Here is a 125,996-nt window from a genome sequence, read left to right as displayed (position 1 = left end):
TGAATGAATGATTAAATAAATTTTCCCCCTATTCTACATTAATAATAATCTTCTATAACTACTTATTTTAATTCTCTGAAGTGTCAATCATCTCTTCTAAAAGTTCTAAAGAATTTTTCTAAAGGAATAATGTAAGATCTATATTTCTCTTCTTATTCATCTACAATTTGTGCAGGTCCTTTCTCATATGATATATCTTCGAAATTAATAACTAGACATATTTGACATATAACTCTTGTTCGATACAATGATGTTTCCCCAAAAAAAAAATTTATTAGTATACTATGCTCCATTTCTTATTAATCAATACGTATATTTCATCGAATTCTAAATCAATGAATTACGTTATTCATGCAATACATTTGAATTGGCTATAAAGTCACTCAACTTCAATGATAATTTCAATTTCAATTTGCACACCTATGTTATGTAGGTTCTTAAATAATCCTCCAAGAACATCATTCTTTCTTCACAAGAATTTCTAAAATGATAAAATCTTTTACTCAATCTTTCTTATATAAACAAACTATCTTATTGATAAGGGTGACAAGATACTCTAAGAAGAAACATTAACACGTATTAACCTCTCTTCTTTAAATTTTATTCTCATCTAATAGCATTTCATAAATCTTAAGGTTGTTGATTTATATGCATCAATCCATTAAACAATCTATTCATGTAATGATTAATTCATCATTAAAGGGGAAAGTGATTTTATGAAAAACAAAATATGATGCTTTTAATGAATAACAATTTCCAACATATCTAATTCAAACTATTTTTTTACATAAATGTTTGGCTTTGTTTTGTTGGTCATCAAGATTGCTAGAACAATCAGACTTGCTTCTCTTAGTTCTAATGACTAATTTCTTAAATTCTTATGATATTTTTGGATACTTTAAGGTACACTTGTTTGAAGTCTTTTCAATTATGTGCATTAAATTTTCAATCAACGGTTAAGGAGGGAAGAAGGCTTTATGTTAGGATAACCAGAAATCTATAAGCACTTCATATTATTCTAGAATCAAGTTAGGTTGGTAGAAAAATAACTCATCTAGTTTAAACAAAAGTAATAGGATCATTTGGTACATAGTACATAATAGTCATTCATCTTCCAAGGGCACTTCAAATCAATATAATGGACGAGACGTGAATCCAATCAATTACTCCAAGCCTTAACTAAATTGTGACGTACCATTAGATTTCTTTTAGAGAAATGTTCTAGTCCATACTCAAGGATTGAGGTAAGGTCCACAATTTTGAGACGATCATAAAATCACATATAGAATAGGTGGGGGCTTACTTTGAAGCCTTCTCCCTCACAATTTTTCATGGTGTCTAGACCTGAGAACGTTTCAACTAAAATGAAGGGCATGAGGTTGGCTTTTCTTGAGAGTTGAGAAGTTATGTCTATGAAAAACTCTAGAATGGTCTGACCATCACTTTTAAAGGTCAATATGTATTCGGCTAGGATCCCTAAACACAATCGTTAATCCTCAGTGACTCATAAAGCTTTTGGTTTTATATTGACATGATAGCTATGAGAATGTTAAGGACAAAATAACAGTATCAAATCCAATTTTTCATTATGGATTAGGACCTTAGCTTGTTCTTTTGAGATATCTAATCATGTGTTGAGGTCATCATAATAACCCATCTTTCACGAGGAATTAGTTAGAGGTCCTAAAGTGAATATCCCCATGATCCCGCAATATTTCTCAAAAGTAGTATACAAGTGCATATACCCAATATGAAAAATATAGTGTATGGGGTTCCAACGCTTAGCCATGGCATGCAAAATATTTCAATCTACTTCAAACTTATATAAGTAAATAGCACATCTTAACATGAAGTTTTCAAAATTTATCTTTTCTACAGAATGTATCCTTATGACTCTTATTCTGACCAAATGGTTAATTGGGTTGTTGCCCATAGCTAGCCTCTTAAGATGACACAAGAAGGGTATTTCAATAATTCTCCAAGGTCCAAGTGAAAATATAGATGAGTTAAGATTTTTTTAAAGGCCATTTTCTTCTTTTTTTATCTTTTTTTTTAAATTCATCATTTGAGATGGGTCTAGATACGAATTTAGAAAAATTTTAATTAGTTTTGAATATCGTTTCAAATGACTTGACCCATAATGATTGTTGAATTGAAATAGATTGAGTTATTTTGAATCATTTCCATAGTTAGAATGGATTTTTCATTAGGTAGGTGCACCTAAAGATATAATCGCCTTAAATTAAACTAAAAAAATTGTTTGATTATCTTGAAGACAAGATTTTCATGTATTAGTCTTAGCATTTGAACAGTCCTATTTTTTAGAAGACAACCTGGGAATACTTATGGTAAGTTTGGGTCATGACCTATGGGAAGGCTCCTAAACTCTAGGTTTGTCATATGCAATGCAATTTATTTGGTTATCCTCGTCTAAATGCACATATATACCTTTCGAGCATACCTAATTATATAATATATAATGGTTTGGTTAGATATATTATATAGGTACGAGACTAGGGTTGTAGTTTTCGTGAATAGTTTAATATCCTACAAGGAGACCGACCACGTATTAATACTAAGTTGGCATTTGGGAAATGCGATTTTATAACTTACAATAGGGCTAAGGCTCAGGTCGCTCCAACATGGGTGCATTAATATACATTTTAGAGTCACTTGATCAAATGGTACTAATGCCCCAATTTTAGATACCATATAAGTACGCAATTGGAGTTATGGATTTCATAAATGGCATTGCATCTCATGAGAAAATCAAACCATGTACTAATATCACGTTGGCCATAAGGGACATACAAACGTGCAATGCATCATAAATTAAACATGCTAGTAGTATGTGAAAATAAGGTGGGGAGTACCTGATGCTTTTTAAAAAATGATCAACCACATAAGCCAAAAAATCCAATCACAGAAGTATCCACATAATCGTCTAATAATCAAACACATACCCATAAAAGAAGGACCAAATCTAACATAGTCTAAAATGTCTCATTAAGTCAACTTGGCTGGCTCATCTAAAAGTCAACCAGGTTGACTTAAGTAAAAGTCAACCAGGTTGACTTAAGTAAAAGTCAACCTAAGGATAGTCTTGGATTAGGTCAAATTTGACCATAAAATCTCTAGTGGAGTCGTCACTAAAAGTGCCTCAACACTTTTTCTTTTTTGCTTGAAAAATAAAAAGATATATCGTGATTAGGAGGCCTTTGAAAATGAAAAAAAAAAGAGTCACCACCTAATTTAAGTCTAGAAATCATGAAATGACTATAAATGAATCTATAGTGGTACATGGGTCGAATTACAAGATTGGAAGGTGTTAGGCACCAAACCTACCAATCGTGGTGATTGGTCCCTATTACAATCCAAGAAAATCCTAAAGCCAAGAGAAGAGTATTAAGGTCAAAATAAGGTTTATAATCACTTCCATTAAATTTTAACATATGGGCTTTGAATCCTTGAAGAAAAAGTTGTATTATGAGGAGGGTATGTCTTTTCAATCGATTCAATTATAGAATAATTAAATTTAAATTAAGATATACTTGTATCGAATTACGAAAAGTTCAAGAAATAGTCATTGCAGGATTTGGGATTTAATGTTTCCAATTCGATTCAAAGATATCAAGCTTAATGGGAGATTTAATGCTACTTTGACCGCATCAATAAAATCAGCATACTAAATACCAATTGATCCAATGAAATAACACATACAATTTAATCATTTTCTCACCAATTGATAATAAATTAACTGTAATGATTTCACAATGTGCCTGGAAAGTGAATCAACTCGACTTAATACACCCAAAGAGAAAAGAATTGACCCGTCTATGCATATCCTTTCTTTTTTCTTAAATCCTTCTAGTTAAATTTTAACAAGTTAAAGATTAACGAGTTGGCTCAAGATTTTAAAAAAAAATCAGAGAAGCTAATGTGCCCCGAGAGAGTTAACACCCATGGTTTATTTTTTTGAAAAATTGATTTTCTAAAAAAACATATTCTGAAAAATTAATGAGTTGGCTCATCATATAAAAATCAATTCATTGCTTTGTTTGTGCGATTCAAGAAATTTAAATCATACTTACTCAGGTGAATGCAATTGCCCTGACAAGAGAAAGTTCGCATATAGGCACTACTAAAAAATTCAACTCAAATCGTTCAACCAAATTCTTAAAAAATAATAATAATAATAATAATAAAATTACGAGAAAATGAGTTAAGAAACCTTCATAACCACTAGGTACGATCGTATGATGGATCACGTATATGTGAGAAGGATAAGGAAAAAGGAAAAAAATAACAAAATAAAAGAGTAAGAGGAAAGTGAGAACAACATGATTATTTTCGCTTTGATTTCTCAAGACATGAACACTTTATCTTATACCTACAACAAAGATTAGCGATTCATAAAAAATAGTAACCCACACAATTTTTTCACTTCTAAGTGTTCATGCTCTATCAAAATTCATTACCTTGAATTTGATCCTCTGACATGATGATATGTATAATAGCTTCTTCAATGAAATCGATGCATTGCTCCATTGAACCTATCAATATGAAGAGTTAATAAAAATTATAAAAAATAAAATACCACATTTTGTTAATGTGACTATTGTGTATCCTTCAGATTTATTAGATCGTGGCTGCAATATGGTTGACCAATATTATGAGTGGTCTGAGATCCTTTGATGAAAGAAGTAATGGTATAAGGATGCTTAAAATAGTAATAGTCCGAAAAAAAGATTAAAATGTTGAAATAAATCGAACGAGTTATATCAAAGAGGCTTGAAGTGACTACTATGAAGTGTATAACATGGCCACTATAGGGGGCATGGGTAGTGTTAATGGAGGCTACTATGAAAGGAAAATGAGAGAGAGAGTTTGGTGAGAGAAGATGCTTTCGAAAGAGATGAAGGAAGGCCGAAAGGAGTTATGAGAAAGGGAAAGAAAAGTAAAACGAAATATCTCGATGGTATTGTGAGGGGCTGTGATGTCAAGAGGATGCCTAGTTCAATTTGAACCCCTCCTTTATTTAAACCCTTTTTTTCAAAAAAAAAAACTTCTCTTAAATCTTCTTTTTTTATCTTAACGAATTCCTTTTTTTTAACCTTCTCTTTTTTTCTTTTCTATGAAGGACGTGATCCTATGAGAATTTTTCTTCTAGATCTTAGTCATCTTTTTCATTCATTTTCCTTCTTAACTAGTCGAACCATGAGTGGGGATATTTTCGACTAGATTTCCTTCTCTTCTTTTGTATTTTCTTATTTTCTTTATATTTTCCTAACTTTTCAAACTGTCTTTTTTTTTCTTTGTATTTTATATACTTGCTTTGACCGAACTATGGAGAACATGATCATGTATATTTCGCAACGTTCTTTACTAAGTCCCTTTCGTTGATTGGTCAATGATTTTGAATTTAATTGAAGGTTTAATACGTTAATTAAGGGTTTACTTTATTGATTGATCAAAATTTATTTATTGGATTAGTAAATAATGGATTTTGATTCTTTGGTTGGTTTAATTGGTTGGATTATTTATTGGTTGATGTTCAAAATTAATTTGAGGTTTAATTCAACAATTTTATTGATGTTATTGGTGATATTTAAAATTTATTGGTCAAAATTTGGTTTAATTGATTCGATTTGAATTTCACGGAATATGATTGATTGGATTTACATAACTTGATTAGTTGATTCAGGGTCTAAATATCTTGAGGATTTTAATGGGTCAAATTTTAATTTTAATTTTTTTAAGTTTTTGGATTTTAATTGTCAGTTTTAGTTTAATATTTTAATCTTTCAAATTTTGGTCTGACTTTTATCATTTTATGTGATCAATGGATGTCATTCCGCATGACAGGAATCGTCATTTTATGTGTCATGAGTGTCATTATATGAGAAAATATATCATTTTATATGAAAATTTTAGTTTTCACTAAACGTAAAGATTTCTGGATTTTTTTAATGTACGTGAATATTTTTGGAAGTCACATTTGCCTAAGAATCGAGGTTTCTAAGTAAAAGTCGAATGTCAAAGGATATTTTTTATCATTTTTGCAATTCTTCGTAAAATTTTCCGTTTTCACTGCTTTTAATATCATTATATTCGAAATCATATTACAAGAGTAATGAAACTACTATCAAGATATTTCAGAGGTATGGGACCTGTGAGGGGTATTTTCATCAATTTATTGATTTTTGTCAATTTCATTGTGTAGCTTTTTTGTTTTTCAGTGTGATTATTTCTAAGTCTCGATTATTACATTTTCCTAGCATTGCAAGGTTTCTACGTCATCAAAAATGTGTGACGAACCTAAGCATACGCATTTACTAAATTAAGTTTAAAGTATAGCAATCCTAAGCGTGTGTAATTTATACGTTTAACGTGCTAAGATAGGGAAAGATGGAATCACGGGGACTATGAAAGAATTATGATGAATTGAAGGAAGAACTTTTACAAACTTATAGTTTCTTCGCACATTCTACGATCATCATTAGGAATCTACAACAATTAGGTGACGAATTGTCAAATTAGGTAGATGCAAAAATAGGGTGTTTACAGGTGCTTGAATTTGAAAAATAGGAGACTAAATAGAAGTAAGGGATATGAATGGGTTATTACAAGGAACTAGAACTACTCTCCACCTTAGTTTCTTCTTTCATTTTCTTCATCTTCTTTTTGGTTTAAGCTTCTTGGGAAGGTAGTATGGGATTTTGGTAGAGTTTTGGTAGGCACTTTGAATATGGATTGAAAAGAATTTTGGATCGCTTAAGCCCCTCATTTTTTTTACCCTTAATTGGGAGGTCCTATTTATAGGATTTGGGAAAACCTTTAGGGATAAATTTGTCATAAATCCTAGAGTTCTCAATATTTGCATTAAAACCTCAATGAAAGATCTCAATTACATCTTCTCATTGGCCTTGTTGGTTTTTTATTCACCCATGGGTTTCATCAATCAAGATGATGAAGGGATAAATTAGTAAAAGCTCAATAGTCCTAGAGAATTCTTGATGGAGACTAAAATGGTCCTAGGACCTTTATCTTAAGTCTAATTAGAGAGAATCAAACTATATGGTATGCAATTATGTGGTTGGTTTTTGGACTTTCTAGACATTTAACCTAAGTAATTCTCTAACAACCGTAGTGGTCTAGTCCTTGTGCACAAATTCTAGGAAATTTTTTAGGGTAGATAGAATAATCATAATCCTTTGAAGGTGGTCAAATTACCTTGAATCATAGGAAATCTTATAGAATAGAGGTAGGATTAATGAGCACAAGTGTAACTTACCTCAATTTAAGCTAAACAGGATGAGGTTAGGGAGATAATAACACTTATGTGGGGACCAATCTTGACCAAGAGTCCTAATTAGAATATTTGGAAAATTACCTGACGAACAAGATGGTAAGAATATTAAAGAATTAATGTAAAGATAATAAGATAAAAAATGAAGAATTTCTTAAGGGAAGGATAAGGGAGTCATTTCCCTTGAAAAATTCGAATACAAATGAGTTATTATTGCCCAACAAAATTGATTGAACCTAAGTTCAACCAAGCTATAAAAAAATGGTCTAGCTGAAATTAAGGTTTAGTCATATCAAAACTTGCCCTTGGCGTGGGTGAAGTCATTCCAAGATTAAAAATGGCTTGACCAAAGGTAAGATTCGGCCAGGCTTAAAATTCTCTCTTAAGATGGACTTCGGGCCATGTGGTTACTTGAAAGATGGATTTTAAAACTTTTTGAAAAATACCTTGGGTTAAGCCCATTCTCGGAAGTTTCTTAATACTCTAAGACTCGGCCTAGGCAAAAATGGGGTATTTACACTTTATTTATTTCTAATCAGCTCATAAATCCCACTTCATACATCTCTTACAATTTAAATGTGGAAACTGTCCTTACCATTCAAACTCACTATTTTTGTCCAAAAAAATTGGATTTCTAACATCTTATTAATCGAGTTTGGAGACTTCATTCCAACGGAAAGGATTTGAGAAGGAATGAGAAGCTATTTTCAAAGGGTTTTCAAGTATTTTGAAGATGTATGTAAAGAGTTAAGATTTTTTTTTCAATGTTTTTTTACTTAGTTTTTGGATGAAAATCGCTCAATGATGGTTCTTTTGGTTTGAAATTATTTACACGAGTCGTTATGCTAAGTTTTTAGTCGATCTTTCCATGTATTTTAGCCAAAAAAACTCGAACAACGAAAAGGGGTTGGTTTCACCAACTTCGAGCTCACCACTTTTTATTTTTGGGTTTAACATTTTTATTGTCTGAATTCGACATTTTTAAAAAACAAATTGTAAAACTTTATAATAAAAATTGATGAGCTCGACAACAAATAAAACTTGGTCACGATAAAAAAAAATCATCTAAAATAATTGGAATCACAGTTGAAAAACCTATGTGAAGAAAATGAAAAAATAAAAAAATTAATTTAAGTATTTCATAATTTGACTATCCCATGTAGAAAACTCAATCGACTATCCTGATGTGACAGGTTAAAGAATCGTAAATCTGCACTTCTCGGGATATATGGATGCACTTCCCCATAAAAAAGTGTATCTCGAGGGAATTGTGTATCTTGAGCAACATACATGTACAATTCTCAAACTTGTCACGTTAGGTAGTGAATTGAGTTTGGCATGTAGTGTTGTCAGATTGTCATGTGAGATTAGGTTGACAGACAATTAAGAAAAGAAAATTTTACCAAGTGGACTACTCAACGACCCAAAACTCATGGCTAAATTAGGATTAAAGAAAGCAAAAATCGGCCCAAAACCCAAAGAAAGTTGCATTGTTAAATTTCTCTCTTCCTTTTTTTTGCTTTTTAGAGTCTCTCTCTGTCAAGTCTCAGATAGAGTATAAAAAATTAAAAAGCTTGGGTAGAAATTTCAAGGCAACCTTGAATATAAAAAAAATTGGTGGCGTTCTCCGAAAGTGAGGCCTCAGACAACTTGCCTAAGGCCCTATATGCTTCAGCCGGCCCTAGTATGGAATAATCGACTAAATAACAAGTTTCCCACCATGTAGAGCACATAAGTCTGCCTAAACAGTAAAGCTTCTCTCTCTCTCTCTCAGATCTGTCTTTGGGTTCTTAAAGTAGTCTCAGTGTTCAAAAGAGCCTTTTCGATCAAACATTGGAGGATTTGAAGAAAAAATGGAATCAGTTCTTCTCTTAATCTCAAAGAAGGTTTTGGCACTTCTTGTTCTTGTTCTTGTCCTTCTTCAGTTTAATTGCTTTGGAGTGTTTAGATCTGAAGCTCAGCTTCTACTAGATGAAGAAGGTAATTAAGCTCTGAATCTCAGCTGGATTGACTCATAATATTGCACAACAACTTTGAGGTCGTGGGTTCAAGTCCACTTAATTACCCATAAAAATTAAATTAAGCTCTCACTTTTCTTTGATATATCTTTGAGATTTGATGCTTCGATCTATCCAAATCTTGTCTAGTAATTTTTATTTTTTATTTTTTTTGGCTGAAATGTTAAATCTTTAATGGAATCTCTGAAATTTCTCTATTTTATTTGAATAATTTCAAATTTTAGTATAAAAGGACACAAATTCTCATTCTCGTGATTCTCGTTAGTAGATAAGCCCACTCAAGGATGGAAAGATAAGTCACGTGTCACTTTTTGGGACTTTATTATAGATTCAATGACACATGGACCTTGAGAGGGTCATCCATATTCTGAAGCCCGTTTGACTCGCCTGAGTCATCTCCGAGCCTAGATGACTCGGACGATTTTTGATAGTTGACACCATATGCATACCCTCACATCTAGGGGTGCAACTTGGTCCGGTTCAAACCGAGAACCGAATCAAACCGATAGCTTTGGGGTGGTTTGGTTTGGTTTGGAACAAGTTGCGATTTGATTTCGAGTTATGAAAATGGAGAATCGATGAATTTGGTTCGATTCTTGGATCAAGCTTGTATAGAACCGAACCAAACCGAGAATCGAACCCCTATGTAATAAATAAATATATATGTATATAATAAGGGTCCCGTTCAGCAACAAATATTTTGGCAAAACGTTTTCCAAAACATGGGTTAGAGGTTTTGGAATGGGCTGATTTTTGGTGAGGATGATCTCTACGGTGAGGAGATCATCTTCACCAAAAATCAGCCCATTCCAAAACTTCTAGCCCCAGTTTACAAGTTGAAAAATTGTGGATCGTCAATTTTTTGTAAATCATTTTTGATGGGGTTAGAAGTTTTGGAATGGGCTGATTTTTGGTGATGATGATCTCCTCATCTTGGAGATCATCCTCACCAAAAATCAGCCCATTCCAAAACCTCTAACCCATGTTTTGAAAAATGTTTTACCAAAATGTTTGTTGTTGAACATTTCCCATATAATAATTATTATGAATTACTTTAAGAGATAGTACATAGATTAGTGATATTTTATGGATAAACTAATGATTTTTTATGGATAGATTTGTGATTTACTATATGAAATTTTATGTTTATTTTTTCATTAAAAAATCTTACTTATAATTTATAAAATATTTGCAATCCGTTGAATCGAACCAAATCAAATCAACTTTAATTTGGTTTGGGTTGGTTTGGTTCTGATTCTTATTTAGTGGAACCCACCTATGTCGGTTCGATTCCAATTTGACCTCAAACCGAACCAAGTTGCACCCCCTACTCACATCACAAGCATGGGATATGATAATGTGTATATTATGTATGGAGATTAGCAAAGTCATACACAAATCTAACCGTTGATGTTCCATGAGTTCAAGTGTTCATTTACGTTTAAAGTTTTATTATTACTCTTTCGAGGAATTCGTGGTACCATATGTATATAGGTGTGGTACCGTACGTATATAGGATCCACCGTCGCTTGTACAAAATATCCTGCAAATGGATGAGATAGTGACACGTGGGAAGGTGACACAATAGTTAAAAAGTTAAAGAGGAAAAGGTCCTTGTCATCTTTTTTAAGGTTTTAGTGATTTAGACAATAAAGTCACGAAGTTGGTATTTGAGATTCCTCCTTTTGGAATACTGATGACATACCCCTTGACCTTTGTCTCATCTTTTTTTACTAACGTAAAATGACCTAAATGCCCTTATCTATAACATCTTGCTAAAATGTACAAACCCTTGTAAAGTATGGAGTTAATGGACTTTTGAAAGCCTTGATGGTAAATGGTAGACATGTGGAGATGATGGAGGTTCAAGTTCTCTTGAAGACATAATGTTGAGAATGTTCATTGAATGAGAATATCAAGTATTTGTTGATACGAAGTATTTCAATGATTCCCACAATTCGAGTTCGAGCGGTTGAAATTAGAATAGTTATAGTCACGAAAACCTAACAATCTTCTCTATCCAAAAATTAAGAGTTATAAAAGTATTCAAATTATTTTCATTAGTTTATAAGAGAAGACCAAGGTCAAGGGGGCATGTCATCATTTTGAAAGTATAGGGAGTCTCTCAAGATGGTCATGCCTCTAAGGGGCTTTGGTGTATAATTAGAGAGCTGTTATTGGCACCCCAAATTTTCCTTATTACACCCCAATTAAAATAAATAAAATAATTGAATAATTGAGAATAAGTAGAAGTTGGGGTGCCAATAAAAGCCCTCATTTTTATTTGACTCTTTTTTTTTTTCTAGATTTGTTTCTTTTTGTTTAGGATTTTATATAAACCTAATCATAATTGTAAACAACTGCTGAACTTACTTGAACAAGTGCTATAATGTTTTGAGTAGTTGATATTATAAGAATCGTGATAACATGACTCCTCCACATGGCATACTCAATCGACTCCTCGTGACATGACATGTGTTAGAATCATAGATGTGCAGTTGTGTATTCTAAGGAGTATGTTAGGGGAGTTGATTGAGTATGCTACGTGGGGGAGTCATTTTATCAGTTCTCATATTATAACGAGCCAAATGCACATGTACTCAACAGTATTCAAGAAAAACATAAGAATAACTCTCATAAACGATGGATAAAAAGAAAGTTGATTGAGATGGTTTTGGCATGTTCAATAAAAGTCTATTATAACCACAATTTTAGAAAATATTTAACTTTAGGATCCCAAAAGAGTGGCAGATTACCCCAAAAGAACTTATATGGAGATCGTAAATAAGATATGAAACATCCACTCTCAATAATAATAAAAACTTGACTTTGAACACAGTGAAAGGGATGGATGACGAAAGGGAGTAACGTCATCCATTTAGTTGACTCCAAATATTTCAGATAAGGTTTTGTTGTTGTTATTGAAAAAAAAAGGTCTCCCTAAGTGAGACCACATTTCTCTTTAAAACGAAATGTAAATAGGTATAAATTATAGCAATTATCATCTTTGCTACATTAAGGAATGCATGTTAACCACTTACATTGTTTTCTTACAGTGCAAGCTCTTCGGGAAATATCTACCAAATTAAATAATACATATTGGAATGTCGATGAAAATTTTTGCAATGGTGGTAAAGGTTCAAACAGGACCATAGCTCGCATAGCCCTTACCAATGTTAGCTGCGATTGTTCTCACAATAATTTCAGTGTTTGCCATATCACGAACATGTATGTATATGACCTTTCTTTCTTTTACATTTTCATTTTATTTTTCTTCTTATTTAAGCAACTCTCTGCACAGGATGTGTTGTGTGTGAGAATGGCTGTCAATGGATCAGGTTGACCCAATGTCCATTCCGATAATATAGGGTACGGATCTTGGTATTGGATCCAATGGAGCTGATTGTAACTAGGGGTATCAATGGATAGTCTAAAATTCGAATCCGAATCGAATTGAATTCCCAAAATCGGATATTATCTGAAAATTTGGGATATCGGATTCGAATTCAGATAGTTTTATTCAAATCCTTATCGGATATGGATTCGGATATTAACATTTCGAATCCGATTCAAAATAATATATAATATATATTATTTTATTTGATTAAATTTTTATCAAATTTTCAGAATCGGATTCGGATATTCCTGTATTCAAAACAATAAGCATCCATTGATGACCCTAATTGTAACAGTCATAACTTTAAAATCAATGTTAAATTTTTTTAATTTACAAAAAAGAATCGTTTTTTTGAAAAATCACCAAAAACGAATTAAGCCGTTAGAAAGTCCAGTGTTTTAATGTGTTCAATTACATTGATTTACCAAAAATACCCTCTAAATGATTAAAACACTGGTTAGTCCAATGACTTACTAAAATGCTGGCTGTCCAACAACTTAATTTGTTTTTTGATAATTTTTAAAAAATAGATTCTTTTTTCAAATATTAAAATATTAAACCCTCTAGTAATTTTTCAATTTCAAAGCATTGTAAAATAATATAGTACGTATTTGAAACCATGTTGCCTATTTTTATTTTTCTTACATTGATATTTTTTCCCTATTATTATTTCTAATCTTTCTTTGCTTCTTTGTTTTTTTTCCCCTCAAATTCCATTCATTAAATCTTCAGTCAGCTTAGACGTCTCAATTTAACAGGAGTTCTACCGGAAGAATTCTCCAAGCTTCGATATCTACAAGAAATGTAAGTGGTCTACCATTTTGGCTACCCACTACTAGTTTTGTGATTATGTGTGCTTCAGCCCAACAAATTCTCCCTCCGAAAGAACAAGATTGGACCAAACTGCGTTAGGTTGTTGTGGCCTCAATGAGATGCGAGACGTTGTCTTGCATCAATGGACCCATAGCTGAGTTAGTTGTCGCACTTCAATTCAACTCCTGACCCCAAAGAATGTGTTGATCATGGACTAGCATTTGGCATGTAGGAAAGCTTGGGTTTAGTCTTTAAGCGCAACTAAATCGTGAGTTAAGAATATAGGAAGTTGGCATTGTCTCATAAATCTTGGACGAGATTTTCAATATCTCATTTGAGACGTCTCGTTCATCGCGCGAGACGCTATGAATCCTAAAATGTATGTTTGTCCATCTCGTTGTTGGGCGATACCGAGACGGCTCAGGTGTCTCGGTCTCTTATGAGTTTTAAAACCACCGAGCATGGTAGAAAATTAGAGATTGAATAATGATTTTCTTACTCCCCCCTCTAACATACTCCCCCAAACTCTCCTGACATGGCATGTGCATAGAACCATAGATTTTTTTTTCTTGGGATACAAGTTCATATATTTATGGGGATGTACACATGTGTATCCCGAGGAAAAATCTATGATTCTATGCACATGCCATATCAAGAGAGTATGGCGGAGTTAGATTATCACAAGTCTTAGAGATTAAGTGCCTTTGGTCATAATAATCTGACTCCCCCACGTGACATACTTAAAATACTCCTGATGTGGCATGTGCTAGAATCATGGAATTTATGTCTTGGGATACACATCTTCACATCCCCATACATATGTGCAGTTGTGTATCCCAAGAAAAAAAAGATCTATGGTTCTAACACATCCCACATCAAGATAGTATGCCACGTGGGGGAGTCCGAAAATCATTACTCTTCGTGTATTGGTCAGGTTGGTATCAAAATTCAATTAAAACATTGCAAAGCAACTTTGAGGTCATGGGTTCAAGTCCATCTTACATATAATAACAGATTAGTTAACATGGAATTCTTCAATTTCATGGGTCTATTCACTGAATTTTAGTTGTAACTTATTATAAATTCCCCTCTAACGACCATTTGAATGCTTCTTTTGTTAAACAGAGACCTCGTCAACAACTATATCAGTGGGTCCATCCCCAAAAGTTGGGCTTCGCTCCCTCTTGTCACTCTGTAAGCTCTTCAATTCAGCTACTAATCAAACTATAAGGAGGAGTCCATTATTTAAATTGTTTGTACAATTCAGGACCATTATGGGAAGCCGTATCAGTGGATCAATCCCGAAGGAAATTGGAAACATCACTACGCTTGAAAACCTGTAAGATATGAACTAAAATCTTGGTGGGCTAGAAGAATGTATCAAGTCTTATCATGATTACCAATTCAAGTTGGCTTTTGCAGGATCTTGGAAAGTAATCATCTTGAAGGACCAATTCCTCCTGAGCTTGGCAAATTGAGTCGATTAAAGAAATTGTAAGGCTACCTTGGTCTAACAAGGATCCATCCAAGGTTTAAAATATCATATAAATTGAATATTTCGGTTAATGAAAAAACAATTCAGTCTCGGTCTGTACTTTCCCGAAACATTCAATGTTTTATATCGAGATTGGCTGATACTAATATGTATCGAGCGATACATTCTGGTATTTATAATTCTTCTTCACATTTGAGCCATTTGATCCTTGACTTTTGTCTCCAACAGATAATTTCTGACAATGCATATTGGTCGAATATGCATTAATAATAATAATATATTATTTTAGGTGAACTAATTATAACTTGCTTTCTTACTCCTGCAGTGTTGTTTCGGCGAACAATTGCAATGAAACGTTGCCGACAACATTTGGCAATCTGAAGAACTTGACAGAGTTGTAAGTTGTGCTACTTATTTATAATAATGCTGAAGTGACCTCAAGATTGTACCTCATATAACACATCCTGGCGTGAAAGTGTGCATCTATGGTTCCTACACACATTCATGTCAAGATGTGCGATATGAGGTACAATCCTGATGTCACTCCAGCACGACTCACTTATTTAGGGTCATCTGTTATTCGGAAGTATCAAATACTTAAATTTGGTTACAACTTTCAGTAGGATAGGTGGAACTGCTATCTCTGGGAGGATACCTGATTTCATTGGGAACTGGACACAACTTAATATACTGTGAGTACCTTAACTTTTTCACTTATATGTTATTTCCTCAATTTTTTAGTTGGCTTAAACACTAATGTGATACAAAAATTTCTAATGCAGAGATTTGCAAGGCACAGCCATGGAGGGCCCCTTTCCCTCTACAATCTCTCTCTTGAAAAGCTTAACCAATATGTAAGGCTGCCTTTACAAACTTAACCAATCTGTAAGATGGACCCAAGTATTTTTCCTGAATTGTGACACATTTTGTATCTCAGGAGGGTGTCTGACTTGAATGGACCAAGTATGGATTTCCCTGAATTGCAAGGCATGAAAGATATGAAAGAGCTGTGAGTTAAATTATTGTATACTTCAATGCATATTTTAAGTATATCAGTTTGTTTATGTGTTTCTGTTTGCTAATGAAGTAGTTAACCTTGTTCATGTGTGCAACAGTGTGCTAAGAAATTGCAAGATCACTGGTCCAATCCCGCAATACATTGGAGAAACTATGATGAATTTAAAAACTCTGTAAGTTGTTTTGGATGGAAACTTTATACTAATAGGTAGTCAAATTTCTTCTTTTACGCATTTGTCTAGTGAAATGCTTTGCCTCATGCCTTAAGAGTTTAAAAACACTGCTTAAAAGAAAGTCAGAATGGCATCAAAAAGCCGGGGTTTGGGATCCAATATGGACGTGACGTGAATGCATAATGAGTCAATAATTAACTTCATTCTTCCTTCTAATGATGACTTATTATGCAGAGATTTGGGCTTCAACAGATTGACTGGTGAAATTCCTCCAAACCTTCAGGGTTTGTCAAACATAAATTTTATGTAAGAAAATAAGCATTTATAATAAGTTATTTATATTCAAACACTTTGTACACTAATAATATGTGCAAGGTAATTAATAATCTTTTTATTCTCATTATATTGCTTATGGATGCAGGTATCTCAATGAAAACTCTCTGACAAGAGAAATACCAAGTTGGATCTTGACAAGCAAGCAGTACATGTATGCAATTTCATATTAAATCCTCAACTTCCTCTTTCATGAATATAATTGACTTTATAGCTTCCATTAAGAAATGAATTATTATGAAGCTATGAAAATGTGTCTTGCAGCGACATATCTTACAACAATTTCACGGGGTCATCGATATCAAGTTGCCAACAATCGAATGTGTAAGTAACTTTCCAATTGTTATTTCTTTTGGATCCATCCTTCACTTCGTTTTTTTATTTATGACTTGTTCTGAAGATTGGACCTCATATCGCACATCTTGACATGAAAGTGGATAGGAACCATAGATGTTTTTCACTCGTATCTCAAGGAAAGCATCTATGGTTCCCATACACTTTCATGTCAGGGTGTGCGATATGAGGTCCAATCTTGTGGTCACTTCAACATTATTCTTTATTAATTTCGTCTATAATTTTTCCTTCTATAATTGCTTAACAGGAAATACATCGCAAGCTATTCATCTTCTGAGGACAACTCGTAAGTTCCTTATATCCTAGAATGCTTATTTGGTTTAAATAGATGAGCACATGAGTTTGAAACTTCTTTTTTTTGTAGGATTTCATGGTGCTTGAGGAAAAATCTACCCTGTACTAAGAAACCCAAATGTAAGTGTAAAATCCTTTAAATATATGCAATCATGAAGTTCTCATTCTTGGAAAGTTAGTGCTGAATTTACATGGCATAATCAATATAAATACTTATTAAATCATAACTCTAACTTAAAAGCATCAGTATTCATAAAAACAGTAAAAAATTCTATATGCCCCTCCACATAAAGTGACTATATTTAACTGTTGTATATGTGAAGGGTGGTTGGTACGTACGGCCCAACCAAAAAAAAAAAAAACAGTAAAAAATTCAGTTGATAGCTATAAAATAATGAGCACTTGAAAATTTATATTTGGTAGCATATGTAGTATCCAATATTGGTAGCGTGTAGTCCTTAAGTTTTTATTTTTGATTGGCGAGTAAATGGATACAAACATAAGGTAGTATTTGGGTATCAGATACTATGGTACATTGTGTCAAATTCATATTAGTAACAAACAATAATTAGTGAAAGTCCTTAAGAAATAAATAAGCCCAATAAAAATTAATCTTTCATTGAATTCGCAGACTATGACTTGTTCATTAATTGCGGAGGCAAGAAGTTGACCGTTGAAGGAAAGGAATATGAACAAGACTTAGCAACTATGGGTCCATCATACTTCTTCTCCTCTGAAAGATGGGCTTCTAGCAGTACAGGCTCGCCCCTTAGTAATGATAAAACAAATTTTGTAGCAACAAACATATCCACTCTTAATATGTCCAATCCAGATTTGTACATGACAGCCCGCATCACCCCTGTTTCACTCAAGTACTACGGCCTTTGCTTACGAAAGGGAAGTTATAAAGTACGGCTTCACTTTGCTGAAATAATGTTTACAAGTGACCAGACATTCAGTAGCCTGGGGAAGCGTTTTTTCGATGTATCAATCCAGGTGAGTGATTGGAAAATTGCGATCATTAGTACTAATTTCACAATCCTTTTTATGTTTGGGGTGTAATGCTTTAATCGTCATTTGATCATATTTTCTATATTGGGTAATTTACCAAAACATGCACAGAAAATTGAAAAATTAACAAAACGGTGAACTATTCACTTTAATTCCAAAAATGGTACCTTACCATTTTAGTAAATAAGTTATTTTACCAAAACGATAAATTTTTGAATAAACAGTAATTTTTCGTACCAAATATACCTTTTTAGCTTTGTTTTATAAAACAATGTACAAATCCCTTGTTTAAGAAACGGAGATGTTAGTACATTGATGTTTGCTTTCAAGATTTACTTTATTTCAGTACCATTGAATATTTTGATTATCAGAAGAAAAACATTTCATTAGAAGAATTAAGAGGACATAACAGTGGAATTTATATCAATTTCCTCAAATGGGGAATATATGTATACTGTTTTATAAAACAACGCTAAAAGGGTAGTTTTAGTACAAAAGTTACTGTTCATTTCAAATTTTACCATTTTGATAAAAATAACTTAGTTATCAAAATGGTATATTACTATTTTGGTAATTAATTGGAATAGTGCACCATTTTGGTAATTTGCTCTTCTATATTTGTACCTAAGGAATACTAAGGACCATTTTTCTTTCAATCCAATTTTCCACATTGTTGCTTGGACTTCCTGTAGGGTGAAAGAGTCCTGAAGGATTTTAATATTGTAGAGGAAGCTGGAGGGGTTGGTAAGGGCATCACAAGGGATTTTGATACTCTTGTCACAGGTAGCACTCTAGAGATCCACCTATTTTGGTCTGGGAAAGGGACTACCACCATTCCAGACAAAGGTGTACATGGACCTCTCATATCAGCTATAACAGTGACACCAAGTATGTTCATCTAGACATTTTGCTTCTATCCTTTCTATTGCCTTGTGGTGATACTTGTGTTCTTTTACTTATAGACTTTGATCCTCATACTGGGCTATCTGTTGGAGCTATTGTTGGCATTGCGGTTGCTTCATGTGCGGTCGTTGTATTGGCTTTGGCATTCATTTGGATAAAATGTTACATGAGAAGAAAAAACCTCAAGAACAAGGGTGAGATAAATGGAACAATGCTTATTCTTTTTGTCCTCCACTCTCGTTTGGAGTAGTTGGTTGGTTAACATGGTATCAGAGTGCTAGGTTCGTATAGGTCACGGGTTCGATTCTTGCCACATGAGGGGGAGTGTTGAGTGTAATAAGAGTGAACTCATAACAGTATTAATGTAATATTATTACTTATTCTCTATCTTGACAGAACTCAGAGGCCTAGAACTACAACCAGGTTACTTCAGTTTAAGAAGGATTAAAGCTGCAACCGGAAACTTTGACCCTGCAAATAAGATAGGTGAAGGTGGGTTCGGGTCTGTTTACAAGGTAATTAAGGATTTGGATATTTTCTCTTTTAATATTAGTTTGCCGATTGTCGTCTGCAAAGTGCATTTTATTTTTATTGATCTAATGCGTAGTTCTACCTGAAAGCACTAATGTGTTGCAACCTTGAGGTTGTAGACTCATTCCAAGCTTATATATTCAAAGATAAGGAATAAAAGGGAAAGAAATTTGTCCCAAAGATTTTTTTAAGTATCATATTATATTTACTATTATAATGAGAGAAGGTGGAGTGGAAGTGGTACGACACCAAAATTTGGATTCCAAAAAGGCCCTCATCCTAATATTTGAAGTTAATATAATCAGGGTCATTTTAGTCAAAAACCAATAAAATCACTGCCACACATCTCAAAATCATGTTGGTTAGTTTTTGAAATTACAAAAATATCTTCTTCTTACCATCTGGTCTGAAAAACCCTTTACTCATTAATTTTAATTACAAATAAACCCTTTTGATACATGTGCGTTTGCACATGACACCTTCTAGTTATGTCTAATGAGATTTTAATTCCAAAATGTGTGTTGTGTTTGTCAGGGTACACTATCAGATGGCACAATGATAGCTGTGAAGCAACTTTCCTCCAAATCGAAGCAAGGGAACCGGGAATTTTTAAATGAGATAAGCATGATATCTGCTTTACAACACCCGAATCTCGTAAAGCTTTATGGATGTTCTATTGATGGAAACCAACTATTTCTAGTATATGAATACATGGAAAATAATAACCTTGCTCTTGCACTATTTGGTAAAAAGAACCCTCTCTCGTCAACTTTAGACTATATTTCGGACTGTTTCTTTTCATTTGGTCCAACCATATAATAAAAAATTGTAATACTTGACGTTACTTAGGTCGTGAGGAGAACCGATTGAACTTGGACTGGTCAACAAGGCATAAAATATGCTTGGGGATAGCAAAGGGTTTGGCACATCTTCATGAAGAATCAACATTGAAAATGGTTCACCGAGACATAAAAGCAACCAATGTGCTTCTTGACAAGGATTTTAATGCTAAGATATCTGACTTTGGTTTGGCAAAACTTGACGATGATGAGAACACCCATATCAACACAAGAATAGCTGGAACTATGTGAGTCATTTTTTACTTTCTTCTTTGCTTTTCCCCACATTTCATTTTTATTGAACTTTCAGTTACTATTGGTATGAAGTCAACTCACCTTAGAATAATGTTGTATGCGAAGAATGATGCTTTGATCATGCCTAGCCACTATGTCATCCATTATATATATAGAGCATTTGTGAGATAAGTTGGCCACATGATTAATTCCTTTTGGCTCTTGGAGTAAATGAGATGGTCAGATGGTTTCTTATATGCCTTTAAATGGGCTAAAAAGTGGGCTTAGTTTAGGCTTTATTGTGTGCCTAGATTTGGCTATTCATTTGGTTAGGTTCCCATAGCCCATAGATGAAGTTCTCTCTCTATCTCTCATGCTCAATTGGTGCTCTAGCATTTTTAGTCACTTCAAAACACCTCTAGATAATGCTGTGAATGGGCCAGGGTTGCCCAGTCGGCCCATTGTGGACAGGGTTTGCGTAGTGTTATTAAGCCTTATTGGGCTGGGTTTGTACATGGGTGAATTTTTCTTTGGCGTAATCTGGCTATTGGGTGGGCCAGGGTTGGACTGGGCTTTTGAGGCCCAACTAGCCTTGCCTCTTGATGAACTTATCTGAATTATACTTGTCTGATTTCATAGGAATAATGAAAGGCATAAGATGAAATATATTGGAGGCAAAAGATAAAATAAAAGGGGTATTTTTAAGGGAAAGAAATAGAAAAATGGGAAAAAAAAAATATACCTTTTATAATTTATTGATTGTAAATGAGCCTATCAAGGAATGACTCTAAATCTAATGTGCACCCGGAGCTTTGAGGCTTAAGCCTCAGGTAGGCAAGGCATAACCCTCTTATGAACCAAAAGAGGCTTAAGCCTTGGGCTAGGACCCTACCTTCTCACCTCAAAACCTCAATTCCTCCAGGTGAGAATTTTTAAATAGAGCAAAGCATGGCAGTTGAATTTGGACTCTTCATTGTTTCCTCTTCGCTACAATTGTCCATGCATATATGATGGGACAACGCTCCTTACTGAGACCGCTCCCAAATACTATTTGAAGTTGATTTGAGACTGAGATCAATAGATACTTACTTATAATAATTGACTGGAATTTAGGGGAGGCTTAAAAAATTGGTCTTAATTATATTTGCTAAATTTTCATGGTGAAAATTCTTGATTGTATTGTGAATGGAGATATCCTTTAGCACTCATAATTTTTTGTGTTCTTGTGTGGTTGGTTGTTTTCTCCATTTTTCTCAATTGTTCTACTATTATAACTCAGGGGATCTTGGTGTTATTCTGCTTAATCCAAACACACCACAGATGAAGAACAAAATAAATTAATGGAGAAAGAATTACTTTTTCCTTATTGTCCATTATATTTATAGAAGCAGAAAGAAACCAAATCCTATTCTAATTGCATACTTACTATAAATAGTAAATAATATTTATAGTAAGCCTAAAAATAGTGAAATTCTAGTTACTTCCTAATTGGATTAAGAATCCTAAGTATGTTAAAACTCTCTTCTACCACAACTACAGAATCACAAACATGCTAAAGTTATTCACGATCAAAGATTCCATAAATAGAAAGTCCAACTTTGACCGTAATTTCGGAGGGGTAAATAAAGCCGAAACTCTTCTGTAAGTTAACGCTAATTCCACTATGTGGAATTCTGAGTCTGTATGACAAAGTTGTGCCCAAATTACTATAGGCTACATATGTAGATCCTCCTGGATCACTGCTGCATTGGGAACTTTGTTCCAACATAAAGTAGACGATAGCTAGTATTGTTATCTGGGTTCTAACAATACATAGAAGGGGATAAATTGACCAAGATGTAGGATATAACATTAGAAATTGGGTGAATAAAAAGAAGATGTGCTTCTTGATAGTATGTGACTCACTCACACCAATCAAACTATACGTGGAAGTGATAAAACAAACGTATGCTTTATGGATCAAAATGGTTGGTAATCAAAAAACAAAATTGTGTAGAACAAGTGTAGCAGAGTTGTGGATGTTTCCATAGTGAATGGAAAGACTTGGAAAGAGGAAACATGAATGAGCACATACGAGGGAATCTAGAAGTATCCGTGATATGTGGTAAAATAAAGTAGATTCAATTAAGATGGGTCAGGTATGTGTAACAAAATGATGAAAGCATCATCCAGAAGAAGCAATTTGGTGCAGGTTGTAAGCTTTATAACGGTGAGAGAAAGACTGAAAAATTCATGGATTGGGACAATAAAAAAAGATATGAAAGTACATGTGCAAACTATGTACTATTCTGATGCTATATTGTTTGATTCCATTATTCTCTGTTTATGTTTAGAAATGTTGGTGAATATTTCAAAATTTCTTTAGTTTTTCTTGGGAAATTTTATATCTCAGATATACTTGATTTTATTGGGGACACTATTGAGAAGGATAGCTAATGTGATTTACGCATTTTTGTTTTTAGTTCTCTCTTTTGTAATGTAGCATGGCTTACTTTCAATTGTTGGACTTAGTATTTTGCAAACTATGTACTATTTTAATGCTAATTATTGTTTAACCATGAAAATTGGATTTTATAGTGGATATATGGCTCCTGAATATGCGATGAGGGGTTATTTGACGAACAAAGCAGATGTTTATAGCTTTGGAGTCGTAGCATTAGAGATTGTCAGTGGGCAGAGCAACACAAATTATAGACCGAAAGAGGAGTTTATTTATCTTCTTGATTGGGTAATCTAACTATCATTTCAGTTTATATGTCTTCAAATATGATATCTTTTATGCTAAATCTTTATTATTTTTTGTAACAAATCTTGCTTTTTGAATTATGACTAGAATTGAATCATTAGCTTTTGTTGCCCTCTTTAAAATTTTCTTCTCTAGTTTATCTTTATAGATGCATATTTTTAACTTTTTTGGTACAAAAATGGCCATGAGACACTAACAGTTACTTTGTTCTCTACATGGAACTGAAGGCCTATGTAGTACAAGAGCAGGGAAGTCTCCTAGAACTTGTTGACCCGAGACTTGGCTTAAACTACTCGAAAGAAGAGGCAATGCAGATGCTAAACTTGGCCCTCTTATGCACCAACCCATCTCCTACTCTAAGGCCCACTATGTCTTCTGTGGTGAGCATCCTTGAAGGAAAAATGACTGGCCAAGCGCACCTCATAAACTATGGCTCATTGAAGGAGAACAGGCTTGAGTTCTCTCTCATGACAGCCAAACAGACTTCTCAAGATTCTCTTCAGATAGTCAGATAGAGATGACTACGTCAACACAGGAGTCATCGAGCCGCTCAACATTTAGCAAAGAAGACATTAGATGTCCTTCATCAACAAACATCGCTACTGGATGACCAAAAACGATAAACAGGTAAAAAAATCACTATCTCAAATTTATATTGCATAAATATACATATAAATAATTACTAGTGTCGACCGTGAACGTAGGTGTCAGAGTATTGATATGAAGCAATGTAATAAGGTGTACTGCGATACACCAAATTATATTGATAGAGATTTAAATAAGATCCTATTAGATTGTGTTTGTCATATTGCTTAGGATTTCCGTTTTTTTATGCTCTAGGGTTATGTAATTGATATCAGAGTTATTGATCATCTGATCAAGCTCAAAGTCCTGGCCATCGTCCTTCGGAAAGCAACGTTGCCGTCACTTGCCGGACCCTCAGTTGTTCATTAGGGCATTTAATTAAAAAGGTGAGATTCACTCATCACCATCTTCATAGTTGCTTCTACAAAGCACCAATCAGATCCACCACCTTTTCCAAAATTTTTTATTATTTTTATTATTATTTTTTTTTTTTGGCGATGGGGAGGATTTTGAAATGTTGAAGATGACCTAAAAAATGATGTGCTGTAGCTATTCATGTTCCTCATGGAACCATCACCATTGTGTTGTTACTGAATATTGATTTCTTATGGCAGAAAGAGAAGAAGTTACAACAAATCTTGATTTTCAAATTGAATGTAATAGAAAAATATTACCTAAAAAAGAAATGGTTGAGGCATGCACAAAGCACTGTCCTAAAAAGAAATTCGCCCCTACTACGGTACCACAGTCTGTAGGCATTCATTCTGCAAGATTCAACAACCCACGTATCTAAAAGGGTACTCTAAATTGGAATGTAACTTCGAACTCGACGATGTTGTGTGCTCTCACAATGAATAATAAATTATTGATAGTCGAAAATATGTAAAAAAATAAAAATCAAAGATCAAGTGATTTAAATCGACTAAACATTTGATATAAATAAAGAGAAAGTGACTGTTTAGAATAGTCACAAATCTATTCCTAACAGACACATTGTGTTGGTTCAGAATATACACACTGGTTCAAAACAGAATAAAAAACGTCTAGAAATTAGGCTTGGGCCTTGATAATTAAAGCAAAAAAACGAGCATTTACGCGCACCCATGTGAGGTGTAAATCCGAGATTTTGCACCCCCCTGCACACACGTAGTACGTGCACACACGCATTAAGGGTTTTGGCATGGTAGATCCAAATCCCAATTGGAACCTTAGGTTTTCCTCTTGGGCCCCCTTGTGCGCGTATGAGCCCGCCCATTACTTCTATCCACTTTAAAGTTATTAAAAGCACAACTATTTAATAATTGCAAATCAATTATTCTCCTAGTCGATGTGGGATTAAAATTATTCAATGCAAAAACAAAACTATCAACTAAACTTAAAGCAATAAAGTAAAAAGCATAAAGCAAACATGGGATTAAAATACCCTATAGTTAATACATTGATTTACCATATGGTTAAAACTAATTGAATATTAAAGGGTTTTCGAATTCAACCCTCTAAATTACAACAATCCCCCATATGAATGCAAAAAACTCAAAATATATATATATATATATATATATATATATATATATATATATAAAGAGAGAGCACTTTGAACAATCATGTTTCAGTATAAGTGTATTTTGAACTTGAACTTTACCTAGTATAAGTCTATCAGATTTACAAGTCGATCAGTGGACTTTAAGCCTTGAACTGACAACCTTTAGTGTAAACCAAAACAATAGACTATACACATAGATTGCTCAATCAACTATCAAGTTCTATCGATGGTATTCATTTTGGCCCTGAACATATTTTGGTATCATGAGTGCTTTAGAAAGCTTAGCCTTAACTGTCATAGAATTGGCCCAATTTTACACTCATTTAGGTGTGTCTATGAGAAGTATCCTGATATACTCCACTTTTACAATTATAGGCAACATTAAGAATTATAATTCAACCTTTCTTCTTTATAGGCAATACGAAACACTTTATAGAAATGGACTTTGAACTCTCTGTTCCATTAGTATTTTCTTTTAAATTACATTCAACTAGTTTTCCCATTGAACCTATTTTTTTGGGATCTCCAATCAATTAGGTTGGATTTACATTGAAGTAATTTTTTATCAATAGACTTTAGGCCCATTCCTCTCGAAGTCGATGCAACTAATTCTTTAGATAATCCTTTTGTTAGAGGATTCGCCAAATTTTCTTTAGACTTTACAAAGTCAATGAAAATAATTTCATTAGAGAGTAGTTGTTTTATAGAATTGTGTTTCTGTTTAATATGCCTTGACTTGCCATTATATACATTATTTTTTACCCTCGCAATGGTAGCTTGGTTGTCACAGTGAATAGATATTGCAGATACTGGTTTAGGCCAAATAGGAATGTTAACAAGAAAATTCCTTAACCACTCAGCTTCTTCACCAGTCTTGTCCATGGTAATAAACTCAGATTCCATGGTGGAACGAACTATGCACGTTTGCTTAGTGGATTTCCATGAGATTGTTGCACCTCCAAGTGTAAAAATATAGCCACTAATGGATTTCGACTCTTCCTAGTTTGATATCCAATTGGCATCACTGTATCCTTCTAATACGGCAGGATACCTATTATAATGCAACCTGTAATTCATGGTATACTTTAAGTATCTCATGATCCTTACCAAAGCTTCCTAGTGATCATGTCATGGGTTGCTAGTGTATCTGCTTAATCTATTTACTGAATACACAATATCAGACCTAGTACAGTTCATAATATATATTAAACAATCAATAACTTGAGAATATTCTAATTGAGAAACACCTTTACAATATTTTTCATCAATTTACAATTTGGATAAAAAGGTTTTTTTTGTAGGAATACAATCAAACTGATTAAAACGTTTCAGAACATTTTCAATATAATGAGATTTTGATAAACCAAATCCATTATTATTTCTAAAAATTCTTATTCCAAGAATTAAATCAGCAGGACCGAAGTCTTTCATGTCAAAATTTCTAGACAACAATTTCTTAGTTTGATTTACAACATTTATATTAGATAAAAAAGTTAGCATGTCATCTATATATAGGCAAATAATCACATAAGAATCAACGATGGTTTTATAATAAACACACTTATCAGCGTCGTTGATTCTAAATCCATTTAATATCATTACATTATCAAATTTTTCATGTCACTATTTTGGAGCTTGTTTTATACCATATAAAGATTTAATTAATTTACAAACTTTATTTTCATATCCTTTAAATACAAATCCTTCCGATTGATCCATATATATTTTTTTATCAAGTTCTCCATTTAAAAAAGTAGTTTTTACATCCATTTGATGAATTTCTAATTTATAAATGGAAGCTATAGCAATAAGAATTCTAATAGAAGTGATCCTAATAACAGGAGAGTAAGTGTCAAAAAAGTCGATGCCTTCTTTTTACTTGTACCCTTTAGCCATTAATCTGGCTTTATACTTATCTATAGTTTCATTAGATTTTAATTTTCTTTTAAAGATCCATTTACAACCAATTGTTTTATTACCAGGAAGTAGATTAACTAATTCCCAAGTATTATTACTCATAATTGAATCAATTTCGTTATTTATAGCTTCTTTCCAAAATGGAGCCTCAGGTGTTGAAATTGTATCTTTAAAAGTTTGAGGATCTCCTTCTAAGAGAAAAATAATAAAATCAGGTCCAAAGGATGTTGCTGTTCTAGTTCTCTTGCTTCTCCTAGGTTCTATATTAGACTCTTGTTCTTTAGGTTCATTATTAGATAATTCAATGTGAGATCTTTTTAATGGTTTTTCAAATTTATCCTCAAAAAATTCAACATCCCTAGATTCAATTATAGTGTTAAGATTAATATCATTTATATCGGATTTATATACAAGAAATCTGTACGCACTACTATTAATAGCATATCCAATAAAAATACAATTTATAGTTTTATGACCTAATTTTGTTCTTTTAGGTAAAGGGACAACCACTTTGGCTAAACACCCCCACACTTTCATGTATTTAAAAGTAGGTATTCTACCTTTCCAAAGTTCATAAGGCGATTTTTCAGAATTCGTTAATGAAATTTTATTTAAAATATAACAAGATATTAAAAGAGCTTCTGCCCATAAATTTAAATATACGCCTAAACTAACAAGTAAAGAGTTAACCATGTCATTTAAAATTTATTTTTCTCTCTCTACTACACCATTCTGTTGGGGAGAATAAGGAGTAGTAGTTTGGCGTATTATACCATTTTCTTGACAAAATAAAGTTAGAGGATTAGATTCATATTCTCCTCTTCAGTCAAATCTTAAAATTTTAATTTTCTTTTCAAGTTGATTTTCAACTTCAGATTTATAAATTTTAAATATTTATAATGCTTCATCTTTACTATTTAAAAGATATATCATACAAAATCTAGTGTAATCGTCAATAAAAGTTATGAAATATTTTTTACCTCCTCTAGATTGAACGTATTTGAGATCACGCACATCAGAATGTATTAATTCTAAAGATTTTGTATATCTTTCAATTTTTTAAAAGGTTTTTTAGCAAATTTTAATTCAACACAAATTTCACATTTTTTAGATGTATCAATATGCATTTTAGGAATCATACCACTATTCATTAATTTGATAACTGATTTATTATTAACATGGCATAATCTAGTATGTTAAATATTAGAATACTCATAAACATAAGTAAAAGAATTAATATTATTAATAAAATCAGAAATTACATTGAGTATAAATAACCCATCACATAGATAGCCCTTGCCCACAAACATTCTATTATTTGTAATTATACATTTATCATACTCAAACACTATTTTAAAACCTCTCTTATTTAAAAGAGAACTTGAAACCAGATTTCTTCGAATGTCTGGAACATGAAGCATGTCATTTAGAGTTAGAACTTTGCTAGATGTGAAATTCACATTCACTTTGCCTTTTCAGATCACAGTGGATGTGGAAGAATTTTCCATTAATAACTTTTCATCTCCAACGTTGTTATAAGAGGAAAACATGCCTCTCTTAAAGCATATGTGTTCGGTGGCTCCCGTATCCAACCACCAATCATTGGTATTTCCTACCAGATTTACTTGTGAAACAACCGTTGATAGGTTCTGGGTTTCAGTCACATTGGCTTGTTCATGTTTCTGATGGTATTGCTGATTTTTCCTTTTACGACAGTCCTTAGCCCGGTGTCCAGGTTTATTCCAAAAATAGTAATTTCTCTTAATCTTCTGGATATTGGCTTTTGGACCATGCAAGTTTTTCTTTACATATTTTTTCTAAAATCCGGGTTTGAACTTTTTAATGAATTTGGAAGGTTCTTCTTCCACTATATTTGTAGGCACCAAAATAATGAGGAAGCTTTACAAATTTTATAAATAAAAAAATCCCTAAAGCTATAAATGGGCTTCGCAGCCAAATTGAGTCCATTAACTAGGAACAAGCCTCCTACATATGGTTTGGGTTTGGGTTTTCACAGATAAAGTTCATGATCCAACAAATTCAAGTAATCCACATTACATATTAGGCCTTATATCCAAATAAATAAGTTTGGCCCAATAATAATCCAGAAAATCTTTAAAATTGGATTTGGACAAATTTAGCCTTTTAAACAAATCAATTAAACCTCTTTAAGTTGTGGTATAATTGGAAAGTTAAATTATCTTTAAGTCTATAAATACAAGAGTCTCTCTCATTGAGAGGGGATGTGGATCACTTTCTCTCAGAAGACAGAAACTCTCCCTCTAGAGAAGAAGAAGCTCTTAAGCCCTCCTCTATAGACAAAGCAAGGTTCTTCAGAGATCCGGACTCTGACTAAAGAGAAGATCAAGCATAAAATCCTTCTCCAAAAGCCAAGAAAATATTCTCAACTGATAAAACGCGAAGCTTGGAGAGAAGAAGATCTACAGAAGCCTCTACAAAAGATCGATCACAAAGTAAAAACATCGTCAAAACATCCTTCTCAACAGATAAAACGCGAAGCACGGAGAGAAGAAAAGCTACATACGTCATCACTATTTTGTATTTGACTATTAATCAGAGGAAACCTTGAGATCTGTATCTCTTTTTCATCAAAAATCAATCAAATCATTTACGATCTTAATTTCATGAATCTCGAGGTAGATCTGTTGAAATTTATTATCGACAAATTTCTGGCACGCTCGGTAGGACAATCTCAACCTCTCATCTTTTAATCAACTGCAAGAATATAACTTAAATCATCAATGGCATCTCGCAACGTCAACGCTATCGCATCTGTCGCTACTGAGAAAGGTAAGAAAATTCTTTCTTCCAATCTTGAATCTGCTCAGGTTATTAGTTGCGATCATCATGTGACACGAACAATGACAAAGACTGATGGATCCAAGCTAGTGGAGCCTCTCCAGCATCACTCCAAGAAATGTGTCACAAAAATGGCACTTACCACGAAGGAATCGTGGGCAGACGTGGTAGAAGACGACTCGTCAGATTTTGAATCTGATTCAAAGTCAAGTGATGGGTCATCTAGATCTTTATCGATCACTTCTCCGTCACAAACTCACACATCTATCAGAGTAATGATGACAGTTGAAGCGCTAACGATGGAGGAACAAGTTGCTCAAATGGCAGACACCATCAAGTTAACAAAAGTAATGGAAGACAAAGATATCTAAATTGCAACTCTCGTCAGCCATTTAGAGCAGAAAGACAAAGAGAATAAATTGAGTATTGAACCCTTACATCTTCCAGGATTCACCCCTGAAGCATACGTGGCTCCGCACGAAGAAGAATAACGAGCAAACTATTATGGTTCACGAAAAACTACTCGAGATCCACCACATGGGTTTGTTGCTTCACTTTCTGTTCAACAACTGCAAGCAATTATTACTGACACCATTCATGCTCAATATGGGGGTATGCCACAGTCCTCATTGGTTTACTCCAAACCCTACACTCAACACATCGAACAAATGCGTCTTCTAGCAGGATATCAACCACCAAAATTCCAACAGTTCGAAGGAAAAGGCAATCCAAAGCAGCATATTACCCACTTCATCGAAACTTGCAATAATACTGGTATATTCGGTGATTTCATGGTGAAACAATTCATTCGCTCCCTCCGCGGCAATGCATTCGATTGGTACACTGACTTGGAACCCAACTCAATAGATAGTTGGGATCAACTTGAAAAAGTGTTCCTTGGCCGTTTCTACAGCACTGGAAGAATAGTGAGTATGGTGGAACTCGCCACCGTCAAACAAATGAAAGATGAACCGATTATCGAGTACATCGAGCGATGGAGAAATCTTTTCCTCAACTGCATGGATCTACTTTCTCAATCTTCTACTATCGAAATGTGTGTTCAAGGGATGCACTGGCAACTCCTTTACATCTTGAAAGGAATTAAACCACATACTTTCGAAGAGCTAGCTACTCGAGCCCACGACATGGAACAGAGTATAGCTGTGCATCAGACTCCACGATCAAGCGAGCCTCGAAGACAATACAATTCCAATCACATACCTTAAGGTATATCAAACTGGGGCATCAGTACCGTCTGATTAGGTGACTCTGAAAGGTATATCGATGCACCCAGGCTGGAGTGACCTGAATCTTTGACCTATTGTAAGTCACACAGTCACATGTCCCGATTGTCAATGTAGTACTAGTACGTGGTCTGTCCCCTCGTGGGATGCCAAACCATTTATGAAAGCTACAACTCTTGACTCGTACCCATAGGTATATCAAGGATAATATAAGTACATCAGTTGTACTTCTTGGTCAAAATCAGTATCTAAGCGAGATCCTGCTCCGATGTACTACGGTACTAAGAGGATAGACTACGTCTATTCTAGAAAAGAGGAGATTTAAGAGTACCTTTGCTCAAGCATCGCACGCCACCTCTGATCTGGGGATTAAACTGGCTGTTTTTGGCTTCAAAGAAGTGAGTTGAAGTTTTAGATCGTCCCCTATACGGTATATCAAACCAAGTCACTACGTATCATCTGTTATATAGGTGTACTTGGACAAGGGTGACCAGATAAAAATGCATTGCATGTAGTAAACCTAGAGTCTAGAAACTCCCCTATAAATCACGATTCGAGCTTATCGTGGGTGTTCTTAGGTTGTTTGTTGGAAATGGACTTTACAAACGTTGATATCGGGAAGTTATAGTTTTGTCCTTAAGAGACCAAACTTTTATTTAATTTAGCTCAAGGCTATCATATTGCTGGGTGCACCAACCCAATAAAGAATCCATTTTCATAATGACCCAATCCATCTCGGTCCAACAATCATGATGGGTCGGACCATTCAAATCAAAATGGTATTCAAACTTTTTGCTGAATTTGAGTTTCAATCAATTTAAAAAAAAATGTTCTCCAAAAGAAAAATATTTTCCAAATAAAAATATTTTCTAGAGAAAAAATATTTTCCAGAAGAAAATATTTTTCAAAAGAAAAGGAAATGAAGGAAAAATGATTTGCAAAAGACCTATTTTTGCATGAAAAATTTGTGAATTATCTTTTTTACAAAAAACCTATTTTTTGCATGGACCTTGGAAAATTATCAAAATATATTTTTCTAAAAAAAAAATGATTGCAAAAAATAATCAGATTTGTGAAAGCTTTTATTCAATGAAAACATTATTTGTCAATAATTTTCAACAGTGCAATAAAATTATTTTCCTTCTAAATAATCATTACATGAATAAATTGGTGCACAGAATTCGATAAAATCTCAGGGTTCATTTAAAATGTTATTAAGGGGGTAACATTGAAATTGATAATCCACATTTGATGGGGTTACAAGGTTATCATTGTACTTAAGCTCAATCGTCCATTGTTTAACTAGGGTTGTAAATCCGGTCAGTTAGAACAAATGTCAACACCAAGTCAATCGTCAGCAATGACCCCAAAAATTTTCAAAATTACACAGTTGTTCCTTGAAGATCACAGTGCCTCAGTCCTGCCGGTTGTAAGCAATGTCTCAGTCCTCAGTCCTAATCAAGCCCATTGTGGTTAGTTGTCTTGAGTTTTCATGAATCGTTTGGGTTAACTCGAGTTCTTTTTTTCAGCGAGATCATATCTTCTTTAGATCGAGTTTATTTTTTTCCTGTTGAGTCAAGTTAGTTTGTCGAGTCTGTAGAGGTGTTTGTTGGCCCATCTAAATTTGATTGGATAAAGGAAATTCTTGAATACCTCGAGTGCATTAACGGATTAACTAATAATCTGACTTCAATGATAGATTTATTTCCTGAACGAGAAAATAATGGTTAGACTCAACCTTTAGGTCATTGACCTCATAACAAAAAAATTCCCAAGAAATTCAAATTGAAGCCATTCTATCCCTAAAGGAACACGAGGGGATAATGAATTTACTCAAAAATTTTAAAAGACTTGTTCACGTGATCCTATGAGGATACATTTGGTGTAAGTTTAGGTTTTGTTCAATACATGGAATAAATACTCGCTCGATGGAATGGAAATACCAATGAGACCAAAGAAGATGTTACAAAACATGTCAATGTTATCCTCTCTGCAAAACAAATGTCATAAGTTGATACAGGGTACCTTTGGAATTAGTCTCTGGTAATGGGTCACACTTCAAAGTCGAGGTTATCACCCTATGTTCAAAGTTTAAGATCCGACCTCACAAATCATTCCTTTACCTTCCTCAAACCTATGGAGCGATTGAAGTAGAATTGATATCTGATAATGGGTCATACTTCAAAGTCGAGGTTATCACTCCATGTTCAAAGCTCAGGATTCGACATTACAAATCATCTCCCCACATTCTCAGACTAATGGAAAGGTTGAAACAGTCAATAATAAAAAATGTCTCAAGATAATCATCAAGAAAATGTGTCAATCACATCGAGATTGGTCAAAAAAATTACCATTTGCACTATAGGCATATCGAACTTCAATTCGATCCTTTACTAGAGCTACTCCCTACTCCTTAGTGTATGGCATGGAAGCAGACTTGCCAGTTGAAATGGAAATTTCGTCTCTCAGGGTCTTGTTAGAAAGTCAGTTGTCAGAAGCGGATTGGGTTCGTCAACGGTATGAAGAATTAAATTTGATCGAAAAAAAAATGACTAAGTGCTCTGTATCACGTACAGGCTTATCAAAGAATAGTCACCCGTGCATTTGACAAAAAGATCAAAGCCTATCACTTACAAGTCGGGGATTTGGTACTCAAAGAAAATCAGAAACCTATCTTTGACTCTAGAAGGAAGTTCAAACCAAATTGGGGAGGTCCGTTCATCATTAAAGAAATATTACTGGGAAAAGCTGTCAGACTTCAAGATCATGATAAAATTGAACTACCAGAGTTAACCAACCTTAATCAGATCAAGCGGTACTACATTTAAGGATGTCATCTTTTGCCAAATCAATTTTCGTGTTATGCAGTTCAATATCTCCTTTCTCAGCCCTTTGCAGCCTTTTTTAAAAAAATAAAAAATAAATAAATAAATAAACCTTTCTTTTTCAGCCCGATCACCTAATCTAGGGGAGGGAATGATTTGAATTACGTTTTGGTCTAATCCCAAAAGTTTGGGGTACGTAGGCAACCTAAGAAGTTACTTCAGGCCCGACTACATCAAAATAAAAAAAAATCTAGAAAAAAATGTATAAAAGTAAAAAAAAATATATTATCAAATAGGGAAGAAAATTCAAAAAAAAAATGCCACATAAGGGGCATTCGGATTTTTGAGCCTCAAAATTCCTTTCTTTTTATGCCCAGTCCTAAGCCTACCTATGAAAGTCCTCCTAAGTATCGAGTGAAAAAGTCAAGGAAGGTAGTAAAGCATGATCAGACAGCAATTCCATAAGTTCAGATAAAAAAATAAGAAAAAAAATAGGGCCTGCTAAGTTGAAAACCCAAAAGGGCGACTTAGGCAACAATTAAGGCAAGCTCACAAGATTGAAAATCTGAAAGGACGATTTTGACAATAATTGGAGCAAAGAAATGAAGCGTGCTAAGTTGAAAATCCGAAAAGGGTGACTTATGCAAAAATTAAGGCAAGCTCGTAAGGTTGAAAATCTGAAAAGACGACTTTGGAAAGTGAATCTTCTCTTTCAGATCCTAGCCTTGGTAGAACTTGTCTTTGATTGGGATTTCGATTGAAAAGATGTTAGGCCGGTTCCTCATGTGCCTAAGAAGCCGAGGCAATCTCGGCCAATTCAAGCAAGAGTGCCTACTCAATCTTTTTTATAGAAATAGCACTCGATCAAAGGGGAGCATAAGCAAGTTCATCATCATTAGCCAGAGAAGGATTTGAAGAGGCAAGCTCCTGCTTGGAAGCTGAAGTAGAGCAGAAAGCGACCAGATAGAAAGAAGAAGCCACTGCTTTTGACTCTCGAATCGATTGCCGTAGTTGAGGGCCTTGTTCAAATCCATCGCGTTCACGTACGTAATGACGTAATAAATAAGGTGCATCCCAGAACCCAGCCACGAGCAGGTTCGAATCCTGTCCCCGCCTAATCACTTGAGATGCTGGGGGAGCCGGCAGCTGTGCCCTAACTCACTCCTGTGAGTAATGTAATCTTTCCTGTTGGAAAGCCTGGTGTTCTTTCGCCTGGCATAACGTAAGGAAGACAGACTGTCACACGGCCTAAGAGAGAGAAAGAAAAGTAAGTGACGGCGGAGTCGGTCATTCTACTTCCCGGTTCTTTTACCAGCCAGCCTACGGCACCTGAGCATCTGCACGACGTTCTCATATGATCCTGTGACTGGGCTGGGCCTAGGCAGTTCGGAAGAAGGGTATCGTCAAGACCTCTCGATAATAGACGAAGGGGAAAGGAAGTTGATGAATGGCAGAAGGCCGGATTTGAAAGTGCGGTTCGCTTTCTATGGAGATAACAAGAAGGAAGCACTGGCCATGGCAAGCATTGGTTGGAAGAAGAGGGCGGGAGGAATCTAATGCCATGCCCCTATCCCTTCAAAGGCTGTGCGATACAGGTTGATGTGGTAGAGCTGGACCTCAACTTCCCGGTTTGGAAGATTGGTTCATCGAGCCCTCAAGAGGATAAGTCTAATGCTGGTGCCTTCCCCGTAGGGTCGATAGTTCGAGATGGGGAAAAGAAGGCTGGGAGAGTCGAGGCATGAAATACTTTTCTATGATCCGGTTATTTCCAAGTACGTATCATCCGCTGCGTTATCCACTGCTTCATCCGCCGTCTCTGCGGCCGCCAAAAGCCTACCCTCTCTCGGATATTGAGTGGGTTGACCCGGGAAGAGATCCGGACGAACCTTCCAACAAGCAGAATAGAAGTTGACCAGTGTGCCATCTCTGTGGGAGACTGCTACCCATAAGGCCATCTCGGGCATGGGAGGGAAAGGCGGCGGACAACCGACTGAACTGGGGAGCCTAAACGGGACTAGGGTTCTTATGAGCAAGTATTGCAGACTGACAGCTTTAAATTCAAGGGTGGGCGGAATGATCAGGCTGATGCTACGCATCAGGGTGGGCGTAGAGAGGAAGGAAAGAGCAGCTAAAGCTGTCTGTCACAAGAGGCCTCCCTTACTCAACTAGAATAGATAGAGTCAGGAAGTGAATGCCGAGTCCTAAAGGTAATCAGTTATATTATCTCCTACATTCGACTAGCTACCATGGCTAGATCTAATTAGTTCTGTCTAGCCTACTATCCTACCTACGATCCAAGGTGGAACAGACAAGTGCTCTTTCCTATTGAAGAGAAAGACAGGGCGAGTAAAAAAGAAGTTCCTTTAGGCGCGTGGATCACGAACTTTCTCTTTGAAAGAAGGGAATGCGCTTGTCGTCATCTAAGAATGCGATTGAGGTTTCAAGTCGAGTTCATTAGCTTGCTGATGATGAACACTCACCCAATCGAGATGTTAATTCATATCTTTGAATGAAAGAAAAAAGAAGAAATCAGTTATTGAGCCCATTCATAAGATTGAGTCTGAGAGATGGAGCTCCATCAGTGAAGTTCCAAACAAAGGACTCTCGACACTAAATATGAGATTTCATTGATCCACGGAGACGAGTCTGATTAAGAAGATTTGATTAATTCATTCGACATGCAAAAGGAAAGAGTTCACCTTGGCAGAGTGACCTGTGGAAAGATTGATCTCTGGATCATATGATTGATCATCTAATCTCCCGCACCTACCAAAAACCCAATCTACCAACTCAGCTGTTTCCACTGAGATTGATAAGAAGTCGTTTTTCCCTCACCTGATTCTGCCTTCTAGTAGGACTTTGACTATGTCCACACCCGCTTCTCTTAGACAATTAGTTCAGTTCGGCAAGCAATGACCAACTTCTGGGATAGGCTTTTCTCGAGATCGAAGACTAGACGAAAGAGAAAGAGAAAGACCTTCTTCCACATTCCACTAAAAGACAACGAACTCAGGAGAACAATCCCATCACCCAGGACGAGGAGCAAGCAATTGAGCGGACAAAGCACCCGCTTCTCTGACTATCTTAGTTGGGAAGAGAGGAGCACCCTACTTTCCTTCTTCGTTCTGTCGGTGAACCCATCCTTCTTTCTATGAATGATGGCCCAAGGTCGAAGTCCAGGATTAAAATCAGTTCAACGGTAGGTTCCTAGGGTCAGATCTGAACGATCAAAGTTCATTTTCCCGGGAATTTTGGTAGCAATGGCTTTTTCCTTCATAACGGGAGATCTCAAAGTGAAAAGTTGCGTTTTCCCGGGATTTTTTGATGCAAAATGGCTCTTTTCGTCAATACACAAAGGGGAACTCCAGACTTAGGAACCCAGCTTGGTGGAGCAGGAGAGGAATAAAAACCTTTGCTGTCAGTTTGATTGGCTGACCTGAGTAACCAAATGTTGAACTTCGACCAGGGTTGAGTTTGTCGAATCGATTGGCGACTGAGGTTTCTCCCTTTGATCTAGTTCGCGTATGGAACGTGCTTCGATGCCACCAATTGATAATAGTTGAGTCCCAAGGGATCGACAAGTCCGTGGATTTGCTTTACTTCTTATGCCCCGAATTCTTGTTTTGTGAGTCAATCAATCAAGAGGCCGAACGCTTACTGTCTTTTTGGCTTGATCAAGTCTCGGCTCAAGCTGCCGATGGGCATCCCGAAAGCAAGGAGTTTGTGTCTGTTCCTGCGGATAGCAGATTCATAGGTAAAGTAAAGAAATCGTTGGATTTGAAATCGAAGTCTTCATCCTCTGCATGGCAAGGTGAGAGGTAGGGCTTAACGGGTTCGTCGAAGCAAAGCGCCAAAAAGGGTTCGTGAGTTTGTTCTAGGCGAGCAGCTCTTCTTTCAAGGCTGCGGGGAGGAGATCTCGCTCTCAATTCCTCTAGTCTAGGCTGTTCTCGCCCTTTCCTCCGTCTCTTCCTCTTTCTTCTGTGCTCTGAGCGCTTCCCCAGTCCGAGTTTATGGCACTACCTCACGATAACGAGAAGGTGAGGCGGTGAAAGCACCCTCGATCCGCGGGGTGCGCGGATCCGCTTTTGACCCTTGAGGTTTGGGAGTCGCCACCTAGTTATTGTGGTCTACGAATCAAACTGACTCTAAAATAGATAAAAAGAACTAATCTACCACAGAAAATCTGAATCCGGGGATCATGTTACGAGGTTGGAAGGTGTTAGGCACCAACCCCGCCCGACCAAAGCCAGTCTCTACTAACTTCCCAAATAAATTACATTGCTAAAAACCTAGATAAAAATAAATAAATAAAAAATTTATACATTTCCGATAGCAAGGACTTTGTTCCCTCAGATCTGACAAAAATAGTTCCTTGTACCGTACTCCCTTGCTTCGTTCTGTCTCTGGATTTGATTTCGGATCTCCGAGACAAGGTATCTCCTTATTTTTGGATCTGAATTCTTCAAGTTTTTTGCGGATTTTGGGATGTTTTTGGAAGGCTTTTAGGCGTTTCTTAGGCTAAAATCGAAGGAGGGATATTAGGTAAGGAGTTGGGACTCCAAAACTAGGGTTTATGGGAGGCTAGGGGGCTTTTAGACCTAGTTCTCTTAGGGTTTATGATTTTATACGAAAATAGGGTGTGAGCACCTCTATTTATAGATGTTTTTAGGGGTTGATTTGGATAGAGTTAGTGTTTAATTAGAGTTGTGTTTTAGTTAGACTTGTTTTAAGTAGAATTGTGTTTTAATTAGAATTGTTTTGGGTAGAATTATTTTTTAGTTAGAACTCTATTAGATAGAGTTATTTTTTAATTAGAACTCTATTATGATTTTGAATTTTGGTCTTATTTGATTGACTTTTAATATTTTGACTTTAGTCTTACTTGATTGACTTTTAATATTTTGACTTCAGTCTTGCTTAATTGACTTTAATTTTGACTTTAATACCTTGAATTTAGTCTTTCTTGATTTACTTTTAATTTTTGGAGAACCCCCCTCTATTATATCTTTAATTCTTTGGACCCCCAAATGGAGGGGTCCTTAAAGAAATAATATCTCACGAACCCTCAACAATTTTACTTGAAAACCCGATTAATCGATTTTTTAATTCAAAATTTTAAATTAATTTCATTAATGTTTCACTTTAATTATTTAATTTTTTATTTATTAATTTCAAAAAAATTTATTATGAAAATTGTGAAATTATTGTTTTGCCCCCGGAGAGGACTTTTCACGTTTTAAGTCGGTTTTTAATGTTTTAGGATGTTTTAGAATCGATTTTTCGTAAGGAATTCAATGGAAATATTGGTTTGTGTCATTTATGAAATTTTTTGTGTGAAATGGTCATGAACTTTATGAGGGGCATTTTCGTAATTTTGTCGAATTCTGTTAAAATTGGCGAAATGATTTATTTACTTCTGATTTGTTATTTTATATGTTCGAAAGGGTTTTCCTAAGCGTAATGTAGGCTCTAGGGTTATTTTGATGTTAGGGGTATTTTGATAATTTAGTCAATTTTTAGTGATTTTTATCGTGAAGTTTCTTTTTGGTCTGCAAGATGTTGATTTCTATGTTTTTGGGGTCGTATTTTCCTAGCGTCGCGTGGTTTCTAAGGTTTTGTCAGTTCGAGATACCTCATCCGGATTTCTAAAACACATCTGGTAACAAAATAAAGCAATGGAATACACATCCATCATTGGGAATCATTACGATCGGGTTGACGAGTTGATTAATCAGGCGAGTGCAAAAATGAGGTGTCTACAGATGCCCCTCTTTGGCAGAGAGTTGAAGCAAACTAGATAACAAATCTATTTTGGTAGATAGTGCGATATCTGGATGCCAAAGCTAGTGACAGTTCATTTTGCAACCTGATTTAGCAATTCGTCAGGGTGTTCGGATCCTTGAGGGTAAAACTCTCCCCGAACTAAAAGGTTGTTAGGTCCTTGAGCGAGAACTCTCACTGACAGTGTCAGATCCTTGAATTTTAGAAAATTCTCCTTGACTGATGAACAAATGTGCAAGTGTGGATGTATGTATTGTGTTAAACTAAGCAAAGATTGAGAAAAAAAACTAAGTATAATCTGAGCAAAATTTGAATGTCTTCCTCTACTTACCCTAGGTGAACGAGTAATAAACTAATTTTTTTGAAAGTCCTACTCTACTTGCCTAAGGTGAAAGAGTAATGAACCAATTTTTTTTTGGGAAGTTCTACTCTACCTACTCGGAGTGAAAGAGTAATAAACTAATTTTTTTGGGAGTCATACTCTACCTGCCCAGGGTGAAAGAGTAATGAACTAATTTTATTTTTTTTTGGAAAGTTCTACTCTACCTACTCTAAGTGAAAAAGTAATGAACTAAGTTTTTTGAGAGTCCTACTCTACCTGCCCAGGGTGAAAGAGTAATGAACTAATTTTTTTGGGAAGTTCTACTCTACCTACTCGGAGTGAAAGAGTAATGAACTAATTTTTTTGGGAAGTTCTACTCTACCTACTCGGAGTGAAAGAGTAATGAACTAATTTTTTAGGAGTCCTATTTTACCTGCCCAGGGTGAAAGAGTAATGAACTAATTTTTTTTTTTTGGGAAAGTTCTACTCTACCTACTCGGAGTGAAAGAGTAATGAACTAAGCTTTTTGAGAGTCCTACTGTACCTGCCCAGGGTGAAAGAGTAATGAACTAATTATTTTGGGAAGTTCTACTCTACCTACTCGGAGTGAAAGAGTAATGAAATAATTATTTTGGGAGTCCTACTCTACCTGCACAGGGTGAAAGAGTAATGAACTAATTATTTTGGGAAGTTCTACTCTACCTACTCGAAGTGAAAAAGCAATGAACTAATTTTTTTGGGAGTCCTACTCTACCTGCACAGGGTGAAAGAGTAATGAACTAATTTTTTTGAGAATCCTACTCTACCTGCCCAGGGTGAAAGAGTAATGAACTAATTTTTTTGAGAATCCTACTCTACCTGCCCAGGGTGAAAGAGTAATGAACTAATTTTTTTGAGAAGTTCTACGCTACCTACTCGGAGTGAAAGAGTAATGAACTAATTTTTTTGGGAAGTTCTACTCTACCTACTCGGAGTGAAAGAGTAATGAACTATTTTTTTTTTGGGAGTCCTACTCTACCTACCCAGGGTGAAAGAGCAATGAACTAATTTTTTGGGAACAAACGGGGGATTAACCTCACATTTGATTTTTTTTAATAAAAAATTAGATTTTATGAAGGTCTGGTAAACATTTTAACTCTCTTTGAATCTTAGGAGTTTTCAAAATTGCTATCAAGAGGGTAACCTTTAATTCAAAGTTAACCTTATCCTTTGGGGTTTGAATTGACCAGGTTTCAGAACCAAAATGCCCCAAGTTTGACAAGGAACATTGCACTGGGGATAATTGAACATAATTTGAAAACGAATGCCCCTAGTATAAGGGGGTAAACTATATTCTTTAGAAAAAAGAAGTGTCATTGTTATGAAAGTTTGAAATTCTTGATTACAGCAAGCGCAATAGAGGTTTAACTTTTAATTTTGACTTTTTATATTGAAGATTTTGAGTCAGGCTCAAAGAAATTGGAACAAAATATTTCTTTCTGAAATTCATCATAGAATTTGTTCTTTCACCCCGTCGGTTTGCTTAGGGACATGAAACTCTTCAGATCAATCATAGACGAGATACTTGTATCCACTGAGTCTATATTTGGTTCAAACTGGGTATTGAAACTTGATCATTCGAACTTCTGATATTTCGGCTCGGGCTATCTTTTCAGCCTCTCAACTCAACGGAGATTTTCTTTTAATTTTGATAACTCTAAGTTTTGCCTAGATTGCTTATTCAGGTTTTCAATCTAGCGAGCATGCTCTAGCTTTTGCCTAGATCGTCTTTTTAGGTTTTCGATCAGCGAACTTATAATTTTTTCTTTTTTTCTTGCTTTGATTGTTGCCAAGGTCATCCTTTCAGATTTTTAACCTCACGAGCTTGCCTTAATTTTTGCCTAAGTTGCCCTTTTGGGTTTTCAACCTAGCAGGCTCTTTTTTTTTATTCCTGTCTGAACTTCTAGAGTTGCTGTCTGATCATGTTTTGCTATCTTCCTTGACTTTTCGCACGGTACTTAGGAGGACTTTCATGGGTAAGCTTAGGACTGGGTATAAAAAGAAAGGAATCTTGAGGCTCAAAAACCCAAATGCCCCTTGTGTGGCATTTCCTTTTAAATTATTTTATTTTTCCTTGAATTGTCTTTCCCACTTTGACAAATTTTTTTTTTTAATTTTTTTCTTTTTAGATTTTTTCTTTGTCGGAGAATCTTTTTTTTTTTTTTTTGATGTGGTCGGGCCTGAAGTAATTTCTCAGGTTGCCTACATACCCCAGAATTTAGGGATCAGACCAAAACGTAGTTCGAATTTTTTCCTCCCCTAGGTTAGGTGAATGGGCTGAGAAAGAAAAAGCTATCATTTTTTTTTTTGAAAAGGTTGCAAAGGGCTGAGAAAGGAGATATTGAACTGGGTAACAGGAAAATTGATTCGGTCAAAATGGCCTCCTTAAATGTAGTACCGTTTGATTTGGTCAAGGTTGGTTGGTTCTGGTAATTCAATTCCATCATAATCTTAAAGTCTGACAGTTTTTTCGGGTAATATTTCTTTGATGATGAACAGACCCCCCCAATTTGGTTTGAACTTCCCTCTAGGGTCAAAGATAGGTGCTTGATTCTCTTTGAGTATTAAATCTCTATCTTGTAAGTGACGGGCCTTGATCTTTTTGTCAAATGCACGGGCGACTCTTCTTTGATAAGTTTGCACGTGGCACAGAACTCTAAGTTATTTTCTTTTTCAATCTGGTTTAGCTCTTCATACCCAATAACGAGCCTAGTCTGTTTTTAGCAACTGACTTTTCATCAAGACCATGAGATATGGTATTTCTATTTCAACTGGTAAGACTGCTTTCAGATAATATATTATAGAACAGGGAATAGTTCCAGTGGAAGATTGTATTTGAAGTACGACACCCCCATAGTGTGAATGGTAACTTTTCTGACTAATCTTGGTGTGATTGACACATTTTCACGATAATTATCTTGAGACTCTTACGAGCTGCTTCAACCGCTCCATTAATCTGAGGACGGTAGGGGGATGATCTGTGATGCCGGATCTTGAACTTTGTACACAGAATAATGACTTAAGCTTTGAAGTACGACCCATTATCAGGGATTAGTTCAAATGGTACCCCCATATCGATTGATAATATGTGATTTGCAACTCAATATATAATGAGGATAGCCTTGATATATTTTATAACATCTCTATTGATATTTTCATCTCATCAAGCGAGTATCTATTCCGTGTTGAACAACACCCAAGCTTGTACCTAACACATCCTCATCGGATCACGCGAACAAGTTTTTTGAAATTTCTGAGAAAATTCATTATCCCCTTGTGTTCCTCTAGGGATAGGATGGTTTCTATTTGAATTTCTTTAGGAATTTATTTCTGTTCCGAGGTCAATGACCTTTGCTTTCTTGAGCCCGACTCTTATCTTCTTGTTCAGAAGAAAAATACATCCTTGAAGCTAGATTATTAGTTAATTCGTTAATGCGCTCGAGGTATCTAAAAATTTTCTTAATCCAATCAAATTCAGAAGGGGCAATAGACACCTCTATAAACTCGATAAACTAACTCGACTCAACAGGAAAAGAGTAGACTCAATTTAAAGAAGACATGATCTTGCTGAAAACAAGGACTCGAGCTAACCCAAATAACTCATGAAAATTCAAAACAACTACCCACATCGGGCTTGATTAGGACTGAGAACTGAGACATTGCTTACAACCGGCATGACTGAGGCACTGTGATCTTCAAAGAACAACTGGGCGATGTTGAGAAATTTTGAGGTCATTTTTCACTGTTGACTTGATATTGACGTTTACTCTAACTGACCGGATTTACAACCCTAGCTAGACGATGGACGATTGAGCTTAGATATAACGATAACCCTTAAACCTCATTGAAGGTGAATTTAATCAATTCCAGGATTACCCCTTTGATAACATTTTAAACGAACCCTGAGATTTTATTGAATTCTGTGCACCAATCCATTAAACAATTTCTTAATGTAATGATTATTCAGAAAAATAATTTTATTGCACTCTTGAAAAATATTGACAAATAATGTTTTCATTGAATAACAACTTCCACAAACATATTTCAATAATTTTTCATGCAAAAATAAATTTTTTGTAAACCATTTTTTTCTGAAAAATATTTTTCTCCCTTTTTTTTTTTAGAAAACTTTTTGGGAAGCATTTCCTTTTGGAAAATCTTATTCTTCCAGAAAATATTTTACTTTCGAAAAGCATTTCTCTTCTAGAAAATATTTTTCTTCTTTTAAAATGGATTTAAAATCCGAATCAGAAAAAAGTTTGAATTTCATTTTGATTCAAATGGCTCGGCCCATAATGATCATTGGATCGAGATGGACTAGGTCAAGTTTAAAATGGATTTTTTTATTGGTTTGGTGCACCCATTTTAATTTCCAAGAACAACATTTTTTATCCTTGGGGACAATCATACACTCTGATCTCATCATTTACATCATTCACATACATTCATCAATCCAAAGGTTCTATTCAATAAACAACCCGGGAACACCCACGATAAGTTTGAGTCGTGACCCACAGGAAATGTTTCTAGACTCTAAGCTTACTACGTGCAATGCATTTTTATCTGGCCACCCTTGCCCAAGCACACCTATATACCTTTCGATACGTGGTGACTTGGTTTGATATACCGTATAGGTGATAATCTAAAACCTCAACCCACTTCTCTGAAGTCAAAAACAGCCAGTTTGATCTCCAGTTGAGATGTGGCGCACGATGCTGAGCAAGGGCCCACTTAAATACCTCTCGTCTAGAATAGACATAGTCTATCCCCCTCGTACAGTAAGGTATAGCGGGGCAAGATCTCGCTTAGGCACTGGTTTTGACCAAGAAGTGCAATTGATATATTTAGATTATCTTTTACATACCTATGGGTACGAGTCAAGAGTTGTAGCTTTCATAAATGGTTTAGCATCCCACGAGGGGACCGACCACGTACTACTACTACGTTGGCAATCGGGACATGTGACTGTGTGGCTCACAATAGGTAAAAGGCTCAGGTCGCTCCAGCCTGGGTGCATCAATATATCTCTCAGAATCACCTGATCAGATGGTATTGATGCCCCAGTTTGATATACCCTAAGGTACGTGACTAGAGTTGTAGTTTTCATGAATGACGTCGCATCTCCGAAGAGATCGGGCCACGCACTAGTGCCACGTCGGTTATATAGGACGTGTAAGTGTGCAAAACAATAAACATGCATGTGTTGTATGCAAAACAGGGTGGGGTGTGCCCAGGGCTTTTTTCAAACACATGGGCCCATGGGTCAGATTATGTCATCACATATGGATATCAAATGGATATTGATCAAGAAAATAATATAAAACCCATCACATCGAAATTTAGATGAAAGCAAACACATCACAAATATATCTGTTAAGATCATGGCAAATCAATTAATGAGCATGGCATATAATAATTGATCAAACAAACATTGCAATAGGCATAATTTTTATAATTTTTAAGGTCCAATCAATGATCACTTTTGGGTGATCCAAAATAAATCGAGATTCCAATAGATGTTACATTGATGATAGAATGACAATGGTTGAGATGAGCTCACTCTCAGGAACATTAATTGTGCCAACATTAGATAAATTCAGATTTTCTGTGAATTATGAAAATACAATCCGAACTTGCATCGATGATATCTAAGGCTCTCGATAACAAAATCGAGTGATCTCAAGTTCTAAATTAATCTACTCGATGAGATCTACATTTTATTAATAGGTGCCTAGACTTCGTTCTCAATAAAATATTCTGTAAAAACGTTTTAACATTGATGTCCCAACCTTCATTCAGAAATAATTTCAGATTTACAGATTGAACTTCCATCGATGATATCTAAGGCTTTCGATAACGAAATTGAGTGAACTCAGGTTCTAAATTAATCTAAACGATGAGATCTACGTTTTATTAAGAGGTTCCCAGACTTAATTCTCACTAGAATGTTTTGTAAAAACGTTTTAACACTGCTGTCCCAGCCTTTATTCAGCAACAATTCCAGATTTACAGATTAAACTTGCATCGATGATATCTAAGGCTTCTGATAACGAAATTGAGTGAACTCAGATTCTAAATTAATCTACTCAATGAGATCTACGTTTTATTAATAGGTTCCCAGATTTAATTCTCACTAGAATGTTTTGTAAAAACGTTTTAACATTACTGTCCCAACCTTTATTCAGCAACAATTCCAGATTTACAGATTGAACTTGCATCGATGATATCTAAGGCTTCCGATAACGAAATTGAGTGAACTCAGATTCTAAATTAATCTACTCAATAAGATCTACGTTTTATTAATAGGTTCCCAGACTTAATTCTCACTAAAATGTTTTGTAAAAACGTTTTAACATTACTGTCCCAACCTTCATCATTCCATCATTTTCATATGTCTATTTGAATCTTTCATTATTTAGGGGTCATCAAAAAGTGATCCTTAATTGGGAAAAAAAATGCAATACCCAAAAACATCTACGATCAAGTCACAAAAATAAATAAACAGAAAAAATAAATAAAATAAGTCGAACTAAATAATAAAAAAAAACTAGGTCATCTTGGCAATACTCTCATACTTGGGGTTTTTCAAGTTTGATCATCAATAGTCCCGAGTGGAGTCGCCACTGAAAGCGCCGTCGATCCGCGGGGTGCGCGGATCCGCTTTTGACCCTTGAGATTTGGGAGTCGCCACCTAGTTATTGTGGCCTACGAACCAAACTGACTCTAAAATGGATAAAAAGAACTAATCTACCACAGAAAATCTGAATCCGGGGATCATGTTACGGGGTTGGAAGGTGTTAGGCACCAACCCCGCCCGGCCAAAGCCGGTCTCTACTAACTTCCCAAATAAATTACATTGCTAAAAACCTATATAAAAATAAATAATAAAAAAATTTATACATTTTCGATAGCAAGGACTTTGTTCCCTCAGATCTGACAAAAATAGCTCCTTGTACCGTACTCCCTTGCTTCGTTCTGTCTCTGGATTTGATTTCGGATCTCCGAGACAAGGTATCTCCTTATTTTTGGATCTGAACTCTTCAAGTTTGTTGCAGATTTTGGGATGTTTTTAGAAGGCTTTTTGGCGCTTCTTAGGCTAAACTCGAATGAGGGATGTTAGGTAAGGAGTTGGGACTCCAAAACTAAGGTTTATGGGAGGCTAGGGGGGTTTTTAGACCTAGTTCTCTTAAGATTTATGATTTTATACGAAAATAGGGTGTGAGCACCTCTATTTATAGATGTTTTTAGGGGTTGATTTGGATAGAGTTAGTGTTTAATTAGAGTTCTTTTAATTAGAGTTGTGTTTTAGTTAGACTTGTTTTAGGTAGAATTGTGTTTTAATTAGAATTGTTTTAGGTAGAATTATTTTTTAGTTAGAACTCTATTAGATAGAGTTACTTTTTAGTTAGAACTCTATTAGATAGAGCTATTTTTTAATTAGAACTCTATTATGATTTTGACTTTTGGTCTTATTTGATTGACTTTTAATATTTTGACTTTAGTCTTACTTGATTGACTTTTAATATTTTGACTTCAGTCTTGCTTAATTGACTTTAATTTTGACTTTAGTCTCACTTGATTGACTTTAATACCTTGACTTTAGTCTTGCTTGATTTACTTTTAATTTTTGGAGAACCCCCCTCTATTATATCTTTAATTCTTTGGACCCCTAAATAGAGGGGTCCTTAAAGAAATATCTCACGAACCCTCAACAATTTTACTTGAAAGCCCGATTGATCGATTTTTTAATTCAAAATTTTAAATTAATTTCATCAATGTTTCACTTTAATTATTTAATGTTTTATTTATTAATTTCAAAAAAATTTATTATGAAAATTGTGAAATTACCATTTTGCCCCCGGAGAGGACTTTTCACGTTTTAAGTCGATTTTTAATGTTCTACGATGTTTTAGAATCAATTTTTCATAAGGAATTCAATGGAAATATTGGTTTGTGTCATTTATGAAATTTTGTGTGTGAAATGGTCATGAACTTTATGAGGGGCATTTTCGTAATTTTGTCGAATTCTGTTAAAATTGACGAAATGATTTATTTACTTCCGATTTATTATTTTATGTGTTCGAAAGGGTTTTCCTAAGCGTAATGTAGGCTCTAGGGTTATTTTGATATTAGGGGTATTTTGGTAATTTGATCAATTTTTAGTGATTTTTATCGTGAAGCTTCTTTTTGGTCTGCAAGATGCTGATTTCTATGTTTTTATAGTCGTATTTTCCTAGCGTAGCGTGGTTTCTAAGGTTTTGTCAGTTCGAGATACCTCATCCGGATTTCTGAAACACATCTGGTAACAAAATAAAGCAATGGAATACACATCCATCATTGGGAATCATTACGATCGGGTTGACGAGTTGATTAATCAGGCAAGTGCAAAAATGAGGTGTCTACCGGCAGCTAGGAAGCAACTCTAATCTAAGGACCTCATTTCCCTTCTTCCCTTAGGTGATTCTCTAGCGGCAGATAATTGTCTGCCGGGATTCAGGCCCAGCTAGCGCAAACTAAACTAAGAAACAAACACAAAGATGGCTCGACCAGACCCCGGAGCATCTGAGCTCGTTTCAACAGTATATCAAGTTGAATAATCAGCAGTGGATTCTCTTTCTTCTGTTTCTGAAGCAGCAGCCTCTGTTGCGGATTCCAACTCCACCTCCGGAACCTTACTTGGGGCAAGTTGCTTTGTCGCTCCTATCCTTTATAGTCGAGTTGCTTCCTTGCCTACCTTACCTCCTCTAATATCATTCTTCCCAGCTTGCCTATTTTATCTGTTTAAAAAAGATTGAACAAAGTCTTAATAAAATAAGGATCAGAACAACTTTATTTAAGTTATAAATATTTCAAGAAAACAAAATATTTTATTTTCCCCAAGTAGACCAAATTACCAAAATACCCCTAACCTCAAAACATCCCTAGAGCTTACATTATGCTTAGGAAAACTCATTCGAATACATAAAATAACAAATCAAAACCAAATAAATCATTGCGTCGATTTTCACAGAATTCGATAAAATTACGAAAAATGCCCCTCATAAAGTTCACGACCATTTCACACAAAAAAAGTTCATAAATGACATAAACCAATATTCCCATTGAATTAATTACAAAAAATCAATTTTAAAACATCCTAGAACATCAAAAACCTACTTGAAACGCAAAAGTTCTCTTTAGGGGCAAAACAATAATTTTTCAATTAAAAAAGTTTTAAATTCTAAAATTAATAAATAAAATATTAAATAATGTAAAGTGAAACATTAATAAAATTAATTTAAAAATCTGAACAAAAAAATCGATCAATCAAGCTCTCAGGCAAAATTGTTGATGGTTGCCCAGATATTTATTAAAGGAACCCTCCATCTGGGGGGGCCCAAAGAATTAAAGATATAATAAAGGGGGGTTCTCCAAAAAATTAAAGTCAATCAAGTAAGACTAAATTCAATCAAGTAAGACTAAAGTCAAAATCTTAAAGTCAATCAAGTAAGACTAAAGTCAAAATCTTAAAGTCAATCAAGTGCGACTAAAAGTCAAAATCCTAATAGAATTCTAATTAAATAATAACTCTATTAAAAACAATCCCAATTAAATAATAACTCAATTTACAATAATTCTAATCAAAATATAACTCTACCTAAAATAGTTACAATTAAACAATAACTCTCTCTAAAAGAAGTATAATTAAATATTAACTCTATCTAAAAGGCACTTAAAAAAATCTATAAATAAGGGTCCTTACAACCTATTTTCGCATCAAAAAATAAATCCTAAGAGAAGTAGGTCAAAAAACTTTCCTAACCTCCCATAAACCCAAATTTTGAAGCCCTAACACCCATACCTCAATTTTAATTTAAAAAACACCTAGAAACCCTTCAAAAACACCTAGAAATCCATAAACAAATCCAAAGAATTCAAATCTAAGAAAGAGATATATTGCCTTGGGGATCCAAAGCGAATCCAACGACAGAACGGAACGAGGAGTACGGTACAATGAGCGGTTCTATTAGATCTGAGGGAACAAAACCGTGGTGTCGGTAAAAGTGACTATTTTTTTCTTTTTTTTATTATTACTTAGGTCTTTTAGCAATGTAGTTTAATTGGGAATAAGTAGAGACCGGCGTTTGTCGGGCAGGATTGGTGCCTAACACCTTCCAACTTCGTAATGTGATCCCCAGACTTAGTTTATCAATTTTCGTAGATTAGTTTTTTTTTTTTTTTTTTTTTGCCTTTTAGAGTCAATGTTTGATTCCTAAACCATAATAATTAGGTGGCGACTCTCAAACCTCAAAGGTCAAAAGCGGATCCGGGCACCCCTCGGATCAAGGGCGCTTTCAAGTTGATGTAATCCCTATAAATATCTTATCAAGGTTCATATAATATTCATCCAAGAATTATCAATAAAATTTCAAAATTCTACATGGTATTAGAACTCAAGCTCCTTCGAGCACATTGATCTTGGAGCATCATTCTTCGACGATGGTGCCACCAACCTAAATCATTTTATTCCCTTTATTAGTATTAAAAAAATATATTTAATAAAATCTTACCTTTCTCTATGTTTCTGCAAATCTCCCTACTTAATTGATCTCAAAAATAAAAATGGGTGAGCTTAACGTTGATAAAAATCTATCTATTTTTCATTTTTCAAGTTTTTACAACAAAAATACATGGAAAAATCAACTAAAAACTTAACATAACAACTTATGTAGATGATTTCAAATCAAAAAAGGCATCCATGATCGATTTTCATCCAAAAATGAAGAAAAAATTTGTAAAAAAAAATTTAATTTTTTACATACTTCTTCAAAATATTTGAAAAATCCTTTAAAATGGCCTCTTCTTTCTTTTCAAATCCTTCCATCAGATTGGAGACTCCAAAACTCGACTAGGATGTCAAGAATCTAATTTTTTGGACAAAAAATGATGAGTTTGAATGGTAACGATAGTTTTGACATTTTAATCATAAGAGATGTGTGGAGTGGGGTTCAAGGATTGATTAGAAATAAAAAATTATTAAATGGACTACCAAGAAAAGTCTTAAAATTTAAGGACTAATTAAAAAAAAATCCTTCTATCAAAGGGATTTAAGAAATTTTTCTCTTTTTATTTGTAGAGATCATGTTGGCCTGAGGATGCATCTCTCAAGTACCAAGCTTGAACACAATAATAATAATTATTATTATTATCGAGAGATTTACATGGAAGACCTATTTGTTGCAATTTTATTACAAATACTCGCATACTTCATCAAGTTTGTTACCGGCACAAACCTTGCTTAATGAATCATGCTACCATGACTAACTTAGTAAGATTTCAAATCTTATTAAGAGTCATTGGGCCCACATGGAGAATCAAATTAGCAATCTAACAACACAAATTTCTAGGTTGCATGTAAAAACTAATATTCTACAGAAAAATTAAAAGAATTTTTTTTATCTTGATAGTAGAAAGTGGATGAATATAGAACTCCCAAATTTAAAATTAAAATTCAACAATGAATTTTTTTTTTTTAAGTTCTTAGAATTTTTTCTTGTACGCCAAATCATGGTTTTGAACACCACAAATTAATGTGATTAGAAGTCATTCCCAAATATGTCAAGTAACAAATTAAATAGAAAAATTAAAAATTTATAACGTGAATCTAGCTCCGGGGTTTTCTTGTAATGAACTTAATAAAGTGAGATTTAGTGGGTAACAAACTTCATAAAGCAAGGTTCCCTTGGAGTTGTCAGAACTTCAAGGGAGTTTTCGTAATAAAAGTATAACAGTTATGTCTGCTACATAAATCTCTCATTATTATTATTATTATTTAATTCTCTTAAAACTAGGCTAGCCTTACCAACCCATTAAGATCTCAAATCTTAATAAGAAGTATCAAATTGAAAATTCAACACTACATCCTTCTAGATTTTATAAATAAAAATTAGATTCAAAAAAATATTTCTAAAAATAAAATATTTTTTAACTTGATCTAGGATATTAAAAATGTTCGACTATCAAACTCCCAGATTTAAAATTAGAAAATCAATGGTGAAAAATAACTTTATTTTGTAATAATTTTTTCGTCTACAACCTTGTGGCATCAGATCATCTTTCGGATATCACAACTTCATTCGGTCAGTAAATTTACCTTACTAACAGAGTAAGAAAAGTGTTTTCCATTCTCATATCTTATCTGAAGTGCACACATACGCATAGTGCGTAAGTTATCATCAAAACGCCACGCAATCGTACCCTCTCAAGTCTCAAATCTCAATCCGCCCTTCAGCTGCATCTATTCGTTTCTTCGACTGTCGTCCTCCTTTTCTTCATCTCTCTTCCCTCACTTTTCTCGAATGAAAAGTGCCAGAAACCCTAATTTCATATTGAAATTACCCCATTTTCTCCGATCAAAGAATCGAAGATGGGCGAAAACTGTATCTCCGATAAGTTCTTCGACGCTTTCGACGAATTTCCTTTCTTCGATTGCATTTCCAATTTCGAATCGGGAGAAGAATCCGTAGAATTATGGAAGGTTTCTCAGCTCGAATCCATTGAAGAGAAAGCTAATGAGGTAATCATCAGAGATACAAATTCATCCGAATCTCGTTTTTCTAATACCCTTCGTCATCGATCATCGTTTAGGTTTGGCGAGGAATCAAAAGATTCGAATTATAATTCGCAAATAATTTCGGAAAGTAGCCAACTTATTGAAGGAATCACTCCAAGAGAGAAAAGAAATAAAATTTTGTTGGATTTAAAGGATCACGATAAGGTTGACAGATCTAATGGAATTAATGGTGAAAACAAACAGATTCAAGAGAATTCTAGCATTACTTCTGAAATTGGGGATTCTTATTTGGGAGAACATGATGATGATTCTTTTTCTTCTTCAAGTTTTCTGGTTTTGCTTGCAGGATTTGTTATTAAAGCAGTTGCTTTTCAAATCAGTTTATTGGTTAGTTTCTTCACTTTTCCAATTTGGTTGTTTTATTGTTCTTTCTTGTTCATGACCAATCCTTGTAGAGCTTTAAGGAACGCCAAAAAACGAATCACCGATGAATTGATTAGAAAATGGGGTGCCTTTTGTGATAGTGTTGCACCGTTCTTAAATGAACAAAAATCATTCTGGAACTTGGCGTTGAGGTTCGGGTGGGGATTATTGTGGTCGGTTTATGTTTGTTTCGTGTTGTCTGGTTTTCTGATAATGGGGTTCGTAATAGGTCGTGTAATTATGAGATACATAGTAGAGGAACCAATTCAGATGACCGAGACTTTGAATTTTGATTACACCAAGACTAGTCCAGTTGCTTTCATCCCTATTATGTCCTGCTCTGGTGTCTCTAATAGTTTGAATTTTAAAGTGAAGGGTGAAGTTGGAAAGAATGTAGGATCACGTGTTATTCCGCTTAATCATAAATTGCAGCTCACTATCTCATTAACGCTACCGGAGTCAGAGTACAATAGGAACCTTGGGATCTTCCAGGTATTCCTTTGCATAAATTTGTTAATATTTTTTAGAGTTTACTATGTGAAAATTGTGCTTTTGTAGGCTAACTCTTAGTTGAATTTTGTTCCAATATGTTATTTTTCTGTCATTTATGAGATTTTATGGTAATTTAGGTAATTCAAAATCTAATGGTTGTCATTACTGGCTGGTGTATCATGTGGCTTTATATATATATCAGGTTCAACAACCAAAATCTTAGCCAAAGTGTTTTGTCCTATATGGGCTAAAAGTTTCAGAATGAGCTGATTTTTGGCGAGGGTGGTCTCTATGGTGAGGAGATCATCCTCACAAAAAATCAGCCGATTCTGAAACTTGCCCATATAGAACAAAACTTTGGCTTCCATTTTGGCAACCAAACGTTGTCCATATATATATATATATTTGGAGATAAAGTGATTTTATAATAGAAGATGGAGGTTGGAAAGATCTACCAATAGTGTAACATGAGAAGAGGGGGAGAAAGCCGACCACAACTAATCTCCTGCTTTATGAAGCATATGCCACCTAAAAGGAAGTTCTCCAAAGAAAACATCCTTAGACAGTAGTCAATAAAAAAATAGAAAACTCCTCACATCAATGTTAACCTCTTGCAAAGACCGGTTTCTTTCTTCAAAGACCATTTTACTCTCCTTCCAAATACTCCAACACTGCAAAGGGGTTAGGAACCAAATAATCCTCTTTTTGAGAGAAAAGCAATCGATCTGCTAGTTATACAACGGCAAGATAATGGAGCATGGAAAAATCAAGAAACCTTTAAACAAAGAAAGAAATGAGACCAAACCTTCTATGAGAAAGAACAATGGAGAAGCAGGTGGCTAACTGATTTTCTATTAGGCTCACAAAGAACACAGAAATTATTAGAGGTGAGATGACAACCACGCAATGATTTCTCCGAATTTAAGATTTAACCTCAAGCAATAGACCAAATGAAAATAAAAATAAAGATTAAGAACTTGGACAAACTCTAGGATCCCAACCATCAATGCATGACTCCAAATATGAAGCTTTTGTGAGAGAAGGATTGAATGATTTGATCTAGAAGATTTTTGCTTGAATGTCAATTCAAGCCTAATGGTCTTCTTCCAATGGATTGAAGGTAAGGGACTCGAGGTGTCTGCAAAGGGAAGCGATAAATTCAACCCCCCAATCATTAATGCTTCTCCTCAAGCCAAAATCCCCATATGGAGCAATCCTAGTCTGATGCTTGCAATTGATGACAGGCAATATCTTCGAGGAGATTGGGTATAGGTTTGGATATTGGTAACAGAGGGGAGATGAGGCACACCAACGATCCTCCCAGAATTGGACCTGAGTTCCCTTGCCACATTGAAAGCAAAACTCTTTTACAGAAGTTAGGAAGCACTTTAAGGATATCTTTCCATACTGCATGACGATAGGACTTTCTTCTCCGATCTCTCAATCTAAGGCTTTTTTACCGAATTTCTCTACAATAACCCTCCATCAGAAAGACTTGGATTCAGTGCCAAATCTCTATAGCCATTTCCCATGAAAGGCTATCTATGTTCGTCAATCTCAATAGCATAAAGACCCAAGCCTCCATTATTTTGGGTAAGCAAATTATCATCTATTCCACAAGATGAAATTTTTGTTACCATCCTTATTCTCCCATAAAAAGTCTTAGAAGTGTTTGTCCATCTGCAATTCTATGCTTTTAGGCATGGAAAAAAGGTGATACAAGCCAAAGTGAATTTCGAAATTGTTAATTTTCCTCCCTTGAAAATGCTTCCATGAGGTTGAGCAATTGGATTACATTATGGTCAGAAGTAAATCTGATTACATTTACATTAGTCTCCTCCCAAACACGAAGCGGAAGATGATGATGATAATGTAATTGGGTTTCAATTGTAGTTTTAGTGAGGAAATTTTAAATTATTTAAACAATGGGTATTTTAATGGAATGCCCTTTCATTTCCTAGTCTATTCAGCACTTTTTTATTCATTGGTGATAGAACGTATCTATATTGATCTTTCTTTCTGTGAAACTACTTAGTTGCTATGCCTTATTACAACCTTTATGTTCTATGATTTAATATATTTTTGTTATCAATGGTTTGAGTTGCAACTCATCTACAATTATTTGTGCCCGAAGGTAAGGGCGGACTTCTTATCTGAAAATGGCGAAGTCACTGCAAGTTCAAGACATCCATGCATGCTACGATTTAAAAGTCATCTTATCAGTTATCTGGAGACATTCCTTAAGAGCGTGCCTCTCCTTGCTGGCTATTCATCCGAGGCCCAAGTTGTCAAGCTAAAAATGAGAGGCTTTACTGAAGGATATAAGCCAACTTCGTGCTTACGCGTGATCCTTGAACAACGAGCTGAATACAGGTCTGGTGCTGGCATACCTGAGATCTATGCTGCATCACTGGTGCTTCAGTCTGAACTCCCTCTATTTAAAAGAATTCTTTGGTTCTGGAGGAAAACAATATTTATCTGGTTAAGTATGGTGGTATTTGTGATGGAGTTACTATTAATATTAGCTTGTTGTAGGCATATTCTTATTCCGAGAGCAAGGCCGAGTGATGGCTCTGCTAACAGCAATGCTCCTCAAAGCACTGTATCCCAGGTTGTAAATAGTTGAAACCAGATGTCCAGAACTTGATGAGATGATAAAGATGCAGCATATTTACTAATCAACATTGCCTAAAACATTGGTATGGCACCCTAACTTCTAGAAGTATCCCTTGTCTTTCATGAGTGAATACACATGGAGACTTCTGACGCATTAAATTATTTTATCATTTAATGGATGTTGAAGAGAACCTAACTTTCATACGACCTCGCTGGTGTGTCATTGGCTGAATGGGGAAAGGGCTGTGGAGACCGTGGGGTCAAAGTGGAGTTGTCACATTGCAGGGTAGACTGGTAGGGAGGAGTTAGATTAGTCCTACATCGGACATGAGAATGTTCAGAGACTGGGTAATAAAGACATTCGATCCTATATAGTATGTCACGCAATAGAGTCGAGAAGGCTTTGGTCCAAAGCAAATAATATTGTACAAGTGTGAGTTTGGAGCGTTACAGCAGCCATCTAAGAGATGGTTGGGTATGAACATGGTTCGGAAAACATGAAAGTAAAGAATTTTGTCAACATATTGCAGACATCAAATAAATGTCTCTATTAAGCAACTCCTATGGAATTAAAGTATGGGTACATGATTACAATAGGCCCCAAAGCCTTGTATCAAAGATTTGGGGCTATACGAACCCTATTCTTTCCTTTCTACTACATTTAAAGCCAAGTCGTCTCTTATTAACAATCTTTCCTTTCTATTCGTCTCTTCTTAACAGAATTCACGTCTCCTAAATCATTTCTTTCTGTGTTCTTTTGGATTTTCATATTATTCTTTTGTAACATTTGAATAGTTCTTCTAATTGGAGTTTCAATTGGTCTTGTCTTTTGTTGAACATGCCAACCCTCACCTTGTATTGATAAGACTTTGACTCTACCATAGATTTAATCAAAGTTGTTGACTTAATGCATCGTACCAAATACGAGTTGATATGTAGGAAATGTACCATCTACTAGTTGTAAATCATAAAATTAACAAACTAGGAGGAAGAGATTATCTTTTTTCCTTCTGTTTTATTTAATGGAGGAATGTGCTTCGTTTAGTGACCTGAAACTTTAGGTTGAAGCTTTGATGATAGTGAGGATGACACAATAAGAGATTACATATGACTCATGACTTGAGATCCTTACCATATTCGAGTGCCCACGCAACCCATATCTGACTTATTTTTAACACCCATCATACTAAATGTGTATCAATTTAAAAAGCTACAATTCAGTTGGATAATTGGATATAATCAACTCGATACTATCCAGATTTATTTTTGTAAGTGTGAAGTTTCCATTAAAAAGAAGAAATAAAAATAATTAAAGAGGAAAAGCAAAACAAAACAAAGCAAAAAAAACAAAAGCCCTCAACAACTCATGAAGTACATAATGAATACAAAATCCGAAAAAGAAACCCCCTTAAAATCTTTGTTCAGCTTTGATTAAAAGAAAAGCAAGAAACTCGACTTTCCAAACCATATGCACAATGTATCATTTCAGTCTGTTTTTTACTCACTCTTCTTAACATTTTTATCTTCCTTATACAAATGACTTGCATACAAATTGAAAGATTCTATGAAACTAATACAAAGATGTATTACTCAAAGACTAGTGAAAAACTGACGCACTTTGTACGCTCTCCGATGTGGCATATGATTGGACCCATAGATCTTTTTCCCTTGTGTATCCCGAAGAAAAAGATCTATGGTTCTATGCACTGTCACATCCGAGAGCATACAAAGACCAACGTCACTCTTATGAAAATCCATAGTTTATAAATTATTAACATCCATTCAAGCGAAGAACATAACCGCAATGCAAGAATTAAAAGCGATAATGGAATCATAATTTATACATTCATGCATTATTAACATCTTATACCACTTTAGCTGTTAATAATCTCATATCTTCATCATCCATTCATGGTCTCTTGCATCCTTTCTACATATAATATATATCTATAAACTATGGAGAGATGAAAATAGAAAAGGATGGATGTTCATTCGCTTCAATGGCTTATCTTTGCCTCTAGAGGAGGTGGTTCCTACCCCGCTTGGGTCTAAAAAACCCACTGATACAATAGTATTATAACACACCCTACACGTACAGGTACATGTCCACCCTTAATTCTCAAATTTTAGGAAGAGTGACCTGTAGGAATCCATTCCTGCACCAACACCACCCACTTGGTTAAGTATATCCATCAAAGAAACAAATGAAAATACACACAGTCCTGTATTCAAAACACATACATACCAATTGCAGCTAAAAGGGGTAAAAAAGATTGTTTTAGCTCAGCTTGAATAAGAACTCCAAATGCAAGATTGAACAATACTTGAGACCATTTTTTTAATCTTTTGACAGACCAATTAATAAAATTATAAATAAACCAAAAGGGGAGCAGCTACAGTGGCAAATTGGCATTCTGACAGTAGCCAACTTTGGAAGCGAAGTTTAAAATCTGATCTCAAAGGTAATGTTTCGAGAAAGAGAAAAATCCAAACGATTTTGATCAAAACATTGCATGTTTTGGGTTCAATGTTTCATTCCAATCTCAGGTGAAACCAAAATGATTCATATAAATATTTCAAAACAGAACGAAACTTTGAACCATGATTGCAAGAAAATGTGGGATGTGTAGAATATAAAAAAGTACAATCACTCCAAAATTTCTACTAACTAATGTGTTGGGCACTTGTTTTTGTTGAATTCTCCAAAAAATCCATGGAAGGAGAGTTACGATTAACAAAAGTTAAAGTTTATGCTACCTTAAAACATGAGAAGCAACACTACTTGAAGGCATAACATAAGAAATCAATCTTGAGGAATATAATAGGGAGCAATGACTTACAAAAACTCAGCCGAGACACTGTCCTTATTCACATTACTCGGTAGTGGCCAAACAACCCGGTATGGGCCTTGTACGATCTCCCTCTTGTGATATGCTGTGATCGAATCTTCAGAACCACTTGCCACTTGCCACCAATTAATCGAGCGTTTACCAGTCACGATCAAGCTGAGAAAATGGAAGGTTGATTAGGTAAAGTTCAAAAAAAAAAAATAAAAACATGGTTTAAGGTCCCAAAATTGGAGTCCAACTTTGTTCACCCAAAATTCAGTTTTATGTCAAGAACAGTGAGCCAAGAGGAGTGAGAGACAACTAGTGTTAATGTTTCATGATGTTTCAGACCTCGGTCCAAGCCTTATTAAGTGCAATATTTGGGAGAAAACAAGCTGGGATTGTAGACAGAATTTCTCAAACATATCTTACTTTCGTTCATCGACCTCTATTCTGATGTTATTAATACTAACACCAGGAAGCTCTACTGTCATGACATAGTTACACCCGAACTCTGCAACATCCATTCGAGGAGACCACTCGATATCTGCACTCAACATAAAAATGTTGGATCTAGTTACTGATCTCAAGCTTACTTCCATTACAAAACCATATTCTCATTGAAAACTAAATTAAACTTACTTTGTAACGGAAACTAGAAGGATAAGGCTGAAGTGATCTCAAGATTGTACCTCACATCACACATCCTGACGTGAAAGTGTGTAAGAACCATAGATTTTGTCATTGAGATATGAGTCAAAAAGCATGTGTGGTTCCTACACACTTTCACGTCAGGATGCGCAATATGAGGTACAATCTTGTGGTCACCCCAGCACGACTCAAACTAGAAACCAAATAAACTTTTCTATGACCATTTTGTTGAGTAAAATGTCTTGTATTCTATTTTTGGGGGGTTTTATTTTTAGGGTTACTAAAAGGGAATTATGAAATACTTTCTCAAGGGGTTTTTTTTTTTTTTTTTTTTTTTTCTAATTGGGGGTTTTCTATTTTTGGGGAGATAGATGCATGTAGCAACTCAGGGTTTTATAAACATAGATCTCTAGGGCTGTAAAAATTCAAGCAAAGAAAGTAGTGGTTGTTCTTGTTCTCATCTGAAGACGTTGGCTCACTGCCGAACCACGAAAAATCCTTGTACGTGTGATTTATTTTTTTGTTCTATTTACTGTTTCATTGTTTCACACATTTATCTATGCTTAATGTTATCTTGTAACTATGGAAAAATTAAAATACACAGCCACAAATCCCATATCACTTTGATTATTCTTCCACTTGTCATAGTGAAGTCTAAAGACCATAATTGTTTCAGGTTGAAAACTGAAATTTTGAATTTCTATTGATTGCTAATTCAAGAAGAAATTTAAAAATTAAATAAAAATAAATAAAAGAAAGACAAAATAGGAAGCAAAAGCATTACAGATTGTGTGTCAAAAAGTATACCTGTTTTCTTGGAGAAAATCTGCTTTTGTTCACCCAATCCTCTATTTGGCCTAGAAAACTTAGGGGGCTCGGTCATGGATAATTTACATTCTTGCTTCACAGGCGATTGTTGTTCTATAATCTTTTGCTCAGGTATCATCGGAGCAGGTCTAGCAAACATGGGCACCCTGGAAATATTACAAGAGGAGTTTTCACACATAGGGCCAGATGAATTAGGAGGAACACCGGAATGAAACGAGTTATTTTCTCCAAAATTCTGAAAAACAAAAAAAGGGAGCACAGAATCAGAACCGGGAGGACGAGTCAACTTGTAAACAAAACTAAATAAAAGTGATAAGAGATTGTGGACCTCTTTAATTGAAACCTGTCTCATGAAGCAAGCTTGAGAGATGGATCCTTGTCGTGCAAAGAACATCCTATTGTCACACCTTCGGATCACTGAGTTTATGTTGCTACTGCAGTTCTGAGTCCAGAAAATCAAATGTTAAATATCATCCAAGTCAGTTAAAAAAAAATATTTATACCTCAGTATTAGCATCCTATTAAACTTGGTCATTATGAAATCATTAAGCCAATCTACTTAATAGATGTTCATTTTCTTTTCTCGAGTTTCTACATATCACAATACATCTTGCTTTAGTTTTAATAATATGTTATCAAAATTTAAAGCACTATAAAACTTCGATTGTTAGATTTTTTTTTTTTTTTAATGGTGTAACCCACATGATTTAGGTTTTTAAAAATACTGGATTCTCTAAATTGCAATCATAATGGAAATTCTAGTACAAGTTAATATTATGGGAAATAAAAGGTTTCTATTATTCACACTTTTTTTTAATAAATGAAATTTTATTGAAAGGGAGGACGAGATCGCCTCCAAAGAGGGAACAAAACAACACTAGATGCTACCTTTACGCACCATATGCCATCCTCAAAAAAGACACCTCTAAACTCCCTAAACAGGAAACACCCATAGAACCCAAAACAATAAGGCTGACCTCCAGCAAGAATTGCTCATTTCCTTCAAAGATTATGGCATCCCTCTCCTTCCACAGGCCCCAACAAATCGCAAAATGAATAAGCTTCCATAAGACCCTCTCACAATCAACCATGATAGTGGACTTCCAACTTTGGAAAAGTGAATTAGAGAAGAAGGAAAACACCAAGAGGTTTGGAAAAGTGGAATGATTCATAGATTTCTTGTTAGATTTACACATGAAGCGAAAAAAACCAAAAAAAGATAATGGCCCTCAATCTAACATGATCCAAGGCTATGAGTTTATCCAAACCAGCAGTCCAAACAAATAAAGGCGAACTTTCAATGGAATTTTAAAGACCCAAATCGCGAAAGCAGGAAAAGCAGAATCCCCAAACCCCTCAGAAGCAGAATACAGGTAATTGATAGAAAACTTGGCATCTCAGTTACATGGCCAAATCCTTTGATCCTCTACCCAATGAATCCCAGTTATTAAAGTTTCACTTGAACCCAAAATTCCAAGATGAAATAGGAAAAACCTAATTGAAATAGGAACTCTTGGCACTCTATCTCCACCCAACAATTAAAGGGTTAGTGTTTCATCATCCATGAAGAATACACCATTTTGAAAGTAAGGGAGAGGAGAGAGAAAGTGAGCCAACAAAATACCAACCCATTGATAAAAATAACATGGTTATATGCTTATCTACTGGCATGCTAGTGAGCATTTTTGAAACAATGATTATAGATTTCCTAAGAAAGACCATACCACAAAAGGAGCCAAAGCAAATCATCAACTAAATTACATTACCAAAGATTACAATTATAAAATTTGCAATCATTAAGGTTCTCAACAAAACATTTTGGTTGCCAACTGTAAATTATAACAATTTCCTTCCCCCCACTGCCCACAAAACTTTGCAAACCACCAAAACTCCTGAATGCACTGCAGGGATTATTGTCACCCAAGCTTCTTCTCCAATGCAAAATCTTGATATTTTATGATGATTTTGCAGAGGTACCAAGCAATAGCCTTAATGTAGATAACCCAAAAAGTAAATACTAATAAAAATAAAAATTCTTTAAAGGAAGATTTTATTTTCCATTTTTTAGGGGGGTAAGTAGATTAATTGTTGAGAATGGTATTTGAAGCACACCATGTAATAATAATAGAGTTTGCCCAAACCAGAATAATTCATGAAACCAACTCATATAGCAGCTAATTTCAGGTGCAAATGGTGATGAAACAAACAAAACAATTTTTTGGGAAGCTCAAACGGGCATAACTTACAATTATAAAATCTCAATTGGTTATAAATAAATGAATTAAATAAAGAGAACCAAGCAAAAATTTACTAGTTTTCAAGAGGAATTTTAAGAAGAGAGAGGATGGGATTACCATAGGGAAGACATGGGTGGCTGATATATCCTCAGTTCCAGCAAAGTGACCCACAATTATGTTCATCCTACTTCTCACCACCACCTGATTATCCATCTTAACCCCTCAAAATTGACAACCCAGACAATCTCTGCTAAATTTAGCAGAGCTTTTACACTGGAGGAAGTGTTGATGAATGGGGGGGAGAGTGGCACAAGCTTTAGAGGTGGAAACTGAGGACAAATCCAGACAAATTTGGAGAGATTTTTTTAGGGGCTTTAAGATTCAGAATTTGAGATATTTTTTAGAAAAATTGTGTCAGAGAGCAAAATCCTGGGAACCATTCTGTGGCCACGTGTCACTGGGAGAGCCGAAATATTTTTGAATTTTAGTCACCAAGCTAAAGCAATATCTCCAGGAAAGCCAAATATCAGGATTGGGGAGGGGGTCCCTTTATCTCTTGGACAAAAAAGAGGCTCCTTTTTATTCAAGGCCCCTTGATGGAATGATTTGGTATTAAGGCTCTCTGCCCCTTTCATTTGATGACTAAGATAGTAGGAATGTAGGATGAGCCATGATAAATCCACACGTTTTATATGCGGCTGAGGTGGCAAGGGCACAGAATCATAGATATTTTTCTTCAAAGACCTCATCTCTCTAATCCTCTAAAACCGATTGATTACAATCTCTATTGAAGCAGAAAACTTAATTTCTTATCATTTTTTCATTGAATATGTCATCGACGCGATCAAGATAAAGCCGATAAAGCAAAAGATCAATTACAATCTCCGTTGAATACGCCATCGATACGATTAAGATCCTCATTTCTTCCTTTTCTTCTAATTTTTCTCTTATTATTATTTTTTTGACTAAATAAAAGATTTTTTTGATTACTAATGTTATTTTATTAGATTGAATGTGTGATTATCTTTTTGAGTACATAAATCATGGAATCATGTATTTTGTTGTGATCTGGATGATTAGTTTGTGTATGTTGATATTTGACCATCTGATCTGACTTGACTATCAATTTTGATGGCTGATGCAAATTTTATACATGATTGTGTTTCCTTCCTTTCTCATCAGAAGTAAGGGTAACCCTTCGAATTAAGTAAAGATTGTAATTTAATGGCCCAGATCGTCTAATCTAAAATCGCAAATATATTCATACATCACACATGATAGGACTAATATTTTTGGGTAATTTTAAAATCTATGGAGGATAATTACATAAAAAGCATTCATCACACATGATTTATGTTGTACGATATTCTCTTATATCAATATGGTTTATCAAGACAGTTAGCAAATTCTTTGGGGACCTCGTAAATTTTGAAACAATTTTGCAAACTATGCAGTTATGGTTACAGTGGTTTAGACCCATGACCCATTTGGTTGTCATGTTGCATAGTAGAAGAATGTGTTAATGTGTTCATGTTACCATGTAGGTAAGATGCCTGAAATGTTGTTCACATGTCTTGATTTCAAATATCCTTAACCCATCTTTACCTTCCCAATCCCAACCCTTTTACTATTAAGAAAAAGAAAAAAAAAATTGACTATCTCTATTGAAGGAGATATTTTTCTCCAATCCCGTTTAGTTATTTGCTTTATGAATTTATGGACTAGATTTCTTAGCATTTTCAAATAATTATTTTTATAATTTTTTTAATATAAATCTTATTATATATATTAATAGTGTAATTATATATTTAGTAAGGTGTTCTGATCATTTTTTATACATTCTAGGTATATTGTCAATATTAAGGGTATTTTAATTATTTTACGAGATTCCAACAATAAAAAACTATCAAACGAACATTAATTTCTAATTTATGCGTTTCTATAATGAACAAGCTTCTACTAAGTATGGCTTTTCAGACTTTGGGCTTCTACTTTCAAAATACAACTTCTAGAACTTGAGCCGACTTCTGTAAAAAACAGACTCTATGTTTTCATAAGATATGCTCAGAACAGTAATGCTTACAGATTCTAAGTAATTAAATCTAAAAATAATTTGATTGAGAAAAACAACATACTTGAGTCAAGAGATATTTGAAAACACCTTTCCCTTAAAAGATAAGACTAGTGAAAGACTGAAGAGGATAAATGTTCCTCTAAAAAATGTGCTATCAATTCTAGGAGTAAACGACCTAGAAAAGCTTCTAATTTTGGTCCAATTTTTTTTTTATCTTACCTAATAAAAGAAGATCCTCAATCTTTTAATTAAGCAATGACCTCCTCTGATATGTCTTTCTAGAGGGAAACTATTAACAATGAAATTGAATCTATTTTAAATAATAGAATTTGGGAACTACTAGATTTGCCTCTTGATTTCAAACCTATATGTTGTAAATGAATTTTTAAAAATAAACTAAAATCCAATGGCACAATAGATAAGTTTAAAACGAGACTTGTAGCCAAAGATTACCATCAAAAGGAAGGTTTTGACTCTTTTTATACCTATTCGCCAGTGACTAGAATTACTTCAATAAGATTATTAATAGCCATAGCTACAATTTATAACCTCAAAACACATCAAATGGATATAAAGACAACATTCCTAAACAAAGAACTAGTCGAAAAAATCTATATGGATCAACCTCAAAGATTTGTGATTAAGGTTTAGAATCTGATGTGTGAAGATTTAAGAGGTCACTTTATGGCCTTAAGAAAGGAAAGTAAAGATATATTGATTGATCATCAATCAAGCAGTGGGACTATCATCATTGTTATTATTTACAAAATGTAAAATCCATTAGGAACTTGAACCTACTATACAAGTTTAATTATATGTTACAAATGGGTGAAGATATCAAAACTCAACACCACTATTCAACTGAAGGGAAAAAGAAGGTCTGCCAATGCTGCCCAGTGGGGTTTCAACCCTAAAAACTAATCCTGAGTTTCCAATATTGCCATTCCACTTGGACCTGCCAACCTGTATTTTTGAAAAAAAAAAATGAACAATATTAGCCACAATCTAGCAGAAGTATAATTCACATCGCCACAGCACACAATTTATCCTCTCTTTTTTATAAATAAAAATATCATTGGGTTCAGGGGTTCGAAATGGGGTTTTCATTATCCTCTAATGGAATCCTTTCCATAGACTCAGGCTTATTTATTGTCAAACATGAACCAGTCCCTAGACGACATGAGATTGTATATAAATGGTAGAAAGTCCACCTTAAGTGTTTTAATGGTGAAAATTAAGTAACTGTTGCTTCTGCCCAACAAAGCTTAATTAAGTCCCATTTTGTTGAGAGAACATCATGTCTCAATATTTCACACTTTCTACATATTTTATTCAAAGTAAAGAAAAGAAGTGCAAAACAATTACAACATTCAACAAGGTCTTCAATGTATTTAAGGTTTTAAGGAGTTTGAATTTAACATTCCTACTAGAGTACTAGAATGTGATGCATCTGACATGGTGCATCATATTTATGAAGATTATGATTGATTTTGATGAGTTTAGGATTCCTTATCTAGCGTTTGTTTCTACTTATTACTCTTGATTCTCTATATAAACCATTGTAAATCAATCAAGAGAATAAATCAAATTATATTCTTCTTAAATACGATAAACCAAATTCTCAAATTCATTCAAAATCTATCCTATAGATAAATATGATATGGTACAATCCATGACATTCTAACACTGTAATAATTCCTGGAAGTAATATCGGTGGTCAGTGAATTTTCGCTGATTAGAAGAATAGGACAGATATCACATGGTAGAAGAGGTAAAATGACCATCCACTCTTCAAATCAGATAACAATGAATGGGATAGTGATTCCCATATATCATGGACGAAGCAAATCAAAGAGCCCTTAAAAAGTTCCCAAGTAGCAGATGTGGTCGTTTCTGAATCGTCCCCTACCAAATGATAGAATTGGGGAGGATGAGAGAGGGTTGGGGAAAGTCTAAGGGTTCTTTTATCCTATAATGATAACTAGATGGTCCGATGCAAAGTGCACATAATTTGGCAGTCTAGATCCTGATTTTTCAACCGAGGCTAACATTCCAATTAAAGTTCTGCATGGGCCGAACTAGAAGCAAAAATGGATCATCAAGCAAAATCAATCTGTGGTATTGCAACTCACAGACTTATATACAACAACTAATGATTATCAATTTGGACTAAATAATTATGATTTATCTTTACACGCTATACATTGATACAAGAGGAATTAAAAATAAATCAAATTTTAAACTTTTGAGAAATTAAAATTTATCAAAGTACGTATTAGATGAATTTTAAGGGCATAAAAGCCAACACTAAAAAGTTGTGCATAGAACATACAAGCAAGAGCATTAGCACAACTGAAAAGCTGAAACTTTACTGGCATGGCAATTACTTACAGATATTGACGCAAATGCTGAAGGATATGTGGTACAAGCACATCCACACATTAGGCTCAGTTTCTCCTTCACGGAATGAATGAATTCTGCTCGCAACCCAGGATCACTTCCACCAAAAGTGGGGCATAGGCTGTCCATAGTATGGCAATAAAAAAGAAAAAAAAACACTCAAACATACGAACCCACAGTAGTGTGCATAAAAAGAACAAGTTGTAAACAATCTACAAATTACAAAGGACTAAATAAATAATAATTACTGATCTAAACGTAAACATATATAAAGTGCAAACAACAGCAACTTCAGCAAGCATAAACATCTCAAAATTAAAGATATGAGACCAAATATCAGTGAATATATTGCACATTATGTCAGTTTTTGTAATAATTTCGAACAACAATCAAATAATCATATTATTGGTTTAGAGTTTCCGTGTATAAAGATGTAAAACCGGAGAGGTCATATGCAAATAGTAGCATTTCAGTAAGCATAAACACCACAAAATGTAGGAAAATAAGACAGAAAAATCAGCTATTTTATTGAAGAAGGTGCCACTTAGCTAAGTAGTGAAGGCCTGAGAAGAGTTGAAACAATGACCTAGGTTCAAACCCCATTGAAACCACTTTCACCTCCATTAACTACTAACCCCTTTCTTGCTCAGCAAAAAAGGCTATTGTGTTGAAGCTCTAAAAGTATTTTTCTAGTCATTTATTGAAGTGGGGATTGTCTTTTATTGCAGTCAAGATCCAGTATCAGGTGACTCTATTTACCCAAAAAAAATTGTTCCAACTGAAGCAACCTAGAAAATACAGTTCGGGAATAAGTCAGCCAATGGGGATATTCAGGAATTTCGGGGGGGGAAATGATGTTAGGGTTAGAGAGCTGTGTGGTTGTTCCTATTAAATTGTTGTGTAAAGCTGCTGTGAAGTTTGTGATTTAATCGTGAAGTTTGTAAAAGTCACGACTTATTGAAAAAGTAGGAAATAAATCTTAATTTAATTGGTGAAAGAAAATGTCACAATTTAATCTTGACTTTTCAAAAAATCATAAAATTTGGTGACTATCATAATAGGTATGCTCATCATCTAACAATATTCGATTATTCAGGAAATGGAAGTTGAGTACAGATAGACGCCAACAGAAATCATACTTTCAACCAGAATCCATGCCAGATATCACATACATAAGATTTTTATATTTTTTGATAGGTAATCACATACATAAGAACTAATGAAAACAATTAATTCAGCACAACAGTAGATTTAGAAGATATTTTGAAGGAAATATAGCAGAAAACCTTACCTGAACTGGACAGTCGGCCTAACCATGAGTCCAGATCTCTGCCAAGCTAAGGCTTGTACAAGTCCCAGAGAAAAGGATTTGTCAGGCCACTGCACCGTTGGTGTAATAGATGTTCCCCACTTATTCTGCCAGAAAAATAAACAGCAAAATCAGATTCCCAACAGAAAATGGGCCGCCACCAAGCATAATCATGACAGATGTATGAAAAATCCATTTCGAAATTAAGCATGAGAAGACCCACCACATTAATTTGATCTTTCCAAGTTTGCTAACTAACCTTGCATGAGAAGCTAACTCTCAGTTCTCCTGGAAATTGACCTTGAGCTTGAAGTAACCCACCCAGAACAGGTAGGAAAGCCCTGGAAGTTAGCCCCTCACCAGATACATAAGTGAACTGCCCATTTGGAAACTGTAGTTCCATGAAGGACTGAAAAAAAGTAAAGTTAGAACAGCAAGTCCAAAGATGACCGATGTCAATAGTACGAACTTCAGAGTAATAGAGATATTACTTCAATTAAAAAGACTGGCTAAAGCACATAATAGCACGTGGAAGTAAAGAAAGTAATATAGAATATAGTTACACAAGTTTAACCAGAGTACTAATATATTGATGGGGAGATGACACTTCCCGGTGAGCAAGCAAAGAATGATATGCATTTCTTCAGCAGTTCAAGAGGAACCATTTTAATTAACCAAAAGAAATAATTTTTTTTAAATGATGCAAGGACAGTAGACGCACAGAAGTGAACCAATTTTCAGAACACTTGCACAGCTACACCATGTCCTTATCATTCCTCTCACAAAAAGAGCACGGCATACAAGGAAAGAAAAGAAGCTTCCAAAGGGATGCTCAAGCTGTTTCAGTTGGACTACCTCTCATGTCCTAATTGGTTAAAAATTAGTTAAGTGCCTTTAGGAAATTATATTGCTAGTAAAATTTAAATTAGTAAGTACGATCTTAGTCATTAGAAAACCTTTTGCTAATAAAGTACGATATCCATAAAGTAAGTATATCTGATGTTAAAGGAGAATTTTGATCAACAAAAATGACTTTAGTGTGTGATAAGGTTGCTTTTGGCGAATCATCGCATAGGTTGGTTAGTCAAACAGGATTGATAGCCAAGACTCCAAAAGCCAAATTGCAAGGTTGCTATATTTTTCTCATCAATTGCTGCTGTATTCAATTTCCACCACGCAGAAATTTGGTTCTATTGAATCCAGCATCGGCATTCTATTCCTTAAGGGTCAGCCCACTTATCCATGACCCCATGCAAATAGGGAAAAAAATACTAGTCTCGCAAACTAATTTCACTAAAACCTAATTATCCTTGCAGGTTATGTAAATACAAGAAGCACTGCATCAGCGATAGAGATGGGACACAAAGTCTGTAGTAGTTATTACTTATTCCTATAGATAGGGTCATGTAAATACAAGAAGCACTGCATCTGGGAAAAATTGATAGTAGTTACTACTATAGATAGAGTCTGTAGCATCGCCATTGGCACTTCCAATGTCATACTGTCATTGATGGTGTCCTCGTGTTAAGGAGCATCTTAGATACCATGATCTACTTGGACGCCCAACAGAAGGACTGCTACTTGACCTTGTGGAGAGGTACACTAGACTATGAGGGGGATAGACCAGAGTACAGGATTGATGGCATGCGAAAAGGCATGTCGCAGGGCCAACATCATATCTGGCATTTCATACCAATGGACCTTGAGACCAACTGAAATGTGTGAATTATGGGTGAGCCATCGCAGACATCAGGCAGGAAGGCGTCTGACATAATCAGTGTATCATCGGTTGACCCACAAATCGGTGACACTGCACCACTCACTGAAAGGAGGTGATTCAATGACCTGGGACCTTACAAAGATATGACTGAGAACAACCTCACCCACCTACCCCTAACGGAGAGTGACATGGCTTCCCTTTGACTCAAGGAAAGGGGGAAAGAATTCCTCCTCCTACCTATAAATAGGACCTCTAAGGAAAGTGGGAGGAACACTAGAACAAGGATGAAGAAGGCTTTCCCAAATTGACCTCTCAGGGTCTCTTGCCTTTGACCTGCCTCTCCTCCTGATCCACCATTCCTCAAGGTTTGTCCCTAACAACTCAAGCCATGACGTCCAAATGGCTATGCAAGTAATTTAAGTGGACATCAAATCTCCACTACACGTAACCTCTCATGACAGATGAACCAGGTCCTTATCCACTCCAGGATCACCCTAGAACAGTTACAAACTTGATGTTATTAAAGGCATTAGTCATGTAACAACAAGTAATAGATGTAGCAACCCAAAATATTTCAGTAGATTTATTAGTATGGACTCGGGGTTGAATGCAGCAAACACCCAGCATCCCTGAACATATGTACAATTCATTATAGTATAGATTAAATTCATTGGTAGCATTCCCTTTTAAAAGCTAGACTATGTGTTAATAGACAAAAGTTTCTGTGGGGACTATATTCCCTCCCCATCCCCCATATTGTTAGTCTTGTTAATTGGATTCTGTTACTCTCACAAACAAAATAATGCCAAAAACAAATAATAAAAATGTAGTTTCTGAGGGAACTATATTCCCTCCCCATCCCCCATACGTGTATATTGTTAATTGAATTGTATTACTTACGCTAACAAAATAATGCCAAAAAAAAAAATACAAAGATAAAGTACCAAATAATAAACATATATAGGTGAGTTTGTTATCAAAATAGTCGATACGAATGTCACAACCCTTGAAGTAGAATTAACTCCATCCTAAATACCCCAATTTGCTGTCAGCCTTACACATTCGAAACAACCAAGTTTCTTATAACCAGATATAATTTTCCTTTTAAGGCTGAGGAATACCTTGAACGGCTTTCATCTTTTTCTTCTTGTTTTTTTAATATGTTTAAGCAGGTGAAGTCCCTATGGTAATACTACTCACAAACTTTACCACCTATACAAGGATGCACCTTCTTTATATTCTTTCCTTATGTTATTTAAAGAATGTATAGTTCGACGACCATTGCCTTCAACAATGACTGGGGATACCAACCATCAAAACTAAAATGTACTAATTGTAGAATGAAGAAAAAGAAAGAAAAGAAATGAGCAGCCAAGTTTAAGTCATGAAGAAGGCATAACATATGAAAAATATGATTTAAGAACAGAAAAATGTAAACATTAGTTAGAACAATATTTGCACTTACGCAAGCCAATGGGTTGAGACAGATCATTGACATACATAGCCACCTTCTATGCTTTGACCATACAGCTGGACAGAGGGAATGCATCCCATTCTGACAGTCAATAAAAAACAATGTGTCTGTAAGAGTCAAGCAAAAAAATAAAATAAAACAAATGATTTAAAGAATTATCTAAGTGCACGATCGAGAACTGAGAATCCCAGCAACATACCAATATAAGAAGGCATTATCATAAATACATAAAAAGTAAGGGTATGGAGAATAGAGCAATATCTAATGACGATCACAAGAATGCTTAAATATTTCCCTGATGTTCAAAGCAATTTTAAATTAAAAACAAGCAAACAATTAAGGGCTACAAACCTGACCACAATATAAAAACAAATCAATTAAAATTTAGGAAATCTTGTCATATCTCTTCATCTCAAGCGGACGATTGCCTTCCAAGTTGAGATCAAAACCATAACTGGGAACGATACAGCAGTAATGACTGCATAAATCATTGATTAGTCATAGATGAGGTCATCAAAATTTATGAGAAACCAAGCCATGTGAACACAAAGAACCACAATATGTCCACATTCATCGTGTTTGGTTCTCATATAGAGGAATTCTGTGAATACTGAGACTGCTGATGCTGAGCCTAAGAGCTCAATCCCCAGAACATAGCTCTGGAAGGGGTAAATTAAAAGGCTTGAATGAGGTAGGAGAGAGATGACTGACGTGGAAGCACCATGTGCATATGATATAAGTTGGTAAGTATACATGGGCCGTCTATGGAGCAGAGCATATTGGTCGAAATATGGAATACAAAGTAAAAACATTTCTCAAGGCATCAATCCAACTTCGTTAATTTATTCTGACTGCTGGATATGATTGCAGGTAACATGACTGGTGCTAAACCACCCCAACAAGATGAAGGCACAAGAAAGAGCAGCCCCTTTGGCCCTCATAAGCCTAGAAAAGTCTATTAGGTGCAGTGCAGTTGAAGTGTCACCTGGGTAACCAGTTCACCTGGTCGATATCCCAAATGCTTGAAACATGACACAAGCAAGCTAACCTAGCCTGCCATTTCTATCTGCCCATGCACAAGATTGGATCAATTACTGGTCTTTTGTTCTAGAGGACAGAGCCAAAAAAAAGTGTGACACTCCTGCACAATACTACTTTTTGGTTAAGCCATTTTGAGCAAAAGGAATTCAATCAATATAAGTGATTTGCCATGTGGAAAGGAGCGGCTTAGAAGAGAATGCGTTGCCCCATTTATTTTATATTCTTAATCTCCTAACTTGTTTTCTCTCTCTCCTTTTTTTTTTCCCTTCTTTGTGGCTCATCAAGACATTAATGTGGGCATAAAAAATTTACGAAGGTCCTAATATCCTGCACTAGTTACAAGAAAACCCTAAAATTCATAAATGGACCAACACATCCAAATCGGGATCATTGTTTAGAAATGGGCCTTCTAAACTTGGGTTTTCACAGATACAGCCCATGGTCCAATGAAGTATTGAGCTCCAACATCAAACAAACGAGCTAGCTAGCTCATGGTTGAGTCCAAAACCCACCAAAACGGGCCGGTCCAAACCAAATACCTTTTAGACCAATTATATAAAATCCATTTAAGTTAGGGACATAATTGAAACTATTCTCTTATCCTAAGTCTATAAATATCAAAGCCAAAGCCTAAGCCATTTAAGAGATCTTTGCATTACTTTCTCTCAAAAGACACAATCTACCTCTCCAGATAAGAAAAAGCTCTCAAGCCCTCTTTCAAAGAAGAATCAAGGTTCTTCAACAAAAACTTAGACTCCAATTCTAGAGAAGATTAAGCCTAAAAGCCCTTCTCCAGAAGTCAAAAAATCCTTTTTAGTCGACCAAATGTGAACCTCGGAAAGAAAACATTTATACAAAGCTACTATAGAAGATCAAGCATTGCAAGCCACCATCTACAAATCCAGAAAACACCTTCTCAATCAATCAAACACAAAGTCCACAGAAAAGAAAGTCACACATCGTCATTTTCATTGTATTTAACTATTAATCAGAGGAGAACACTCTGTTGAGCGAGTGTTCTGACTACTGAGATCTATATCACCATCTTCATCAAAAAACCAAGAAAATATAATTGTCATCTCATTTTACGTATCACAAGGTAGATTGCTAAATTTTTTGTCAACACTTATATTTGAGAACTTACAGCTCCACGTCAACTAAAAGTGTGGTTTCTCTTTTCCCTCCAAACTCTTCAAAAAGAAAAACTTTTTTCTACCCCAATGTCATAACTCATATGTACCGTCTAGTGGCCCTAGATCAGTCAGTCTCCTTTTCACTTTATTCTCCTTGCATTTTTCACCAGGAAACAAAGGATCACCTATTAATATTTTTTATCCTTTGGTCTCCTCCTTCCACTTATTTCCTCTGTCAAAAGGTACCCCCTTGAATCACAAGAACATTAGTAATTGTAACATTCTTAGTAGAATGATATACATTATAAATAGCAATTATAAAAAATAAAAATAAAAATAAAAACTTTAAAACTGGATGTGGTTTAGCAACCATCCTGTCACCAAGAGATTGTTGCATGTTTTTAGTAGTCTTAACTTTAGGAGCATGCAAGCAACATGTTCTCTCTGTTCAAGTTTTTTTAGGCTGATGTACTACACATTCATTGAATCTGAGTATGGACACTGCATCCACTACGCCGTGAAATTTCTCAATATAACTAGTATTTCATCTTTCACGATTCCTCATGGAAAAATGACAAATTGGTGTCCATGTGGCCCAATTACAAAAACAAACATAGTACATGAGCATGCAAGTTGCAAGATGTGGGAGGTATTGGAGAGAGAGAGTGTGAGTGTGTGTGTGTGCGTGTGTGTGTGTGTGTGTGTTTGGGTAAGGAGCACCATAATTATAATAAAAAAAACTGTTTTGATAAATTTATAATGTTTACGCATGACATATGAGATAATAATATTTCCCCATTTTATTGTATAAATTATATGTGATAATAGATATCAAATAGTAACAAAATATAAATTTGCAATGATAGATAACAGTACTTTTGTCACCACTTCAGTTACTACTATTTCAGAACTCTTATTTTGAAAATTGAAAATTTTACTGAAAAGGAGAACGAGTTGGACACCAACATTCGAATAAATTTTAATCATGGTTCCTTATTTTTTATTGTATAGATTATATCTAATAATAGATATTGCATAATAACAAAATTCAAGATATAAAGGTAAAACAGTAATAAATGGTCAAGTACTATCATCAATACTCTATTTTCGTTATTTGAAACCTTGTCCATCAAAGAAGTGATTAGTGTCTAGAAGACCATGGCAGATCAACACCACAAAAAAGATTAATGCACAACGGAACTACAAGACTTCCCAAACCTATTGTCGAATCCTACTCAGCAGAATATGGAGGCATTTATGACAAAACAGGGCAATCTGGTCAATGCCGGATCCCCAAGGACAAGTGATTGATTTACCCATTCAAAGCAATTTATGCAAAGGACTCTCTTTAACAGAATATATTAGCATTTATGATCTGATATTTGAGGTGCTTCAACAAAATTTTACCTACTTCAGAAACAAGAGACGATTTGAAAGAGGGAATAAGCATCTGTTACAAGACACAATCAACAGAAGTTCCCTGTATTCATAGAGCTTTTTTCCAACAATGTATGGCCAAAAGCTGAGTAAAAGCATAACCCTGCACTCATCTATACCTCTATAAAGTAGGCATTTACCAGCTAAGAAAAGTAAAGTAAAAGAATCATCACATCTTTTGAGCCCATTCGAAGTAGTGTTTAATTTCAGAAATCCAACCGAATCTAAAGTTACCAGTATGCGTTCAAAATTAACTAATGGTGCTTAATACTTCAAAAATATATCAATACCAGTTGCATGAAATGGATGCAAGTAGTGAGTGCTACAGAATAATGTGATCAAGATTCAATCTGTGGAAGCAAAGAAACTAGTTTTTAAAAAATAACTTGGTAATATCAAGATTACTAGAATAGAATAATGACTTAATGAGAATTAAATAGAAGTAAGCATGCACACAAATCAAACGTTGGAGTGTATACACACAGATTTGTTAAATATGCTAGTGTGCAACTAAGACAATAAATCCAAATCCATATCAGTCTACAGTGGTAACTGGCAATGGCATCATTAAGAGTAAATCCAGCCCGTCTAATAAAGAAACTGACTTACCTTTCGATCGTACCCATACCAAAGCAAGTGCTGCTTTGATAAATGAACTGGCAGAAGAAGCGTTGTATCACGAACAAATAGGAGAGGTCCAAGCTGAACAAGGTACAGAGGTTGACCCTCATTTCCTGAAGTGGAACTCCCATGTGATGCCTCTACTCTCCACAAGTCCCCCCTTGCAACTAAAGAACTTTCAATGTCATGTCTTCTACTGTCATAAGTTGATGTAATATTAACACTTGCCTGCATTCAGCACAAAGTAATCAACTTTCTGTCATTTTCAAAATTTACAACACCGCCTGTGAAGCATTTTTTTTTTCTTTTTATAGGTAAATGCAACTTATATTAAAATGTGGTCAAGGACACCAACGAAAAGAGTACAGAAGGGAGAAAATGGACCAGCCCAAACAGCTAGGGCAATCTACATACCCAATCCCATTTCCCCATGAAGTCTTCAAAGAAGACTCCTTTAAACTCCACAAAATTTTCAACCTATGTAGCATTTATTTCAAACCACATTGCTGGCCACAGCATGGATAAAGGAGATGGGTCATGTTAGGTTGGCAGCTGATATAAAAATTGACCACCTCCTAACATGAATCCTATGAAATAGGATCCACTAATCGGACCCCAAATGTTTTGGATAAGGCTTCAAAATGATGATGAGAACTTTCAGAAATTCTACTGAATATTATTGAAAGGTGAGTATTGTTGACCCAAATCCATGTTAGTTAATATTTTAAATATTAAAAAAAATAACCCAGAATAGATCCATTAATACATCTATCTTTATTACTATTATAATGATAGAATGGCGTGGATTGTCGAAACAAATTCATATCAAAATTACAAAAGTGCCCTTCATCTTTCTTTTATCGGTAAGCTGGACTTGAACCCACGACCTTGTTTTGCAATGTGTCAAACCAACTGACCTATGGATCTAAGCCCCAAAAATGGACGAAATTTTCAATTACAACGGTCTTACATATAATCTTAGCATAACAAAGTACCCTTACAATTAGGATTTTTTAAAATATACTATTCTAATGAGAGACGGTTGAGTATTGTTGACACTATTATACATTAGTTGATCTTTTTTTAAAATTATAAAATACCCTTAAATAAATCCACTAGTACATCTATCTTTATTATCATGAAAGAATGGTGGGTATTGTTGATGCAAATCCATATTAGTTGTTTATAAAATTACAAAAGTGTCTTCGCATCTTTTTTTTTTTTATAAGTATAATATATTAAAGGAGAAAGGGGAAACAAAGTACAAGGAGGCCGAGAGAGCCTCTCAAACAGCAGCTAAACAAAAGAAACTAGAACATTAGTGATTACATAAAGAATTCCATCTAAAAAGAAAGTCATCAAAGGTAATTCCCACAAACTCTATATTTTGTTTTGACCAAAGGTACAGAAGGCCCAAGATCTCCAAGAAACCGCCATGAGAGCTTCTCCTCTTACTATCGAACACCCTGTTATTTCTCTCGTTCCAAACCCCCCAAGCAAAAGTCGAGGGAATCATAATCCAAAGAAACATTTTTCTAAATGAGAAAGCATTATTGGCCCACTCTACTAACAACAAGGAGAACTTACAAGGAAGGACCCATTGGATCTCGAAAAGACCAAGGAAAGTTGACCAAATATTATAAGAAAAAGAGCAATGAACTAAGATATGATCAACAGATTCCCCGTCCTCCATACAAAGTGGACAACAATTTGGAGTAGTCCAACCCCGAGCAGTCAAATTATCCATCGTTAGAATCCTCCCAAGGGAGGCCAACCAAACAAAGAAGGAGATTTTAGAAGGAATTGACTTAGACTAAATAATAGACCCCACAATGGATTGTTCGGCAAAAGGGATGAGCCACTTATGGAAAGAACTTATAGAGAATCTCAAGTCCTTAACCACCCTCGTCTATTCCCACCTATCCTGTTCACTTTCGTTAAGATACGACGAATGCAAGAGATCAAGGAAAGATGTCATCTCTGTTAGCTCCCAATCGTTGAAGTTTCTCCTAAATCCCAAATCCCAATTAGAGGTAGACTCGTCGCGAATCAAGCATTGCTGGATCGAACAATTCTTTTTCAAAGAACAGGCATATAAGGATGGAAATTGAACTGCTAGAGGCGTTGTGCCGCACCAACTATCCTCCCAGAATCTGATCCTATCCCCCTTGCCTGCTTTATATCTAATGCCTCTCTCGAAATCCTCGCTCACTTTAAGAATCCCCTTCCACATGCTACACCCATACGAACCTTTAGCCTCACCTCTATGCCGGCCTAGCCTCTTCTCCCCGTAAGTGTCTTTGCATCTTATCCCCATATCCCAGGCCAACATACACATAATTAATTAATAGAGCTTCTATTGCAACACTAACTTTTACTAAGAGCACCATTAATCGAGCTTCTATTGCAACACTAACTTTTACTAAGAGCACCAAGATGCGTGCTAATTCTTTAGTAATTTCATATGAATTGGGGTGCTCTTAGCAAAAGTTGGTTTGGCCAGATAAAAAAAATGTTTCCATAAAATAGTTTTGGAGGGGAAAAAAGCATTTAAAGTAGAAGTAAGAAACTGTTTCTACTTGTTGCTTTCACGGGAAGTAGAATTTCCATCATAACTAGATCCTGGGTTAAATATCCTATTTTATCTCTTAAATAAAACCGTCCTACAAATTAGAGCCATTATTTACTTGTTTGGCAGTATGTTACAAGTTCACATCAATTGACATATGTAGGCATAAATTGGATCTATCATTAGATATAAAATGTTTGATGTAAATATATCTAATAATTTATTTTTGAGACCATTAATCATAAGTATAGATGGATCTTTGGTGGATTTACACCAATACTAAACTGATCGATTACATTTAGTCATTAGATTTGACTTGTATCATGGTTGACCTCAATCATTTTACAATTTCTTTTATTACTCAAATCTATTTATAAAAAATTTATAAGTAGAAATGTATTAGAACAAAAAGAAAAAAGAGGCCGAGGTGTCTCCCATGGGTACAAAGGAAAAAAAGCCAAAAAGAAGAAAAGAGAAAAAGACTATAGCAGACAAAACTCTCAACAACAAAGGGCACATCTCTTCCCACTGGAAAATAAAATCCTCAAAGAACAGCCCTTCAAAATCCTTCCTTGATTAGCACCAATTCAATAACAGCCCCAAGATCTCCAAGTTCACATCGTGGGGTTGATTTCTCCACTCCCTAGAAGACACTTCTATTTCTCTCCAACCAGAGTCCGCAGCACATTGCAAAAGGGTGGATGGACAAAAGATACATTTTCTGCTAGAAAACACATTATAGCTCCAACCCAAGAACAACGATAAGACAGGGTGGGAATACCCGCTCAACTTGAAAAAGACCAAGAAAATGGATCAAAATTTTCATATTGAAGGCACAATGAAGTAAAATGTGACTCCCCGACCCACCACTTGCTCTACACATGAAGAAAATTTTTGACATAGGCAATCCCCGTTTAATTAAATTATCCAAGGTTAGGATTTTGTCAAGAGAAGCCAACCAAGTGAAAAATGAAACCTTGGATCTATTTTTTTGTTTTTCATTTTACAGAAGATAGTTTTCTCAACGGAATCCAACCAAGAAAAAACCTCAACATTGGATCCTATTATTTTTCTTTTTAACAACAAGAGAGAGTTTGAATAGCAAGATGACGGTCATATTAATATTAACAATAAGAGATTTTCTAAAAAATAACACCAATATTGGATGTTTATGAAAATAACAAACTTGCATCTCCTACTAATGTTGAATTATGCAATTAATGGTTACTCATAGAGATGAAATTGTAAATCTAATCTTCATTTTGTAGTTATGCTCATACATGATTCATGAATCTTACATCTCAATTGTTTGAGATATTCCATTAAAATATAAACTATAAGTATACCTATAAAGAAAAATTACTTTCTTATTTAATGTTGCCAAACATCTATTTTTCAATTTTAAGCACTTTTTGTTGATTAAGTACTTCTATAACCAATGTTACCAAACAAACTTACATTGTTTAAAAGTAGTAACAAAAAATGTTCTCACAAAGTGTTTTATAAAAATTACTTAAAAGTCACAAAAATAATAGAACACAGCCTTAACAAAACAAAATACTATTTTGTATTTTTTTTATTTTTATAAATATACCATTTTGTATCTGAAACAAAAGATAAAGAAGCCATACTTTTTTCTCACTCTCTCTCACTTAGTTTTTCAAAATCTACATCTCCCCAACCCCCGTCTCCAGTCCCTGTCAAGTTAAACCCATATTCACTTTCACCTTTTTCCCACTTTGAATTCATTAAACCCATTCAACTCTATCTTAATTTCAATGAATCGGACTACATCATTATTCGACGGTGTTAGTCAACAACAAACCTGTAAGATTGATCAGAAGCTTCAAATTCTCTGTTACATTTTGATATTCTGTTGACCATCTTTTTTGGAAAAACAAATTCCATGCATTGTATATAATGTGTCAATGGGATGTAATTATTGTCATTTCTATTTTTCACCCACTTGCATCACACTTGCATTCTCTTGGGTGTATCTATATATAAAAGCAAAATACATACAAATACATCTTTAAATAAGTGTGCTCCAAAAGATTTACCTGTGATCTACCAAAATTTCCCAAAGATTTTCGATCAAGGTCGAAACTTCCTTCATCTATCGATTCATCCGAAACAACAGCATCAGGGGTTTCCGCAAACCCATAATTTCTAAACTGTTCTGCCAGATCTCCAAAATCTTCCATCTGCCTATTCAAAACCAAATCTCTTCTTTGTCCATCCAAATCTGCTCTCATTGGTGCCACTACATTCTCATCTTGCCGAAACGGCATGGGTAACATCCGGAAAAACTGCTGAACGACTCCATTCACACAAGCCCCAAACTCTGTCCCAGCTTGCCCTAACCTGTTCCCAATATCAAGAATCGCCGAAACACCATTGATTCCAGAATTATTCGTAGTATCTAATCCAAATTCCATTTTTCCGAAGCTATGGCTCGGGAATTCAACATCGAACAGATTTGGCTTTTGAGGGTTTGGCCATGAGAATTGAGAGGGACTACCGTGAGATTGAAGAAGCCCAGTGAAGCCCTGAGCAAGTCGGTCAGCCAGATCGTGGCCGTGCCGCTGCATCTCCTCCCATGCATCGAGAGGTCTCTCAACTGACATTTGGTAGAGAAATTTATCTTTTTGAATTACGAGATTTTGTAGAAGATTATCAGATTAGGGTTCCGTAGAACAACAGATGGGGAATTAGGGTTTCGGTTTTTGAACTAAAATCATACGCAACGAAGAATAACAAAAACAAAAACCAAAAAAAACAGTTCTTTGATCCTTGGAGCTGAAACGAAATTACAGTAATATCATAACCAAGAGAGAATGAATTAGAGTCCAATAACTTCGATCTTTCAAAAACAAAATTAGGGTTTTCAGAAGAGGATCGAAGGGAGAGTTGGAATTAGGGTTTTTATGTGAGCTTTTATTCGTAAAAAGTACATAAATGGAGCAGAACTTAGTTGACGAGGAACCAATCAGTATAATAAAGACAAAACTACAAGTAAAGAGCTCTTCACTTAAACGCGCGGTGTGCGTTTTGCGCATACACGCGTTTGGATGCCGCCAAGTTGATTTTTTCAGATTTCTTCCAGTGTTTATCTAGAGATACCCTCTCCAAGTTGATTTTTTTTGAATATTTGACATACCACCTGTGTTTTTCAAACCGGTGACATATGTTACTTGATCTTGGTCTATACTGGAAGACTAACTGAAATGCCCTGAATGTCCTCATATTTACCAAACCAAAAACCTCCATGTTTTGCTCCTAAAAATATGCAAGCTTCAAGCTCTTGAAATCTAAATAAATTAAATTTTACTTATTCAACCTCTTATTTAAAAAAAAAAATCCTTGATTTTTTTATTCTACTTATTGAAGATGACTGGTATTGACTTTAATGGAAAAAAAAATCAATATTTTATGTTAGAATTAATGATGGGGATATTTAAGTCATTTTATATCTCTGAAAAATGCCAACCTCGCCGTTCTCCATCAATAGGACTGTTGGGATGGTAAGGATTCCAAAGAAAAATGTATCCTAGAAAAAGTGTATTAATTTATAAATGATTGAAATTAAACTTGGGATAATCATTGTCTTTCCTCAAAGTTCATGTTGATGGAGAGGCCCAACCATGAGTTCAGTTTACTTATCAAAAAAAATAATAATAAATCATGAGTTAAGGTTAGAAAAGTCCCTCAAATATTCACCAAAATGTGAAGTAGCATATTTAAATGAGCATTTCTTTCATTTTGTAACGTTACAAATTTATCTTTGTACTTTGATAGCATAGATTGGTGTCTACAAACTCTATGTCTCCTTTTTCTCATAAATAGCATAATTTTGAGGTTAACGACTCCCCATCTTGGCAAAAAATAGAGATGCTCATTGCATGGGATTTAAGGGTATAAGCCAAATAGTCACTTAACTTTTGCCTTTTCATTTGGATCATTTGAATGCGTTCCTACAAGAGTTTGGAGAATATCACTTTAAGGGACTCAAGTAGCAAGAGGTTATGGTTTTTGTGTTGGTGATCGATTTTGAAAATTGCAAATTTAATTTGGGGGTTATGGAGGTAACAAAAAGTTGGAAGATAACATGATTTGAAGGATGCAATAGCACAAGTGTGATGGTAAGAGCAACACGAGTTTTTTTATCATTCTCACAAACAACATCATCCAATTGCTCTATTTTACACACTACTTGAGATATGCGTTAAAGTTGATAAGATTGATTGTTCTTCAACAAGATATGCATATTCTGATTTTCTTTGCCGAGTTGGGATATTTATGTGATGTTTGCCTTAAGAGATTCTAATTGTTGAGTTAGAACATGCCAACAAAGTATATGTAAATAAGTTAGATAGAGTTTGAGTTGAGATGCTTGTTAGAGTTCTTAGAATTTGAACCCTTGGAAGGATGGCTCTACTCCCTTTTATAGACTTGGGTGGGCAACCATGAGTTGAATCACTATAGCCTTATTCGTAACTACTCACGCAATAACCAATGTACCATAATAAATTGGTGTCACATTCATTTGATCTTTGCAATGCTCAAATTCTTACTCATAGCCCGATTTGCATAGCCTAACCCCCTCCAATAAAATGATCAAACTCTTAATATAAGTAACCTAGCTCACCGAGGTCATTTATCATTGATGAGAACAACAAAAGTATCCAACCTAGTCACCAACTTGAGATGTTCATACTTTGTTACTTATGGAGGTTTGAAGATTGGGTAGCTTTTTATATATATATATATATATATGGGAAATGTTCAGCAACAAACATTTTGACAAACATTTTGGCAAAACATTTTTCAAAACATGGGTTAGAGGTTTTGGAATGGGCTGATTTTTGGTGAGGATGATCTCTACGGTGAGGAGATCATCATCACCAAAAATCAGCCCATTCCAAAACTTATAACCCCATCAAAAATGGTTTACAAAAAATGGACGGTCCACAAATTTTCAACTTGTAAACTAGGGCTAGAGGTTTTGGAATGGGCTGATTTTTGGTGAGGATGATCTCCTCACCGTAGAGATCATCCTCACCAAAAATCAGCCCATTCCAAAACTTCTAACCCATGTTTTGAAAAATGTTTTGCCAAAATGTTTGTTGCTGAACGGGACCCATATATATATATATATATATATATCCAACCCATAGTCACGTGCATGGTCTCTAATGTGTCATCAACCAAGCCACCACCCTTATGTGATTAGGGGTGGCTGTCACAAAGCTTTAATAATGAAAAAAATCAAAAACTGGTCTAACATTACATGGCTGTACTTAACCAAAGAATAAAGCTGGTAAGACCCTAAACTCTTTTTAAAACGTCACTAAACCACGAAGGTTTGAAGCATCTCGTTACCAAATAAAAAAAAACGTAGAGTAAAGAAATGTACTTCCCCTCAAAAGTAAATTGAGGCATTCAAACAAGATGAGGGTATAATCACTCACACTTATCCATTCACGAAGTCTTGACCTATGACCTCCATCACATGCAAATCTACCTGGGAGCCCTCCAAAGGACTCTCAAGGAAATAGAAGGGAGCAAGGTTATCGGGAGAATACTTCCAGACACACCACTAAGGGCCACTGAGTACTGGTGAATGAACAATGAATCCCACGATTATCATGCGGCCACAGCTTGCCCAATGATCTTCACCCTACTATCATTGATTGTGGAGCAACTACTCACCAAGTTACTAGACGACAAGCTCCTCAAGTTACGGAAGCATAGGCCGAACATGGAAACGGGTTGCAACTTCAACTACTGTGCCACATGTAATTTCGACATGGTTGTTACCGATCACCACACACATTAGTGCCACGTCCTACAACACGTCTTTTAGAATCTACTAAACAAGGCCAAGCTCACTTTCAAATGAACCAATACCCCAACAAAGCCAGCAAAAGCCTCATTCAAGTGGTTTAAGAGAGGATCATCCTCCGACATAATCACTGGCATTCCAACTACCCCTCTAAGCAGTCCAATCTACGTACCGTGTAGCATCAAGGACCCCGACTTCAGACATGAGAAACCCTATCACAACTCCAGGCAGCCCAACATACATCTTGGCAACTACACCAAGCAGCCCAACATCAATATCTGGTAGTCTAACGTATGCACCTATCACCCTTTTCAAGGGGTAAAATCTAGAAGATGACTACTTGGTTATTAATTGGCTCACATTGGATCTGGTCTACCCTACCTTGGAGGGCTAAGAAGCCAACCCCCTATCCCCTTTCTTGTAGGTTTCCGGACCGGTGAATCCAAATCCCAATTGGAACACTGGGTTTTCCTCTTGGGCCCCTATGTACACACGTGAACCCGCCCACTACTTCTATCAACTTAAGGCTATTAGAAGTACAACTATTTTATAATTGCAAATCAATTCTTCTCCTAGTCGATGTGGGACTAAAATTATTCAAGGCAAAAACAAAACTATCAATTAAACTTAAAACGATAAAGTAAAAAAACATAAAGCATAAAGCAAATATGAGATAGATTTACCTTATGGTTAAAAGATTGGTTTATCATATGGTTTAAACCTATTGAATATTAAAGGGTTTTCAAATTCATCCCTCTAAATTCCAACAATAAGTACCCAAAAGTATGTAAAATCACAAAATTTATTAGGGCATTTGTCAGACTTTATAACTTAGTTCATTGGATTTTAACGTATAAAAATGTATTTTCAAATACACAAATTCTACATACATTTTAGACTAAATATAGAAAACAAAATAGAAATCATGAATGTGTGTTATATTTTTATAAGAAAGGCAACATGCAACATTTAACGCTAGGAAAACCTCAAAATACAGCTAAAAATCATGTTACGCTAGGAAAATGCAACATTTGGACTTAGAAATCATCACTCCGAGACCAAATAAGCTTTTCATCAAAATTTACTGAAACAACAACGACAGCTGAAACACAATTAGAGACTACGTTATGCATAAGAAGACATTTCCAAGTACCTAAAATGCCAATTCCAAATTCGACTGACCATTTTGCCAAAATTTGTCAAACTTTTTGAAAATTATGAAAAACTTTCGACGAGTAAAAAAATTCAAACAAGTTAAATTTTAAATAATTCGTATGGATCGAAATAAAAATTTGTTAATAAATGTTTGAACTTTGAAAAAATTAAAACATAAAAAAAAAATAAATAAATAAAAACATTGAAAAATTAAAAAGATAAAAGGACATCAAATAATTAAAAAAAAAATTAAGAAACATTAAACATTAATAAATAACAAATAAATTAACAAATAAAAACAAATTGTGAGACCCACAAGTCTCAACTAAGAAACTTGTCACACGATCAAGCATCCTCAAAATCCCATGGGTCCCACCAATCAAATAAAAAAAAATGAAAAATGGAAATAACTAGGTAACAAAGCAACTAAACTAAATTCACAAATTCTACACTGGGAAGCTTCACACATACAAAAAAATTGGTGGAACCCACATCTAGTACTAAGGAAAGTTCAACATAAAAAAACCTTCCTAAAGACATAACCTACGTTGGCATCCTTCCAAATACTTGGAGACTTAACAAAAAGACAAAGACAAAAATTGCAACAGACCTTAAAAGAGATATAAAATTGAAAATTGGGCCCACAATAAAACCAATTAAAAAAAAAACAAAGAAATACTTTTGGAAGTCTTATTAGACTAAAATGTGAATTTAACACATTAAATCCATGATTATAGAATACAAAAAAACTAACACAAACTCAATGTTTCTAGGATCGTTGAATCCAATCCAAATCAAAAGATCACGCCAATATTCGATTTAATATAAAACAAGTTTATGGTGCACCTTTCAACATTGCTTATCGATGAATAAATAAAGGAGAGAACCAAAGAAATCAAAATCGAATAAACCAATGGTCGAGCTCCCTTGTATGTGCAGTCCTCCTTAATCTAGACACACCTTCTTCTCTCTTTCTATCTTATGGAATGGCTAGGCACTGTTATTGATGGTAAAGCTGAAATCTTAATCACTAAAATTCTTAATTCTTGTGTGGAACAAGGATGCTTGAGAGTTCAAAATGGTTATTGACGTTAGTAATGAGGGAGTGTCACCTTTTATAGATGAGAGCAAGAGGGCTTAGAGGCTCTCTATTAGAATGTTTCCTATCCATCAAGGTAATCTTCTAATTTCCTTTACAAGAATCTTCGCATTTAAGAAACCTAATAGAATTGGGATCCTAATATCATTGGCCAAACCCTTTATTAGATGGTTTCCAACTTTTATAAAATAGCTAAAACCATGGGAATCATTGGGGTACACCAAACGTAGGATTACATTCTCTCACTTAGCAGCTTGAATCTCATAATGCAAATGTGTAGTTTTTCATTGTAAACAATGCAATGATATATTTGTAAATAATTTTGATTCCATCATAAAAATCTTTATGTGATCACAATTTAAAATTTGCCAATGACCCAATTTATTAGATATAATAACATTGAATTAAGTTAGATTATTCATGTGAGTCAAAGGACCATATGTCAACTATGCCATGATTCCATGTATTGCACCACAAACAACCCTTCTTAATCAAACTCCAAAATAGGGAATAAAAGTAATAAGGCTTTTAGCCTTATTGAAAGTAGTCCCTTTAATTTGCCTTGACAAGGCATTTCTGTTAATCACACATCCAAACATAATATGTACATACATAATAGGAAAAAAAGATTAAGACAGATACAAATAATACTATTATTATTACACAAAGCTAATGTCAATTATAATAAGAAATTAATCCAAGTATTCATTACATTATGATTTCCTCAACAGACCCATCCTAATAACATGTTCCTTAAATGTCTTTGATGGTAAATTTTTTGTCAATGGATCAAAAATCATAGGCGTGGTGCTCAAATTGTCAATTGACACTTGTTGTTTATGGACTTTTTCTCTAACCACCAAGACTCCACTTTCATGGGTTTTGAACTACTTGAGTACTTCCCATTCTTAGAGAAGAAAATAGTTGTGGTATTATAACAAAATATCTTCAACGACTTGATAATAAATTCGACAACACCAAGTGTTGTGATGAAGTTTTGCAACCAGAGAGTATGACTTGTGTCTTCAAAGCATGCCACAAACTCGATTTCCATTGTGGATGGAACAATGATTATCTACTTCATGCTCTTCCACAAAATAACTCTACTAGCCAACAAAATACAAAATCTAAAGTGAACTTTTTGTTGTCTGTGCATCCAGCAAAATCCTAGTCTAAGTAACCAACAACATCTAAATGGTCTGATGTCCTGCAAGTGAGCATATAGTTTTTCATTCCTTAAAGATACTTCATAATCTTCTTTGTAGTTTTCTAATGATCCATTCATGGATTACTTTGGTATCTTCCTAACTTCCCAACTGCAAAATTGATATCCAGTCTGGTACAAGTCTGAGTATATACCAAACTTCCCATGATTGAAGCATATGGAATTTCGTCTATTTCTTTCTTTTCTAAATCCTTCTCTCGACACTGCATAATGCTGAACTTATCTCTTTTCACGATGGGTGTGTCTTCGGCTAAACAATTATGCAGGTTGAATCATTCTATGACTCTATTGATATTACCTTTTTAAGATAATCACAATAAGCCTTGGGATTGATCCCTAAATATCTCAATACCTATCACATAAGTTGCCTCACCCATTTCAACTATTTTAAAATACTTAGTGACATAATCCTTAGTCTCAGGTAATAAATCAAGATCGTTATTAGCAAGCAAAATATCATCCACATACAAAATTAACAAAATAAACTTACTCCCGCTAATCTTCATATATATGCACTGATCAATAGTGTTTCCTTAAATCCAAAAAAATAATGGTATCGTTAAACTTCATATACCATTGTCTGGAAGTCTGTTTAAGTCCATACGTGGATTTCCTAAGTTTGCAAGCTAAGTGTTCACATCCTTTCTTTGCAAATCCTTTTGATCGTTCCATGTATATTTCCTTATCCAAATCCTCACTTAGAAAAGTTATTTTCACATCCATCTGATATAACTCAAGATTAAGATGAGTTACTAGAGCCATAATAATTTTTAAGGAATCCTTCTTTGAAATTGAAGAGAATGTTTCTTTATAATCAATGCATTATTTCTAAGTGAAACCTTTTGTGACTAGTTTGACCTTAAATTGTTCACTATTGACTTTCAAGTCAAGTTTAGTCTTGAAAACCCATTTACAGTTGACTTTTTTTTTTTACATTTATCAACTAACTTAACGAGATCCCAAACTCTGTTCTTGTCCATTGATTTCATTTCTTCTTTCATGGCATCAATCAATTTTATCAGAATTGTTATTTTTCTATGGCTTGTGAAAATGTGACGTGATCTTTTCTTATCCTAATGTCAAATTCAGATTCCTATAAATACACCACATAGTCATTTGAAATGACAAGACTTCTTTCCCTCTAAGATCTCCTAAGAACTATTGGTTGTGGTGGTTTTACAATTTTCTCAACGATATCTTCATGAAGTGGAGAACCATTCTCATTTATTTGTTGGCCATCCTCCTCAAGTTGTAGTGCAATTTGAGAATCAACAGTTTTTCGAAAAGGAAGAGTTAATGGGGTATCTACTTTTACTTCTTCAAGAGTTACCTTTTTTGGTTCTTCACTCCCATTAATCTTGTTATTCTCTAAGAATCTAAATTTTTTGATTTCTACAATCCTCGTACTGTGGTTATAGCAATAAAACTTATATCCCTTAGATTTTTCTAGATAACCAATGAAATACCCATAAATTTTCCTTAAGTCCATTTTCTTTTCTTGTGGATTATAAATTCAAGCTTCTGTTGAACAACTCCAAACTAGGTTTTCTACCAGTCTACAACTCAAAGGGAGTTGTTAGAACTGTCTTACTAGGAACTCGGTTCAAAATATACACTATGGTTTTTAAGACTTCACCCCACAATGACTTAGGGACTATTGAGTAACTCAACATGCTTTTAACCATGTCCATTAAGGTATGATTATGCCTTTCAACAACAACATTCTGTTGAGATGAACGAAGCATTGTGTATTGCGCACGAATACCTCATTTGTCTAGGAATTTAACAAATAGGCTAGGATTTTGGCTCAACTCGTCTTATCTACATTAAAACTCACACCATCTATCTGATCTCACTATTTTAACCTTTCTAGCAATAGTGTCTCAACCATTTTTGTAATAAACACCTCTAAAATGTCTATTAATTGAGATTTTTCATGCAAAAGGTAAATATAACCATAACGTGAGAAATCATCTATAAAGGTAATGAAATATTTCTCACCACCAAAATATGCAGTGGTGAAAGGTCTGCAAACATCAGTGTGAACAATTTCAAGAAGCTCTTTACTTCTAGTGACACCTTTCTTGGCGTGTTTGGTTTGTTTTCTTTTAATACATTCCACACATTGAGAAATGCGTGAAATCTAGGTTATCAAGTACCCTATCCTTCACTAATCCCTCCATCCTTTATTTGGAAATGTGTCTCAGCCTTTTATGCCAGAAGATTGGGAAATTTTCATCTAACAATTCACATTTCAATTCCACATGAACTTGGTGTGTTTGTGCTCAGTATGTTTACTTTGAAAATCAGCTTTTAAATATGGGTTGAGTCGACTCATTGTTTAGGATGACATGGTATGCATTATGAAACAGTTTCATACCTCGATTAGTCCTAAATGAAATTCATCATTTTGAGTTGTCAGGTATACATTGGAAAGTGATCCTTTGCTAGAGAATGATTAGGTTGACTCACTGATTTTGAGGCATCACATTGTACAATAATTGAATTATTTCAAGGATATGTAACGAGTCAACCCACTATTTTGGGGGTGTTCTATTCCATGAAAATTGAGTTATTTCATTGAACTTTTTGAGAAAATTACCATGAGTTGACTATCTGTTTTGGGGGGTGTCATATTGCACAAAAAATGGAAGTTTTTCAAAAATAAAAATACATAGTGAGTTGACTCACTATTTTTTGGGGATGTCATGTAGTAACTTTGACAATCGATTTAGTGCAAAGGACTCATGACGAATTAACTCACTATCTTGTGCAAGGTGACACATTGGATTAGAAATTGATTTCATGAATTTGCTACTCAACTCATTATTTTGTGTCATCTCTGCAGATAACGAAAAAAATAATAATTACTTCATCGGCACTTTTACTTCACATTACACTTGAAGAATCTAAAATTGCCAAATAATTGAACACAGGAGTACTTGACACCTACTGCTGGGTAAAAGACTAAAGATGGCAGTCTACATTTAAAAAATTAGTTATCTTGCTCATTGGAGCCTTAGCCAAAAAAATAAAATAAAAATAGGGATCAATTGAATCAATTTAGCACATAATCCATAAAATTCAGTCTTAAAGTAGTCTATTGTCATTGCAAGTGTAGTCATGACTCCTCTCACTACCTCAATCCACATTCTTTTAAATCTTCCTAGTGATTTTTTTTTAAATTTTCCTATTTTATGTTAGGTCATCAATTTTGGGATCAAGGCTCCTTCAAAAAGTATTTTTTTAACACACAACTTCTTGGAAGGTTTTTTCATGTTAAGTGAAAAATATATGATATAATTCGGCAATAATTTTTTTTTTTGAAGATTGAAACCCTTGTATTTGATTAGCTGACTTTACATAAAATAATGATGATGTTTGGATTTTAGAAAGTTTCATAAACCTTTAGCTTCACTTCACTTCCTCCTAATTTACTTTAAAACAATCTACATCATAGTTTGATCATTCAATCTTCTCGTATCGACTGTAAGATAATTTGGATCGCAATAAAGACCAACTTCTTACTTGATAGGTTCGGTGTTTAATACCTTCCCCAATCCGTATCCGCATTATTTTTACTTAGGCGGTGTTTGTTTGTGCTATTTTTCAGCGTTTATTGCTGAAAAAAATTAAATTCAGCACTTTTGTCAAAATAGCACGTTTGTTTACTCTATATTTTCAGTGCTTATTATTGAAAATAAGTGAAAAAAAATTAGCACTATTTTGATGCTGAAAAAAAGTACTAAAGCGCTTTTTTCAACATGGACAAATATGCCCTTTTTTGAGCATGGACAAGTATGCCCTTATTCTTAAAAGGATATTACCTCTTATATCCCATGGATAAGTATATAAACACCCCACAAATTAATAAACCCACACCATAACTAAATTATTTTGTTTTATATGGGTTAAAAGTTTTGGAATGAGTTGATTTTTGATGAGGATGATTTCTACAATGAGGAGATCATCCTCACAAAAAATTAGCACATCTTGAAACTTCTAACCCTATCAAAATAAGTTCAAGAACTGTAAATTGTCCCTTTTTTTTTTTTTTTTGAAAACTATTTTTGACGAGTTAGAAGTTTCAAAATAGACTGATTTTTGGTGAGGATGATCTCTAGACCATATAGACTATCCTCAATAAAAATTTGCTCATTCCAAAAACTTTAACCCATATAAAACAAAACAAAAAATGGCTATAGTGTGGGTTGCCCTTATTAATTCATAATGTGCTTTTATAATTGCACATCCTTCATTTTCATCGAAAATTATTCATCCAAATTAAGTTCTTTTAAAGTTGATTTCAAATTTTGGTGACTTGTATGACATTATTATTTTTAATTTGAAATTTGTAGGCTTTTATAAATAGAAATTATTATTTATAAATTGAAGATTTAAGTATTATTTATTATTTAAAAATAAATTATATTTTAATTTTATAAGAAATAATATATTTTATTATGTTTGATAATAAATAAGCATTTAAAATATGCAAACAATATATAATATGATTGTAAGGGTAACAAAGACAATTTATCAGTTTCAGCAATATGTAATAAATATGATTCAACATCTAAATAAATAATTTTTTCAACACTTAAATTCAGCGCTAATAAGTTTTAGCACTTAATTCAACACTTATTTTTTTCAATTTAACAAACAACACCTATTCCACCAGTCGCGTTCAAGCTATTGTGGCGAACCACGAACCCGAATTCGAACCGACAAACCAACTTACATAGCTTCACGAGCGTGAAAATGAAGGAAAGAAATTTTAGAAGTCAAAGAAAGCGAGCTTCCATGGCCTTTTTCAAACTGCGTCTCCATCGAAGCGGGCAAATCTACGAGTCCAGCACCTCCCCTTCGTGGTAAAATCTAGGGTTTCTTTCTCTCTTTCTCTTCGTTAGATTTCGTGTAATTCTCTGCATGTTAGGTCGTTCTTGAATTCTTAATTAGGTTTTTTTCTGTGTCAATTTGGAAGAATTTCTCCCCAATTCATCCAAGATCCATACTTTCTTACACCCCGATCCCTCATTTATTCGATCTAAACCTTTATTCTCTACCTATTTCACCTGATCTGCACTTTTGATCTCGTTTTTGAAGATTATCTTGGTGAAGATGTCGCACTTGCACAACGATACTGTTCCCCTTCATCCTTCTTCCCAATCAGATATCGATGAGATCGAAAACCTTATCAATGCTAGCGTTCAATCGGCTCCTTCAACAGTGTTGCCTGCCAGACCTCCAAGCCCTCCCAGAGCCTCAATCCCCGTTTCTTCATCTCCATTTATTGCATCCAATATCCCTCCCACTTATCAGAAAACCACTCCTGTTGTTGCCGCTAGTGTGCCCGTTCAGCCGGCTTTGCCTCCTCCGAATCCTAATTCGAATTCCAATGGAAATATTGCATCAAGTGGGTTTGGCTCGCCTGTTAACACTTTGACTGAGCCGGTGTGGGATACTGTGAAGAGAGATTTGTCTAGGATCGTCAGCAATTTGAAACTTGTGGTGTTCCCGAATCCATATCGCGAAGACCCGGGGAAGGCTATGAGGGATTGGGATCTTTGGGGGCCGTTTTTCTTCATCGTGTTTCTTGGTCTGACTTTGTCCTGGTCGGCGTCGGTAAAGAAGGTGAGTATCGGAGCTTTGTTTTACAAGAATTTTGTTTCTAGTTGTAGTTTTTTATTCTAGTTCTAGTTGTAGTTTAGTGTAATAACTTGTTCTTTATAGAGCTTATTATAGTTCTCACAATCTGTATGATTATAGGATCATGATGACTTGCTTTCATTAGCTTTAATCCTATGGATTGTTTGTGAATTTCATTTTTACACAAAACCATGTTTTTTGGGTGCGAAAATGGTGCTTTAGATAAATTATATTTGGGACACCTAAATCTGTAACCATAATGTCCATTTGTAAGTATTGGACGGAGATGGGTTATTGAATGGAACTTTAATGTGAAATAGTCATCTTTTTGTGAAAATATGAATTTCTCTTGTCGCCATAAGTCAACTTGGGTAAAAGGAGGTAGAATTTTTGGCTTGGTGATATGCTATCTGTATCAAGGAGTCAGTGACCAATTTCCAAACTGAAGATATATTTTTCTTTTAGGTTGTTTTGTTTATCAGTTCAAAGCACAAATTCAATGTTTGAGCTTGATAACTTTGGATGCAAAAATCCGCTCTTAATCTTCTTCGAAATTTGCAATTGATGAATCTTTTTTTCTTGGATTAAAAGCCCTAGCTCCACAACCACTTTGACCCTCATGTTATTCTGAGTATTGAAATTGGCAAAGTAAGGGAATAAAATGTTGCATATCTTTTTCTGTGTAGAATGCCCATATTTTTAAAGAATAGGGGAGATCTTGGATAGATCCCCTTTTAGATTTGGTCTTATATAATCTAACAATTTTCTATTTTGATTTAATTTTCTTCCTTGATTTGTCTCTATCAATTGCGTGTGGTAGGAACAAATTTAAGGAATACTTCATGTCCCAGATTTCGGGATTTGATCTAATTTATTGTAGTAGATGCATTCCAACATTCCTATCTATAATCATGATGTAAATATTAGATTTTCGAGTATATATGTACAACATGTCGTAGTCACTTAATAGGATTCTGGGATTTAGAGGGTTAGAATCCAATCGCTTGGTGGTATGTGGTATAGTTTTGATTTTTTACCTCCATGATCGTGGCGCCGTTTGTGGAATGATATGGTTCTTGTTTGGAAGCCTAATCCAACTACAAGGAGGTCATGATCTTTAAGGTCCTAGCTCTTAAATGAGCTGAGCCTAACCTCTAGGTTGGGAGGACATGTGGTTTTTTTGGAAGCCTAATCCAACTAATAAGATGTTGGAGTCTTTAGGGCTTCAGCTCTTAAGTGAGCTGAGTTCGAAGTCTAGGAGGGGAGGATATGTGGCTTATTTGGAAGCCTGATACAACTACAAGGAGATCAAATCTTTATGGCCTCAACTATTAAGTGAGCCAAGCCCGACCTCTAGGCTAGGAGGATATGAGGCTTGTTTGGAAGCCTGATCCAATTACAAGGAGTTTGAAATCTTTGAGGCCTCAACTCTAAAGTGAGCTAAGCCCGTTCTTTAGGCTGGGAGGATATATGGCTTGTTTGGAAGCCTGAGGTCGGAATTTTAGAGGATGGACAAAAGCTTTGCACGGCTCAAAAGCAAAGTCCTATTGAATAAAGTAGCAAGAATAATCATCATTTTTTAGAGTGACTCTCGGTTTAGGTGGTGACCAAATATTGTAGAGGATAGTTGTTATGTCAATCACAGATCAGATGGTAATAAAGTTGAAGTCGCTTAAGTAGAATATGCTTTTCATCGAAAAGAAATAAAAGTACAAAAAAGATAGAAAAAGAGATTTTTTTCGATGAGTGCAAAAGAAGAAAAATGGTAAGTGTTTTGGAGCTTAGGGTCATCGACTGGAATAGGCTATTCATATGGCGTCAGTAGGTGGGAGGTCATTAGTAGGGGCAAGGCAACAACAGGGTCTTTGTCGGCAATAGAAGCATGTGGAGAAGTCAAAGTTAGCTCAGTAGGATGAGGAAGAGGGGTTACCTCGGAAGGAACGGTTGCCTTGGCTGGGAAAAAAGCTTTCAATTTCTCATTCTTTGCTTCTCTTCCAGTTCTTTCTCTTTGGCTATTTTAGCCTATTCCAATTTGGTCTTAAGTGAGGCCACCTCCTTACTGTTGGTAGCATAGCGAAGCTCTGATTCTCCGAGTCGAGATTTGGCCTCGTTCATCTCTTCTTGAAGTCTTGTTTCTCGACCTCAACAACATCCCCTAGGGACATGGCCTCCTTAGCCATCTTGATAGCAGACTCCCTTTGGCTGGTTGACTCGTTTTGACTGGAAGCAATAGTGACCATGATATGTTGGACCTAAAAAACTAAATAGTAGGATTAGAGCTCGAGCATTATACAAAAGAAATATGGGAACAAATAGTAAAAGTGAAACAACTCGGAATGAGAACTTACCACGACGAGGCCCTTGAAGGCGTCATAATAGATGGAAGAGGGGTTGGTCTCAAAGTTTCGAGCAATTAGAGTTTGGTCCCTCGGAAGCCTGATAACTTCCATAATAGCCTTCGCCACATGGCTGCCATTAAGGGCAAAATTCTTTTCAGATATGTGTCGACCTAGGAGCTTTGGACAGTTGCTCCAAGGATGGTCAGGGGGAAGTTTTCGATTCTAGAGTTGTCAGACTGCCCCCCAGTTTGAGGAACTTGGATATTTGGGGGGAGTAGGGGATTTTTTTGCTTGTTGGGGAGCAATTGTGTGTTTTCCCTTCTTGGCCGATAAGATTGGATCAGAGCCATCAGGTCTGGATCGGACCTTTGGTGTAGGAAATAGTATAACACATGTCAAAAAAAATCTAAAAGCACATACAATGCAAAGTAATTAATCTAATCAACGAAGTAGTGTCAACTACATGTCAATTTTTTTTATAAGTATCAACTACATGTCAATTTTTTTTATAAGTATCAACTACATGTCAATGATTGCCACTATTGATGACATCGGTTATTAGCATCCCTCTGTCTTTTGATACTGTGTTGGTTGTAACGACTTATTGATGGTGGAGCAGGATATTCCCAAGTCCCGACTAGTATAAGTATTTTCTTCCACGGGTTGTTCCTCCTTAGAAATGGCAAATTCTTCATCTGCAATGGTTTATTTTCTTATAAAATTGTATAATGCCATACAAACAACAATATTTCGTTGTTTGTCCAATTTATATGTAAACATTAACTTCAATATTGGTCATTTTGCCTTCAAGACATCGAAATTTTGTTTGATCATGTTTTGGAGTGAAGAATGCGGATGGTTGAACAGTTCTTTTCGACTATTTGCTCGTGACCTCTTATATGCTTGTAGATGATATCAGACATCTCGATAAGGTGCGAGATAATAATCTATGAGTGGGTACCCAACATCAACCAAATAATATTTACCTATTAAATACAATTAATAAGAATTTATTTTCATATTTAAATAATAAATGTAAATATACAAGTGAGAATCTTCATATACAGACCTGATGGAGGATTTGAAGAATTTAAATTGGGACTATTGAGTGTATTGAGGAACACATGTGAATCGTTTACTAGTCTTTTCCAACAAACCATCACATGAGTGAACATTTCAAATGAACATGTGGCCATAATGTTTTATGTTAGGCCCTTGTATTTTCTATATCGCACTTATTCTTCTATCGGGACAAAAACACTAATATGTGTCCCTTCAATCACTCCAATACAATCTTATATATATTTCACTACATTAATGAAAACAAGCATCTGTAAAATATATGCATTAAAAAATACTTTCAAATAGGAAAAAAAAACATCGATTGATACAAATGTGCGATGAGACTTCATTGATGTTAGAGATACAATTAAGGACATTGATAAGTTCACAACAACCAACAAATTAAGTTGAAATATTTGCTGTTTGTTTGAAGTGAATGATCAAATTGATTTGCAACTAGTTTGTATCCTACTGTCAAAAGGAACATCATTACTAATTAAAGCTTGCATTGGTTTTTTTTTTCCCCAAATTAATATGTTGAAATTTCGTCCAAGAGGGGCTATCTAATTAGAGCCTGGATTAACAATGGATGTATTTTTTAGGTTAGTATGAACTTGTGTATTGTATTTGTACATAGATTAATCCAGACATGTGCATGGGGGTTGACTTTATGCGGGTTGTACGAGGCCGCATAATAATTGTTAGTACATAGGGGCTGACTTTGTGCGGGATGTAATCCTGTGATGTATCACCAATTATGTAGAATGGAAAGACATATTTTCATTAATCTGTGTACCACTTTGGAAAAATGAGATTCACTAAAGATACAATGGCATATTACAATTCAAGAATAAGTAGCGATGTTGCTTTTGGCACTATGACACAACTAGGGGCACATACTAGTTGCAAATTGATTTGATCATTCACTTGAAACAATTGACAAGTATTTCAACTTAGTTTTGTTGGCTATTTTGAACTTATCAATGTTCTTAATTATATCTCCTAACCTCAATGAGGTCCATCACACATTTGTAACAATCAACATTTTTGACCATATTTTAAGGTATTTTCTTATACATATACTTTATAAATGCTTGTTTTCATTAATGTTTATAAACTAATATAGTGAAATATATGTAGGATTGTATTAGAGCGATTGACAACACACACATTAGTGCTTTTGTCCCAATAGAAGAACAAATGCGATATCGATGAGACAATGGTCTAACACAAAACGTTATGACCACATGTTCATTTAACATGTTGTTCACTTATGTGGTGGTTAGTTGGGAATGATCAACAAATGATTCATGTGTGTTTTTTGATGCACAATAGTTTCACTTCAAATTTTTTACACATATACTAGGTCTGTATATGAAGATTCCTACTTGTATATGCTTATTTATTATTTAATTATATAAATATATTCTTAGTAATTTTTATATAATAGGTAAATATGATCTGGTAGATGTTGGGTTCACTCATGGATAGTTATCTCGTACCTTATCGAGGTGTTCGATATTATCTAAAAGAATAAAGGAGTTCACAAGCAAGTGACCAAAAAGAACTATTTAACCATATGAATTTTTCACTTTATTGAGTGAATTTTCGGTGTTTTGAAGGTAAAATGATTGATATTGAAGTTAAGGCTTTCATATAAATTGGACAAATAATGAAATATTGTTGTTGTTTGTATGATGTTGCATAATTTTATCAGAAAACAAGTCATTGCAGATTAAATTTTTTTCCTTTTTGAGGAGTGACTCGTGGACTAATACTAGTCGAGAGCATTCTACTCCCTCATCAGTAGGTCATCATAATTAACATAGAATCAAAAGACAAAGGGATGCAATAGCCGATGTCATGTATAGTGGTAATCATTGATATGTAATTGACATTATTTGGTTGATTAGAGTTATTATTGGATTTCTTGACATGTGCTACACTATTTATTTTTTTAATGTTGTATTTTTTCATGACTTCTATTGTTGAATTATATATTTGCGATTTATTTTCAATTCTTTGGTATTGATTAGTAATGTTGATATTGATGGCACATTATACGACTCCACTTTGTTCATGTAATCGAGTAATGATGTTGGTGCCAACTACAACCAAAGAAAACAATGGGCGTATGTTTTATAGATGTCCAACTTGACAAGTATTCCTATATGTATCATTTAATAAAAGAATGTTATATTTGTTTATTCTATGGTAACATACATCCATTATTTGCATTACAACGACATGTAGGTCTTTTTTTGGGTAGATGAAGTTGATAGTGTTGATTTTGATTATGCACTAGTAAAAAAATGCTTAAAGAAAAAAAAGAAAGCAAGTACATTATCTATGCATTAGTGGTTTGAATAGCTTTTATGACTGTGATCATCTTACTTCTCTTATCATTTCTTATGATTGCAATGTTATTTAGGTGATACTATGTACTGTATTTTGGATATACTACTTTTATATGGTTGTGTGTATGATGGATGGACATATGGTTTGTTGACACTTGTGAATTAGACAAGTGGATATCTATTTTGTGATGTCATTTGGATGATGTTATGTATGCTCATGGGTTGAAATATTATTTGTTGGAATTATGTAGATACTGTTTTATCAGCTAAAAGAAAATTTAGGTAAGTTTTTTAAGGTAGATGTTACCGAAATTTTGTTAAAACTTGTTGAATTTCAATCAAAATAATAAATGTATTAACATTAATTTTTTTTTTTTAAAAATTTAATATTATTAAATTTATATATTTTAGTATAATTGTACTATTATCGAGGTTGTTCTGTTTATTTCAATGCATTATTAAACATTAAGGGCATTCTAATCATTTTATTAGAATCCAATAGCTGTATCAAATAGTAATCATTAGATTATAGTAAACAACACAATATTTTTATAGGTGTTTATCAAACAAGTTTTTCATAGTGATAGTTTTTTTCAGATGGTTACTCTAGCTATTTCTAGTCGCAAAATTTGGCCGCAAAAGTTGACAACCTTATCAAACTGGACTACATCAATCTTGCCATAAAACCTCATTTTAAAATTGCAAATGCACCTCAAGTGCGTTTGGAAAGCTGAATCAAACAACCCCTTAGTCTTCAGAAGCCCCTTTATCATCTAATGGGTCTTTAGGCATGTCCCTTAGTTGGCAGAACCCGCCACACATCGGAGAAGCTTTCGGAGTAGAAGAAGAACGGGCGCTGGAAGAGCTCTCCGAATCTGACACCTAGACAACTCTCTTGGAGCGGTGACACCCGGTCTTGGGTTCTTCGACTAAAACTTTAGCAAGCACACTTCCTTGTGGGAAAGAAGGTAGGTGATTATGAAAATTTTTTCTACCAGCTACTAGTACGAAAGGCATAGGAAAGCCTGGCTTGTCAAAAGCAATAAGGTGACAAAACGAAACTTAGATGAAAAAAAGAAACTTACTGGAACGATCGAAGTTTGGGAATTTCAGGTCTGGTCCTACCTTTTGTCCATCCCCAACTCCCACTTTCTCGAGCATAAGATTGGGAAAAGAAACCAATCCTCGTCCGAATGAAGGAGATTGAACAAGGAATCATTTCGTCTCCTTTTGGGCAATAAAAAGGAGCCCAGACCTTTCGAGCACCTCTTTAAAAAGAATTGGGCTTGGATGTCAAGAGGCCCAAGTTTATGACCTTCATCAAGGGGAGTGCTCATATGCTCAGTGAGTTAGAAGAAATTCCCACTCATCTGACCAGGAGCATGAAGATAGAAGTTTGGGGACCTCCCTTTTTAAGGGGATTCAAGCGAAAAGTCTTGAACTGGCCCCATAACACAACTTTGGTGCCATCCTCTAAATCTTGTGAAAATGGAGGCTCCACAATGAACTCCATATTTCACCCTGATCTCCTCAAGAGTGGGATACCTAGGGTTGTATGGTCTACTCTTACCCATTTAAGACAAAGGGAAGAGGATGAGATTTTGTTTACCTTAACAAAAAAGGAAAAAGAGAGCAATGGAAGGGAAGAGTGGACGAAAGAGTCACCTTTGAGAAGCTTTAGCTCACCTTGAGAGGAAAAACAATCGGAAAGATCTCATCTGTTGGTTGATGTCGATTTTTAGATAGTCAAGATTAGGAAGACGAACGAAGGAGGAAGAAGACACAAAAGAGAGAAAACTAAGGCAAAGTAGAAAGAAAAAAATAACGAAGAGAGTATATTTATAGAAAGTAAAATCCTCTTAGGATTGAGATGAGTGGAGGAGATTGTGCCACCGCCAATACATTAATGAAAGCTAATAATGGCATTTAATGCATGGGAAACGAGAAGGCACAATGACTTCACATGCTTACGTCAATGTAGTAAGTACACCACGCTAGGACTGTCAATGGATACTAATCAAATCGGATATGACTATATCCGAATTCGAATCTTGAAAAAAATATTTGATATTCGAATTCGAATCTGAAATCCGATGGATATTGTATATCAATATTTTTTTAGTATATTGTATATCAATATTCGAATCCGATTAAGTAATCGAATATTTGCTAATATCTGATTCGAATTCGGTATCAAATCGGTTTGAAAAAATTCTAAGATTCAAATTGATGGGATGACCCTTGAACTCGATTTTTTGTGATAAATTTATGTAAAATGACCTGAATACCCTCATCTTCAACATGTAGGAAAAAAATCCTAATTTTTTTAATTATCTAAAAATGCTGGGATTTTTGGTAGAAAAACTTTTTTTAGGATTTTTGGGTAGAAAAACCAATGGATTTTTACCAAAATCCTTTTCTTATTTTTCTAAAATCTATAACAAAAATCTAAATGCCATCATCATCAACTTGTGACAAAAACCCCATCTTTCTTCCAAAATCAATCCCACCTTCAGGGCTTCAACCCTTAAGTCTTCATCTTTAATACCAAATCTTGAACCCTAGTATTCTATTTCATTCAACCTCCAAACAACAAGGTAAGATAGGATTTAGGGGAAGTAGAAAATGGTGGAATTTTGGGTAAAAAAATCAAAGGCTTTCTAGAGCAGGTAAAAGGGCGAGATTAAAGACGATGGACTTGAGATCAAGATGAGGTCAAATATGTTGAAAGAAAATGGAGTAGTTTGCAGATGACAAATTTTGAGAGAGAATGGTTTCTTGGATCATGGTTGAAGATGTGTGTGTGTGTGAGAGAGATTTACATACATATATGATTGATCGTTGGAGATTGGCTGGAGAAGATGATCATCCACTTCTCACAAACCCTCAATTAAGTTGAGAAAGGAGGGATAAACCAAAAAATATAAAAACGTTTGAAAAAATTGATTATTATTATATTAATAATATAATAATGTAAATATATTTATTACATTATTTTACAAATCAGATTGGATTTTATCGGATCGGATGTATCAACATTTGAATTTGAATATCAAACAAATATCCATATTTGAATCCCATATCTGAAATTTCGATTTCGAATTCGAATTCAAATCGGATTTGGATTTTTGATTATCCATTGACAAGTTTATGCCATGTGTCAAACACCTAGTGGAGTCCATAACTTGGTTAGGTGTAGTGTCAACCAACAAATAAAAATGTGTAAAATCATGCATTATGTCTAATAGCGTAATTATGGCACAAGAACATGACACATGGCAAGAGAAGTATAAATCTCAAAAAATTGAATGAACTTCCAAGCCTTCGATAGGGTGCAACTCTGGAGGTAAAAATCAGAACTATGCCATGTGTCTCCTAGAGATTAGACTTGGACCCTCTAAACACTATAGAGCAGTCACTACCAATATCTACAAAAGTTGAAAATATATCTTTATTACCCTCTAATTTGCTAGAAAAACTTCAAAACAAGAAATATAACTATATTCATTTTGGCCTAATACAAGTTGCCATCGTTCCTTTAACCAGAACATGCCTCAATACGTCTACTCTAGCCCATGTTAGAGATAGAAGACACCTCAAATTTTCGGATCAACTAATAGGCATGATCCAAGCCCCTTTGAATGAGGGACCAGTTTTCTTTAAATGTTTCCCAAATTTTTCTGTTTCTCTAACAGATCCTACTATAACAAAATCATTAACATTAGGAGTACAAACAAAAGGATTCAATATGCCAAATTCAGAAAATATTTCTATAATTTATAGAATCTATTACAAATCGATGATGTCATTAATACCAAATGTTGCCTATCAAAGTCAGACAAAAGGATTAACAACTTTGTTTCTAACAAATTTTAGAAACACTGTAATAACACAAAAACAAATACAATGGGACAATATAGATCTAAACAGTTCTTGGAAAATCGAAGAAGCACAAGAGCCAACCCCTAAAGAAGAAGACCAAATAGAAAGCATAACAGAACACCCTGATGGATCTATAGAAATAAACTTTGAAAATATTTGTCAAAAGAACTATATGATTTCTAGACCATCTACCAGCTCTTCACGCAAATCTTTCGATCAGGTTACCAATAGAACATATAACACCGTTCCTACTCATATATCATACCCCATATATACCAAACAAAAGGAACCCACAGAACCTGACTACAACCCAACAGAATCAGACTTTGGAAGTCCTCCCAGACAAATAAACACAATAACTATAAAAGAAAATTTTATAATAAATAAAGAGTTATTAAGAACAAATAAGAAAGATCCTCTGAACAAATGGTTTTTTAAAAACTTTTCAAACCCAGAACAAAAAATTATTAAAGAAAAATGGTTTGAAGAAATGCATAACAAACAAACTCATATTCCCTTATTTTTATGGCTAAAAACCCAAAATAATGATAATAAACTTTCTATAAACATGATAAAACAAAAGATACAAATATGGGAAACCTTAAAAAATGAGAAAATAGAATCTATATTTCCTCCTTTCAGGTCTATAAAGACAATGGGATCTGTTGCTACCCCCCTAAAATCTGAAGTTCAATTCCAAAAAGAAACACAGTGTACCCAGAAGGATCTATCTCACATAATAGAACAAAATAATTATACCAATACCTACCTTAATCAATTAGGTCAACACTTTGAAAACATTAATAATAATAATAATCATAATAAAAAACTAAGGCCAACACTTATAGGACAAACATCTAAAATATTAAACAAAGAACCAGAAAAATCTCAAAAAATAAAATATCCATTTCACCTACAAGAAGGGTTAACACCTATTGACACTTCAGCCTCCTTTATCGAAGAAATAGGATTTTTATATCTTTTTAGTTTGTTTATTTGAATAGGTTCATCATTTGTGTCACTGGTCAATGGCGATTCAGTTTCTGGAGAATTATTTTGTGATGATTTCTGAATCGTCTTTATTCTGTTAGAACATTTCAAATATTTTCAAATTTCCTTGAATTCTTTTCGTTTTTCTTCGATAAAGGAGGCTGAAGTGTCAATAGGTGTAACCCTTCTTGTAGGTGAAATGGATTTTTTATTTTTTGAGATTTTTCTGGTTCTTTGTTTAATATTTTAGATGTTTGTCCTATAAGTGTTGGCCTTAGTTTTTTATTATGATTATTATTATTATTAATGTTTTCAAAGTGTTGACCTAATTGATTAAGGTAGGTATTGGTATAATTATTTTGTTCTATTATGTGAGATAGATCCTTCTGGGTACACTGTGTTTCTTTTTGGAATTGAACTTCAGATTTTAGGGGGGTAGCAACAGATCCCATTGTCTTTATAGACCTGAAAGGAGGAAATATAGATTCTATTTTCTCATTTTTTAAGGTTTTCCATATTTGTATATTTTGTTTTATCATGTTTATAGAAAGTTTATTATCATTATTTTGGGTTTTTAACCATAAAAATAAGGGAATATGAGTTTGTTTGTTATGCATTTCTTCAAACCATTTTTCTTTAATAATTTTTTGTTCTGGGTTTGAAAAGTTTTTAAAAAACCATTTGTTCAGAGGATCTTTCATTATTTGTTCTTTTAATAACTCTTTATTTATTATAAAATTTTCTTTTATAGTTATTGTGTTTATTTGTCTGGGAGGACTTCCAAAGTCTGATTCTGTTGGGTTGTAGTCAGGTTCTGTGGGTTCCTTTTTTTGGTATATATGGGGTATGATATATGAGTAGGAACGGTGTTATATGTTCTATTGGTAACCTGATCGAAAGATTTGCGTGAAGAGCTGGTAGATGGTCTAGAAATCATATAGTTCTTTTGACAAATATTTTCAAAGTTTATTTCTATAGATCCATCAGGGTGTTCTGTTATGCTTTCTATTTGGTCTTCTTCTTTAGGGGTTGGCTCTTGTGCTTCTTCGATTTTCCAAGAACTGTTTAGATCTATACTGTCCCATTGTATTTGTTTTGGTGTTATTACAGTGTTTCTAAAATTTGTTAGAAACAAAATTGTTAATCCTTTTGTCTGACTTTGATAGGCAACATTTGGTATTAATGACATCATCGATTTGTAATAGATTCTATAAATTATAGAAATATTTTCTGAATTTGGCATATTGAATCCTTTTGTTTGTACTCCTAATGTTAATGATTTTGTTATAGTAGGATCTGTTAGAGAAACAGAAAAATTGGGAAACAATTAAAGAAAACTGGTCCCTCATTCAAAGGGGCTTGGATCATGCCTATTAGTTGATCCGAAAATTTGAGGTGTCTTCTATCTCTAACATGGGCTAGAGTAGACGTATTGATGCCTGTTCTGGTTAAAGAACGATGGCAACTTGTATTAGGCCAAAATGAATATAGTTATATTTCTTGTTTTGAAGTTTTTTCTAGCAAATTAGAGGGTAATAAAGATATATTTTCAACTTTTGTAGATATTGGTAGTGACTGCTCTATAGTGTTATGATATAGTCATTTTTGGTTTTAGATTTATCTTTATAGATTTCTTTTGTTGGAACTTTTGGAATTGTCCAGTTTTTTATTGATTGTTCTATGTTTTCATATGATATCTCATCGCTTTGTTTGATGGATATAGATCTTATAGTCTCTGGTTGAGAGGAAGTACTACCTAAGTGTAATTTTTTCTAAAAGGTTTCAAAATTATTTCCATTATCTATTCTGATCAAAGGGTTTAAATTTTTTATTTTTAGTGGCTGGTCAAGGATTTACTTCTCGAAAACAAAAATCACAATTCACGAGTTTTACTACCTGACTAGGAAGCCTCGAACCTAAAATTTTTTTCTTTAAAACTTTGAAATAGATAGAAATATGAAAAAATTTTGAAATCAGACAATAAAGAGTATAGTAGCAAATAAGACACAATAAAGAATATATATATATTTCTCGTTTGAATATTACAAAGACTTTGAGACTCACTGAACTTGGCTCTGATACCACTTTTGAGAAGTTTTTGAGAAACTTTTGAGATAAGGATCGGAGAGGGAGAGGGTGAAGATCGGAGAATACCACTTTTGAGAAGCTTTTGAGAAACTTTTGAGATAAGGATCGGAGAGGGAGAGGGTGAGAGAGATGGTTAAGGTTGGAGATGAGATGAGATGAAGTCGGAGATGAGAAGGTTGGAGATGAGATGAGATGAAGGTCGGAGATGGTGAAGGTTGGAGATGATATTCCAATTGCCTCTTTTAAGAAACATCTTCTCCTTTTATAGGAGTTTCTTAAAGCAGAGCCACTAACAGACAAAATAAAGATAGTATGCGCATTTACAGATGGGCGCATGTGATACAATAGTTACAACAATTATTAAAGTGCTACTGACCGACAAAATAAAAGTAATATGCGCATTTACATCAAGGCGCATGTGATGCAATAGTTACATAAAGACACACCTATGCATACTGACTGGACACACAATAATTAAAGCTAAAGTGAGCGCATGCTCACAGATAATAATTGAATTGACTGTTGCTTTGACTTTTGACTTGCCGTTTGTTGACTTCTTCTTTGCTGGTAATGTATCTGTACATTTTGACTTTTGTACGTATTTTAGAACAAAAGCTGCTCAACATCTTCGTCGTCGTCGTTTTCAGAGGGGCTGTTGGAGGACGAGGATTTAGCAGTAGCAGATCCACGGCTGGATATAGTATCTTTGAGGCTCTTGAGTTCTTTGGAGATCTTTTGCATTTGTTCAATGGCTGTCAAGAAATCTTGAGCAGAGACTTTTGCTGGGGATGTTGTTGGAGTTACCGTAGATGAAGCTGCAACCTTAGCATAAGTTTTGGATGATTTTGGTAGATTCGGAAAATTTGATGGAGAAATCTTTAAAGGTGAATTCTTCGCGGAAGAAGACTCAGCAACTTTGGTTTGATCAAATTTATCCCACCATTTAACGTAGGTATTCTTGAAAAATGTGGGAAAACTATCTAGGATTTCTTTTGAATGGTTCCATCTAAGAATCCATGGGTATTTAGTGTGGGCAAAGAACAACATATTTTGATAATTTAAGTCTTCGATCTTGAATTTATTGTTGTTGATAAATTCTTCAAAGAGGGTAACTTGCTCAAAGGGAAGAATTTCGGAGGTTGAGCCATAAATTTGCCACCACTGGGTAAAGAACCAATAAGGGATTTGTTTATTGAAGTTTTGGCAGAATTGAATGAACCAGGAATGAGACCCTTTTGTATTTTGAATGAGTAGAACGTATTCCCAAGCGTTTTGATAGTCCCAGTATGTAAAAGGAATTTGTTGGTTGGAAGGGGATTTGACATATTTGGAAGTCCAAAAGGAACTTCCCCAGTCTTGTTCAGAGATTATTTTTTGAATTTTTATTTTTGAATAAGCTATTTGGCCATCTTGATCGAGATTATGAGATACAATTGCACTTTGTGTTTGGGAAAGAATGGCTTCATAGAATTTTGAAGAAAGGTTGGATTGTTTGGGATTAAACAGATTGTTTGTAGGAAACAATTGTTTTTGGATTTGAGGTATTGAAAAAGACTCATATTGCTTTTGAGATAGAGAAAATAAAGCTTGACTCATTTTATGGAGATATTCAGACTTTGGGGATATTGGAGAGAATTTAGAGGGGGAGATTTCAATGGGTATCTTATCTTTTCCTTTGGTCTTTTGATGACTTTTGGAAGTGCTCATTGTTGTGGCTTTTGAAGGAATTCTCTGGTTAAAAAATCAGGAAGGCAGTTTTGAGACCCAGGGATAAATTCAATGTCAAATTCAAAAATCGAAAGTAAAGCTTGCCATCTGGCGAAAATTTGTTTTGAAGCAAGATTTTTGACATCTTTTTCTAAAACTTCTTTGGCAGATTTACAATCAATTTTAACAAAAACTTTTGATTTAATATGTCACTTTGAAATTTCAAAACAGTTAGAACAATGGCTAATATTTCCTTTTTTATTGTAGAGTAATTTTGTTGACAGGGATTCCAAATTCCAGTAGTATACCTTACTAGAACGTCTTACTCCAGACCAACTTATTACAACAAAAACAAAAATTATTATAGGAGACCAACACCTGTAGATCTCCAATTTGAAAAAAAAAAATAAACCCAAGCAAACATTATAATGGAAATGAAATATATGAATGGAATATAGATGGCCAAACATATTATCAGATAATGAACACTATATCCCAAATGATAGTTTTTGGAAATGCCTGCCATAGATACAACCTATCCGTAGAACACATGACTCTTGCTGTTGCAGGAGGATTTACAGGACAGTTGTACGGATGGTGGCACAATATGTTAAGTCAATCAGAAAGAGATGAAATAATAAAACATGTAAAACTCAATGAAAACGGAGAACCAGAATTGGATGACAAAGGAAAACCACAACCTGATGGATTTTTAACTTTAATATCTACTATATCCTACATTTTAATGGAAGAATAGATGAAATGGGTCAAAAGGATAGAGAAATATTAATGAGCCTAAAATGCCCAACACTAACCGACTTTAGATGGTATAAAGATGTCTATTTATCTAAACTATACTCCCTAAATTCTGGTTGTGATGACGTATTTTGGAAAGAAAAATTTATATCTGGCTTACCCAAATTGTTCGCCGAAAAGGTTCGAAAAAGCCTAAAAAATAATGATACAGATACTATAGACTATCGATTATACTCATTCGGAATGTTAATACAAAGAGTCAACATGGTTGGACTTAAGCTATGCTCAGAACTCAAACTCAAAAAACAAAAATCTCGCAGAGAATTAGGGGATTTCTGCTATCAATTTGGAAAAGAAATGTTTAGAGCCCCATCACAAAAAATTAACAGAAAACCTTTGAGATCAACCCGATTAAAAAACAGCCTAAAACAAAATACCCCAACCTTTTATAAAAAATTCTCCAAAAGAAGATCAAACATAGGAGAAAAACCACAATAAGGTATCGATACTAAACCCATTATCTGCTATAAATGCGGAAAACCTGGTCACAAAGCTAATAAATGTCATCTAAAAAATTTTAAGAAAAAGGTTAATGAAATAAACATACCCCCTTCTTCCTCTGAAAATGAAAAAACCTCCTCATCCACAGAAGATGACTGTAGATGCCCATGGCATCTAGATACAGTCTCATCAAGTTCATCCTCAATAAATATGCTTCAAATTAATGTCTTAACCGAAAACGAAAAACTGATGTTAAAGATACTAGATGAAATTCCTAATCAAACACAAAGAACAAATCACTTGATTCAAATCATGGAAAATATAAAAAATCAAGATTCAAAAGAAAAGAGCACAAAACATAATCCTCCTACCTCATTTCAAGCATATTCATTAAAGGACATCTATTCTAGAGTAAACAAAATTGGATCAAAAGAATCTACGTCTAATATCACGTTATCTGGTTTACAACATCAAATTAATCAACTAAAAGAAGAGATTAGCTTCTTAAGAGAACAAATATCTGAGTTACAGATATCTTCAAACATTCAAATAGAATCTGAAAAATTATCTGACACTGAAGTATTGGATACAGAAAAACAGACAAATGATTTTCTCAACACAATTACCCATTACAAATATCAAAAATGGTATACTACTATAACCATAAAAAATAAAAAATTCTCAAAGAAATTCATAGCTCTAATAGATTCGGGAGCAGACTTAAACTGCATACAAGAAGGAATAATCCCTATATCCTTCTGCGAACCCACCAATACTTCCTTAATAACAGCCAATGGAAAACGAATGAATATTAAATACAAAATCACAGATTCCTATATTTGTAAAAACAAAACTTGTATCCCAGTCCCTTTTTTAATCGTTCCAAATCTACAATAAGAAGCTATACTAGGAAACCCTTTTCTAAATCAAATACAGCCATTTATAATGACTCAAGAAGGAATCCTTTGCAAAATAGAAAATACAGAATTACTCTTTGACTTTATAACACCCCCTACATACGGCCAAGTTGATGTATTAATAAACCTGATTAAATCTAAAGAAAAACAGCTTAATTTAGTAAATCAAGAAAAGGAATTTCAAAAGATAAAACAAGAACGCAAAATTCTTTTTGACTTTCTAAAAAACCCAAAGAAAAATAATCCTAAAAAGACTTGGACTACAGATCATACTCTTGCAGTTCAAAAGATAAAACAAACTGTTAAGGTACTGCCTTGTCTACATATTCATAATCCTAATCTACCAAAAATAATACAAACAGACGCGTCCGAAGTAGGATATGGAGGAATATTGCTACAAAAAACAGAAAAAGAAGAACAAATAGTAAGGTATACTACTGGAATTTGGAATCCCTGTCAACAAAATTACTCTACAATAAAAAAGGAAATATTAGCCATTGTTCTAACTGTTTTGAAATTTCAAAGTGACATATTAAATCAAAAGTTTTTGTTAAAAATTGATTGTAAATCTGCCAAAGAAGTTTTAGAAAAAGATGTCAAAAATCTTGCTTCAAAACAAATTTTCGCCAGATGGCAAGCTTTACTTTCGATTTTTGAATTTGACATTGAATTTATCCCTGGGTCTCAAAACTGCCTTCCTGATTTTTTAACCAGAGAATTCCTTCAAAAGTCACAACAATGAGCACTTCCAAAAGTCATCAAAAGACCAAAGGAAAAGATAAGATACCCATTGAAATCTCCCCCTCTAAATTCTCTCCAATATCCCCAAAGTCTGAATATCTCCATAAAATGAGTCAAGCTTTATTTTCTCTATCTCAAAAGCAATATGAGTCTTTTTCAATACCTCAAATCCAAAAACAATTGTTTCCTACAAACAATCTGTTTAATCCCAAACAATCCAACCTTTCTTCAAAATTCTATGAAGCCATTCTTTCCCAAACACAAAGTGCAATTGTATCTCATAATCTCGATCAAGATGGCCAAATAGCTTATTCAAAAATAAAAATTCAAAAAAAATAATCTCTGAACAAGACTGGGGAAGTTCCTTTTGGACTTCCAAATATGTCAAATCCCCTTCCAACCAACAAATTCCTTTTACATACTGGGACTTTCAAAACGCTTGGGAATACGTTCTACTCATTCAAAATACAAAAGGGTCTCATTCCTGGTTCATTCAATTCTGCCAAAACTTCAATAAACAAATCCCTTATTGGTTCTTTACCCAGTGGTGGCAAATTTATGGCTCAACCTCCGAAATTCTTCCCTTTGAGCAAGTTACCCTCTTTGAAGAATTTATCAACAACAATAAATTCAAGATCGAAGACTTAAATTATCAAAATATGTTGTTCTTTGCCCACACTAAATACCCATGGATTCTTAGATGGAACCATTCAAAGAAATCCTAGATAGTTTTCCCACATTTTTCAAGAATACCTACGTTAAATGGTGGGATAAATTTGATCAAACCAAAGTTGCTGAGTCTTCTTCCGCGAAGAATTCACCTTTAAAGATTTCTCCATCAAATTTTCCGAATCTACCAAAATCATCCAAAACTTATGCTAAGGTTGCAGCTTCATCTACGGTAACTCCAATAACATCCCCAGCAAAAGTCTCTGCTCAAGATTTCTTGACAGCCATTGAACAAATGCAAAAGATCTCCAAAGAACTCAAGAGCCTCAAAGATACTATATCCAGCCGTGGATCTGCTACTGCTAAATCCTCGTCCTCCAACAGCCCCTCTGAAAACGACGACGACGAAGATGTTGAGCAGTTTTTGTTCTAAAATACGTACAAAAGTCAAAATGTACAGATACATTACCAGCAAAGAAGAAGTCAACAAACGGCAAGTCAAAAGTCAAAGCAACAGTCAATTCAATTATTATCTGTGAGCATGCGCTCACTTTAGCTTTAATTATTGTGTGTCCAGTCAGTATGCATAGGTGTGTCTTTATGTAACTATTGCATCACATGCGCCCTGATGTAAATGCGCATATTACTTTTATTTTGTCGGTTTTGTCGGTCAGTAGCACTTTAATAATTGTTGTAACTATTGTATCACATGCGCCCATCTGTAAATGCGCATACTATCTTTATTTTGTCAGTTAGTGGCTCTGCTTTAAGAAACTCCTATAAAAGGAGAAGGATGTTTCTTAAAAGAGGCAATTTGGAATATCATCTCCAACCTTCACCATCTCCGACCTTCATCTCATCTCATCTCCAACCTTCACCATCTCCGACCTTCATCTCATCTCATCTCCAACCTTAACCATCTCCGATCTTCACCCTCTCCCTCTCCGATCCTTATCTCAAAAGTTTCTCAAAAGCTTCTCAAAAGTGGTATTCTCCGATCTTCACCCTCTCCCTCTCCGATCCTTATCTCAAAAGTTTCTCAAAAGCTTCTCAAAAGTGGTATCAGAGCCAAGTTCAGTGAGTCTCAAAGTCTTTGTAATATTCAAACGAGGTAATATATATATATTCTTTATTGTGTCTTATTTGCTACTATACTCTTTATTGTCTGATTTCAAAATTTTTCATATTTCTATCTATTTCAAAGGTTTTAAAGAAAAATTTTTTAGGTTCGAGGCTTCCTAGTCAGGTAGTAAAACTCGTGAATTGTGATTTTTGTTTTCGAGAAGTAAATCCTTGACCAGCCACTAAAAATAAAAAATTTAAACCCTTTGATCAGAATAGATAATGGAAATAATTTTGAAACCTTTTAAGAAAAAATTACACTTAGGTAGTACTTCCTCTCAACCAGAGACTATAAGATCTATATCCATCAAACAAAGCGATGAGATATCATATGAAAACATAGAACAATCAATAAAAAACTGGACAATTCCAAAAGTTCCAACAAAAGAAATCTATAAAGATAAATCTAAAACCAAAAATGACTATATCATAAACACTATAGAGCAGTCACTACCAATATCTACAAAAGTTGAAAATATATCTTTATTACCCTCTAATTTGCTAGAAAAACTTCAAAACAAGAAATATAACTATATTCATTTTGGCCTAATACAAGTTGCCATCGTTCCTTTAACCAGAACAGGCATCAATACGTCTACTCTAGCCCATGTTAGAGATAGAAGACACCTCAAATTTTCGGATCAACTAATAGGCATGATCCAAGTCCCTTTGAATGAGGGACCAGTTTTCTTTAATTGTTTCCCAAATTTTTCTGTTTCTCTAACAGATCCTACTATAACAAAATCATTAACATTAGGAGTACAAACAAAAGGATTCAATATGCCAAATTCAGAAAATATTTCTATAATTTATAGAATCTATTACAAATCGATGATGTCATTAATACCAAATGTTGCCTATCAAAGTCAGACAAAAGGATTAACAACTTTGTTTCTAACAAATTTTAGAAACACTGTAATAACACCAAAACAAATACAATGGGACAGTATAGATCTAAACAGTTCTTGAAAAATCGAAGAAGCACAAGAGCCAACCCCTAAAGAAGAAGACCAAATAGAAAGCATAACAGAACACCCTGATGGATCTATAGAAATAAACTTTGAAAATATTTGTCAAAAGAACTATATGATTTCTAGACCATCTACCAGCTCTTCACGCAAATCTTTCGATCAGGTTACCAATAGAACATATAACACCGTTCCTACTCATATATCATACCCCATATATACCAAACAAAAGGAACCCACAGAACCTGACTACAACCCAACAGAATCAGACTTTGGAAGTCCTCCCAGACAAATAAACACAATAACTATAAAAGAAAATTTTATAATAAATAAAGAGTTATTAAAAGAACAAATAATGAAAGATCCTCTGAACAAATGGTTTTTTAAAAACTTTTCAAACCCAGAACAAAAAATTATTAAAGAAAAATGGTTTGAAGAAATGCATAACAAACAAACTCATATTCCCTTATTTTTATGGCTAAAAACCCAAAATAATGATAATAAACTTTCTATAAACATGATAAAACAAAAGATACAAATATGGGAAACTCATCATTCTTACTTACATCAATGAATTATTGTTTCAATGAGCATTGATGCGTAGAGGTTTCAAAGGGGTGTTCTTTGAAGACTTTTTCAAATGGAGTAGTTAGTTCGCAACTAAGTGGAGTTTCTTGATTTCTTCTTTGAATATCTTTATAACTTTTTCTTGTATTTTTCCTTGGTTGGTTTGGTTAGGCAGGTTTCCTTGACCTGACCTTTCATTTTCTACTATTTTTTCCTGATATATTAGTTTATGCACCTATTAAAAAACCGTTATATGTGCATCTTATGCACTTTGAGGCATCAAAAAGGCTATCTCTAGTCTCTACTCATGTCTAGGATGAACCCTTGCAGTGAGAATACGCTCTCATGGAACTAATTAGATAATTTTATATCGTACAACTGACATTGCTGTATGGAAATTAATGGGCCATTTAGCTTTTGATCTATGACTTGCTCTATTATAATGATTTTTTCCTTATTTGAAAGAAGACTACAATCTAATTTATCTATGTTTCTGCTTTTAGTTACTAAGGTTATTTTTTCCTTTTTTTTTTCTGACTATCTTCCAGTCCGAGGTTTTCGCTGTTGCTTTTGCTCTCCTTGCAGCTGGTGCGATCGTTCTAACGTTGAATGTCCTACTCTTGGTAAGTCTCTCTCTCTCTCTCTATATATATATATATGGGAAAAGGTTGCATGGACTGAAGGACCATGTAGAGCCTGGACCAAGGTTCACATTTGGGCCACGTGGACTGTCACGTTGGTCAAAATGACACCTTAGCCCTCTACAATTAATCTTTTAGATCGGTTTTGAAAAAAAAAATTTATAAACAATATGAATTTTGTGCCCTCATTAAGAAGCTGTGTGTGTGTGAGTTATTCAAATTGTAAATTTTGTACCCTTATGGAGAAGCTTTGTTTTTCCAATTATCAGCCTAGTTGGATGATTCGAACAACCCAAACCAATTTTTATCATTTTTAGGATGGCTTGGAAAACAAGTACAGCAGTGTAAGAATATACATCATTTATACCTATCGAAAAGAAGAAAGAAAATATAGGATACACCATTTATATAATAATTAGAATCGAATCGCTGGACATTTGTATAATACCATGAAATGACTTCCTCAATTGCTTGAGGAGATCATTCCCCTATTACATGCACACATATGCATACAACTCTACATCTTTCTATTTATTTATACCAAAAATTGATGTAGTTATATACCATGGTTCATTATTTTAGGGTGGTCACATAATATTCTTCCAGAGTCTCAGCCTGCTCGGCTACTGTCTGTTCCCTCTGGATGTCGGAGCCATAATCTGCATGCTGAAAGACAATGTGATAGTAAAGGCGATTGTCGTGTGTGTGACGTTGGCTTGGAGCTCTTGGGCTGCATATCCGTTCATGAGTTCTGCTGTCAACCCGAGGAGAAAAGCCCTTGCGCTTTATCCAGTCTTCCTTATGTATGTATCTATTGGTTTTCTGATCATTGCAATCGATTAAGACATCAAGGATGAATTTTGATCTACATATTAAAAAAAGAGAACGACTTATAAGCCAATGTAGTTATCTTGCTTCTTACCTGTTGATTTATTTATGTTTCTTTGGTAACTGAATAAATATTTGGAGATTTGATTGTAGTTATATTAGCTAGTCTATCAGTGAGTTGTATTCTGTGGTTTGTACTTTCATTTTATTTTATGGGTAAACTGGACTTGCAAAGAGGGAAGCACCAACCGAGCTATGAGTCTAAGCACTATGGTTTGTACTTTCATGGAGGGATTTGGGCTTTACTCTTGTTTTCTTTCTCAAACTGTTTATGGCAAGAAAAGTAACTTGGTGCTTCACCATTATCTCAAATTTCTGGGATTAGTTTTCAATGAAGTTGTACTTGAACAGGAGATCTCAAAGTTCCATTCCAATAAGTCAACTCTCATACTGGGTACAGTTCAGATCATTGTTAGAGAAGTTTGTACCATTTATTGTTGCTAAAAAAAAACTGGTTTATCTTGGTCCAGTTGTGGTTAATGGGGTTGCTATGCCCATTGAAATAATTCTGCTTGCATCATAGCTCAATTCAGGACTGATCGATTTATCATTTTTAGTGCTTCATGTGTGGTCTGAAACAAGTGTGGACGCATCAGGTGGGGATTCCTTTTTCTCACATGAGCAGTGTACTTCAGTTCCTTGCCATTTGTTTCCTTTAATGAACTATTGGTTCTATGCCATCTTTGGTGATGAATTAACAATTCAAAGTGCTTTTCTTGCGTATTCTTGATTAACCAGCGTTTATATTTAGATGTGTGACAGTGCCAAGCCTCAGTGTTTGATTTGTAAAGACTCTTTTTCTTTGGTAATCTAAGCCCAAACATCTATGAAGTAGCTCATACATGACTCCAACCCATAACAATTTGCAAGACCTAATATTGTCATTTGTCACATCAAGATTATATATAGGGAAATTTTATTGACACGTGAGAAAATTCAGAGGGCCCTTCAAATGTTAAAAAAAAAACTTTTAAATGAAACATTCTAAGGGCACCTCACTGTCATCCCTTTGTCTGCCTTTTTTTCATAATCTTGCTTCTCCATCTATTGTACATTCTCTTCTCCAATGACTAAATGTTGAAATTTCAAGGATCAACATCGGTCAAAACACCAACAATCCTTTGAAGTATCTATATCCGCCAAGATCGATACAAAACATTGAATGTTTTGGGAATATATCGGGTATGTATCAGTTTGTTTCGAATTTATTGGTTAATACCGTATCGGTTTTTTTCATTAACCAAAACATTCAATCGATACGATATTTTAAACTATGGATACAATCCCTTTTTTTTATAAGATTTGTTTTTCTAAGAAATGAATGCAAACACTACATATGGATGCAATCCAATGTTTCATATTTGTATCATTTGTTAAATATGAGTTCAAACATTTAAATGTTATGTGATTTTTATTGTCAAAATTGATGTTATATGTCTTTGATTGTAGATTTCAAATTCTACTATGTAAGAATTTAACTCAGACATATAAATTTCGATGAAAAAAATACTTTGCCACTGATATGATATGTATTTAATTTGAGTTCAATGCTTTTTTTTTTTTTTTTTTCATTATAACTTATCATTTATATGTAAGACTAATGATACATTATTTGATTGTAGAGCTTTTACTCTCATGATGAAGTTATTGATTGGTGTCGACGAATTGGGAAAACCATGGGGATAGTTGTTGTCATTAAAAAAATCAAACTTGGGAAGGACCCCTAGAATCAACTTTGGTTGTGAGAGAAGTGGTTAGTTTAGATATCATAAGAATTTTTTTTTGAAAACTAGTCTACTCGTAGACACACTGGAACGAAACTATTTGATTGTCTATTTTCACTTAAAAAAGTGAAACTTCCAGAAGATGGTAAGTGGAAAGTTGAAATTCAATGTGGCATTCATAATCATCCATCAAAAAATAATGAAGGATATTCTTACATAGGGAGGCTCACAAATGAAGAATTGTAGATTTTGACGATGATACACTTCTATACAAATTTTTTTGTTTAGACATGTAAGGATTTTTTGGTATAGACATGTAATTCTACACAGGCTTTTCGAGTCTTTTTTGTATACAAATATATTATTGACATATTTAAAACTTTGATAGCCAAAACGTCTTTACGTTATTTATTTTGTACTTCAAATACTCTCATCGATATCTACTCTTGACATGAGTTTTGATAGTCAAAACAAAAACGAAATATAATGTGTTAATGTACACTCTTGACATGTACTTCACAATGTCAGATGTGCAATTATGACATGAATCAATGCATGCCAGATGTCCACTTTTGGCTTAGTGAACAAAAATGAGGTATGATATGTGTCATATGTGCACTTTTGACATATACTTTACAATGTCATAGTAATATGAGCATGTGACCTCGTAGTCTGTCCATGGACTCTAGTCAACTACCCATGTGGCCTCGTGGTCTAACTTTGACCTCTACCCTGAACTAGTACTACCGCCTTCTGTGTGTATTGGAATGTTGGTGCTGGAGGTAAAAAACTGGTTGACTAACTCAATACTGCCTTAATCCACCATGCCTGTATATCACTTATCTCTTGCCCTATGGGGGTATTGACCTCATCCTAACAATCTATTCCTGAATAACCTTGTCTGCCCTTTCCAGCCTTTGGGCTCTAGTGACCACCTTAGAGTAGTCAATGATTTCAAATGCTGCCATCCTACTCTTATAAGAAACCTTCAACCCTCTAAAAAATCTCTCAACATTCATCTGGTTAGTGGAGATTAGCTCGAGTGCATAACAAGCCAACTAGGTGAATTAAGACTTATACTAATCCACTGTTATGGTACCCTGTACCAATCTATCAAACTTCATCATTTTTTTGTCTCTAGAACTAGTAGGAACATAATTTTCAAGAAACTTAATCTAAAAAATTGCCCACTATTTTGAATCCCTGGATCATTTTCTTTCATTGATGTCCACCAATGAGCGACACCTTTCTATAGCATCAAAGTGGCACACACCTTTCTATAGCATAAAAGTGGCACACAGAACCTTTTGCGTATCTGTGCACTCCATGGTATGCAAGTACTTGTCAGATTTCTCTTACCATTCTTTAGCCATGGCCAGGTTTGTAGTACAATCAAAACCAGGTGGCCTCATCCCTCTTTACTCTCTAATAAAGCTCATGCTTGACCTTGTTACGATAGTCAAACCAACTTCATACCCCTAGGTATCTTTGATGGTGAGGGTATACCTTGCATGGGTATGATCTTAGGAGTATGCTAAGTCGACTGATGCTGTCCTCCCAATATTCCAGTCAATTGTCTCATCATAGTCATCTAGTTGTCCAACATATTTGCTTGTCTCTCTTCTATTTTGACTTGATTTTGGGAGATCGCAGCTATGTTTTGAATCACAATCTCCATCTCACTTGGTGTTCTCGTCCTCTTGGTTCTTCATCTCAATCCTTCCAACCCCAAAATAGTGAGGTTGATTGGGGTTACTCTTGATTTGAACTCTCTTGTTCGATTGAAAACCTTAACTCTCAACTATGGGATATTACCTCTGCCAATTAGTCTAAGAGCAACACCAGCACCAATAATAAAGAAGGAAAGAAAGAGAGGACCAAGGGAAAATAATGCTTAGTCTTGAGTTCTTTTTCTCTTGTTCTTATTACAGAGATGATGGATCAAAATACATCCTCTCAAGTAGCAAGGTGGTTGTGTCTCCATTAAGTTTATATTGAAGAAGGGAAATAAGGGAAGAAAAAGATAAGAAGAAATTTTAAGGCTAGAGACTCGTTAAATTAAAGGGAAATAAATAACTACAGAATTTAAACTAACAACTTACAAGGAGACAATGCTTAGAAATCTAGTAGAAAAAATCCAATTAGAATGATCTTTGATTATGATTTGACAAGAGTTCTTGCTCCAAGAGTTCTTTTACTCTCTTGAGGAGAACAAAAAATGAACCATCCTCTAAAACCCTTCAGAACTCCCCTATTTATAGAACTATATGGGAGTTTGTTACCAAGGTTACAAAGAAAAAGATAAAAATGCCATTTGAAAATAGTTCTATCAAAATAGCGAATGTTGTTAATTATCTTAAGTGAATGAACATTCGTAGTGAACTTCCTAACACTCTTTATCGCATCTCTTGTTTAGACTCTTTATCGAATTTCTCCAAAAGAAATTCGTTGAGTGTTCAAATGTTGAAACCAACAACACTCACTGATGCGATCGGCTTCGTTTGCATGCAAAAAGAAAAAATATTGGCTCGAAGATGGCTGAACAACCCTACAAACGACACAATGCAATCGTTCCTTCAGGAATATCATTATCAGTTTCCTTCAAATGACTCTCACCTATAGATATGAAAGAGCGTAGAGACCATGAGTTATGTTATAATTACAATGAGAAATTCTCTGGCCATAAATGTAAAGTTCAGCAACTTTTCCTTTTAGAAGGGAATTTGCCAGAGGAAATGGGTGAAACCGGCGGATGAGATGATAGAGATGAAATTGAAGAGGAAGGGGGAGGGAATACTTTTTAGATTGAAATCTTGAGGACAAGGTTTTTTTACAAGGGGTAGAGACTGTTATGTGTCTAGAAATTATTCTCTTGTATCAAGATTTGATGCTGTCACACGACACAAAATATACGTGATTTGGTCAAAGAATCGACCTACGTCTACGGGCGAAAACGGCGATTTCAATATATTAACTAAAGAAGAACACAGTTACAATTTCTCTCTGTCTCTCGTATATTTCTCTACCCCTTTAGGGTTTCATCTCTTATCCTTTATATACTTAGGGTTACAAAGAGGTTAAACGGGTCGGATCCAAAACCAAACCAAATGGGCCCAATATTTTGCCCGGGGCTTCGCCCCCGGACCCCCAGTAATGGTGGGGAAACCCCACACATTACCAATTAAACGGGTTATGTGGGTCGTTAACGGATCTCAAAAGATCCGGGTTGAATCCACGACAACCCTCCACATACAAGAATAGAAGACATAACCAATAAATCTCCACCTTGGCTTCAATTCTAAAAAACAAAGAAACTGCTTTCGCCTTGCCCCACTAGGACCTCAAGAACTGCAAACACCTATCAAGTTCAGGCTGCCCCTAAACTTGATACTTGGGATGACTTTAGTCATTAAATTTGCTGGATTCTTCGCTGTATCAATCTTTTTCACTACAATAGCACCTTGAGCAACCACATCTCGAATGAAGTGCAGTCTAACATCAATATGCTTGGTCCTCTCGTGATACATCTGATTTTTGGTTAGATGTATGACACTTTGACTGTCACAAAATACTGTAGTAGCACCTTGTTCCAAACCCAAATCAATAATCAAGCCCTGCAACCATATTGCCTCCTTCACTGCCTCTGTAGCTGCCATATACTCTGCCTCTGTGGTAGACAATGCGACTGTTGACTGCAAAGTTGCCTTCCAACTGATAGTACTACCGCAAAGAGTAAAAACATAACCTGTCAAAGATCTCCTCGTATCTAAATCACCAGCATAATTTGAATCGACATACCCAACAACACTATCATAAGTGTCACTGCTTCTATCATATAACAAACCAACTCCAGCAGTACCCTTTAAGTACCTCAGTATCCATTTAACTGCTTGCCAATGGATCTTCCTAGATTTGTCCATGTATCTACTGACTACATTAACTGTATGTGAAATGTCAGGCCTAGTACAAACCATGACATACATAAGACTGCCAACAACACTAGCATAAGGAACATGAGACATGTGCTCCACCTCCTCCTCTGTTTGCGGGGACATCTGAGCTGAAGTCTAAAGTGAGCTGCTAGAGGGGTACTCACAGATTTAGACTCTTGCATCCCAAAACGATCCAACACCCTCTCAATGTATTTCCTTTGTGACACATACAAGTTACCTGCTCTTCTATCCCTATGAATCTCCATACCCAAAATCTTCTTTGTAGCCCCTAAGTCTTTCATCTCAAACTCACTACTGAGTTGAGCCTTCAACCTCCTAATCTCATATGTAGGCATGCAATCAACATGTCATCTACATATAATAGTAAGTACATAAACGAACCATTTGTAAGCCTCGGATGATAAACACAACTGTTATACTTACTCCTAGTATAGTTGTTTCCTACCATAAAAGTATCAAACCTCTTATACCACTGTCTAGGAGACTGCTTCAGGCCATATAAAGATTTTTTCAACAAACACACATGATCTTCTTTCCCCTGAATAATGAATCCCTCTGGCTGATGCATATAAATCTATTCTTCTAACTCACCATGTAGAAAAACAGTCTTCACATCAAGTTGTTCAAGCTTTAAATTGTATAAGGCAACCATGGCAAGGAGCACCCTGATAGAAGTATGTTTTACCACAGGCGAGAAAACCTCGGTAAAATCTACACCTTCCCGTTGCGTATACCCCTTTGCCATCAATCGTGTTTTGAACCTAGCATCTTCAACACCTGGAATTCCTTCATTTTTCTTCAAGACCCATTTGCATCCCACAATCTTATGACCTTTTGGCTTCTCAACAATCTCCCATGTTTGATTCTTATGAAGAGACTCGATCTCCTCACTAAGGGCAACACACCACTGTGTTGACTCTTCACATGTGATGGCCTCCTGATAGGTACATGGCTCCTCATCATCTATAGCCTCTGCCACACTAAGTGCATGAGCCACAAAATCTGTATGAGCAAATCTCTGAGGTGGCTTAACATGCCTCCTTTGTTTGTCTTTAGCCAAGCTGTACTGTTGTAACTGAACCTCATCCATGATAGTAGGATCCTGTCGTGGTTCTTCATCCTCTTGATCTAAGTCATTTGTACCATTATTTTCCAAAACAGGAGCCTCTAACTCTACCTGTTTAATGATACCACGAGCTCTTTCAGTATCGAGTACCTCCTTTGCACTGAACATGGCAGACTCATCAAATGCCGCATCCCTACTGATAAGAAACTTTTTCCCTGTCGCATCTGGTCACCACAATCTACAACCTTTCACTCCAGTCTGATATCCAAGAAATATGCATTTTTTTGCCCTCGGTTCAAGCTTACCATCATTTACGTGAGCATATGCTGGACACCCAAATATCCTCAACCCAGAATATGTAGCAGGAAACCTCGACCACACCTTCTCTGGAGTTTTGAATTCAATAGCACTGTTAGGAGACCTGTTCACAAGATAACAAGCTGTGTTAACAGCTTCAGCCCAAAACTGCTTTGGCAAACTAGAATTTGATTGCATGCACCGCGCCTTTTCTAATAAAGTCCTGTTCATTCGTTCTGCAACCCCGTTCTGTTATGGTGTCTTCCGTACTGTGTGATGCCGCATAATACCCTCATTTTTACAGAACTCATCGAATTCTCCAGAGCAAAATTTCAAACCATTATTAGTCCTCAATCTCTTGATCTGTTTTCCAGTTTGTTTTCTATCAATGTCTTCTATTGCTTGAATTTGACAAAAACTTCATCTTTGCTCTTCAAAATAAATATCCAGACTTTCCTCAAAAAATCATCTATGAACTTCAACATATATCTGCCTCCACCATGTAATGCAATCGGAGATGGACCCCATAAATCAGAATGGATATAATCCACAATACCCTTGGTTTTGTGAATACCCCTACTAAACTTTACTCGGTACTGTTTTCCGAAAACACAATGCTCACAAAAGTCCAATTTTCCAATTTTCTTTCCATTAAGTAAATCCTGTTTGCTCAATATTGTCATCCCTCTCTCACTCATATGCTCGAGGCGCAGATGCCACAATTTGGTGGTGTCTAAATCTGCTGCTGATACAGACGCTGTACTTGTAATTGTCTGCCCTTGTAATGCATACAACCCATTCTTCTTCAACCCTTTCATTACCACAAGAGAACCCTTAGAAATCTAAATTACTCCATCCTATGCTTTGTAACAACAACCATTAGAGTCTAGCATACCTAAGGAAATCAAATTTTTCTTCAAATCTGGAACGTGCCTGACATCTGATATGTCCTCACAATACCGTCAAACATCTTCACCCGAATTGTGCCTATCCCCACTACCTTACAAGCAGCATTATTTCCCATAAGAACTTTACCCCCATCAAAAGACTGATAGGTTGTGAACCAGTCCTTATTGGGACATATATGATAAGTGCACGCTGAATTAAGAATCCACTCCTTACTGGAGAAATTAGTAGAAACTGAGAGTACATCACCATTATCACTATTTCCATCTGCCACTGCTGCATTGCCAGCATCATGATCATTATAATTTTGTTTTCCCTTCCCTTTACGCTCTGGACAATCTCTTTTATCATTCTTGATGGCAATTGAAACACTTTAACTTTCTAGTCTTCGATTTTGATCTAAATCATCTTTTTTCCATTATGGTCCCCTTTATGATTTGATCTCCCCCTAACAAACAAACCTTCGCCTGAATTTTCTGTAATTCCATCTACTTTCTTCTTCAATTCTTTAGAATTTAAAGAACATTTAATCTCTTCAACCGAAACTATAGTTTTTCCATACATTAGGGTATCAACAAAATTTTCATATGAGTGTGGAAGGGAACAAACCAAAAGTATGGCCTGGTCTTCTTCATCAATTTTAACATCAACATTCTTTAAATCCATAAAAATACTATTATATTCATCAAGATTATCAGGGATAGAAGTACCTTCTCGCATCCGCAGGGTGTAAAATCGTTTTTTTAGATACCATCGATTTGTGAGAGATTTTGTCATGTATCGAGTTTCCAGCTTTGTCCATAGTAGATCTGCCGTGTCTGAATCACCGACCTCTCGCAGGACCTCATTCCCCAAAGATAACAGAATCGCACTATGTGCTTTCTCCATGATCTCCTCTTTTTGTTCTGGTTTCAACGATTCAGGCAAATTATCGCTTCCCAACAACGCCTTCGATAAACCTTGCTGAACAAGCAAAGCTTTCATCCGAACCCGCCATAGATTAAAATAGTTCATTCCATCGAACTTATCAACATCATACTTCGTAGCCATAGCTCTGATACCAGTTTGTTAAACTAAACCCTATGATCCTGAAAGCGCCCTCGATCCGCGGGGTGCGCGGATCCGCTTTTGACCCTTGAGGTTTGGGAGTCGCCACCTAGTTATTACGGTCTAGGAACCGATCAATGACTCTAAACGGATAAAAACTAATCTAAAACAAAAAAAAAACTGAGTTCGGGGATCATGTTACGGGATTGGAAGGTGTTAGGCACCAACCCCGCGACCAAAGCCGGTCTCTACTAAATTCCCAAGTAAATTACATTGCTAAAACCTAGATAAAAATAAATAAATAAAAAAAAAAATACCTTTCCGATGCAAGGACTTTGTTCCTCAGATCTGACAAAAAGAGCTCCTTGTACCGTGCTCCCCTTGCTTTGTTCTGTTTCGGATTTGTCTTTAGATCTCCGAGGCAAGGTATCTCCTTGTTTTTGAATCTGAACTCTTCAAATTCGTTGCGGATTTGAGGGTGTTTTTAGAAGGCTTTTGGGTGTTTTCTAGACTAAAATTGAAGGGGGGATGTTAGCTAAGGAGTTGGGGCTCCAAAACTAGGGTTTATGGGGGGCTAGGGGAGCTTCTAGACCTACTTCTCTTAGGGTTTATGATTTGATACGAAAATAGGGTGTGAGCACCTCTATTTATAGATGTTTTTAGGGGTTGATTTGGATAGAGTTAGTATTTAATTAGAGATCTTTTATTAGAGTTGTGTTTTAGTTTGACTTATTTTAGGTAGAATTATGTTTTAATTAGAATTGTTTTAGGTAGAATTATTTTTAAGTTAGAACTCTATTAGATAGAGTTATTAATCAATTATAATTCTATTATGACTTTTGGTCTATTTGATTGACTTTTAATGTTTTGACTTTAGTCTTAATTG

At 34.8% G+C, this 125,996-nt stretch overlaps 5 protein-coding genes across 9 annotated transcripts; 3 read left to right on the top strand and 2 right to left on the bottom strand.

Annotated features, from left to right (window-relative positions):
- The first annotated feature begins 8,805 nt into the window (after positions 1-8,805).
- LOC147387818 (putative LRR receptor-like serine/threonine-protein kinase At1g53440) lies at positions 8,806-24,685 on the top strand. Of its 3 annotated transcripts, none has more exons than XR_015171258.1 (25): positions 8,806-9,289; positions 12,384-12,555; positions 13,457-13,528; positions 14,663-14,731; positions 14,805-14,876; positions 14,960-15,031; positions 15,358-15,429; positions 15,653-15,724; positions 15,815-15,886; positions 15,970-16,041; positions 16,148-16,222; positions 16,457-16,528; positions 16,644-16,709; positions 16,820-16,879; positions 17,157-17,195; positions 17,274-17,323; positions 17,835-18,199; positions 18,907-19,102; positions 19,177-19,311; positions 19,514-19,632; positions 20,183-20,393; positions 20,498-20,735; positions 23,299-23,449; positions 23,695-24,094; positions 24,328-24,685. XR_015171258.1 is itself a non-coding variant. In XM_086420608.1 (24 exons), the coding sequence occupies exons 1-24, from the start codon at positions 9,163-9,165 to the stop codon at positions 23,980-23,982; spliced, it is 2,937 nt and encodes a 978-aa protein (XP_086276734.1). In that variant the 5' UTR covers positions 8,806-9,162; the 3' UTR covers positions 23,983-24,283. The 3 variants fall into 3 exon arrangements, 1 of the variants encoding a protein (XP_086276734.1); XR_015171257.1 differs by having other exon boundaries at positions 24,308-24,685; XM_086420608.1 differs by lacking the exon at positions 24,328-24,685 and having other exon boundaries at positions 23,695-24,283.
- A 28,086-nt stretch (positions 24,686-52,771) lies between these two features.
- Positions 52,772-56,733, top strand: LOC147387817 (seipin-2-like). The gene is made up of 2 exons (XM_086420427.1): positions 52,772-54,011; positions 56,146-56,733. The coding sequence occupies exons 1-2, from the start codon at positions 52,950-52,952 to the stop codon at positions 56,635-56,637; spliced, it is 1,554 nt and encodes a 517-aa protein (XP_086276553.1). The 5' UTR covers positions 52,772-52,949; the 3' UTR covers positions 56,638-56,733.
- Positions 56,734-58,423: 1,690 nt separating this feature from the next.
- Positions 58,424-63,606, bottom strand: ACD32.1 (alpha-crystallin domain 32.1). Of its 2 annotated transcripts, none has more exons than XM_086420429.1 (6): positions 63,289-63,606; positions 61,278-61,376; positions 60,914-61,169; positions 59,888-60,002; positions 59,468-59,632; positions 58,424-58,783 (listed from the first exon to the last, which is right to left on the bottom strand). In XM_086420429.1, the coding sequence occupies exons 1-6, from the start codon at positions 63,382-63,384 to the stop codon at positions 58,747-58,749; spliced, it is 768 nt and encodes a 255-aa protein (XP_086276555.1). In that variant the 5' UTR covers positions 63,385-63,606; the 3' UTR covers positions 58,424-58,746. The 2 variants fall into 2 exon arrangements, with proteins under 2 accessions (XP_086276555.1, XP_086276554.1); XM_086420428.1 differs by having other exon boundaries at positions 61,263-61,376; positions 63,289-63,577.
- A 2,320-nt stretch (positions 63,607-65,926) lies between these two features.
- On the bottom strand, positions 65,927-81,946 carry LOC147387815 (uncharacterized). Its single transcript, XM_086420620.1, has 7 exons — positions 81,010-81,946; positions 76,369-76,608; positions 72,140-72,229; positions 69,214-69,363; positions 68,937-69,061; positions 67,637-67,766; positions 65,927-66,208 (listed from the first exon to the last, which is right to left on the bottom strand). Exons 1-7 carry the CDS (start codon positions 81,574-81,576, stop codon positions 66,083-66,085), a joined length of 1,428 nt encoding a protein of 475 aa, XP_086276746.1. The 5' UTR covers positions 81,577-81,946; the 3' UTR covers positions 65,927-66,082.
- An 11,041-nt stretch (positions 81,947-92,987) lies between these two features.
- Positions 92,988-116,243, top strand: LOC147387814 (protein YIP4a-like). Of its 2 annotated transcripts, XM_086420211.1 has the most exons (4): positions 92,988-93,144; positions 93,380-93,907; positions 115,137-115,211; positions 115,812-116,243. In XM_086420211.1, the coding sequence occupies exons 2-4, from the start codon at positions 93,395-93,397 to the stop codon at positions 116,070-116,072; spliced, it is 849 nt and encodes a 282-aa protein (XP_086276337.1). In that variant the 5' UTR covers positions 92,988-93,144; positions 93,380-93,394; the 3' UTR covers positions 116,073-116,243. The 2 variants fall into 2 exon arrangements, with proteins under 2 accessions (XP_086276337.1, XP_086276336.1); XM_086420210.1 differs by having other exon boundaries at positions 92,993-93,907.
- Positions 116,244-125,996: the final 9,753 nt, after the last annotated feature.

The sequence above is a fragment of the Akebia trifoliata genome, chromosome 13 (assembly GCF_017979445.1).
Source record: "Akebia trifoliata isolate Shusen 1 chromosome 13, ASM1797944v1, whole genome shotgun sequence".
Lineage (NCBI taxonomy): Eukaryota > Viridiplantae > Streptophyta > Magnoliopsida > Ranunculales > Lardizabalaceae > Akebia > Akebia trifoliata.
This window is presented reverse-complemented; position numbering and strand designations above follow the sequence as displayed.

Bases quoted from the DNA above. Each gene is read 5' to 3' on its own strand.
- LOC147387818 (XM_086420608.1), top strand. From the start codon at position 9,163: ATGGAATCAGTTCTTCTCTTAATCTCAAAGAAGGTTTTGGCACTTCTT. The intron at 14,877-14,959 runs GTAAGATATGAA...TGGCTTTTGCAG, and splicing joins ATCACTACGCTTGAAAACCT to GATCTTGGAAAGTAATCATC. The intron at 16,710-16,819 runs GTATGCAATTTC...TGTGTCTTGCAG, and splicing joins TTGACAAGCAAGCAGTACAT to CGACATATCTTACAACAATT.
- LOC147387817 (XM_086420427.1), top strand. From the start codon at position 52,950: ATGGGCGAAAACTGTATCTCCGATAAGTTCTTCGACGCTTTCGACGAA. The intron at 54,012-56,145 runs GTATTCCTTTGC...TTGTGCCCGAAG, and splicing joins GGAACCTTGGGATCTTCCAG to GTAAGGGCGGACTTCTTATC.
- ACD32.1 (XM_086420428.1), bottom strand. From the start codon at position 63,384: ATGGATAATCAGGTGGTGGTGAGAAGTAGGATGAACATAATTGTGGGT. The intron at 61,377-63,288 runs GTAATCCCATCC...TTCTGGACTCAG, and splicing joins CCACCCATGTCTTCCCTATG to AACTGCAGTAGCAACATAAA. The intron at 59,633-59,887 runs GTAAGATATGTT...CCATTTTCTCAG, and splicing joins ATAGAGGTCGATGAACGAAA to CTTGATCGTGACTGGTAAAC.
- LOC147387815 (XM_086420620.1), bottom strand. From the start codon at position 81,576: ATGTCAGTTGAGAGACCTCTCGATGCATGGGAGGAGATGCAGCGGCAC. The intron at 76,609-81,009 runs GTAAATCTTTTG...TGCTGAATGCAG, and splicing joins GAAATTTTGGTAGATCACAG to GCAAGTGTTAATATTACATC. The intron at 67,767-68,936 runs GTAAGGTTTTCT...TACTATGGACAG, and splicing joins AGGCCGACTGTCCAGTTCAG to CCTATGCCCCACTTTTGGTG.
- LOC147387814 (XM_086420211.1), top strand. From the start codon at position 93,395: ATGTCGCACTTGCACAACGATACTGTTCCCCTTCATCCTTCTTCCCAA. The intron at 93,908-115,136 runs GTGAGTATCGGA...ACTATCTTCCAG, and splicing joins GGTCGGCGTCGGTAAAGAAG to TCCGAGGTTTTCGCTGTTGC. The intron at 115,212-115,811 runs GTAAGTCTCTCT...TCATTATTTTAG, and splicing joins CGTTGAATGTCCTACTCTTG to GGTGGTCACATAATATTCTT.